Genomic DNA, 144,179 nt, shown 5'->3' on the forward strand with positions numbered 1-144,179 from the left:
CATTTCTACAATCTGTAGTATGTGGCCCCTGATGCCATCTGGCCAGTTTATTTCTTTGGAATTCATGCTCAACACAGAAGTAACTTAATGTGTGTCAATCTCAGCAACTCTAATCTCAGATAAATGCACCTTTGCCACACCATCCTGATAAGTGTAAAAAAAAAAAAAATACCGGACATCAGATATAGTATCCTGTACCAATTTTCTGTTGCATCTGACCTCAAAAGACAGTGAGGCCATCGTCCAATGCATCAGAGTGTGATGTCCACTGCTGATTGCACCTCACTGAGCATCAGCTCCTATTTGTGATGCACTTCCGTGCCTCAACAAGCAGTGAGATCCCAGAGCACTCTGTAAATTGGACAATCAGTAATGGTATTTGATGGCATTAAGAGTGGAGATGAAAGGAAGGACACTTCTGTTATCAACAGGGTAATGGGGCTGCTGCCTTGCACTTTGTGACCAATGAAATGGGACCCAGTTAATTATCCCTGCCATTAATTAGTCTATCCTATCAAGGAGAAAGGGGTTTGCTCTCAGTTGAAACCATATTATATTGAATTGCTGAGCATCCAAATAAAATGGCTTGTTCAGTTTGATTCTGCATTTTACTAGAAATGGACTCTGGGAGTGCACGCATTGACTCTCAAAGGAATGCTCATACAGAACCAAATGTGCTTTGGAAGACCTGTGGTGAAAAAGGGGCAGCAAGGTATAAGTCTGTCTTGCGGAGCTGTTGGTAATGGCTCCATCATAAGCTCCTGAAGCCTCTCTTTTAAAGCAGTGATGATGGGTAATGTACCTTTGCATATAAATCTATCTTATCGGCAACGGAATTATTTTCAATGGGTTCCAGAAGACAGCTTGCTGAATCGCGTGTGCCAGAAGTCACAAGAAGTTAGATAGCACTGTACAGCCAATGCTGGCTTGCACATTTGAACTGCCTTCACTGCCTTACTTGGGTCCTTTCCCAAGAGCTGAGTCCACATTTTTTGTTGTTGCATTGAATGGGCCAGCTGCATCGTTCAAATTTAACAAATTGAATTAGACCATATTGACTTAAGAAACAAAGAGTGATTGCTTGGTTCTCAGATATCTTTCTATCATTGTTGTCATGCGTTTTGCTCTTCTAGGGTCCTCTATTTTCAAGCAGGATTATAATATTATTTTACTAAACTATCAGTAGGACATTCATCAAATCAATTCATATTACACCACTCTCTGATAGATCATCAGTTATAAATAAAACTATATTTTTTAACAATCAGCATTTTTTCTGTATATTTCATGTTCTTTAGAAAAATGATTGGATGCAAAGAACAAAAGTGAAGACGCTGTCTTGACGTGTATTGTTAGAGATCACATGCTTTTGGCCAGTTAATATGGTGATATGATCTCATGAAAGAAAATGCTTGTTGTTTTTTTTTTAATAGGTGGTTTGTCTTATACTTAATGAGTTGTACTCATTCATTCATTTTCTTATCTACTTAGTCCAATAACAGGTTGTGGGGAAGCTGGAACCTATCCCAGCGATCATTGGGCGAGAAGCAGGGAACACATCGGACAGGTCACTAGCCCATCACAGGGCTATCACAGAGAAAGAAACAATCACTCATACACACACATTAACTCTGATTTAGAGTAACTGATTAACCTACCATGCATGTCTTTGGATGGTGGGAGGAAGCCGGAGTACCTGGAGAGAACCCATGCATACATGGGGGGAACATGCAAACTGTTCAAAACTTCCCCAGCCTTCTCCCAGTCAAACCATCGACCTCCTTGGCGTGGGGCTGCAGTTTTATTTATTGCTTTAATTTATAAGAAATTTCGTCAGTTAAATCCTTCATTCTGCTAATAAATTCTAGTAAATTAGTGAGCATCTGTTAGGTAATTAGCACAACACCGTATCTATTGTGAGATCTCCTCATATTATTGCTGCAGTACATGTCCTACTAAATCAATGAAATTAAAAAAATCAATTAAACTATTGTGTGATTATAATGGGAAGAAACAGGTAATAATAGCAGAACAACCAGCAGGAGCAGTATTTGATAAAACAACTCCTTGCACCACTCTAGTTTGAGGCGATAGCAAATTTGAACAGATCATCACGGTCTAATGGTTAAATAGATGTTCTGAAGATGAGTCCAAACCATCAAGGCTTTGTTATCTAAAAGTTCTCTGTAAAACATTTAAATGTTTTATGTTTTTTAAATGCAAAATGTAGGTCAACTTTTTTTTCATGCACAGTATCCATGTTTATGGGGCATACACTCTCTTAATGGGATACAACCAACAAACTGTCAATGCAAAAGTTCACGACAATACACAGTTGAATTTTTAACTTTGCTTTTTTTTTTTTCCAGCTGACGCTTTGTGTAACAAATATTCATAACTGTGCTGGAGTTATAATGGAATACTTTGTGACACAAAAAAACCCCTTTTTTAAGCTCTGATGTGCCAATAAAACAGCATATTAAACAAAAACTCTACTTACATTAGTGACATACTTATGACATCACCAACAAAAAATAACCATTTACTCGCTTAAACTACAGAGACAGGATGTATTTTTCCAGTTTCTCAGTAAACTCTCTGCCTCGAAAACATTTCTATCATAATGAGAAGCAGGATCTCCTGGTGATTCACTTCAAGTTCCAACTTCTGCATATTTGCTTCCATTTTATTGTTATTGTTGATATAATTGCCCTGCCGAGCTGCCGCTATGTTAAGCTCAAATTCCCTAATGGCACCGAAAAGTTTTGATATGTCATTGAATATTTCCTCCCCCCTCCATTTCATGTCACCCCTGACAACAAGGTGTTTTGAAATATGCTATAAATAAACAGAGCAATGCTCAATGTTCAATCTCAACTTGCCAGCAGCTCTCAGAATTCCCAACGGGAAAACATCAGGCGTGTTGTTTGAGAATTGTGTTCGAGCAGCTGAGAACACAGTCTTGGGCAATGACCAAGCTTTAAAAATATTACTTATGCTAAGCGAGTAGATTTATCCTGAAAATGAAGTGCGATTTTTTAACTATATTTTTAAGCAAGTACGTTAACTGAATAGAAATTATCTTTAAGGAAATTATCTATTTTCTTTTAAGTTAAACCAGCATGTACTACACAAAACAGAATGGGAAAATAGAGTTGACTGATTTTTGAGCTTCACGTCTCAGTTGCTTTTAATGGAAAAGCATACCTTCTGATAGTGTTGTTTTGGGAGAGCCCAAGTGATGGACAGTCACTGCAATTACAATCATAAAAGATTCTCGCAGGACCACCATTCCTCTACCGATGTGTAGATATGTTGCATAAAGTGTCAGCCAAATATGAGAACAATTTGTTTTTATCAGCTACCAAAGCAGGGGGAGATGGACTAAATGCTTCAAGTATTCCCTTTGTGTGTTCAGTTCAGATAACCCTAATCATGCAAAATGGAAATGAATTATTTGATAGACAAAAACTAAGGTAGCTTGAGTTTGTTCGCTGTGCAGACAGAACTACATGAGAAGTTGGAGTTAGAAACCATCATTTCAAACAACACCAACAGACGTATGCCAGAAGAATGCTAATGCAAACCATTCTCCCTCCAAGAAGTAACATAGATTGTTTTTCTAATCTGTTCCACAAGGAATCATATTTCCCACCGTAGGTCACATTATATCTTAATTTAGCTGCACGACAGGAATTATCATTAGGTAGAAGAGAGAAGCCAAAGGCAAAAAAGGCACACAGATTTAAGATTTCAAGTTATATATTAAATTTAACTGTGACAGGCTGGTTTTGTAAACCACAGCTGATCTCTGTGACTGCATTAATGGGCCTAAAGTGATATAATATAAATCAAAATGGTACAAAATGGCACATAAGGAAGCAATTTATTGGTCCAAGCAAATTTTCTTTCAAAGACGATTAGATAGGGACGTGAAGTTATCTTCACTGACTTTTACACTGCTCAGGGAAAGCTCACTGAGAAGTGTGAAACAATAAATGGGAATAGTGGCAGCCTGTTAGATACATATGTAGACTTGGGCCTGGAGAAACTAGGTTCAAGTCCCTGGTGGGGCAACAAAGGTAAACAAGGCTGTAGCCACCCCCACTAACAATGGTTTAGGTAATAACACATACCAGTCCACTGTTCTGTCGTAAGATTTGTAAAAGAGACTTTAAATGGGAAAATTGGTTGGAATGTATCAAGTAAAGTTAGCTTCTTCTGTTGCTTCCCAACAGTTGGAGACAATTTCAGTTTTTCTTAAAGATAAAATAATTTCCTACATTCTTTGTCTCCACACAAAACCAATGAAAGCAGTCATCTGTATGCCTGGCCTATAAGTGGTGCTGCATTGCTGCCACAAAAAATGCACCAAAAACACAGGATAAAAGGGAACATGCACATAAACTTTGTAATATAAGCAATAATGCAAAAAAGTAGATTGTGAGAAAATTCAGCAGAAAAGCAAACATTTCTTTGTACTATTCTGAAACTTTATCGTAAAAGCCAAATCATCCTCAACCACTTTCACAGTATGGACCAACACTGTAATCTGCCATTGCTGGAGTTACTGGTATTAATGGTTGCATTTTTGGTTTTATTCACTTTGAGTACTTTCTTTTTTTAAATAAAAAAAAAAAGAGCATTTTGAGGATTCCAAACAAACTTTAGTGAATACACCTAAACTATGGGTATTCTATTCAGTTCTACGAGATCAGCAATACAGCAGGTTTTCCATGTACTCCTGCTTCATCACACCTGAATCAAATTAAATGGCTCTAACAGCCTATCAGATTCTGCAAAACAACTCATTAATTTGAGTCAGCTGTGTTGGAGCAAAATTACCTGGAAAACCTGCTGGATTGCAGCCCTTCTAGGGCCAAATTGAATACCCCCTGACCTAAACTCTGCCAGTCAAGACAAATTTTGTCACTTCTGAAGAAATACTATTAAATCAGTAACTGTATGTAAAATTATTCCAAGTCAATGTATTTTCCCAAAGTAACTGTCAGAAAACAAGATTGAAAATGCCAAAAAAAGAGTTTGTAATGGTAACAGCTTTTAGTTTCAAGAAACTTACGTGAGCAGGGATGAATGATGGATTATAGTGCTTCACCAATTGATTGATTAACTCTGACATTTTGCAAATTAATCACACATCTAAGCAGCTGTTTCTTGAAGCCTTCTTCATGCCGAGGTTAAAGAAGGCAGCTGACAACTGCTCTACACCCTTCGAGCTCAACAAATTCACACTGACACTTTTGTTGGCTTGAAATTCTAAAGGCTGAATTATTCAGTTGCCCAACACATCCAATATACCTCACTAATTTCAGATAAAAACTTTTTTATTTAGACTTCCAGAGTCCGTGCATTAGCGGTAGCCAGTCAGCTTTAAGATGACAACTCAAGTCTGAAAAAGCTGCCAAAAAAAGCCTAACTGTTAACCTTTAACTGCATGTCTCAGATCATTAATGTTTACAACACTCAAAGCCTGTCAGAGTGGCTCTACAAATGTCCCAACTAGTGATCTTTCCATGGACAAATAGTCTAAATATCAAACCCACCAACTGCACCAACCCATTTGGCTCAGGTCACTGCTTCTGACTACTCTTATAGGCCCATCTTTTAAAGCTGCAGAAAGATCACATAGTTCAACTTTATCCCCTAGTGTGAATATGTCTTAAGGGCAACAAACCAGCACTTTTCACTGGTGTGAGTCAGCCAGTTCTTGCATGGTAATGTTCCTACTACTCATGTCAAAAACACTGAATGGAGGAATACATTTACAGCAGCAGACTTCACGGTCTGTTCCTTTCTTCCACTAAATAGCAGTATATGAATAAACACTAATGGATTTTCTGCTTTTTTTTTCCCCTGTCCTATTTGTGTCTCTCTACAACAACTATGTGCCAACAGGGTGAGAAAGTCTTATGTGCCCAAATTACTCCATTCTGGCAGTGCCTTAATTTAGACACTTTGTAGATGTAAAATGTTGGACCACAGCTGCTGACATGTGGGACAAACATGTTCTGTATATCATACAGCCACATGTGACAACACGGGACTTCACTGTTTTTGAGGAAGGTTACATTTAATATTTATTACCTTTAATGTCAACTGAGAAAGAGTCTTAATTTTATAAGATATTATGTTATGTGTAACCAAAAAGTGGTAGGATGGTTGGGAATTTTTCGCTAGAAATGTCACCAAAGGCAAATGTTTTATGAAAGCATGTAAAATATAAATAGTAAATATTTGAAATCTTATTTTTTAAAACCTAATTTATAACTTATTTGGGAAAACTGAAAAAATAATAAATATTGCTGTACAGCTATTCTGCATACTTTCATGAGCACGAGTTGACAAAGTCCATTGGCTACTTTTCTTTGTAATATTGTTACCATGACACCATGGTTTCAGAGGTAAGTTGATGATCAGACAGGTAGAATCAGGTTAAATCCATGGCAGTAACACCCCCCCCCTACCTTCGATTGGTTGAGTCTTGCTTGAAGACTCCTTGCCTTATTATTATTATTAGCTTATTATTGTTAGCATTAGGATTTGTTTATTTATTTGTTTATTTGGCAGGAACAGTACAAGAATACATTGCCACCTAGGTGCCCGATGCCACGTACATAAGGCTTATAGCCGCAGGCAAATTTACGCCCTCCGTCCCTGGTGAGGCTTTTCAAGGTGTTAGTGCAGTAAAAAACACAAGGTTAATGAAAAAATACATCATAAAATAGTATACATATAAGAAAAAAAATAAAGAAAAAAAGACAACATGACATATCTGGCCATAGATGTAGCATTAGTAGTTAACATAAAATCAACGCCATTAAAAAATGGAGCAAACTGAAGTTGACTAATAACTACTGGATGAAAGATTTTTCTTGTTTATTGTTTGTTTCTTTTCTTCAGTAATTAATGATGCAGTGCCACCTTACACAAGGAGGTGGAAAAATTTGCTCAAAATGTTTTGGTTTGTTTTATTAGATGCAGTTTGAATCCAAACTTGGACCAGATTAATCTCCAGTTGAACAGAATTCTCCATGGTAAGAAATTTAGCAAACTAAGGTATAAAAACCACCAAAGTGTTGCTTCCAGGAGAGTCCTTGCCATAAATAGACAGAACCTCAAGTCACCAATAAACATCCATACACATAAACGGAACATATAATATGATGCATTCTATTAACAACAACAACAACAACAACAACAAAACATTGTAAGGTAAAACATCAAACGCTTTAGACACCAAGACCATAGAAAATGTGCACTGTTCAAAAAACTTGTAGAGAACATATAGTAATTACCATGTAGCTCAAAGTCAGTTACACTTCTGGAATATCAAACTGTCCAGTTAGGAAGTAACAATGATTGTGAATCAATTTCACCTGCTGTTGTACAAATGGAACAGGCAACAGGTGGAAATGAGAGGCAATTAGCAAGACAACCCCCTACAGAGGAAGGGTCCTGCAGGTGGTGGCCACAGCCGATTTTCTTGTCTTTCTCCTTTCTGGTAGACTAGTTTCTTTTTCCAGTGCTCTGCCAGTGCCCTGATAAGCCCTTTCAGGTTGGATGAGCTTATAAGTTCCATTCATGTCTAATGGATTTGCTTGATGACATTATGTATTAGCATCTTACTACCATTCAGAATAAATCCAATAATTTTTGGATGCAAAAGTGCTCAAAAATATAAGTTAATTTCCCAATAAAGGACAGTACCAAGGCCAGATGGAACACATCCATTCTTTGATAGCGCCATCTTGTATGAATCATTTCCATTTCATCCTAACATTTAGTTAGCAAAGATGTCAGAGTGAGGCTTCCTCAGAGGTAGGCGCTTGCATACTTGTGGATACCCCTTCCATCAAGGCAGGCAAGAGAAAAATGAAAATTTCCATGGTGGAAGCTACTGAATTTTGAAAGGATAATTTGCTAGTTGTTCAACACAGCTCATTTGAAAATTAAAACTGGAACAAGTGCAGCTCTTTTTGTAATTTCCACAACAGTCTCAGTAGGGAGTTTACAAAGACTTTAAAATCAAATACATTCCAGCAAGCACAAACAATTTAACAAACCATTTCATCCCTGCTTGATATTGGATTGAAGTATTTTACAAAGAACCCCATCACAGCTGATAGATGGACAAGTTTTCCTAAAAACCATAATCTGTGTTACATAACATTATATCAGAGATGGTCTATTGAAGGAAAAACTCCTAAAAATCAAAGCAGAGTAAAATTCAGCTGTTGCAGAGGAAACTAAGAGTATCCTCTAGTGTGGGATAAAAGACAAGGTTGTGACCACCACTGTGTATTGTGTAGCAAATATGGATGTAGCCGTGAAAAAGCTGAACATCATCAGGCTTTCACGTTTTTCACACACACAAAACCCTTCTCCCTGCAATCCAATTTCCAACTAGGCAACATGTGTTTTTCTTTTATGTGACTGAATGGATGAAGAGATCTCACTGACCAAAATAGTCCTTATGGAGAAGCAGCAACTTCTTGGTAAGAATACATTTTAAATACTTGAATTAAACCTATAGTTGGTAATCTTGTTTTGAGATTTTTTTTTTTTTTCCTCTGGGTGAAGTGGTTCCTCGTCCTGATTGTAGTCTATACATTTTGTCATAATGTACAATAAGAAATATAGTTAGACCCATCAGTTTACTGTAAATCTGTAAAAACTCTGACCAATCCAAACGGACTAAAGTAGAGTTGTTCATTTCTTATATTTCGTAAGCTCCACTCCTCCCCCTCCTGCAACTCATACCTGATAGCCAAACCCTGCATATAAAAAGCGTGTTACAATGAAAATACAAAGTATACAAAAATTTGGAAGGCATACATGGTTGAGAAAATGCAGGAAGGATTTCTTCGACCTGGCTCAGTTCATTTGCCTCCTCCCACTAAACAGCCAAGAAAGAGAATATTGTTCGTGGACAAAGCTGTGAATAAAAAAGCCTTGGATTGTGTGTCTCAAACGGTTTACTAATTGGATGGGGAGGAGCCAAGACAGGAGGCCACTTTCAAATTTTAGCTCCCCAACATTACCTACCCCAGCTTTAAAGTCACCCAAGATATAATAACTAGATCAGGATCAACATAAAATGATGATATAATTCAATGTTCATAGCTGCTTCACAACATGCTCCCCTTTATTGTGATAACAAGATGGAACTCATTGTTTTCGATGATGGAAAGGTTTCTGTGAGCCGTCTTGTGCCATCCAAGCTGCAGTTTCAGACCCAGGGTAAATAAAGCCCTCTGAGCCTGACAATTCAATTCAATTCAATTCAACTTTATTTATATAGCGTCAAATCACGGCAATGCCATCTCAAGACGCTTTACAGACAGAGGGGAAAACATAATGAAGGCCAATTCATAACAGCCTATATAAGGAAACCAACAGATTGAGTTGAGTCCAACTCAATCTCCCATCCTGAGCAAGCACACTGGCAACAGTGGGAAGGAAAAAACTCCCTTTTAACAGGAAGGAAACCTCCGGCAGAACCCGGCTCAGGACAGGCAGCCATCTGCCTCTGCTGTGTGGGGGGAAGAGGACAGAAAGACAACAGACAACAGGAACTGCTACTCCCGGCCAGGGAGACCTGTTGAGACAGGAGACATACATGTTAATGATGCAACACTGTTATGGGGGGGGGGGGGGGGGGGGGGTAAAAGAAAGAGATAAAGAGAAAAAGAAAGAAGCTCAGTGTATCAGGAAATGTCCCTCAGCAGTCTAAACCTATAGCAGCATAACTAAGGGATGCTAACCATCCCTAGCTATAGGACTTATCAAAAAGATAAGTCTTCAGCCTAGTCTTAAAGGTGGGGAGGGTGTCTGCTTCCCTAACACTAACTGGGAGCTTATTCCATAAGAGAGGGGCCTGATAACCAAAGGCTCTGCCTCCTGCTCGGCTCTTTGAGACTCTAGGAACCACAAGTAAGCCTGCAGTCTGCGAACGAAGTACTCTACTTGGTATATAAGGAACAATGAGGTCTTTGATATATAGTGGTGCCTGGTTGTGGAGGGCTTTATATGTAAGGAGAAGGATTTTAAATTCTATTCTAGATTCAACAGGCAGCCAATGAAGAGAGGCTAAAACTGGAGAAATATGATCTCTCATGCTGGTTCTGGTCAGGACTCTGGCTGCAGAATTCTGGATCAGCTGAAGGCTTTTCAGGGCATATTTAGGACAGCCCAGTAATAGAGAGTTACAGTAATCTAGTCTCGAAGTAACAAAAGCGTGAACCAGTTTTTCTGCATCACTCCGAGACAGAATGTCCCTAATTTTGGCTATATTACGTAAATGAAAGAAGGCTGTTTTAGTAACCTGCTTAATATGTGGGCCAAAGGACAGGTCAGGGTCAAATATTACTCACTGTAGCACTGGAAGCTAAAGTAATGCCATCCAGGTTCATTACAAAACCGGAAAATTTAGCTCTGAGTTTTTCAGATCCAACGAGAATTACTTCAGTCTTATCTGAGTTTAAGAGGAGAAAATTTCTAGACATCCAAGTCTTTATGTCTATGAGACAATTTTGTAGCCTATTGGGCTGATTTGTTTCATCTGGTTTAAAGGATAAGTATAGTTGAGTATCATCTGCATAACAATGAAAGTTTATTCCATGCTGTCTAATAATTTTGCCTAAAGGGAGCATATATAGTGTGAAGAGTATTGGTCCAAGTACAGAACCTTGAGGAACTCCATGACTTACTGTAGTTTGGGAGGAGGACTTGTCATTTACATGAACAAACTGAAGTCTATCAGATAAATATGATTTAAACCAGCTTAACGCTGTACCTGTAATTCCAATCACCTGTTCTAGTCTTTGTAACAGAATGTTATGATCGACTGTATCAAATGCAGCACTAAGATCAAGCAAGATAAGTACGGACACAAGTCCTTTGTCTGAGGCCATAAGAAGGTCATTAGTAACTTTCACCAAAGTTACTATGATGAGCTCTAAATCCTGACTGAAACTCCTCGCATAAATTATTTCTGCTCAGGTGGGCATGTAGCTGAGCTGAAACTATTTTCTCCAGAATTTTGGACATAAACGGGAGGTTAGATATAGGTCTATAATTTGCTATCACCTCTGGATCCAGAGATTGCTTTTTAAGTAAAGGCTTGATTACAGCAGTTTTAAATGATTGTGGTACATATCCTGTCACTAAAGACATATTGATAAGATTTAGTAGTGATGTATTAATTAAAGGGAAAATGTCCTTAAAGAGGCTCGTTGGGAGAGGGTCTAAGATACAGGTGGATGGTTTAGATGAAGCTATTATTTTAGTTAATTCAGAGGGTTGGACAGGACAGAAACTATTTAGACACAAGTCAGATCCTGGTTCTAAGGATGCCTCGGAGACCACAACAGGCTCAACATTATAGGTAGAAGGAAGAGTATTGTCAATTTGATCTCTAATAGTGTCAATTTTATTCCTGAAAAAATACATGAAATCATCACAGCTAAGTGAGAAAGGAATACATGGCTCCACAGCGCTCCGGCTCCTAGTAAGCCTAGCTACAGTGCTGAAAAGAAACCGAGGGTTGTTTTTGTTTTCCTCTATCAATGATGAATAATAAGCTGTTCTTGCCATACGTAAGGCTTTTTTGTATACGCTTAAACTTTCTTTCCAGGTTAAGTGAGACTCCTCTAGTCCTGATGAACGCCATCTGTTTTCCAAACGCCTTGATGCCTGTTTTAGAGCTCGAAGCTGGGAATTAAACCAGGGAGCCTTCATAATCTTACCTAATTTCTTCTTCTTTAGGGGAGCAACATTATCCAAGGTTGTACGCATTGAAGCTGTTATAGTATCAGCATGTTGATCAATCTGAGCAGGAGTAAGGCTTAAAGGGGGACTCTCGGTCATGCTAACACATGGTAGATGTGAAAAAATTGATTCAATTGATTGTTTAAATTTTGTAATATTATTGTCTGATAAACATCTACTATAGTAGAATTTATTTTTGGTCAGTGAGTAATCAAATAAAGTGAATTCAAACGTTAATAAGAAGTGATCGGACAAGACAGGGTTTTGAGGAAATACTTTGAGCTTATCAGTCTCAATACCATATGTTAGAACAAGATCAAGAGTGTGACCATGAGAGTGAGTGGCTCCATTGACATTTTGTGAAAACCCAATTGAGTTTAGAATAGAGCTAAAGGAAATGTTTAAACTATCATTTTCAACGTCAACATGAATATTAAAATCACCTAGTACAATGACCTTATCAGTAGTCAGCACTAACTCAGACAAGAGATCAGAGAATTCGGTCAGAAACTCGGAGTAAGGTCCAGGTGGGCGATACACTAATGCTAAAAGGAGCGGTTTCTCTGAATTCCATTTTGGATGAGATAAATTTAATGTCAGGAATTCAAAGGATTTATAGTTAGTTTTGTGCTTAGGATTAATTAAAAATTCTGACTTAAAAATAGCTGCAACACCTCCTCCTCTGCCTGTAGTTCTAGGAATGTGAAAGTTTAAATAGTTAGCTGGCGTAGCTTCATTAATACTAACATAATCCTCTTGCTGTAACCAGGTTTCCGTAAGACAGAATAAATCAATGTGGTGATCACCTATCAAGTCATTGACTAATAAAGACTTATTTGGGAGGGATCTAATATTCAGTAGGCCACACTTTATTGTCTTATTTTCAGATTTTATTAGATCCATTGTTTTTATTTTTATGAGGTTTTCACGATTAACCCCAGAAGTGTTTTTGTGTTGTTTAATTCTTACTGCTGGGAAGTTGTATAAGGTCGGAATGGGGTTTTGGGTGGGCGGCGGCAGGTGGGAAGCTGCAGAAAAGTGTGTAGGACTACAATTCTGCCTCCTGGTCCCAACCCTGAGTTGTCAATTTAGCTGACTAATAAAAGAGTCCATATTGCTAGATAAGAGAGCGGCTCCATCCAACGTGGGATGGATGCCATCTCTCCTAATAAGACCAGGCTTTCCCCAAAAAGCGCTCCAATTATCTATAAAACCCACGTTGTTATCGGGACACCACCTAGACAACCAGCGGTTGAAGGATGACATGCGGCTAAACATGTCATCGCTGATTAAATTTGGCAAGGGACCAGAGAAAACTACGGAGTCCGACATGCTCTTGGCAAAGTTACACACCGAAGCAACATTAATTTTAGTGACCTCCGATTGGCGTAACCGGGTGTCGTTACCGCCGACGTGAATTACAATCTTACGGTATTTACGTTTAGCCTTAGCCAGCAGTTTCAAATACGATTCGACGTCGCCCGCTCTGGCCCCAGGAATGCATTTGACTATGGTCCCCGGTGTCTCTAGAGCCACGTTTCTGACTATGGAACTACCTATAATCAGGGTTTCTGCCTCAGCGGGTGTGTCGCCGAGCGGGGAAAATCTGTTAGAAACGTGAACAGGTCGGTGGTGGCCAGTGGGTTTTGGTTTGGGGCTACGCTTCCGCCTGACCGTCGTCCAGCCCGCCTCGGCTCCCGGCTGCGCGGGAACTGCTGAGGGACGGCTCGGGATGGCTGCCCTGGCTGGTAGCTCCGCACTGGCTAATGGGGGCTTGCTGACTAACTGCTTCCCTAACTGAGTGCGGAGCTGGGCTTCTAACTCACAGAGCCTCGCCTCCAAGGCTGCCAAGCTGCTACACTTAATACACCTACCGTTATCACTAAAGGAGGCGGAGGAGTAGCTAAACATCAGACACACCGAGCAAGAAAAGGCAGGGGACCGGGGTGTGGGAAGAGAGCTAGCAGCCATGCTAAAACCGAGTGCTTGAGCTGTTTAAGTCAGTAAACAGAAAGCCAAAGATCCCAAAAATAAATGCAATATATAGAACAGTGGTTTGGGAAGATATTGTGCGCTAAAGTGAGTGGTTGGTTAACAGTAGATAGAAGTTAGAAAGAAGTTAAAGGAGCCAACGGCTCGTAGCAATCCGCAGTGACACACGCTAGGGAAACAGGAAATGACACAATACGTTACTGCAACGTCAGCGCGTCCCCACGCACAAGTATGTAATGGTTGGGGGTGAACACTGGCAGGAAACCCAGGCAGCAAAAGAAGAGGTATTTCAATTTGAAAATATCTTCGATTGTTACACATTTCTGTTGTGAGACCTTTTTTTGTGTTGTTGTTCACTGGTTCTTTTGTTATGATTTTCATTTTATTTTTTACTTTCAGAACTTTAATATGTCTTTCCAAATTTCCAAGAAGAGACACCCAAGTGGACTCAATGACTTCAGACCGGTGGCACTTTTAAAAACATTGGGGTGGCCACAAGTACAGCATGCTGAGGACCCTTTTCAGAGAAAATGTGGGGGTTGAGGATGCTGCCCTATTCCTCCTTAGAACCTATATACAGGTTGACCAGGAAAGCGCCATTGTGAGAATCCTTTGTTTTGGTTTCTTGCCTTCAACACAGTCCCTTCTTCCTGCAGGGTAAACTGACCAGGAAGCAGGTCGACAAACACCTCATGGACTACCTCACCGACAGACTACAGTTTGTCAGGCTGGTGGATGGTGTAGTGACCAGCTGCTGTTTTGCTGATTAACATGAACTGTTTGGCTGACATCATTGATAATGTCAGTTACACTGTGAATGCCGCCATCACAACAGAAAGGAGCTCGTTAAGCAGCATGCTGCTTTCACTGAGCTGTTCTACAGATACACTCATGAAATCTCCAAGCCAGGGCCATCAGAGTATTTAACAGCACACTGGGGATGAAGGGGGCAACAGAATACAGCAGGTAGCATGTGGACACTATAAAAGACAGTTACCTGCAGGTCACTTTCAGACTGACAGTATGGTCCTTGGTACATATTCACTGCATTTACTTATTTATATCTATATCTGATTTATTTATCTAAAATCACTTTATTTCACTCCACTACTTTTGTTTGTGTTACTCTATATGTATAATTTATATTGTTTTCTTTTCCTTATTAATTTTTTATGTTGCCCAGTCCCCAAATTTGTCTAGAAACCACTAAAGTATTTCCTATTTATCTCTATATCTATCTCTTTATCTATCTATCTTTATATCTCTCTATATATCTGTCTGTCAATATGTCTGTCTGTCTGTCTGTCTATCTATCTATCTTGCAAGCTAGCTAGCTAGCTAGCTGCTAGCTAGAGGTACCAAATACTGCAATTAGGGACTGGGATAAGATCATCACACTCACTATCAGACTATATGCTGTTGCAGTGGATCCTGGTTTCTGTCTGATGTATAACGATGCTCAACCTTAAGTCACTTCAGTATGTCAGCAGGCCCTGCATGACAAAGGCATTGGTGCTGTGGACAGGCCTGCCCATTCACCAAACCTGAATCCAACTGAACACCTCTGGAGTATCATATATTGCTCCATCCTCTGCAGCCACATTGCACCAGACTGATCCAGGTGGCCTTGGTCTGGGAGGAGATCCCTCATGAGAACATCAGCCATCTCACGAGGAGCATGCCCAGATGTTGTAGTTTTGTTTTGAGTGTATAGAGGCATATGGAAGAATGTTTTGAGGGATTTCCACATAACTTGGGTCAACCTGGGATCTGGCTTTTCCATTTTTATTTTAACTGTGATAGTGAGTTCAAAATAGTCAAAAGCAATATTTAAAACCAGACACACAGATGCGGTTCTAATTTTAAAATTAGATTTAATTTATTTTGTAAAAATACTTTATAAGTTTTGCCCTGCGATGGACTGGTGAGCTGTCCAGGATGTACCCTGCCTTTTGCCCAATAGACTGCTGGGATAGGCTCCAGCTTCCCCGCAACCCTTCATTGGAATAAGCGGTTAGGATAATGAATGAATGAGTGAATAAGTTTATAAGTTTCAGATAATTTGTTGCTGCTGTGAGTGTTTGATAGAAAAAAAATCTCTTTCATCGGATGAGGGACAAAGAGAAAATTTTTAAAAAGTACAGTGTAAAATCTAGCCAATAACAGTATTTTTATTTTTTTTTGCACCTTTCAACTGTTCAAAAAGTTTTGAAAATGTGTTATATAAATGCACTATATATATTTTTTTTTTTAATTTAAAGTCAACCAAGGGAAGGGTAGACAGCAGACGAAGGGGTCGACGGGAAGGAGAGGGAGGGCTGGTGGGGGGGATAGGGTCAATGGCAGAAGGATCTTCCTTTTGGCTCTCTCTCCTCCCATCGGCATCGGTCTTGGCGTGGCTGGTGGCACCGGGCATTGGCCCTGGATGGATGGCCCCGGGGTGCTGGCCCTGAGCCGCCGGGGATGGGGGACAACTGGGGTGCTGCCTCCTGTGGCACTTGGCGGACTGGGCCTCGCCCCACTGCCCTAGGGTTGTCCTGGTGAGGCGGGGGCGCCTAATGCGGCTGGCTGAGGAGTTGGTCACCCGGGGGAGGAGTCCTTCTCCCCTGGTTGTGCCCCTCCCCACGCCCCCCTCCTCTTCCGCCACCCGACATCACACATATAGGGCACGGTGGGACAGGTGAAGTCAGTGGTCCCGGGAACCCCAAAGGACATTTCCCAATGGACCCCTGCAACAACCTGCCCCACTAACTTCTAATAGCGGCATAGACACCAATATACATTTAGGGTTTCGAGGGGACAGGTGCCTTGGCCGTGGGTGGATGGACAGGAACTACAGTGGTGAGGTGGGGGCAATGGATGTATTCTTGTCCTTGAGGTTCCCGCCCCTGGTATCGTGTTGGTGCCGGCCCACAATGGTTTGGCTCCCACGCCCTGTGCTATCCAATGCCCTTGCCTTGTCGTGCCGGGGGGCGCCTACCTAGGCGCCTACCTAGGCGCCTACCTAGGCGCCCCTACCTGCTCTGGGCTCAGAGGACAGCAGCTCTCTCTGCTTTGCCTGCCTGGGCTCTGTGTTTGGTGGGCTTGCTGGGCCCTGGGGGCCTTGGGCTCCTCCCCGACGCCTCGGGTCATGGTCGTGCTCCCTTTACAAGCACTCAGCTGATTTTTGATTGCATGATCACAGGTTGAACACTCACACGTGCATGCCCACAAAGCGTTGATCTTCTCATCTGCTTCCTACTAAATGTTGCCGATGATTCCCTGCAGGTGTGTTTGATAACAGTTGGTATTGTAATTGTTATTTAATTTATGCATTTATTTTTATTCTATTTATCTTTTTTTTTGTTTGTTTTGCATATTGTCACTATTCTACTTATGTCTTGTTGTATTGCAGTGCTGTAGTAGTTTATATTGTTTTGCGAATACTGTGACTTTGGCAGCTTAGACATTTCCTTATTTTCTCTCTCTCATTCTCTCCCTTCAACATATTTTTTTTCCTCTTCCCCTGCCAGGTCCAGCATGGCCATATCAAGACTGATGCTGATTACAAAAAATATATGAATGAATGATAAAAAAAAAAAAAAAAAAAAAAAAAAAAAGGATTAATAAAAATATTCGGATTATCAAGGGCAGCAAATCTGTCAGGCAAAAATATGGCACGCAGATTGCTGTTCTGTATGCTGAGATGTTGGTCAGGACAGGTTAAGAACAAAAAAAAAAAAAGTCAACTAACAATTTTCTGAGAAGCCTCAGAGCATACCTCTTCATCTTTCTCACACAATCAAATGTAGTCTGACAGAAAAAAGGAAAAAAAAAAAAAGGCGTTTTAAATTTGATCAGATTTGCTGAATCTGCTACTTCTCTTAAATGTCTGCTACAAACTTATGTCCAAAGACTGACCCTGTTTTATCCCCAGCCCCCCCCCCTACAGGCAAGTGTCCTTGGGCAAGATATTGAATCTTATATTTCCCCAAGATGCTCCTCAGTAAGTGACTGTTAAAGAATGCCACATTATAAAGTGTAAATTTTTCAGGAAAAGCACTGAAAGGTACTTTGCAGACACAAAATATAGTAGAAAAGTAAAGCACGGTGTATGTGTGTATATATATATATATATATATATATATATATATATATATATATATATATATATATATATATATATATATACACAGCTGCATACATGAGCAGATGAGTAATCCGTGTATATGTGTATGAAAGTGGAACTGCATACGCAAAAGTAAGCCCCCCACCCCCCTCTTAAGTGAAATGAGCCAATCAATAAAAAGTTGTGCTTACCAACTAATGGAGAACAAGCTCAAGCATCGGCTATTGAATCGGTATATTAAAGAGCAGACTTCTGATGCATTGCAAACTTCATTTATTCAGCTACAAACCAGTGTGTCTGCAATTACATGGAATACATGCATCCACACAGCTGAACTGCATTTATCAAAAATCAGTTCTTTAATATAGTGATTTAATAGCTTTGATCTCTATTAGTTGATAAGCACAAGTTTTTAATGATTGGTTCATTTAACTTAAGATGGGGTGGGGGGACTTACTTTTGCGTATTCCGTTCCAGTTTAAAGGCTAACAGGGACACTTAATGGAACTGAGCCATCATTAATTCCACCTGCAACGAGTCAAACTCTCTGCCGTTATGAAGCCTATGAGATCTCAAAGAGAGAGATGATTCCACGTCCTTAATTTAGTCAAGAAGCAGTCATCTGTGACTGACTTCTGAGCAGATGAAAATGATAAGTGATGTCTGTGGATGGATTAGATAAAAGGGTCGTGCTCTTCTCATGTTTGTTTCAACAAGAAGAATGTCAATGTCCAGCAACTGTCTGGCATACTCAAACAGCAGAAACAGCTTCCTTCTACTTAGTTTTCTAATGCGCGTCTGTGTATATTCCAATATGCATGGTATGTACAGAATGGAAAGTGAGAATATACAACCCATCTCTCAATATGTTTTCTACTATTAAACGCTTTTTCTTGACTTAACTATCCACTGTAGGACTTTCTGGAACTTCCTGTGCTTACTTTAAGGTTGAAAGACAAATGTGTGTAAAGGTCATGGGCAGCATCCTATTCCTGATACTCCCTGTTTTATAACCTGGAAACCAGACATTTAACTTGAATATGGTGCAAATAATTTATTTTCTGGATCTATGATGCTCAAACAAAGATGCTCACAAGTAATGTTTTGCAAGTGCTCATCAAGCTTTAAATCTTAAGTGGCAAGTACAACTGAAATTGAAACACTTTTGGTTGCAAGAAGTTGTCTGCCAGATGACGGCTTTCATCTGCCATGCTTATCATCATGGTCAGTAAAGTTGACCAAGTTTGCTTGACGGTCTAAAGTTCATTGCGACCTTCCCTTTCTCAACATGCAACAGGACATAATGTCCTGTTTAACATCAACATGTACATGATTCATCTTGACCCATGATTTAAGCTTGTTACACACTCCATAACAAGTGAGAACCTTGTTCTTGCTCTCAAGGCTGCAAGAACAAAAGAACCCTGTAATCCCTTAACAAGCATCAGAAAAATATGGATGTGGCTTTTCCATGTTAACCACACCCACCTTAATTGTCCACCCAATTGCACAATACATTTTAGAGTCCCACGAGTCCCACGAGAAGAAAGTTCTGCCAGCTTGAAAACTGTCAACTCAACTCAAAAACTGTCTTTAATCAAAATGTACTGAAAATTCCTACCCTTCACCTGAAACCTACCAGAAACAGAATGGAAACAGTTTCCATGTTTTCAGCTTGGATGTGTTATAGATGTTCTACACAGTGGCTACTATGAATTTGATTGGATCTGATGTCTGTTTAAAACAAGACTATTAAAGGGATGCTATTATGGTATTTGGAGTTTTCTGAGCTTTCTACAGTGTTACAGTGTTGAATCCTAATCAGACATGTGAACGGCACTGTTTTTTTTTTTTATCACCTAAGCGCATGTTTGAGTTTGAGTTTGAGTTCCAGCACTCTCTCCGTTCGGTTTCCATGGCGACGAAAAACGCGTCGTTTTAGAGAGTTTTTTCTACTTGGAAATCCTTGTGACACCCCGGGGGATAAGGTTCGGTGATTGGTTACCTTCTGCTGGTTAACAAGGCCATGTACAAATACATCAGGCGGGTAGAAAACGTCGGATAAAGTTATTTCCAACGATGGCTGGTGAGTTTACCAAAGAGAGACATCCTGCTGCATTCGTTGCTGTGGGTTGCTGTTTTCCACTTCGTTTTCAGGCTCTGATTCAGGTTCCAACATGTAGGGCTGTATGCTATTGTTGTTGACATTGTATTTTTTTTTATAGAGTTTATATCAGCCTAATCCTTCTGTATATGAGAAGTTACAATGACGGCGAAAGCAGTTGCGGTGCGCGCTCCCGATGTAGTGCAGTGGCGGGAGGCGGGGCTTAATGCGGAAAAGTCTCAATCCACTCATTTTGCCGGGGTCAGTCTGAAGTAAATAAAGCGATTTGTGACAATAACTCGATCAATCCCAGCCCTTCTGGTCTCAGAAATAAAAATAAATTAGCCTGAAATGCACATAATAGTTCCACTTTAAGTTAATTAATTAAAATCCAAATATCTAACAATACTTTTCTCAAGGGGTCTATTAGCAGTGCATACTTAAGGATGTGGCTGTTACTGAGTTTGTGTCCAAATGAAACTCCTGCACATGCTGTTGTACATTTGTCAGATTTCATGTTTTTTTTGTTTTGTTTTTTTTAAAAATATTATTCTCTGCTGTGCTTATGAGTTTTAATGGATATGATGTCTGTAAAGAGTGTTTACAAACACTCATCTTTTTAGTAATGCTCCTGTTTGTATTTTTTTAAAGGGTTTACAAAATGGTCTACAACATTTCTTCCAAAAACATGGCAAAAGATAAGGTTTTCTTAGTATCGACAATATTGTGAAATGATCAAAATATATTGTGAAATGATAAAAAAAAAAAAAATTATTGATGTAAAATGATAAAAAGATATCCGAAATCCACTGTAAAAAACCTTTGACTCTGTATGTCAACAGAATTCAAAAGAACGTTGGTTCTGGCTAAATCCAGGGTTTGCGGTTTTTTAATTTTATGCAACTTAGTACGTTTCTTAGCACTATGACACCCAATATTTAAACATGACATTTAAAGGAAATTGCAATACAATTTATATTTGTATTAATGTAAGAAATTCACAACGTAATTTAAAGGGGTAGCTTTTAGTTAATTTTTTACCCTTTTTTGCCTGTTGTGTTTTGCCTTAATCACAGATCTGTTAAATTTGAATTAATTACTATCTTATCAATATTTTAATTTTTAAAAAATGGACAACTTGTTTTCTAACATTAGTTGTGTAAACGTCCTTTAAGCTGAAGTTTAAATTGTGAAAAGATTATTTATTTTTTTTCAAATCTTATCTCTCATCATAAAAGTCACAAGTGATAGCGTAAGGAAAAAAAAAACAAAAAAACAGTACTTCATTAAATCAAATTAGAAATAGAAAGAAAAGCCTTGGAATTTCCAGTGTTCTAAAAGTAAGGTTATGTGCTATTAAAACATTTAAATAGCTTAATGTCAAGGCCTTCATTCAATAAAATACTTTGTCTGAACTTGGCTTATGGGCCTCTGAAGGTTATAAAATACATTCAGACCATTCCTCTGTCTGGTCGGTCTCTCTTGATTGTTGAAGTCATTTGAAAGAAGGGCATCTTTAATTGTACACAAAATAAAGCTCCCTGGATTTGCTTTGGCTCCTAACCCACTGCTGCATAGGAAGGGATTAATTAATTACATCTTCAAGCAGCAGAGATGATTGTGCAAGCAGTCAGTGGTTATCTGTGATGGGTCTTGTGACCCAGGAGGGGAACATCTGCATAGCTGTGCAGCCAAGAACATGCTGTTTTATTTTTTTTTCACCTTTTTTCCCCTTGTTATCACTTAATCCCGTTGTTAGTGTTACCTCACAGTCTTTTGCATATGAAATCAAGTGCAATTAAAATGTTTTATAAAGTTAACGTGAGAAAAGTGTTGTAATTAGGTTTTGTGTGTGTCAGGGTGATCCAGTATTAATAAGAATGTAAAGTACATCATTTAGAGGATTTATAGTAAATGTCTATTTCATTTCATACCCTAAAACTGAATGTTTTCTGACTTAATTAAAACCAAACCATGCCAAAATCCTAATCACACATATATTTACGGTCATATTTTCCTATTACAATCGGATGCTGGTGTCACCAGTAAATGCACAGATTAGAAACAAATTTATCAATCCATTGGTTCTTTAGTATTTAAATTATCGTGTCTTATATCAAATTGTACCTATACCGACTCTACAGCTGTTTCGAATCATCTTGTTGTTTGATGCAAACTTCACAAAGTTGATGAAAACAAGAAAAAAAAAAAAAAAAACTGACGGAAATGTTGAACCCAAACTATTTTTCTGGGTGATAATTAAGGTTGAGTTTTGTTTTATTTCACCTTTCTTGTGGTTTTCAGTGTTTGCATGGCTAAAAGACAGTTTCACTTATACACTACTAAATCATAATTCTGCAATAAACCATGACTTTCATTCAGTGTCTACTATTTGAAGGCTGGTTAGCTTCATTTTTTAATACATGAGGCTATGGGAAAATAGATGTTTTACCACTTGTGTTGCAACCCGTGACTGGGAGCTACTCTTATGCTCCTAAACAATGTTTTAAAACCTGGGTATGTGATAATAGTCCAACAGTAGTTTCAGATCCCCTTACTAGCAACACAAGCTCTTCTCTGTTGGTGTAAGGACAGAGACATCAAAAAAATTGCAAAACCATGCTGTTTGAGAAACTTGATTTGCTCTGTCTGTTTACATGAAAATGTGATTAATAAGTATGTAAACAATCCATCATTCTGACTCCGTTGAATGAGGTTGTACAATCAATCAAAATTAAAAATACCAATTCCATTATTTGTAAGACTTAGAAAAGAATCTTCAAATTTGCTTTGTTGTAATAACAAAAATTTGTTAATGTAATGTAAAAATGCTGATAAAAATATTTGCACTTTGTAACTACAAAAGTCAATCTGGATTACATTAGCTACATAAGAACAAGGTCAAAAGACCTTGCGTGGGACAAAACATATAACATGTTTATATAACATTCAAATTTACAGGCTATTTTGTTCGTACTATCTAAATACCCATTGTTTTAATTTAATTCATAAATATATATATATTTTAAACCATCTCTCTTTGTAACGATGTCAATGTTTTGGTTTAACAGTCTGATCTAATAAGTCAGACAGAAAGCAGACACCACCACCACCGAGTGATGGAGTTAAATGCTGCTCTGCATGATTCATAACAAATCATTGTCTTCCAACCGCTTCGATTCTCTAGGTGCTTGTCAATCTCCATTTCCTTTCAAATATTTCATTCCTCTCATGGCGCAGGAATTACATGACCTTGAAACTGTTACCGTGCAGTCAAAACATATGTAATAATTCAAATCTTGTCACACAGCTCCTCTGATATGATTCACTTTATTTCATTTTCCTACATTTTCAAGCCTTTTTTTCTTAATCTCAGAAAATTATACCTATGGCAAGATCACAATATTTCACCTTGAGACACATTCTGAAAAGACAAAAAAAAGGATGAAATTCCAGAAGATTGACGATTTTGCCTGCAAACCACTTCAAAGTCGAACACCCTAACGTGTAAAAAAATGAAGAAGGGTCCCTATCAGTGGCAGATGACTTATTGCTGCAAGGCAGCCTATAGACAATCTGTCCCGCAGTATAATATGTGTGTAAATGATAATGTTAAAGGTTATTGTCATGCTTCACTGGTGACTCAAAATACATTGCCTCTGTGGAAGCTGGTTGATCATTAACTCAAGGTGTCAGGAGACACGTTTGCTCACTGGCATTCTCCAAAGCCAAAAAGGTATGTAATAATTCTGCTCCTCCAGAGAAAAGCACGACGAAGGATGCTTTCACTGTCTGAAGTTTTTTCAGTGATCTGTATCTCAGAACCACTCTTTTGAATATCTCTGGATTTTTCAGCTTAACCACATAAACACTGTGTTTTCCAAGTTTCCCTGAGACTTTGTTGGTGAGTTTTATGTCATGTATCCTGCCAGTATTGATTTAATATGAACTAGTTTTTTGTTTCCACGTATTAGCCGTGTCTGGAAGCTCAGAAAGGATGGTGTTTGAATTGTTGATCTATGCAAATATTGATTTAATGTCTAATAAGAACTGTGATCGACACCCAAAGGTGAAGCACAGACAAGAACGTATTTGTCAAAATCAAAGCCATTAAGAGAATGCGCTGTAAGGAACAAGGGACTAGTAATTACAGACTATAATGTAACTTTGAGCATGACCTTACAGGGGTGATGAATGGTGCAAGTACTATCCATGACATACAAGCAGAGAGTCATCAATGTTTGTCAGCAACTGTAAGGTTCGAGGTGATTAATCATGCAACGTGGGCTCCGTCCTGATTCTAATTAACAGCAAAACACATGTACTTGTCTGTTTTGAGGAGGGGGGAAAAGACACAGCCTTTGCAGTATTTATGATCTTACCATTGCAGCTTTTTGACAGCAATCTGTTATACTTCACCAAAACCTGTCTACGGAGACCTGAAGTAAAAATCAGAGAGGCTGCTCCAGCCTCTGCTATGACTGGACGTGGTAATGGGCACATTCATTTCAATATGCAGACAACGTCAACTTATTGTGATTATCAAGCATTTGAGAAAAAATTTAAAGCAGATTTAATTTTTTTTTAACACAATGCAGTTCAACTTTAACAATTTTGGCTCTGGGTCTGCTGTTTGCCTGGTAACAATTGCACCTACATTAATGTAACCCTGAGGCATTGCCCTGAAGCAGAAGTAAGGAAAGACTTAAGAGATGTAGTCAGCTTGGTTATTTTTACCCCTACGCCACCATTTTTGTTTAATTTTACTCTCAAACTTGCTGTCCTCAAGTGACAATTGCTTGAGGCAATTTATACGATTTTGCACAGCCCCACTGGAGCCACAAAAATTCACATGAATTCACCTGTAAGGGCTGCAAACAGCAGTCATAATACAATATTGTAAGTGCAATGGCTCTTTGAAAACTGGATAATATGTCATAATATTTCTTTATTTTATGTGAGGTTCAAGCAGAAAATATTAGTAAAACACTTGGTGTCTGTTCTGTTATTGTTTTTAATGCAGACAGAAGCATAGGGAAAACATGAAAAGGGAACCAAATGTTTCATAATAAAAAAGTTGAAGATAAAATGGCTGCCGTACTAGACAGCTGTTTCAGCTGCAATTCAGTTGTTCAATAGGAAATAATTGACTCCTTCCTGTTGAGACACCTTTTACAAGCATAGCAAGGTGCATCAATTTACATGTTCAAGGTGTTGAGTTAACAGCTAAAGTTGTCTAATATTTATATTTATATTAAGGCTGTGCACGTTAAGGTGTTATTAACACATTACAAGTCAAAATTTGATTTTCAAAGGTGTTCTTACAGTCATGTGTTCATATTCTGTGTATAATATAATATAATATAATATAATATAATATAATATAATATAATATAATATAATATAATATAATATAATATAATATAAATAAAATGCTGTCAACTCCCTCACTTGCTCTTTTCACTTTTTGGCAAATGTGTGCTAAATTCCGAGATTTGTCTGGTTTTTTTACTACAGGAGGAGGGAAAACTACTCATACATTGTAAATACTGCCCATTACTTGTCCCTTTGCTAACTAAGCCTGATCTCTAAAATCACAGAGTCGATGTGGTGAAAGCCACATCCACCTCTCTTGGAGGTGTGTGGAGTGGGTGTGGGGAGGAACCGCTCAAGCACATTTTAAGATTCAGACACAGAAACAATCCATTCTCTGGTGGTCACTTGGGCAAAATTTTGAAATAGTTGAAACTAAGGACCAGGGGTGAAGTTGTGGTAATACACAGACCTCTGACAACCATTTAAAATAGGAGGAAAAAAATATAATATGGGACCTTCAATGCTGATAATTATTTCATTGCATTTAAATAAAGTTAATTTTCTTTTTCAAAATCTACTTTATACAAAGACTGGATGGATGGGAGGGATGCCCCCCATGGCATCTCCGACATTGGGAGCATCTGGAAGTGGATGGCTCCTATGCTTACCTGAACCAGTGTCTGTCAATGTCTCCACACGGGGAGACATACACATACACCTAAAGCTGGGGTCGGTAATTTTGCTCAGATACGTTTTTTTTGTTGTTTTTTTTTACTCTGGATGAAGTGGTTTCTTGTCCTGATTGTAGTCTATCCATTTTGTATTCATGAACAATAAGAAATATAGTTAGACCCCTGAGTTTACTGTAAATATGTGAAAACTGATCAATCCAAACGTTCAAACCAAAATTAAGTTGTTCATTTCTTATATTTCGTAAGCTTCTTCTCCTGGCTCCCCTCTTTACCTCCAGTAGTGCATACCTGATAGCCAAACCCTGCATATAAATAGCATGTTAGGATGAACATCCAAAGTAGTGAAAAAGAGACTCGGAAGGCCAACATGGCTGAGAAAATGCAGGAAGGATTTCCGCGACCCGGCCCAGCTCAGTTTATTTGCGACCTCTCGCTAAACAGCTGAGAAAGACAAAATCATTGGTGGAAAATGCTGCGAATAAAACAAGCCTTGGATCACACAAGGAGCAAAATCAAATTATTGATAGGAGGGGTAGGAGTCAAGACAGGGTGCCACTTTCAAATCTTGCTAGCTCCCCAACATTAACTACCCCAGCTTTAAATGAACAGGCTGCGTTTGACCGATGTATATAAACTTGAAGTTGGTATGTGCTGGAGATGGCTTTGGGCAGCAGTCTCACTCTCCCAACATCAATACAAGTTTCTAGATGGAAAATTAGTGATACGCTATATAGAAATATCTTGAGAACTTGAGAATCCTATTTAAACAACACCACAATAAATGCTGCTGTACTTAAAGCTTAAGAAGGTCCAACAGGCAGTGCATAGTGTGCATATAGTGCATTCTTTTTAAATTGTTTAGAAATATCTTGTGTTTTCCTGTCAGTTTTTTTTTTTTTTTTTTTTAGTGTGTCAGACTTTGCCAGGTGAGCTAAAAATAAACACCCATCACAAAATTCATCTTCAACAAAACCAGTTATTTTTTGTCTTCGTTCCAACTGCTTTTTTTTCTTTTTTTTTTTTTTTTTTTTGCTCCTGGATTGTAATATTTTTGCGATGGTTTAGTAACAATGCTGCTCTGGTTCGTTGTTTCTGCTGGAGTTGAAAACTCCAGCAGAAACAACTACTAAACTTCAAAACCCATAAATACATCCAGGACAGCTTGCAACTAAATAAAACATGGCATTTATTGCTACCACTTGGTTATTAAAATGATCAACTATAAAATCCCATGATGCAGTTGCAATCTGATTAAGAGTTCGACATAAAATAAAAAAAAATAAAAAAAATTGCAGCCTCCTTAGAATTTTCCTTACTTAGTCAGTCTTCTAGTCACGTGAGTGAGCATCACTCCTGTGATAACAGCAATAGCAGCAGCTTGAATTGTTGACTAAAATCAGTTTTGGAGGGGGATTAGGCAGATTTGTCACTCTTGACATGGCGAGGGTGTAGGTCACACCTAACTCAGCACTTATACATCTGCTGCAGATGTGCAGTTGCAGAATGATGGACTGTAAATTGGCCTTGCTATCACAGCGAAAGGTTTGGTCAGCCATGGCATCATGTTACACACAAGAAAAATGTCATTTTGTGGAGTAGTAATCTTTCAAAGCATTCGAAGGTTTGGGTTTGCAAGCTATTTTTAGGGGATATGCAATGTTCAACCTGTTATCAGAAGCTAACTTAACATTCCCTAAAATTCAACTTAAAAACAAGATATGTTTTAATTCCCCATCGTAAATGCATTTTTGTTCTTTTTTTCTACACGATTTGTGCAGCTTTTTCTGACAGCACAAGTTCCATCCTGGAAAAAAAAGGCTTTTTTTTTTTCCAAAAAGTAGATTGAACATTGATTTATCGCAGACAAGTTTTAGTTGACGATGCACTTTTCAAAGACAGTTACATTACAAGGAGTCAGTTCATCATATCCATACAGTCCTTCATGTTATATCACACCAGCACCGACAGCAAGCTTTCCTGGAAGCACTGGTATTCCTCCCAGCCACAGTGTAGGTTAAGTTACGAGCCAAGGGGATAATCGCATCAGGAATGAAGGTGTTTCGCATTGCTGTGATGACACCTGTCTCAAACACAGGCAGCTCGGCAGCTGGAGGAACAGAAGGCCTTGATATGAGGAGAAAGTATATGCTCTTCGGTTGGCTGACCCCAAAGCTTGAGCCAAATTATTTACAATAAAAGCTCCATGTCATATCTGTTTAACATTCAGGATAGGAGTTATGTGCAGCGATGGAGCTGAATGCCAATTGGAAAGACGTTCTGTTCAGAACGTGAGAGCAAAGAGTATAACACCAGCAAAAGTTGTGACAAATGTGAAGCCTAATAGAAAGCAGCAGATGTGGTACTTTCATGGGGCATTAGGGTGCCAAAATGAAATGTCTTGACTTTTGTTGTCAGCATGCACCTAATGTTTTTTCATCAAATCATCTCTCAGTTACATTTCTTGTCAACCTTGGAGAGTTTCTTCATCGGCCATACATTTCAGCTCATTATGATGCACGAAAACAAAACATGGACAAGGGAGGATGAAGAATTTTGGCTTCATGTCCATTCCTTCAATCATTAAAGAATCACATTTATGGCTCATGCATATATGTATATATGCCTGATACACTGCAGAACAAGAACCAGCCACTGACAGAGAGTGAGAAAAAGATTGATTGTGCTCGACAAAGCCTAAAAAAATCAAGCTGTTCAGACAAAAGTTTCTTAAAAGCAAAGAAAGTGACAATAGCTTGGATTTAAGTTGCTTGTTCATGCTACTATGACTCATGTCAGGTAAATATACCAATGGCCTTTGTTGCATCTGAACCTAATAAAGTAACCATTACTAAATTTAAAAAATTTAATAAATTACTCAACATCCTTAAAAGGGCTTGATTATGCAATTTCTAGTTTTCTGATCTTTCTACAGTGTTATAGTGTTATAGTGAATATTCATCAGAAATATGAGCTGCGTCGTTTTTTATTACCTATTTACATGTTTGAGTTTTTCAGCAGACTCTAGACTCGGTTTCCATGGCGACGGAAACAATTGGTTTTAGAGTTTTTTTCAACTTCAAAGTTAATGTTTTAACTTAACTTCAAACTTAATGTTTTCCAGTGACCGATGGTAAACATCTTTAAGCTTATTAGACAAATTTTAACATTGATGCCACAAAACTGAGGTAGCAATAACAATGTGATAATTCTTTATTGTTTATAAGGATATTTGGTTCAATAGTTTTATAAAAGCATCCAAAAACAAACAGCATTTATTTTTCTTTCTAACAACTTTTTTCCTCTTGTTCGACTGCTGGCTCTGAAGTATTAACATTTAAATATATATATATATATATATATATATATATATATATATATATATATATATGTCACTATGCAGATTTTCTGATGGATCCTTTTTTATACTGTAAGACCTGGTGTTTTTATTTTTCTTTTCCTTTTTTTTTCTTTTTTTTTTTTGCTTGTTTGTTTCTTTTCACACTGAGTTATGTACCACTTTACTCAGTTTCAAAGCACAACATAATTGATGTGATATTGAGTAAACCAAAAAGGAATAATATGTGGGGAAAAAAATGAAATAGCATTAATAATTCTTCAATTAGACCTGTGTTTTTATATGCAAACCCAGGTGACAAACACGTTGTTTCTTTGTTTGCTTTACTTATTTGATCTAATCAGAGCATGCCTCTTCATTTCTTAATAAATAAGACAATTTCAACTTGTGGGACAATCAAAGCCAACAATTTGTAATCACTTGAATTGATTAGCGAAATGGAGATACGAATCAGGAGAATCTAAATCAAAATGACATGAGGTGGTGCGGCATACTTACGCAAGGTTTGTCAATTTTGACAGCAATTATTATTGAAAAATTGTAATCACAGTTTCAAATATTAAACATATTGCAGAGAGTATGAAGCTCCCAACAAAATCTTGCCTCAACAATATGAGTAATAGCCCATTTTTTGAGCTCACAGCTGGATCAATAGTGTTTGTTTGCTGCAGTTATGGATTCTTACATTAGCCTAAGCAAAATTTAGCCATTAGCATTAACGACAAGTCATTTTCTAAAACATATGAAAGGGGCTGTTTCACTTCATTAGCATAATATGGCTACTTATCGTGCATCAATCTGCACCCATTAACACCACTCACCCCTCCCTCTAACCTAGACTACTTCAACAAAGGTGACCAGTGGTGAGTACAAATATGACTGCTTTGCTCATCCAGTATGACGCTGGGATGTTATGGCAGATGGTCATGAGGAGTAGAGCTGCATGAGCCAGAATACTGATTAAAATAAAAGGAGAATAAGCACAGGAAAGCAAAATATTGACAGAGAAAACAGAGATAGAGCTCAGAACATCACTAGAACAGGGAGTCTGTCCAGCAAGAGTCTATATGAAGACATACATGTTCATAGTGCTGGCTGTAGTTTACACTACTCAATTATCTAGATTAAATTTGTTAATCTATGTCTGCAGTATCATACCATATCAGTTACATTCCTATCACATCTGGCTGTACACTTGCATCAGGGCCTTATGAGAGACATCATTGCACAGATGAAATTCAATAATGCGGTTATAGGGCTCACAAAGGATCTAATTTCATGCTAGACCACTCATCAAATTGCTGTATAAGCTACTGTAATTTCCAAAGTACCATTATGCTTTTTACATAGCTTGGAGAAACAATCAGTGAAAACCCTGTTAGACGTCTCAGGTCAATGCAATCTTTTCTTCTAGTTCACAAAAAAGAAAATATAATGATTGGAGTATATACAAGTGTTATTTTATCTTGTTTGCAGCCCTTTATTTATTCTTTTAAAGGTTTATATGAATTATCATAAGAGGTTTGGAGCACATGTTTTATTCTGTTCACAATGACTTTAGACCTATGAGCTGAGGTGCACTAATTGAACAAGGCTTGGGTTCTTTGTAGACGCCTTGGTGACGTGCAGCTGATGTGACAGGAGCAGAATGTCAGCAACACAAAAGCAGCAGCCCCCTCCTGTCAGTGTCTGTAGTGGACCAGTCACGATACATGAGTCCAGTCACCATAATGATCTGCACTAAGAAGCCTTCTGATAGCTTACAGACCACTGCACAATCCTGCAGTGCTGTCTCTAAGTGTTTCAAGAACCTGGGATTTGTCCTTTGAAGAAAAAAATACAGCATCGTTCTGAACCCACTAGTCATTAGTCCCTTAAATTGTAAATTTTTTTCTGTTTTGTTGGCAATCACTATGTGAATAGCAGGGCATTTATAAAAGATAAGCATTCATAAGCAAAACAGCTGCTAAAAGGCATTCTTTATTCTTTTTTTTTTTATCACTCTGTGAAGACTGATTAACCAAACTAAAAATAAATAAACACAAGAAGAAAACAAACTGAATTCTTAATTTTTTTTTTTTTTTTTTTTTTTTTTATAAATAATAATAATAATGTCATAGTTAATCTTTTGTATGGTTGCAGTGCCCTTTTAGCACTTTATACTACAAAATTATTTGTTATTGGTTAGTATCATGTTGTTGGGCAGTTGGTTAAATATAATTTACCTTAACAATTTTGGCATTTCCTAATGATTTATGGAAACATTCTAAATGATCATAACTATCAATGTGTAGCATGTCACGCTGTCAAAGTTGCAAAACTTAAAAAAGATAAACTTATGCCATCTGTTGCTGTAATATAAATATCTATCATGAGCACAATTTATAGTCCAACCAGACTTTGAGGGAGAAAATTTTAATTATTGCAAATGTCAAAGATTTAATCAATGTTAAATGAGTAAGACTGAATAAAGATGTTTTTAAATAGACAATAATTAGATTGTTTGGCAAATTCTACATCAATCTTATTTATAATGCTTGATGTAATTATCCATCTCTTTCACAATGCAGAGCAGGAAGCAGCTCGTAGCTGATTAACACACCTATGTATAGGTGTTAGACAGTAATAATCTTACACAATCAGAAAACAACTTCCCGCAATAAAGAGCTTGTGTGTCATCTCTTGATTTTGAATAGAATGTATTTTGTCATGATTTGGGTTTTTCCCTTTGCTTTGTTTTCGGGCTTCCTGTTTTATTTTGTAGTTTTTCCTGTGTAGTTCCCTTGGTTTTTGTTCAGCCTCATAGATTTCCTATTGAGTTAGTTCACCTGGGTTCATTTAGTTAATTTGTTTCACCTGTGTCTCGTTTTGTTCTGTGTGTTTATGTCCCTCAGTTTTTTGTCTTGTTGCTGGATCATTTTGTTAGGTTTGCTAGTGTTTTTGGTTGGTATCTTGGTTGCTGTAGTCACCAATAAATCTGGAAATCTGCATCCCTGTTCCGTCTTCTCTGCGTTTGGGTCCACTCCCTCACCATCTCCACTGCCTGCTGTGACAGTATTTAATCAATAACTTTACCATGGTTTTAATTCAAGAAGAAATTATTGATTAAGCAAATTTAATTTAGTTAGATTTTCTAAAGCAGGGGTAGGCAAATCCGGTTCTCAAGTGCCACAGTTCCTGCAAATGTTAGGAGTGTCCCTGCTGCAACACAGCCGATTTAAATCAATGGCTAATTAGCCGACTGGTGCAGAGTTTGACATCAAACTGCTAATTAGATCTGATGTATGCCAGGTGTGTTGCAGCAGAGAAACTAACATTTGCAGGACTGTTGCACTTGAGTTGCCTACCACTATTATAAAGGAACACAACAATAAGTCAAACCTACTGTTCGCTCACACCTTTGAATGTACAACATGGATAAAACATGGCCTGCATTTACTCCCCATGTAATTTCACAATTATCGAGTTGGATTTTTAATTCTCTTTTGAAAGTAATTCATGAAGAAATATTCCAGTTATTCTTTAACTATCTTGCCTCTGAATACCACATCACTTCAATTTACACTATTCAAGAAAATACTTTTTTTAAATTTTTTTTTATCACGTGTCAACTTTGTGGACTTTTAAGTGTGTTTTATTGCAAAATGACTAATTGAAATAATAATTAGTTTCAAATAATTACTTCAGCAGTGAGCGAAAACAAATGCTCATATATTTATTATTGGCAAAGTTTGCAATTTTGTCATCATTGATACATCTCAGACTTACTTGTGGTCTTGGACAAGATGTATGTTTCAGAAGGGGCAAATCATTAGCTAAGTTTACATAAAGAAATTTTGTTCCAATCAAACTTCCAATCAGAATATAAATAAATCATGTAAACATTATAGCTAAGGTGATCGGCCGCCATAGTTTAATGAAAAATGGCAGCAGCAAAACAGAACAGCAAAGATTGAAACTGACAGAGTCAAGGATCACTGTCTGGCTTGATTAAAGGTCTGCACATGTTTTAGTAAAGACAAACTCACTACACATGCAAAAACAGTACAAAGTGACTTACTAACAACAAGCACTGAACTTTGCATCTTTCAGAAGTGCAACATACGTCTGCATTCAGTTTGTACACCTGCCACAATGAATATTTAATACGGGGCATTCATACGCTCTGTCGCATGTGCTGGGAGGAGAATATGTATATTAATTTAGCACCTAAAATATGATCTATCAAAACAGGGCTGGCAGTTGCTCAGGAGGTAGGGCAAATGATGCAAATGTGCACAATAGCTCAGGTAAGTGCATGATTCCTTTATTTAAAAAAAAAAAAAAGTCTTTTGTTCTCTAAGTTATGAGGTGGTGATTTTTTTTAGATGGCTGGCTTGTAGGTGGGTCCATTTATGAAATGCTTAGTAAAAATAAAAGAGGTCTATATGAGAAACAAGACACTGTCATATTCATTCGTGTTTTCTTTCTTTTTTTTAAGGTGATAGATCATACACCCTATAGCTACATCCCCACCCGTTTTACTTGCTGACTTTTCTTGACGATTTTTCTTTTATCTTCTAAAGTCTTTATACCATCTTTTTACTTCATCCCGTTTGCATCGTTTTACAGACGACATGAACTTTTTCATAATTTTGCTCTCATATAGCGTTTATTTGAGTGGCAGTCAGATTTCTTTGCTGTCGGTGATGCTTTCTTTCCAAACTCGCCGTGCTGCAAACCACGTCACGTGCTAAACCCTCATTTAAATAAGGAGTCCCAAACACATTTTCAACTGCTGCCCATTTATACAATAACTTCAGTACTCTACAACTACTACTCACAAATTGGGATGTTAGTAGATCTGCTCTGATGAATAAAAACTTCAAGGGTAGTGGGGATATTTCATCTTCCAGGAAGAAATGTGGTACAAATAAGGTAAGGTAACCGCTTAGTAAAAATCATATCCAAAAAAAACAAGTTCTAATTGAAAATAAAAACATTTTTACTTGCACAATGTGAAAGGAAAAGCACGGGATTGGGACGGAACTGCTTTGTAGTCGTAAGAAAACAATGAATCAGTAAGGCTAATTGGAGAAAAAGGATTCAGTTTTTTCTGGAGCATAAATATTGGACTTTGGTGCTTTCAAAGAAGGTCATGTGGTCTGATGAGTCCAGAGTGATGGGAGCAAATGAAGAAGAGAGGCAGATGAAGCATGAGACATCATTTTCACACATGGATTGGCCACCGCAAACTCCAGACATGAACACCATTGATAGTCTTTGGGATGTGCTGGAGAAGACTCATGGTGCGTCGTGGTGTGGTCGGACTCTCCGATCAATACAAGATCTTGATGAAACATTAATGCTATTCTGGATGGAAATTAATCTTGTGACATTGCTAACAGCATAACATCATTGTGATAGACGGCGCAAACACATTTTTTGTTCCTCCATCCCACCCTAGAAATAAGCCATGCTTGTGCACACTACACATAGCCACTAGAAAAAATTGTTATCTCAATGTATATTACAGATAAGTGGTCACACACTCATCCTGCAAACACCCTTTCAGCAGCATGGACAGCGTCAAAGCTCTATATCAACACTTGGACGTGAGCAACAATTCAAAAGTCTTTTTTTCTGACAGAAACTTCCTTGTTATTACAAGATGCGTTCATATACAGTCCTCTCTAATTTTTACTGTTAACTTCATTAAAATACATCCCAAGACCACATTTTCTACATTTGTTTTTTGGTTCAGATGTGTGAACTACAGGATTTTATGTAATAGATGAAGTCAGTTTAGGATGCCTTTCTTTTTCTGAAAACATTTATTTTAATGGGAAAAACTAATGATATTCCCAGACAATGATTACAGACCGTAAATGCATTTTCTTTCAACCTATATCAATAGATTTGACATATTTAAATCCTACAAATTCAAGTTTATGACAAAGAGAAGCTGTACTCTCTCACAAAAAAAAAAAACAAAAAACCTTGTTTTACTAACCTTTTTGCTCAGTAAAGTCGGTTATGACGCTGCTCTGCTCCAATATGCTGATTTTCTTGTGGCGCTAGCTTCTGGCAGAATGCTAGCCTTTGTCTGAGTTGAGTTAACAATAAAAAGTTGTCTAATCTGGTTTAGCTTTACTCTTATCCTGTGCCTTTCTTGCCTTCCTCTTCTATGAGCCCATTCTGCAAATGCAGCCATAATTAAAGCTAAAGGTGGTCCAATGAAATTTGACAGTGTTTGATGCAGTATACATTGCTAAAAAAATAGAAAAGAAAAAAAAAAAAAGGGGGGGGGGGGGGGGGGGGGGTAGTTTCGTAGCAGAGGGGAGCACCTTTAATTGAATTAACAATGTGAATATGTTTGTGTGTGTGTGTGTGTGTGTGTGTGTGATTTTTACTAGATATTTTAACAGCAAATCATTTAAAAAAAAAAACAACAACTTTGTGTTAAAAACATATTTAATCAAAAAGTATACTATGATCAAAAGTAAATTAATATTTTTTTTTAACCTATGTTGTGTATTGGGTCATAAAACAACATGGAGTTCATTCAAAGTAAAGGAAAAAAAAATAAACAAGGATTACTGGTGATGAGAAAAATGTTAATTGAAGAATACCAAGAATACTGAAAGATTAAATGAATTTATTGCAAAAATTGAACATAACACCTCAGCTAAGTGATCTTGGGGTCAAGACAATCCAACAGCAAAAACAGTTTCATTTAAAAAAAGCAGGAGGCTGTGAGAATATATGAGCGGCTTTAGAATATAAGTCAATGGGAAAATTGTGGCGTAAAATCAGTGCATTGTGGTTAAAGCTAGTATGTTTACAACCTGAATTTGACCTATTTTTACATTACTTTGATTAATGCCGTTCTCACTCCATATGGTGACATATGGCGTCGATGTGGGAACCTTAGAGATGGTAAAGGTATCACAAGTGTGTCCAAACTCAGTCCTCAAGCACCCAAATTCTACAGGTGTTCATTGAGGGTATATTTTTATTTAAGTTAGGTGGGTTGGAGATGAGATGCATTTAAAAGTTGCAGGATGGTAGATCACAAGGACTGGTTTTGGGCTTCTCTATTTTAGACCCACAGAGTCTAGTAAGACCAAGCTCCGGACATGTGAAAGAAAGCTAGTGGATCTGATTAAACTTTAAGATCTTGGTTCACTCAGACATCTACATCACATTACACTCATGTTACCAGCTCACAGGAAACTAAGTCTGCTTTGTACTGTTTTATTTCTATCATAAACGTCAAGCTGAGACAAGTTACATCACCAAAATGTGCATTTTATTACATTTTAAGACATTTTTAATTAAATAATGTAATGTATGAGGCAGCGTACTCTGTTAAAACAGCATTGCAGATCTATACAATTTAAATATGAACTTCCAGGGAATTTTATTTTTGTTGAAGTCAAAAGGGGGATACAAGAAAGCTTTTGCCTGAGATGAAGTGACCTGGTTTGAGTTTACAAGGAACAAAAAGAATAGGGGGTCAAACTTCACCCTCTTGTTTTTGAGCAATATGACACATTTGCAATGAGACAGCACGCCTTCCTGTTCATATTCATACTTAAAAGCTAAAAACAGCTATGTCCACTCCTTTCAGAATCAACAATGTAAAGAAATGTGCCCTTAAAGAAACCAGAAACTAGGGCACTTGTGCACTCATGTAAGCATTGTTGGGACGAAGTGTAATATCTAAAGTTCTGATCAAAGATGTTCAGGAGATATTTCTTGACAACACTGTAAATCCTGATCACTGGATTTGTCTATTTATATCTATGACTCATGATGAAGTGCCCATGCAGCCAGAAAGTGAGGCTGTTTTTGCTTACTTCTGCTTGATACTCTGGGCAAGTATGTCAGCTTCATATCTGGCGCAACCTATTTAGAAATTCGAGAACATTGAATCCAGATAAACAATTATGAAATTGAACAAAAACATAAATAAATAATAAAAAGAAAATAATAAGGGAAAAAAAAAACCAAAGAAATGTAAAGCAGTTTAACTTTTAAACTGCAAACACTGCAAAAATGTAACAATGAAACGATGCACCAGACATGAATTCACAAAGCTGAGTCTTGTGCTCACAAGATTTAACAGTTACATCAAGAAAAGAAACAATCTGTTTGCATATGCATGAAATACTTGATATTGTTCTTACATCTGTGAAATGTAGGAGAGCCAGAGTTAATTATGAAAGCCAGTTTGCACTCTGAGGTACTCAACAAGATCAAAGTGAATCCGAAACCCACCTACACTCTCATTTCAGATGAGTTACAGAGGAAAATTGCTCTGTAAGCAGTTCCTCTCTTTCAGGACTATGTTGAAGGTAATTTTTTTAGGCTGTTTCTAAACTTCAGCCACAAATATAATAGAATCAAACATGATTAGTTAACAAATCCACCATCATATTGCTATGCGAAGTGTGTCTGCTTCTTAAAATGTGTCCCAACATAAAGTGGAGACTAAAAGAGACCCGGCACTTAATAAACACAGACCACAAGATTAAAGTCTGGCTGTGGAATACTAATGGTAAACATAATTAGGAAACTGAAACTCATGATAAGTTGAGTAATGTGGAGGGAGTGGACAGCAGTGAGTCACTTATAGGTTTGTTAGTGTGACCTTGAGGTGGAAGAATAATGAGAGGGGTCTGGAAATAACTGACCAAAAAAAAACAAAAAAAAACTTAAAGATTAATTACTAAAACCATAGACATACCCCTGCGATGGACTGGCGAGCTGTCCAGGGTGTACCCTGCCTGTCGCCCAAAGCCAGCTGGGATAGGCTCCAGCTTCCCCGCGACCCTGAATTGGAATAAGCGGTTCGGAAAATGAATGAATGAATAGACATACCACAAGTTGTACACATAGTACACACATCTCTCTTACATGGTCCATCCAACCAGTTAATTTACTTCAATCTGCAGTATCCATCTCTGAGGACACCAAATCTGCAGCAGGAGTTTTATGCTCGCAAGCAGCTAGAGTCCTGCCCCAGAACAGCAGGAAATGCAATCAGACCCTAAAGTGCTGCATTCCCTTGCTGTTAACGCAAAGCGAGGAGATTTGGCACATCTGGGCATATTTTCAGTGCAGAGATTACCAACGTCTGATGCCTCTGCAATGCCAGCATTTATGATGTGGCAGGGGTGAAGCCTTTCTCGCTGCTGTGTGGATCAGGCTCTGAGGCGTGTGGTTGGGGGATATCTGTCTCAGATCTGTACTATCAGCACATCGCAAACAGGCAGCAACACCAGCGTGTGACAATCACAGCTGGAAAATGAAAAGTGCTGTGAGGCAAACAAACTCCATTAATACATTTAGCGGCATGAAGGACTCCATGGACACAGATGTCAGAAAACATTGATTCAGATGGGCAGTTTTATCTATTTCTAATGCTATAGTTTGACTTGAAGTTATATTCCAAAGTAAAGCATCAGTTCATGGGATAATTTGGTATGAAAGAATAACTCTACTAAATAAATAATATTTATGATTACATACCACCATACACTGGTAAAGCAACTTTCTGTTCAGTATCTGTTATGGTCTTTTAAAACACATCAAGAAAATCTCAAATAGTAACCCTGCCCACCCTGATAATCCCAGAACTAATATTTCTAAATAATTGTTCTTTGCAAAACTTTACTTTATCATAAGATTTAACAGATAAGTCCAAAATTAACTTGTTGCAAGAAAAGATAGCACCAAAAAAAACAAAGAATTAGCCACATTGATTTAGTATTTTACTGAGCTAAAAAAGAAATGAGTGAGTCATTCAACAGTGGCCATGTGTTCAAACAGCTCTGGCCTCAACATCAATGAGCAGATATGCAATGATCAATCAGCCGGTGACCTGAACGGGCATGTTTCAGTCTGACCGGCCATGACCGGTGGCACAGCTGACCCTGTGTCAGATTCTGTCGCTCATATTCACATACATGAGCTGACAGATGCGTCATGTAATAAAACAGACAGTAACAGAACAGCAACACTCAGTGTTAACTTGTGTTTACTGTGGACAGTCTTCACCTTGAATAATTCAAAATCAAAGATTACTTTTGACAAACTAAAAAATATAGAGTGTGCTTTGTTTATACATATATATATATATATATATATATATATATATATATATATATATATATATATATATATATATATATATATATATATATATATATGTATAGCCCTGCGATGGACTGGCGAGCTGTCCAGGGTGTACCCTGCCTGTCGCCCAAAGGCAGCTGGGATAGGCTCCAGCTTCCCCGCGACCCTGAATTGGAATAAGCGGTTCGGAAAATGAATGAATGAATGAATGAATATATATATATATATATATATATATATATATATATATATATATATATATGACACCAAAGAAATGACTGCATTTTTCAGTTTACATCACTGACTAATTTAATCAAATTTTCTAACTTACCCATTTTTTTTTCCATAAGATGTACGTTTTTGGGGATTGATGTTCTTTCTTTCTAATAGTACCTAGTAAATGTGTCCAGAAAGACACATCTGAAAAATTAAATGAAAACTCAAAAGATAAAATTAACACATTTAGGCAGGAAGTGGGAAATCTCTGTTACTGTCTTTTTTTTTTTCTTTTTTTTTTTTTCTCGAGGAAATAAAAATGACATACAGTGTCCTTCTGCTCCAGCTGGCTGCTCGCCCAGACGGCCCCTGTGTCTTCTCTGATTAGTCAAAAGTGAAAAATGCAATTAAAATGGCAGGTAGCAGCTCCTTCTTACTGTGCAAACTGAAAAGAGATGTGAGGTGTCACAGGCTCTGGTGCGTTCGCTGCCATGGCATTTCTGTCTCTGAGCAGATAGGCAGTGCTTCTGGATGCTTTAACGGTTAATCCCCAATAAGGAGAATATTTTCTTGTTTTACATACAAGTTAACAGAGAGGATAAACCCACAAACAGTGAGGCTGAATATAACTATTACAGGAGTAAAAGATTCAGTGTATGTAGGCTACTCATACCGTTCCCAAGTTAAATATTAATATAGCTGACATTTTGTGAGAAGATCAGTTATAGATACTTTCCTTGCAGCTAAAATATTAATTATTTTGAACACATATGTTTAAACATTGTCTATTTTTTGAATAAAGAAATTAAAGATATGTTGTGAAAAAGTTTTATAAGACCAAAAAATATGAAAAACATCTCAAACATCTCTCAGTTTAGTTTTATACTTATGGTTCTATTCAGGTTTTATTTGATCACTCCAATATAACAAAGCAGCAGTGAAGCAACTTTGCAAGAGGACTAAAAGTCACACATTGTGTTGTTTCACACATAAACTTTAGCCAGTGGACATAATGATCTTTTTCCAGGTTCAAGTGACTTTATTTGTACCCATAGGTATAGATTTGTTGTACAGCAATTTCAGGTTTGGTATCACAGAAGACAGTAGATAAAATAGACACATAAACAGACATTCTGATATTCACAAAGGCTCGCAAAGTCAAAAATCGATAAATAAGGGGGTGGGAGTTACCCTAAAATGTTTTTAAGCAGCCCTAAAAAAAATCATAAATTAGTTCATTTTGTTATTGACGTGAATTGTTATATTAGCAATGGTCTGTTTGATTTCTGCATGACAGCCACAGGAACCACAGATATGACACTGACTTTATAGTGCAGAGACCAAAGCGTTTATTCCCTTTCCATGACAATAATCAAAATTAAAGGGTTGCTATTATGGTATTTCAAGTTTTCTGAGCTTTCTACAGTGTTACAGTGTTGAATCCTCATCAGACATGTGAACGACACTGTTTTTTATCACCTAAACGCATGTTTGAGTTTGGGTTTGAGTTCCAGCACTCTCTCAGTTCGGTTTCTATTGGCAACGAAAAACGTGTCGTTTTAGAGAGTTTTTTCTACTTGGAAATCCTTGTGACGTCCCGGGGGATAAGGTTCGGTGATTGGTTACCTTCTACTGGTTAACAAGGGCATGTACAAATACATCAGGCGGGTGGAAAACATTGGATAAAGTTATTTCCAGCGATGGCTGGTGAGTTTACCAAAGAGAGACATCCTGCTGAATTCGTTGCTGTGGGTTGCTGTTTTCCACTTTGTTTTCAGGGTCTGATTCAGGTTCCAACATGTAGGGCTGTATGCTATGTGTTGACATTGTATTTTTTTTTTTTTTTTTTTTTTTTAATTGAGTTCATATTAGCCTAATCCTTCTTGAGATGTTACAATGACGGCGAAAGCAGGTGCGGTGCGCGCTCCCAATGGAGTGCAGTGGTGGGAGGCGGGGCTTAATGAGGAAGAGTCTCAATCCACTCGTTTTGCCCACAGGCTGATCTGACAGCCTACGGAGAGGGTCGGTCTGAGGCAAATAAAGCGATTTGTGACAATAACTCGATCAATCCCAGCCCTTCTGGGCTCAGAAATAAAAATAAATTAGCCTGAAATGCACATAATAGTTTCACTTTAAAGACAAATCAGATAAGTTTGGACTTCGTCAGAAAAGTTTGATCCTTTTTTGCTTTTCCATCTTCTCCATGTGCACAATGAGCTGGAAATTTACTTTTGGGTTATTCTACTGTACATAAAAGTCAAACTTCAGAATAAAGTTATATCCCGTTTGAATTATTTAAAACTGTAAAAAAAAAAAAAAAAGAAAAAAAAAAAGGGTGTAATCAACTTTCTGTAAACCTGGAACAGCCTGATCAGCGGTGTGACGCTAATTACCTCACAGCAAGGGGTCCCCTGGCTGAATCTTGGATCGGGACTTTTAATGTGGACTTGAATTGTTCTCTGTGTATGAATTACATCCTGCTGGTGTAAAAAAATAAAAAAACAAAGATTTGAATAGTGATTGTGAGTGATATTCCTGGTGATGATTCTTGGTTTATTTAAAGGGATTAGAGCTGACAGCAAGCACGCCACTGGAAGCTGTTCCCCCGCCATTACTCTGGCTGATGCGTTGCTTTGATTTTATGTTCTCAGCCTGAAACATTGGACTTAATCGCTTGTGTTTGTATCATTTTGTAACATATATTCTTACACTGGTTTGTTCAAGTGCATGGGGCCAGATGATACTTGTGATGAATCAGGATCAGAATGATGTAAGTATTGCTTAGCCTTGAGCTCTATTGCCATCTGAGTGAGTCTTCAATAGTTTAGATCTTGAAGAAAGTGCTTTTAAGAACTAGATTTTGTGTGCACACACATACACAAGCGAAGGTAGCTTCATGTTTTCAAACTGTGAGATTCCTTCAGTTGATTCACATAAAATAATATCAAGTCTAGATTTTTGCCTTATCTTGACATTTTCTTCTGCTGCTCAAAGTGTCTTATTACATTAGGATCCATCTGAAGCAATGAGTGTAGAGCAACTTCAAACACAGACTCATCAACATCAAACCCATGTCGTGCTAATTTGACAAGACAGCAGCATCAGTCATCATAACCTCCCATCAAGTCCTCATTGACAAGGTGGGAAGCTGCCCTGTGATGTTTGAATGCAATGTCAATGGTGAGCTGAAATCAATGCAGACATTCTTCAAACAGGTAAATGATGTTCAGGTTGACAGAGATGCACTGGGGGCTCCAGTGTCTCTAAGCAGGACAGGCTGTCATTTCTTATCCACATGCCATTGTCATCTATTACGTCTCTTAACACCTCCACCAATGCCACCCCCTCCCATTTTAAGTCTCTGCTGGATTATTGCACGTGCAGACAAAAGGTCTCTTTAGGCATTGTGATCTTTTTTGTAATCATGCGGGTAAAACATGCTTTATTTTTCATTAATTTGTAGAAACTTGTATTGCTGCTAAATTCCCATTTATTTGTGCTTTTGTGTCTGCACATCCAAACTTGGCTTTGCATCTTTGCACCTGTTTTTGTGCATAAGAGTCAATAATTCATCCTGTCATTCCTTGTCCAAAGCAGGCAATGCAAAAATAAGAAAAAAACAAACAAACAAACAAAAAAATGTATATTACTTGGCAGTATTAGTTTCTTAGAAAAAAAAAATCAAGATAATTGTGATTCTAAAAGCCACTGTCAAACAAAAAATACACAAATAAATAAATAAACTCCAAGCATCACTGTAATTTCTAAGCTCTAAAGAAGAGTTTCACGCTGAGATATAAAAACAACTCTGACAGCAATTATAATTTAAAGCAACCATTAAATAAACTTTGGCACTTAAACTAAAAGCCACTTCCATTTATACCATCATACAGGTCTGGGATTACATTCTTTAGCGGCTGAATGGGAATATGTTCAACAGACCCTTTTACATGATTGCAAGCATGGAAGTGTACGTCTGGACTGCACATTTCTTTCTTTCTTGATTATAACAACACACTAAGGGTCTTTTATACAAAAGCAGAAACTAAAATTAATTTTGTTCTGTGTTGCTTCTGATTTCTTTAAGAGGACTTTTCACTTAATATTAGCTCCTGTCAAGTCTTGTGTGATGCAAGAACATTTTATTACCATTACTAATGATGTATTTTACATTTACCTATGAAAATGAAGGAAAAACAAATATTTCAGCATGAATGCTGTAGTCTCACAGCCGCCAGCTTGCCGTACTCTGTGAGCACTAACCTGTGTTTTACAGATCCTTCTGCAGTGTCTGGATTGACCCTAAATTTCTCCGTCTGACTGCCCCATGCTGGTTTGAAGATGCTCAGCTCTGCTTCATAGATCAATAGAACCTGTTTTCTATTTAAACCCTGTTCTTTCTTCATTCACTATAGCTGTGTTTTGGCCCAACAAGCTTCTACATGGCCTGCTGCGCTATTCTTTTTTTTCTGATGTTCCCATCTGATTTACTATCTTGCTGTATTCATTTGTCCTGGTGGTCCGTAGGAAGGATTGTAATTCAAAAATTTGCCTTAAAAGAAAGTTTGTACTTGTTGATTTATAAGAGAAATACAAGCCTGTAATTGATGTTGACGCTTTTGTTCAAACTAAGTGGAAATGGGCCAGGTTTTTTTCCCAAACACAGACATATACACACGTTTTGTCTTTGCTAAGTTGAATTAGAAGCTAGAGTTTTAACTTCTGTTTATTTAAGTTTGGAGAAGCAGCACTGCTTTGGCCCCTGCGCTTGCATCATGGTGCTGTCTCACAATCCAAACAGCGTCTTTAATTAAAAGCAATTTCAAGCCCTGAACTTCTTTTTTTTCTTTTTTTTTTTTTTGTTATAGTTGTGGTGACATTTGGCTGCCTGTTTCAGCTGCTCTGTTATATAATTTCCCAGTACAAGAGAGAACTCTTTTTCTAAGAATTACACGAGTTGGAAAGATCCTCTGTACTGACGAAGCATCCTTGACTTTGAAAAGCACTCTTTATGTCCATTATCCTTCCTCACACACAAGGATACAACACCAGAAGACAGATGGACATTTACATAAAAGTGACAAGCTACACAAGATTTAAATTACAAGAAAATGAAATATTAAACCCATACATGGGAAGCAGCAAAAACAGTTGTAGGCAGATGATTCATAGCTAACAATTTCACTAAATTTTAATCAGCAGGCAGGTGGTTGATAAGCTGCTCTGTATCCTGTTATAGTACCTATTAAACCAACCCTGTATTCACAGTTTTAGAACTACTTTTACATCGACTAACGACGGTCACAACAAAACCCAGGGTCATTTTATTGAGAAACTGACAATAAAATTAACTGCTTAGAGAGGCAACACATGTTCACTCCAACTGAATCAGATACACAAAAAAAATGTTCTAGCATGTCCAGAGAAATAAACAGGGCTGCTGTGATTTATAATAATCATCCTAAAGCAATATGAATATGCATGGCTGCAGTGGCTTAACAACTACCCGTTTGTAACTGATGGTCTAGCCTCTATCAAAGGAGCTTATCTTCAACTGATGTGCACTTTGTCCCTGTTTTTCAATCATTCAAAAATCCCCAACCCATAATAAAAGAGTAAAAAAAAAACAAAAACAAAAAAAAACTTGGTCTTTAATGCAGCCCATCTCTAGTGGCTCCCTTTATATTAGTCGGTTCTTCACTGTACTAGTTCAGTATTGTCATGTGACCAAACTGTAATTTCACTTCAAAATTTAATTAGCATTTCAAACACATAACAGTTCCCTCTGCCAATCCGTTTCTCATTAGCAGTCTCTATTGAATAAACTCAAGTTGCTTCATTAACATAGGTACATTCGTGTGAGTTTCAACAGTTCTTGTTCAAGCTGCTTCTCTTCTGGTGTTAAAATGAATAACATTCGATACTCGTTAAGGTTGAAACACAAAACAGTTTTTTTTTTTTTTTTCTTTTTTTAATTCTTTTTTTGGTCAATTTGTTTTCCACATGGACGTCAATGGCAGCAAATACTGCATGTTTTAAACTAAAATCTCAGATAAAAATGGTAGCAAAAGAGACTTTTTTCTCTCAAAAGTCCAACAAAGTCGTGTTGTCTTACTGTAGAAACCAAAAAGAAAAAAAAAAAGCTTTTGAGAAACAGCTCACACTATCTATTCATATGATGCTAAATGTGCTTTCAATGCTTTAAAAAAAACTCTTTCCGTCTTTAAAATCAACGTCAATGTTTACATACTAAAAGATATTATTTCGCTTATTAAAAAAGATGCTGTTGTAGATGTGAAGAACTGTGAAGAGCAGCAAAACACTGCACTTTTGGACTGAAAGGATAACAGTGACAGAATTCAGCAACCCAGATTTTAAAAAAAAAGAAAGAAAGAAAGGATTAAAGAAAACATCTGTTTATAAAATGAGACAGATGCCCTGGGGAAGTTTAAATCCTGTAAAAAATTTCATTTAGTGACAGATTATATTGTCTGAGCAGTGTTGCAGCATGTAACAGAAGGGCGAGTTAATAGCAGAATGGGTGTGCATATTTTCCAATACATTTATCTTTGCATTTAATTAAAATCTATTTGAGATGAAAACATAAAAAGATACTACTTTGTGCGCATGTGTCCATAGCAACACATTTCATATGAAGCAGTTTAAGCATGTTAATGTTGAAAATTTCAACTGGAAACATTGGGATTTTTTTTAAAGGTTTCCTTCATGATATTAACACAATATCATCAATATTGAAATAAATGGTGAAATTCAAACCAACTTAGTTAACTCATATGTGAAGTGCTGAACTATGCAAGGAGGGGTCAAAAATAAGTCTTTTTTTTACCTTTGAGACACATTGTAGAGTTGTCGCTCCTCATTCAAAACTTTAGTTAGTTTAATGAAGAGAAGTGTGATAAATTGCTAATGTTCCATTTAAATGTCTGTCTGCTTCTACGCTTCTATGTACCTCGAGTGTGAGTTAAGTTCTGACATAAAAGTGATGAGGATTTAAGAAGTTGTATCCCTTGAGTTCCTCAGCTGCTTCCAATATTGTCACTCCAGTAGCGTCTGGCTCTTTGCTCTTAAACCTAAGCTCATTATCTCAAAGACTTAAAGGGAAAAGTGATATTACCGCAGGACCTCTCCTCAACACGCAGATTTATATTTCATCTATCATTTCTCCTCCAGAGAAAGTAGTTCCCACAAAGGACTTGTAGGAGGAAGTAATTCAATTAAAACCAGTTCACTCAATGATATGACTAAATGGTGCCCTTCGTGAAAGTTGTTCGGCTAATGACTAAAGTCAGCCCACAGTAGAACTGATGGAAGGCAAAATGATCAGCTGCATGGACAGTTTGGTGAAAAAGTCCATCATATCTCCAATTTTTTGGACACGTACAAGTAAATGTCCAAAATGGCAAGACATGGCCAGTATTACGCAACCACGGGCTGTAACCACACTTGCATAACTCCAGTATCGGGGGTTGTTCTCATTCTGACAGTGGCCGGCTAAGCTGATAAATCTAAAACAATCTTTTAGGCAAAATGAGTCATGGTAATGAGTTTGCATTTGCCTATGGAGACTTTTTGATTTTCCATCCCATTTAATAGAAATGCTGCTATTTTGAAAGAGCACAGATGTCGTGTTACTGCAAACAATTCATTTGTGTCATCAGTCTAGAGTGAGGAGGGGGAAAAAAAAAGGACTAGAAACTTGCCTCCGTTTGACATTTGTTAAATAAAAGGACAAATCAAGGCAAATGGAAGCCCCAATTACTGCAATCAGGAGATCTTTATTGATGTTTCATCCAAGCTGAATTAGAGACAAAGAAAATAAATAATGCATTATTAATTCCCACTGTGTGGCAGAGCATCACAGGCACTTCACTGAAGCGTACGATCAAAATGAATCAGCCTAGACGAGCTTTTCCATTTCAACCATATCTGTTGTCATTATTACAAAGTTATAAAAAAAAAATTCAATTAACGTTTACTTTCGTTTTACTGAATGCAGAGAATATGCAGCATAAATTCTCCACAGATTGACAGCTTTGGCAATAAAGTTGCTTCAAGGCTCCATGGGTGACAGGCCTTTTAAAATGTCAAGATTGTATTACAACACATCATTTTTGGCTTGAAAAGTGCATCTTTTTCAAACCCCATGTTGTCACTTTAAATTAAAGTAATTATTTCCTTCATGTCTTAAACTAACGATGCCTTCGCTGACTTTTAGAAAGCTTCTCAGCTTGAGTAAAAATGCTCCGACTTTGTTTGGGAGTCCTCACATGTTTCATTTTCAACCAGAAAAACAAGTATTTCTGCCTCCCAGGCTGAGCAGTGTGCCAGGTCTGTTAGCATTTTGACAGTTGCATGTATTACACCACATGCACTTGGCAACATTGTTCAGACAGCATGGTTGCCTTAGATTGAAAGCAGGTCACACACCACAGCTAACACCCATGTGTTCCCTGCCGGTGACTAATACACTGCAGTGCAAGTAGCTTCGGACACCCGCATGTTGTTGGTGACTGTTGCAAATGACTTTATGCCATACAGAGCATCAGTCATCGTTTGGGTATGTGCTTGTACTTTTATTGCAAAGACTAAATTGATCAAATAATGGATAGCAGTGCCCTGCAATGGACTGGCGAGATGTCAAGGCTCCAGCTTCCCCGTGACTTTTCATTGGTTCAAGCTGTTAGGATAACGAATGAATGAATGGATAGCAGTTTTAGAGACATTAAAGAGGTTTCTAGTTTTCAGAGCTTTCTACAGTGTTATAGTGTTGAACACTCATCAGACGTATAAGCGACACAGGTTTTTTTTTTTTTTTTATCACCTAAAACATCTGAGTTTTTCAGCACTTTCTACACTGCAAAAACTCAGCCTTAAAAAACAAGAAAAACATGAGGTAAATGTTGCTTAAAATAAGAAATTATCTGCCAACAGCACAAGAAAATTCGGCTTATCAAGACTTCCCAAAACAAGCAAAAATACTCTTAAAACAAGAGGAATTCTCTGGCATAAACCTAAGCATTATCTTACCTTTAAAAAAAATAAGCATTTGTGTACTCAATTTAAGATTTTTAATCTTACTTAGATTTCAGTTTTTGCAGTGTACATTTGGTTTCCATGGTGATGGAAATGATTTGTTTTAGTGAGTTTTTTTTTCTACTTTGAAATTTTAAGTGACGTGCCGGGAAGAAAGCCACACTTCACTGCACAGTATAACTACATCGGGCAGTTGACCAATCAGCGCAGCCCGCAGGCAGGACATAGGGCGGAGCTTTCTCTGTTCGCTTGTTTCTGACAGAGGCTGATCTGAGAGGATCAATACAAAATGAATGAAGGGATTTGTGAAAAATGCTTGATTATTTCTTGCCCTTCTAGGCTTGCATATTAAAATATATGCATATAATCTGATTGTGGTTTGTAATGGCATGACTATTGACATGCTGAGAGTTCTGAGTCATTTGCTTGATTGTCTGAACACATATCCCCCGTTAGACCTGTGGTTAAAGCATGGATGCCATTTATTTGTCATGTCACATTAAGGATTTAAGAGAACAAAAGACCAAGATAAACATTACCATCTCAAAGACCATTTCACCTCAGAAACACTGCATTCTAGTGTTTGATTTGAATATTAAACCATGTGATATTTTTCTGTTTTCCTAAAACACCAAACATGCCCTCTTGATATAACAGCTGAAAGCCTTTTTTAACTTTATGCCAGTACTTGGTAAAGCTTATTCTAAAGTAAGGGGGTGGAACAATGATGTGTATCAAGTGAAAGTGGGCTTCATACTTTTACTACTAAGGTAATTGTCCAGTTCCTCTGTGTTTCCATGTCTTGCAGAGCCCAGAACTAGCCAGTAGATTGACAGTCAGGTTCAGGGTATAAAAGATGGGAAAGTGACACCATTTATTTCAGTGTTGTAGATTTTGTTTTGGTGTCAGAGGTGCAACCCTAATGCTTCCTCCACATTCTGGCATGACCTCACTGAAAAACGCGTTAAAAAGGAATTATTACACTGTAATCACCTCAGTGTTCTGCTAAAACCTCCATATCCCAGACAAAACTCACAGCAATGAGACTTGGCTTTTCTGTGAGCATTTTCTTGAACTAAACCCCTGACGAATTAATTGAATGCTAAATGATTAATGGACTCTACCTATATAGAGTTTGTAGAGCTATTCTCATTAGGACAGTGCACTGACTTCCGCTCGTTGCGGACAGCGTTGACTCAAACCTTAACCTCAACTCTAGCTGTAATCAATTCATGACTAAACTCAACCTTAGCCTAACCTCAATTTACACCTCACCTTTAACCTGCACTACAGAGATTATTATGCCTTCCCTCATTAGGACCACTGGTTCCACAAAGGCCATGACACGTGGTATTCTGAGTTTTTGCCATTATTTTTTTGTATCCGTTGCTTTAATGGTCTGATTTTTTTCCACAAAAATCTGCGAACAAGCAGTGATGAAATTTGAATTTTTTCCTTTTGTTTTATCATTTGGCAGAATGCCCTATATAAATACCAAACAGGTTGTCAATCAAGACATGGCTGTGTGGAAAAGCAGCTCCTGTCAAGGTAAAGGTCTAAAAGGCACAAGCGGCCTTATTGTAAAAATACACTGACCGCACTCTGTGGCATGGCAGGTCCAACAGCTTTCCTGTGTGGAAATTCTCTGAAGGGGAGACATAACAGAATGGCCTGCTGACAAATGTCGAACCTTGAAATTCTTCACTTTGGTGGATGTGTCATTGAGTGATGTGCACCACTCCCCTTAAAGATTGCTGGGCACTTCATATTTAAAAAGCCCCTCTCAACCATTCATTTTGTGACAGCTTCAATGTGGATGTCCTGGGAGTAATATCTGAAGATTGTGACATGTCTACAGCAGGCCAAAGACTGGAGTGACAAAATAATTCTCCATTAATAGAGAAGGTCACAAGGATCCTTATTTTTCTCGAGGCTTTACATGACAGTCACTGTTGACAGCAGCTTTCTATCAGTGGCATCGTACAGTGGAAAAGAAAACAAATGTGGACAATGAAGATGTAGATATTGTTGGAAGTAAACTATGGATTTTGCACACAATATTTGTCTGAATACTTTTGAAATTCTCAGTATAAATCTCACTATCCTACTTGTCCTCTCCTGCAGCACACAGCTGTGGATGATGTCTGGAAAGTTAAGAGAGTAAGGTTAATAAAAGTTCAGTGTTGTCATACCAGTGAACTGTTTTTTGCTTAAAAATACACTGACAGTTTAATCACAGGGTGGTCATGCAGAGCAATGGATTTCATCATCATTTCTGTAATCATTTTCGACTTCACAGAATTTTACCTCTTCGTTTTTTTGTTGGTTTTTTTTTCCTCCTGTGCATGCTGACGACGATGCGTAACTTGACTTTTTGATTTTGTGGGGAGAGTGGGAGGGGGAGCTTTTTTGATGCAAACTGAAAGACGACTTGATTTCAGCATTTTGGCTCAGCTGTAGCCCAACTCATGCTGCAGACCGTCCATTTTAGTGTTCATGCTTTAGTTTTTATTCTGCTTTTATGTTCTGCAGTAAAATATTCATTCACTGTGCACATTTTTGGCAAGCTTCTATCCCAACAGCTCAGGTTGTATTAAGGCTGTCAAGCTGTGGTCCACAGAAATGTCTATCTTGCAGGTTTTTGTTGTTTCCCTGCTCCAACACACCTGACTGAAATTAAGAGGTCACTGCAAAGAAATTGACAAGAAACTGTTTTCATTTGAATCGGGTGTGTTGGAGCAAGGAAACAACAAAAACCTGCTGGGTAGCAGTGCACCAGGAGGACCATGACACCCCTGTATTAAAGCATGGCTGAGATTATGCAACAGATAAAGGAGTTGACGTGTACTCAGTCACACATAAATCAAGAGCTATTAATCAAGACCTGATTAATCTGATCGTAACTGGAACAAAGTCACAGTGTTCAGAACCTTTATTACTACTAACTGTAATTCTTGTTATTCACAGCATCCCAGTTTATAGTCCACAGCATCAGGAATTAAACTGATCAAAGATGGCATAATGTTAAAATCCAACTTGGTTCAAATTAAGACTGAATATCTAAAAAAAGACAAAGATTGCCATTTTTCTGACAAATATTAGAATTGAGAGCTGCATGGTGGCGTAGTGGTTAGCACTATGGCCTCACGGTATGAAAGTCACTGGTTCAAATGGTGGTCTTTCTGTGTAGAGTTGGCATTCCAAGTGGTTACTCAAAATTGCCCCGAGGAGGGATTGTGAGCATGACTGGTTGTTTGTCTCTCTGTGTTAGCACTGTGATGGACCCTGCCTCTTGCTTAATTGCTGCCTTTCCACTACATTTTTTTGTAAAAAAACAAAAAAAACAAACAATATTTGCAAGTTTTGACAAACAACAATTGCGATGTGCAGGTGTTTCCATTAAACAGTGTTTAGCGCATTAGCCACAAGTCTCGTAAAATCTTGTTACTCCCACGAGATTTTACAAAAATTGGGGTTTATGCAAAGTAGGCACATGGCGTTACTTTGGTGATTTCTACTTGTTGCAGGGAATTTCCTTCAGATTTTCAAAGCTTTTCTCCCTCATTTTATTTTGTAAAACTCTGAAATTTGCTGTTGTTTGTTCCACACTTCGCCATCTTCACCAGAAATGAACTGGTCATAACCCTCATGGAATATCTGAGACTTTTTTCAAAATGTAGGTTTTTCAATTCTCATTTTTTTATTGCAATATTTTGTTTTTGCACAATTGTAGGTGTAATGGAAACACATCTAATGATTGCTGAGATAGGCTCCAGCTTCTCGCGATTTTGAAGTGGACTAAGTGGCCAAAAAATGGATGTATATGAGAACCGCAATTTGGGTTGTGCATACATTTTTTTTTTTTTGCCTAGGACTGAGAACTACCATATCAGGTGACATCAAAAGATAAACTTAATATATTTGAATGCAAGAATGCAAAGTTGAAATATGTACAGCTTCATGTAAGAGCTACAGAATGCAACCTGTAGCCAACACAGTGAAGCCTGTGCTTCAGAGCTTCATTTCTCTCTCTACATGCTTTATGTATTACAAGCGAAAAAGTTTCACCCACACAGATGTGGATGGACATGCAGGTGATTGCACTTCAACCAGCAGACAGATGGCACATGTCAGAAAAGATCTCACTTCAGCCATTTCAAAAGCAGACAAATATGTGTTTTGTAACTCTCTCGGGGAGGTGAATGTGTAAACAGTTGTGTTATGCTAACAATTTCCTGTCGGTGGTGGAGCTGCAGCTGAAAAAGCTAGATTTCCACTTCACTGTAGTGGTATCTTACATGGATGGATTTTTTTTGTGGTTTTATTACCATCAACATGTTATCAGACATCTGAACTTTAGAATATCTTAAGTAACTCCAGTAAAAGCATCTTTATTCACTTCATCAAGACATTTTAGAAGGTGGAGTGTCATCTGCCTATTGTGTTTTTAGTCCCAGAATTTCAGTCATTTATAGAAAATGTATCCATGTATAGGTTTGAAAATGTGACTCGACTTCACAGCTGAATGTTGCCGTCACGTGATGCTTGAATAACAGTTGGACATGAAAGATGAAGCTGAATTATTATTAAAGCGAGTGGATTTGAAAGCGGACTAGGTGTGTTGTGTAACACGGAAATAATTGCACTCCTTGTGATTTGCTCACTGCAACATTTAAAATTGTGATTTCCACTTAAAAATAATTGATTGTTCAGTCCTAACCCAAATGACACCTTCAAAAAGGGCCTTGCCCTGACTGGAGAGACTTCTTTTAGCAGTACTCCACTGTAACAGGTATTTAACTCAAGTGTTGGGGTTACATGGCATGTAGATTGTGCATTAACCTATACTTCTTACAAGCCTGTAGCACACTAACATGTTGGCTTCGATTGCAGCAGGGAAAAAAAAGTCACAATTACATGAAATGTATTTTTGAAGTCAATGGCAGTGCACTTCAAAGTGTTTTTAAATGGACTTGAATATGCTTCTTACCAATGGCAGGACTTTTCAATTCGGTCCCACATGGGGCCGCAGCCCTGTAGGTTGACAATGTATCACTAGTTCAATACACCTGATTCAAATTAAATAGATCCAACAGTCTATGATGTTCTGCACAGTGACAGAGGTGTGATGGAGCAGGGGTGCATCAAAAACCTGCAAGGCTGCAGCCCTGATGGTACAGAGCTGAAAAGCCCTGAGTTATGGTATACTCCAATTAAAACCAATCTATTATGGCATGTGCCCAACATTCCTCTGTATCCCAACATCACGACGCTTCAGTTTGTCTTATCTGTATTCTCTGTGATCTGTTTTTTTTACAAAACTGCTGAGAAAAATAAAAATTCATTAAATAAATATAGAGAAAAATAAATACTCATTCATTCATTCATTCATTCATTCATTCACTGTACCATTGAGTCCAGTACATGGTCTCAAGGAAGCTGGAATTGGCATCTATCTATCTATCTATCTATATCTATTTTTCTGTTATTGTGACATTGTTTGATGTTGTGCACCATTACATTTACTGATGCACTTCATGCCGTTCCAACTTGTGCCATGCTTTGAGAATCAAGAGACAAACAAACAAAGAACCCAGAAAAAGGATGGAATCTCTAGTTAGGGGTCGGGTAGATATGGAAATCTTATGGATGTTAGCTGTCAGCCACTATATATGGAGACAGTTGCTCAGAAAAAGGTAAACAAAGGGAAAATTAAACAGGATTCTGAATTATAATTGAGAGAGATTTCCTTTTGATGTAACTTGGGGAGATCTAAGAAGTGCTCTTTTTGAGCTAATTACAGAGCCGTGGCTGAGATCTAATTAGAATGATACTAATGAGTGTTGTTTACCCTTATCTGATGTCAAAATAAAATTGGCTGAAATCCAAATAAAGGTGCTGTTATTAGCATTTTACCAAGTTGGATTCGACATGTCAGCAACTTCACTGTTTAAGAATTGTTTTGTCATTATGCTTCACTCAAATTATTCTCAGAGGGATGTTTTCACATAATGAACCTTTGTGGAACAACATATAGCTTTATTCATTATTAAGAGTCACTCCCCACATTTTACTAAACTTAACACATTTAAATTGGTATACTGGGAGTATATTAGCCTTGATCTGCTTTTGTCATGCATGCCCGTATTATGAGGCAATTCACCTATACTGGTTTTATCTCTTTGCTTTCACTCTCTCTCCTCTATGTCTAGACATGTGCGTGCTTATTCATGTATGTGATTGCGGATGAGTTTTGGAAGGTTTTCTTAAAATGCCCACAGCAATCTGGAAGATGACTGCTGTGGGTTCTCAAGGGGTCTGCAGATGAGGCGGTGCACCAACTCTAAAGCAACCTCAGTCAATATGAACATGACTTCAAAAGAAAACTTACTATTTTCAATGACCTTGAGCAAATGCATGTACAAGATGTGTAAAATGAAGGAGCAGCTTTTCATTAGTGAAAAAAAAAAGAAGAAATCAAAGATACCAGGCTAAAATGTTCAACTTTTAACTGAGTCTGGGAAGATAGACACAGAGCTGTAAAATATTTGATTTGTGGAGTATTATGGCAAAAGGGGAATCAGAGCTAATATAATTAGGAATAAATCCATTGAGACATGAATTAACCTTTTTAAAGAGTACTGAGAGATGAAGCTTTAGATCCAAATAAAAATCATGCCACTTATCTATTTATTATGCTGTTAACCTTTAAAAAAGCACATTGAATTATAGAAAGACATGCTACATAGTCCTGTATATTTCTCCTTGTTTCCCTTCTATACAGAGCAAAGCTGAAGGTTCTTCTTTGTTCTTCAAGTTTTTTATTTCTTTCCAGTAAGGACATTAAACTCTTTACCTTCTGTCAGTAATTTTAGACAAAAAAAACAAACAAATAAAAGCAAACAAAATATGTCATCTACATACACTATACATGTGGGAACATGTTGTTTGGAACTTTTTTATGTTCATGAAACACTCGCATACACCCGCATACAATCCACATGTTAGCTACATGCATTCCACATGTTTCCACATGTGCACGACATGCGCTTCACATATGGATCGTATGCAGGCTTTTTTTTTCTGTGGTACAACAGTTATCAATAACATGGTCTGTTAATCGAGCACTTTGTGAGGAGTGCACTCAATTCAGTTATTTTAGTGTCATAGCACACACCAAAGTTGAATTTGCAACTCTTAGGTGCTTTAAACATTGACACATAAAAACACAACCAATAAAATAAAAAGAAGTAAAAACATGTCCATTATGATAGCAATCGATAAATAGGTAAAACATTAGCTGCTAAAGTGCAAGTGTGTGCTTGAGTGCACGAGAGCTTACATTGTAGTAGTTGTAATTACAAACTACTGTATTACTTGAAATTTATCAAACAGGGGTGCTTTAAGGATTAGAAATGAGCACAAAAGGTAATGCTTTTAGAACAGAAAAGACAGAGGCTCATTTACTCTCACTAAGTTCACTCACTGTGGACCCTCTTTGGCTCAGCATTAGGCCTGTGCTGTTTGCAAGGTAAGAAATTATTATATTATTTACCCAGAGAGTTTATCTGTGTTATTCTGGTAGCGGTTTATATAATACCTGGTACCTGGTACCGCACCAGACACAGCCTGTGACATCATCAGCACCTTCGTTGCTCGGCGACAAACACAGCATCCAAATTCATTCATGGCGATCTCCGGAGATTTCAACAACGTCTCCCTCTCTGCAAGTCTACCAACATTCCAGCAGTTTGTCAGCCGCTCCACCAGAGAAAATAAGATCCTAGATTTCTTTTATGCAAATATGAATAATGGATACAGTTATTCTGCCCTGCCTCCTTTAGGAAGATCTGACCATAGTCTGGTTCTTCTTACCTCCACCTACAAGCCCATCGTTCAGCAGCAACCAGTCATCACAAAGACTATCAAAATCTGGTCTGCTGAAGCTGAAGATGCTCTTAGAGGAGGCTTTGAGGCTACAGACTGGAACGTCCTCTGTGAACCTCATGGAGACGATATCAACGCCATGACAGAGTGTGTGACAGATTACATAAACTTCTGTGTGGACAGCATCGTCCCAACAAGAACAGTGAGGTGCTTCCCCAATAACAAACCATGGATCACCAGTGACCTGAAAAAGCTGCTGAACTTAAAAAAAACCTACAGGGATGGACACAGGGAGTTATTGAGGGCAACACAAAAACAACCTAAAACACAAACTAAGAAGTGCAAGGAGGACTACAGGAAGAAGTTAGAAAGTCAGCTTCAGCAGAATAACGTGAGGGATGTCTGGTCTGGAATGAAGATCACCAGCTTCAAGTTAAAGGTGGACCAGCCTGATGGAGGTCTGGACAGAGCTAATGAGCTGAACATATTCTTCAACAGGTTCAGTTAACCCCCTGCCTCCAGCCCAACAGACCACACACCCTCCATAAGCCCACTGCTTTCCTGTCACACCTCCAATCTGTCACTCTGCAGCTCAGTCATGGACCAGAACACATCTTCATCTTCCTCCACATCAGGACACCCTGAGACCTCCACCTTGTTTGTGTCCTGCAATCAGGTCATGAAGCAACTTGAGAAACTGAACCAGAACAAGGCTGCAGGTCCAGATGGTGTCAGTCCCAGAGTTCTCAAGACCAGCTCAAAACAACTACGTCCAATTTTCCAGCACCTTTTCAACACCAGTCTGAGACAAAATAGAGTCCCAGTGCTGTGGAAAACCTCCTGCCTTGTTCCAGTCCCTAAAAAAACACAACCAGCTGAACCAAGTGACTACAGACCAGTTGCCCTGGCATCTCACATCATGAAAGTCTTGGAGAGACTCTGACTGGCTCACCTCAACCAGCAAGTAAACACCTTTCAGGACCCATTACAGTTTGCATATCATAATTGACTTGGGGTTGAAGATGCCATCATATACCTGCTCCAGAGAGCACACTCTCATCTGGACCATTCAGGCAGCACTCAGAGGGTCATTTTCTTTGATTTCTCAAGTGCTTTTAATACCATTCAGCCTGCTGTGTTATGTGAGAAGCTCCATAAATTCCAAGTGGATACCTCCACAACCACCTGGATCTATGACTACCTCACAAACAGACCACAGTTTGTGAAACTGAAAGGTTGTGTGTCTGAGATGGAGGTCAGCAGCACTGGTGCACCACAAGGAACTGTACTCTGGCCATTCCTCTTCATACTGTACACCTCAGACTTCCAGTACAGCACAGCTGTGTTCTGTAATCTGCAGAAATACTCTGATGACTCTGCAGTTGTGGGGTGTATCAGGGAGGAACAAGAATAAACAAAGCACTGTTTCCATCCGAGGAGAGGAGGTGGAGGTGGTGGAGCTATACAAGTATCTTGGAGTTCAGCTGGACAACAAACTGGACTGGAAATGCAACACTGAATACATCTACAAGAAAGGTCAGAGCAGACTGTACTTCTTAAGGAAGCTGAGATCGTTTAACGTCTGCACCAAGATGTTGCCTATCTTCTATAGGTCGGTTGTGGAGAGTGCAGTCAGCTTTGCAGCATCTGCTGGGGTCGTAGCATCAGAACCAGAGACTTGAAGAGAATCAACAAACTGATCAAGAAAGCTGGTTCTGTGCTTGGAGTAACTCTGGAGCCGCTGGAGATGATTGTCCAAAGAAGAATGCTGCACAAGCTGATGAAGATGATGGAGGATTCTTCACACACTCTCCACAACACAGTGATGAAACAACAAAGTGTGTTCAGTGAGAGGCTTCTTCAGGTCCGATGTAAGACTGAAAGATACAGAAGGTCATTCCTGCCAGCAGCCATCAGCCTCCGGAACAAGACCTCCTCAAATTAAATATTATATACTACTATATTGAATTTCCCTTTGGGGATTAATAAAGTATTTTTCATTTCATTTTATTCATAAATAACTGCTCAACAGTCTATGTGAGAAAGCAACCAGTGGAGGGTCTGTTGTATTATGCATATGAAGACAACAGGGCTCAGTGATGAGGTGGTGGATACTGTAACAGTGGAGAACATGCACAAAGCGGCTGTCTTATTTAAAAACTAAGACACCAGCTGAGATAACTCAATCTATATAGCTGTTTTTTTTAAACCACACTGACACAAATTAGTATTTCCACAGAAAATTATATTATATATGCATTGCATATATTATGAATGATCATCCTGCGATGACCCATTTGTTAATTCTCAATTGGGCTTAAGAGATATCAGAATCTCTATAAATGAGAGATTTCTACAGCTGTGACCCAAACAGGTTCACGGCTGTAGGAAGTCATATATATGCCTAAACTCAGTTTGTTTCACTGAGATTGCAGGAGTCATAGTTTAGTTCTTAATGTGTTAAAAAAAACAAACAAAAAAAACAAAAACACATGACTTCCACAAATTAATCTGCACTGATTTTGACTATATATATAAAACATCAACTGACATCATGATCTAATAAAATAACTATATATGTTATAGCCTTATTTCTCCTGTCCAAACAATGCTTGCGCTTGCATTCACAGACCTTCATTTATTGCTAAACATGTCAAAAGTTATTTTCAAATTTATCTCAGCGATTTAGTGACTCTGACTAATCTAGCAGATGATGCTATTTCTAACAGCTCATCATGTGCTGATGAAGAAAAAAAATAGGATCTCTTCGGATGTTGATGCTCAAGGCAAAGTAAACAACAATGTCAAGTGGATTTCTCTCTTTTTTTTAAAATTTATTTTACCTGCAACACAAAGGCAGAAAAATAAAGAGAAAGAAATTGGGGAAAACTTTTTAAACAATTCTTCAGTGACGGTATTCTGCTCAGTTTTCTTAGGAGCTTCCTTGTGAAGATAACATTGAAATACTGGCTGCTTTAAAGCAGCAAACTGATTTATGCTTCACATATAGCTGAGAAGCTGAAAATTCTTGCCATCTATATGTTGAAGTAAGATGTAAAATGCAGTGATTTATTTAACGGGTTCCCGTGGATCTCCATAAATCAGGACATCTAATTTGTGCAGGAGTGAAAAATGTACAGTACCCTCAGCCATTTCCTGTAACAGAGCAATGCGGCTACTATAGCTATAAAGAGATTACAATGACATCCTTTACGCTTTAGTGACAGCTAACCCGGACACAGCCTTGATGCTCCTCTAAGAAGGTGTCAGTGTCGACACAAGATATACTTTATGAAGGTGAAAACATTGCTTGACAGCACGTGGAAGAAATCATTTCAAGAGGACGACGTCCTCCTTAAAATACCTGCATGCCAATGGATGGTTTGCATGCAAGGTTTTGGTGAAAGAGAGGAGAGGGGAGCTCTCATACATCACAGTCAGGAGTTACTGGCAAACATTCATCTTCTTACCCTCTAAAACTGATGTTTTAAAGTCAATGGATTAGGGCAGAGCATGCTTGTAATCAGTAGTAGGAGATAAGAAGAGTCAGATCTTTAAATGTTTCCAATTAGGGGTGATATACTACCTGCCAGGCGTTTAGGTGGTTATCATATTATTTATATTCAAGTGTTAGGGAAAACCAAATAATGGAGTCATTTCATTAAAGTCCGTGGTACCACTTTTAATCAAAGCTACCTCCATCCATAAACTTTTTTTTTCTTCTTTTTTTTTGTGGTTTCATAGATCTGCATGTATTGCAAGTACTTTAACCAGAGTCAGTGATAGATCAGGTGTATACTTTATTCAAAAGGTCCTGACAAAGAAAAACAGCTACCAGTGTTGCATAATAAATATGTGATTTATCAAGTTGAGCTAGCTGATGATAATCGCAGCATTATCAATCTGGCTCTTATCAGGTAAAGCCCCTGTGGTACTGCTGTGCTCGCTAAAGGGGCATCATTTCTCCTTATTCTTTCAAGTATCAACTACAAGGCTTTAAAGATAACAGCGAGGCCTAAAGCACGCTTTTCCCCTTTTCTTCTGTTCTTGTCAGCACCGTTTGACAAACACAGGCTGTAAATGATCAGACAATACTGGTATTCTTGCTGAAATATGTTCGCAACACATCTGAATTAAGTGTAATACAAAAAGGGTCAAGCAATATGTAAATTATGATTAAAGTGTCACTTTTGATTTAACAAGGCTGATGTGTTTTAATTGCATTCCGAATTAAGATGTTCTGAAGGATATTTTCATTGTTTTGAAAGTTACACTGTTTACAGTACGCTGGCAAACATGCTCGTGTAGATACACTGCTGCTTTCTCTTTGTGTCTGTGACTTGCAAACATCACCTCTGTTTTTGCCTCAGCATCTAAAGGGAGATAACATTTCTGTTCTATATTTTTTCCAAGCAGGTGGAGAAGCAGTGCAGCAATAATGTCTGCATCTGGCATCTGTATGTTAAGCAAACAGCCAGTTTCCATACAGATGGAAAGCAATGAGGTGTGAGAAGTATTTCTGCTGACAACACAATTGTTTTCTGAGGGCACTAGAAATCTGTTCCAGAATGGGACACCTCCAATGTATTATTTAAAGAAAAGTGACATGCTTAGTGACACCAATGATGAAACATAACAGATGCTCAGTCTTTGTGAAAACAAAATGCTTTCACACTGCTAAAGAAGGTGGACAGTCAATGTTAATAAAATCCAGGTGACACTGAATATCTCCCCAAACAATGGCTGCTTGTGCCTTTTCCCAACCTGCAGAGCACTGAGGAAAAAAAAAAAGATGGCACCATCGTTGAATGGGCCATCAGGCTGCAGAAGGGAAGGCGGTGGTGCTGGGGTGACACAGGAGAAGCAAATGCTATACTCTTATGTGTATACAAGTGATGGCAATATCAAAACTATGTTCAGTCTGTGCTGAAACTGCTGTGGAATGTTTGATCCAAGACAATATTCCAGGATCTGAATTGAGACATGTCACGTGACTGTTCCATATCACGTTCAATTACGTCACCAATCGGTCTGAAATGCCATGAATGTTCAATCCCACTTTAGTAAAAATATCAATGAAACACAACTGAATGTGCAGCAATCTGTTTACCTTATGTTTTTAATTGATTTTCTTAATATGATGTTTTTATTTGTACCTTTAACAAAATGTAACATAAAAAAGTACCAACGTTTTTTTCGGGGATATTTACCATTTATTACTATGTCATATCTCAAAAGTATTACAGTGCAATCTTCTATAGAAGTCAAAAATTATATTATGTTCCTCCGGATTTGATTTTGATCAAGATACAAAACCGTAAAGGACAAGTAGAGTTATTAATAAAATGCCTAAATGTACAGCTGCATCCCCTAGAAACATTGTCTGGGTAAAAATGAACAACCCTCAATGTGAATATCACTGTAACCAACACAGGAAGTTGGAGCAGACAAAACGACCCAAGACACGTGAAAACATTACAATTAATTTTGGTTAACATTTTAATTCCGCATTTTTGGACACCAGATGTCACTGTGATGTCCATCTCGTGACTGTTTCCAAATGTTCCAGAAGATTATTCTTTTATCTAAAACAATCATATGTAACATTTTCCCAATGCTAGTGTTTATACTAACCTGTCAATACGTCGACCACCTCATGTTTGCTCCAAATGCTGCTGCCGTTCGCCTACATGTGGGTGCTTATTGTAGCAAGACACAGCTGTGTCTTATTAGTAGTTTCTGGCTTTCTCTCCCAGAAGCTAATCGCTGCAGGGGAGCCACCCTATATAGGTAAGCTGGGTATTCAGATCACATCGATTGCCGACTAGCAGCTGGGCGACGTCATTCAGGGGATTCCTTGCTTCTGCTTCAGGTTGGTGGCAGGTAGGCTCGGTGGTAGAGCAGCATGTCACGTTTTAATTACGTTTTATCTATCCGGTACTGCTCTCTTCTGTTTCATTTCAGAGATCGGCGCTGGGTGCTCCTTTGAGGCTTGTGTTTCAGCAGCCTGGACTTATCGATTGCTATGACAAGCTGTTGCCGGTAGCATCACGGGTTCTGAGGCACACCATTGGGTTCCAGTCTGATGGCCAGACAGAAGCTGACATAAATGTGCTGGCGCTGGATTAGTTGATTCCAACATACCCGCTTCTATCACCCGCGTTGTGCTGGGCTGACGCTGATCTCCCTTATCAAGTTACGAGGAGCAGATGGATGCACCGTATCAAACCAACTGCTCTGCTCTGACACATCTTTTCAGGTGTTCCATCGGCCGCTCTGTTTTGTTGGGGCTTCTGCTTCGCTCCGTTCCCGTTTCTGCCTTCAACAACACCTTCTTGGAGAAGGGGAAACACTGACGTGGGCGCCGGATTCACTGCAAGCTGGTGCAGACTGGACAGTTGAGCTGCCCAGTGGGGATAGTGAAAGTGGGGAGTAGCAGAAGGACATTTTGGGACAGAGCTGATTGTTTTATATTCTTAATTTCTTTATATTGTTTAATTTGTGTTTAATCTATTTCTATTCTCCTTCAGGTGCCGAGACTGCAGTGGTGGATTGGTGTCCTGGTAGTGGTGCCTCCCTACTTCTGGTGTGATTTTTGTTGCTTTTCAGGTGTGGTGTTCTTGGGGTCCCTTCCCTAGCTTCTGAACACATCCACCCCAGGAGGTCTCAGTCCTGATTTATCCTTCTTTTTAAAGTATTTAGTGGGCTTTTAAATAGGAATAATAAAATCTATTTTTATAACTAATGTCTCTACCTCCATTGCTAACAAACCTGAGTGCCTGGTGGTGGGCGTAACCATCTAGCAATTTTCCTTGGGCATAATACCCAGGGTGGTGTTGTCCGGTTATATATCTTTAGCCTGTAGCTGACTGTCTCTTGCCACATTATCAAACACAAAGTGTATTTTTGTTCATCACAACTCTTTAGATGTGGTACTTGCCTAATTTAATACACTTTTCATTTCCCACACACCCTGATCCACTTTCTTCATTGAGCATCTGCTATAGAGTCACCATAAAGTCACAGCTGTAGCACCACCAACCTGGCGGGAACATCCATGGACTATAAACATTTAATGGCCAAAAGACAAAACCTCGGTTACAGCAGGATACTGGAAATTAAACCAAAATAGAGAAACAGACTAGACTGGAGAAAAACAAGGCAATGGTGAAACTGGGGGAAACAAGATCTGGCAACAACTAAAGGAAAACCTGGAACTCACATACAGACTGATTACAAAACAAGAAGCAGGAGTGACAAGTAATGACTGGGAGCATGGAACAGGAAGTAAATTATACACAATACACAAGAGGAAGGAACTCTACAAAATAAAATAGGAAATGGACAGAATTTAAAAAAAAAAAAAAAAAAAAAAAGCATTAGACTAGAAATTTGACAGACCATAGAATCAAAGCTACAACCAACCTAAACCCACAAATCATGACAACACAATCACTCAGGAGTGATTTGCCAATTTTCCCTGCTCGTTTGTTGTCTGTGAGGGTGAGTTGAGGCTATTCATTTCCTCCACCGGTGACACATGCATGCCTCCTGTGGCGAATGATGCTCTTTTCTTGCTTCCACTCAAATTTCTGAACTTTTTTTTTTTGTTCTGTAATTCTGAAACAGTCCAGCTGTCTGACATGGAGTTCACAGCAAAGGATGGAAATCTTTAGGAATATCTAAATTGATTATGATTCAGATGGTTACAAAATTACAAAATAACTGACCTATCTTGTTTCCTGCGTGGCTATGTGAACAGTATTTCCAAGCCGAAACATGCACCATCTTACATTTGTTGTGAGAAGCAACAAAGAAAAAAAGTCCTTCGTCCATCGGCTAATGCAGGACGTCTGTTTGTACCACATCAGAGCAAAACATGGAGCTGACTGGGGTTGATCCTAATTTCATCAGAACTTTTACCATGTGTGACCATAAGGTCATTATCAATACCTAGAGCTGCCCAGTTTCTGATACGAACATTTGTTTTATTTGTGTTTACCCACAATGCATTGCAGCAAACCCCCAATGACCTTTGTGTTGTAGTCCACGTTGTTTGTTTGTTTCTTTTGTTTTTTTTAAGATAACCGACAGCTGTATTTGTAGGAGGACCACAGTGTGCTTCTGTGATCTGCATCAGAACTTTCCCAAATGTACCAGACTTTCAAAACAAGAGATCCATACTCTAGTTTTTAAAGCAAAGGTTGACGTTGGGATTTTGTGCATGTCTGTCTTGTTTGTCATGTGCCTTCTTAATTTTCAATGGGAATAATACTGGATAATGGAAATGGCATTGATGATTATTTACCAGGGGCATTTACCTGACCTTTAAAAGAAACCACAAGGGGCATGCACAGCCTGTTTATTAGCAAACAGCTGTAGGACATTTTTTCTTTGCGCTTATATTCCTGTGTTTCCTCTTTACACCATTCATAGTGATCTTTTCTAAACATACTTTTATAAATGAGGGTCATAGAGACTAAGATAAAATGGAAGTTGACTAAGGTTAATAATACCAACAGCCCACAGAAAGAAAATTGAGAGCATCAAAGCCTTACAGAGAAAAACAAAATGTGGTTTTAAAAACTGTGATAAACATACCTTTTCTTCTGCAGACTTGATCCAGCAAGTGTAAGCTCTTAAGAATATGCTCATGCTGCCATCATGCACACACGCACACACACACACGTTTGTCCTTACATGAATTAAGAGTTACTTTTCGAAATGTTCACGCAAAATATTAACACAAAAATGTTGACACAGTTAAAATTGCCACACTACTCACTGTTCTTGCAGGGATGATGCTGTTCTCACGGTGGAGTTGATGTAATCTCTTATACAATCAGTCACTACACTGATGTCATCCCCATGTGACTTCCAGAGGGCATTGCAGTTTGTGGCCTCAAAGCATCCTGCCAGAGTACATGTTTACCATACAGTAGTTAGACCAGGTTTTATTAATCTGACCACTGGGTGCTGTGTGAGAAAAAAATGCACTCACCTTGTTTACAAGCCAAAAAAGCAGCCTTGGATTATATTGATAATAATATAAAACACAAAAAATAAAGTCAACATATTACCAAAATATCAGTCATTTACACTTAAAGGGGTCTTAAATGTGACCAATTTATCTTGTATAAATTATGACAATGTGTCTTCATTTTGTTTTTTAAATTTAACAAGAAGTTACAACGAGGGAGGTGAAAAAGAGGGAGTGGGGTGGTCTCCTCAGAGAAGCAGAATTCCAGTTCAAAACACACACAAGCCAAAACTAAAAGTGTAATCTAACCTGGAGCCTTTTAAGCAGCTTGTTTATCTCTGGATCGCCGATGACCCACAGCTATGTGGTGTCTGGTTTTAGCCTTCATTTCTGTTTGAGCTGATTTTTTTTTCTTTTAAGTGAAGAAAAATCAGGATGTTTGCCTACAGCTGAGTGCACAGCAGGGAATCCCAGACACTAACGTAAACTAATATAACAGAGTGATGGCTGTCAGAAAAGATTATCAACGAACCAACATACTGTATCCTTGCTGCAAAAATGTGTCTACTGCTGTATTTCGGCTGTATCTATACATACATAAATGTATGCATGTATGTAAATGTATGTATGTATGCATATATATATATATATATATATAAATATATATATATATATATATATATATATATATATATATATATTCTGCTCAAAGAAATAAAGGGAACACCAAAACAACACAATGTAACTCCAAGTCAACCATACAAATTGTCCACTTAGGAAGCAACACTGACTGACAATAAATTTCATATGTTGTGCAAATGGAATAGATAACAGGTGGAAATTATAGGCAATTGGCAAGACCCATCCCATCCATCCATTATCTTAACCGCTTAGTCCAATGAAGGGTCATGGGAAGCTGGAGCCTATCCCAGCAGACTTTGAGCAAAAGGCAGGGTACACCCTGGACAGTTCGCCAATCCATCGCAGGGCCAATTGGCAAGACACACCCAATAAAGGAGTGGTTCTGCAGGTGGTGACCACAGACCATTTCTCAATTCTGATGCTTTCTGGCTGATGTTTTGGTCACTTTTGAATGCTGGCGGTGCTTTCACTCTAGTGGTAGCATGAGACGGAGTCTACAAGCCTCACAAGTGGCTCAGGTAGTGCAGCTCATCCAGGATGGCACATCAATGCGAGCTGAAGAAGGTTTGCTGTGTCTGTCAGCGTAGTGTCCAGAGCATGGAGACGCTACCAGGAGACAGGCCAGTACATCAGGAGACGTGGAGGAGGCTGTGGGAGGGCAACAACCCAGCAGCAGGACCGCTACCTCCTTCTTTGTGCAAGGAGGAACAGGAGGAACGCTACAAGAGTCCTGCAAAATGAGCTCCAACAGGCCACAAATGTGCATGTCCATGAGGGTGATATGAGGGCCCGATGTCCACAGGTGAGGGTTGTACTTACAGCCCAACACCGTGCAGGATGTTTGGCATTTGCATTGGCCAGAGAACATCAAGATAGACTAATTCGCCACTGGCGCCCTGTGCTCTTCACAGATGAAAACAGGTTCACACTGAGCACATGTGAGAGACGTGACAGAGTCTGGAGACGCTGTGAAGAATGTTCTGCTGCCTCCAACATCCTCCTGCATGACCGGTTTGGCAGTGGGTCAGTAATGGTGTGGGGTGGCATTTCTTTGGAGGGCCACACAGCCCTCCATGTGCTCGCCAGAGGTAGCCTGACTGCCATTAGGTACCGATATGAGATCCTCAGACCCCTTGTGGGACCATATGCTGGTGCAGTTGGCACTGGGTTCCTCCTGATGCAAGACAATGCTAGACCTCATGTGGCTGGAGTGTGTCAGCAGTTCCTGCAACACGAAGGCATTAATGTTATAGACTGGCCCGCCCGTTTCCCAGACATGATTCCAGTTGAGCACATCTGGGACATCATTTCTCGCTCCATCCACCAACACCAAGTTGCACCACAGACTGTCCAGGAGTTGGCGGATGCTGTAGTCCAGGTCTGGGAGAAGATCCCTTAGGAGAGCATCTGCCGCTTCATTGAGGAGCATGCTCAGGCGTTGTAGGAAGGTTATACAATCAAGCCGAGGCCACACAATTTGTTTAAAGGACATTACATCAAAGTTGGACCAGCCTGTAGTGTGTTTTCCACTTTAATTTGAGTATAACTCCACATCCAGACCTCCATGGGTTGATACATTTTTATGGTCATTGATAATTTTTGTGTGATTTTGTTGTCAGCACATTCAACTATGAAAAGAACAAAGTATTTAATACAAATATTTCATTCATTCAGATCTACAACATGTTACTTTTAGTGTTCCCTGTTTTTTTTCTTTTTTTTTTTTGAGTAGTATACAATCTATGAGGCAGCCAGAGGAGAGAAGTAGCTGTGATTCACATGAACATACTTGAACGCATGGCCAAACCGGCTACTAAACCCAGGGCTGAAGATCAACAATAACAGACATTGTGTGAAAAGATAACTCTTGCTCTTCACATTGGGATTTTTTTATTCTTTCAGTTCAAAAAGCATTCATTTCTGCTTACTCTCCCTTTAACACATTTCTAAAAAAAAATGTAACATTTCAGTAAAAGTAAAGAAAATCATGTTAAGTATTTGTACTTTAGTCCATTACAACACCAAAGATGATATGAAGAAATAAATAAAATATCTCCCAGAGGCTTAAAATTGCATTTAACACATGCATTAAATCCATGACAATCCTCAGGCAGTTTGCAGCATCCTGCATGCAGCTTTCTCAGCTTAATGTGTTCTCTTATGAACAAACACATTAGTCTGGCCAGAGACAGGGCATTTATATTTGATGTGCTGTCAGTGTCTGTGTTATTATGCTGAATTTTTACACAGATTTCTGTCTTATTACTGTTGCTGCCTCTCCCCCTGGGAGATTGTTTTACGGGATAGTGACGGCAAGGTGGCCGGCAGGGCCATTAGTAGAGCAGTGAGGGGTCTGGAGGTTGGCCAGTAGCTGCCTCGCCTACACTCTCAGCTGGTTCTTCAGGCCCCTACACAACAGGGGGGCTCAAGTGTCTCTTATTTAATTGAAGTATACCTCCTAGGCTAATGGACTTGAAATATCATTGCTGGTTTGTAGCAGAGCTAAAAAAAAATATATAAGCATTTGAGAGGTTTCAAAGTTGGATCACCAAAAAGTGTAATAAATGCAATAAATAAGGAGAGAAATTAGGTGGGGGGCAAATATAAAATGAAGAAAATAAAAAAAAAAAGGAGAATGGGGATATTGAGACATTTTTAAAAAATTAAATAAATACAATTTATTTAACTGAATTTATTTTGAAAATTAGAATTGAAAAATAATTCAGTATTGATGCCATTTTTTCATTGAACGCATGTCAATAACATTGCTATATGGCAGTAATATCTATCTATTTATCTGTCTATCTATCTATCTATCTATCTATCTAGCTATCTATCTATCTATCTAGCTATCTATATATATATGTATGAGAAGATTAAAGAAAATATGCACATTTAAAAACCTGTTTAACAAAGTAAATCTAAACCTTGAAATTTTAACACTCAAATTATTTTCATCCTGATCATGGTTTTTTCTTTATTTTGAAGCCCACAGTTAAGGTTTATTTTGATCCAGGTTATGGTCAAGTTTGACAAAAAGGCAACAACAAGATGCCCATCCATCACTGAAATGTCCTTCAGTACTTTTCTATTAGAACCTGTCAGGTGGGAAGGGCTCATTATTACATCATTGTAATGGTGTCATCTTTGAACTTAATCAGAGTAATTGCTGCCATTTGTCACACAGAGATGCTTGTAGAAAAGAACCGGAATGTATGCATGCTGCGAAAAAAAAAAAGTCCAAAATGCACAAGATGAATGAACTAAATGTATGTCTTGTGCAAAGTCATTCAATATATGGGAAAGCTAATTTAATCTTTTTTATTTTTCTATCTTTTTTTTTTTATGGTAAAACTCATGTATGTGAAGAAACATTGCTTATCAGGAGCAATTTGAGGTTTCTTGTTGGTCTTTGTCAGCAGAGTCTGGTTTACACACAACACTGATTTATAATCAGTAATGAACCTCTTTCCATGACAATGTGTAGATCTCTTTTTTTATATATATATTTCTCTGTAACTTAAGTATTAACAAGCATTAAAACCACATGGATTCTACTTAGAACAGTTAAACCCTTGTATTGGATGTGCACTGAAATTTCAATCAATACAGATATTTTAGTGTTTATTTTACATCCATCCATCAACAACAAATTAATCTATGGATTCCTTTTTTATTCGCTTCGCATTTCTTTTCTCTTAACGTTTTGACAGGGGATAGTTGAGAGCTCTTTTCACCTTAAGCTGATAAAGATACACTATCACTTTGCTAATTAGAAACACTGACCTATGAGTAAATGGAGGAAGCAATAATTGTCATAAAGTGCCTCTTTAAACAAACCCACAGTGACAGGATGCTGTGAAGTGTGCAAAGGGATAAAAAGGGGGTTATACGCACTCAAAAAATCCATTTAGATATTGCTTCCTGTCACCAAAAACATATTTGTGCTTTTAAAAAAGAATAAATAATACATGATATTGGACAGAGACTGTTGCAACCCCCACTCAAGGCCACCTTAAATTAAATGCACACACCAAATCAGTTAATGCGCTAAAGACCTCTCACCCTCGTGACGTATTTCAAAATAAGGATCTGAATTAGGAGGCATGGGGTGACTTTATTCAAAGGTTTATTAGCACAGAACATACCATAATAGAGAGGTATAATAATGACAGATTTTAATTAGTAATGCACTGCTCACATACATCAAACAGTGACGAGTACAAGAGGTTACATTAATTGAAACGTCAATATTTCAAATGAAAATATTTTAAACTGATCTAATTTTCTAGAGATGGGCACTTAAACCATTTGCAGATAAAACATAAATTTGATTGGAAAATTGAGTCCAAGTTTACAGTCGAAGAAATAAATCAAAATCGTCATCTACATTCTGTGTTTGTCTCTATGTTACAGCCAAATTCACAACTTAACCACTGAAAGCCCATTAATGATACGTTACATTAGGGGTGTCCAGCTCCAGTCCTTGAGGGCCACATTCATGCAGGTTTTCCATGCATCCCTGCTCCAACACACCAGACTCACATTAATCACTTATTTTGCAGAACATCATAGGCTGTTGGATTTATTTATTGTAAGGTGTTTTGGAACAGGGATACACTTAAGTCAATTCTTCTAGTGGTGCTGAGGTCAGAGTTCAATTGCTGTGACGTCAGTTTCACACACTGGGTGATGACATTACTGCACCACTCTAAAGTGACTTACAACCATTTACAACACTAATGGCCTTTCTTCAACAGCTTTCACCATGTGGCAACCTGCCATCCATCCTTTGTTTTCTTTATCTTCTGCTGCTTTTCCTTCTTCTTGTTCATCTTCTTCTTATCTGGTTTGTTCTAATTGCTGGTTGCATTTAAGCTGTGCTGCTCAATATTGCCCCTGTGGTTTGTACTGGTATTGATCCATTTACTGCATCAAATGGCAGATCTGTGAAACTCCAACAGTCGTATGAATCCGCCATTCCCATGCAAATTTTGTGATTAAAGTAACACACTATCAATAAGTAAAACGGATCTTTACACACTAAAATTTGTTGGTCAATTTTCTAAAAAATAAAAAAAAAAAAAAAATAAAAAAAACGCATTTAAGCACCAATAATTTACACCTGAATGACAAAACAACTTGTAACTTACTTTTCATAGATATATTATATCTTAATAAAATTCCAAAACCTTTATGGAAAGGACACCGATTAGTGACTGTTGTTTGTGTTACATGAAGATCTTATTACACATCTGTGATTGTTGGCTGTGAGGCGTGTACATTTCATTGCCCACATGCACGGATATGCCCTCTTTATTCTCACCAAGAAAGCTGGAGTGTTGGATGATCATATTAATTCACAACAAGACACTTTATCTGAGTCCATGAATGTATAATTTCACTGAGAGTCATTTCATCTCAACTCATTTCATATCTTCCCAATCTTATTCCTAATGTCAGTCTGGGACTCCAGCACAGCCTTGGTGAGTATGCGGTCAGACTGGTGTCCCTAAGCAGCTAAAGTCCAGGTTGTCTCCGATCCGTTACACTTCCCATTGTGCAGCTGCAGCAGCCCTTGTCCGTGTTAACCTTCTGAAGGTGTGTCTGTGACGCTGCTCTCAGTTTAGACTTTTTCTAAAATGTGTTTGCAGGATGTCAAAGCTTTTCTGACAACAATGGCTCTGTCGTCTCTGAACTTCCTCTGATGGGTGCAGCACTCCACCGATGTGCAGCATGCCTTCTTCTTAGTCACTTTGATGTCAGACCTTTTCTTTATGTATTTAAGTAGTGGTGTGACGTTTCCATCCTGCCGCATTTGAGTGACTGAGCGACGATTCAAATAGATGTTAAGGACTTATTGGAGACGTTTTGATTTGATTTTTTTTTTCTCTTCTTTTTTCTACTGGTTGCAACTTACAGAATTATGTATATTCATTTTGTTAAATAATAAACAATAATAGATAACACTTCACATCTCTTTCTTCAGAGAACTATATCAACGAAGGAACAATTGTTTAAAATAATGAAGACTGTTTTTAATTCAAAGTCAGCTACAAGGAAACAATTCTTTGTGAGTTTTTCACAGCATATCACTCAGCAGGTGAATACGGTAGAGAAGCACTAAAACAGAAAAACGGATTGCTGAAAAAAATCCTGTGAAAATGACTGCATTTTAATAAATTCCAACACTTCTTAAAAGACTGTCACTAACATGCAAAGCGTGCTGGGAAAATTTGCCCACCTATCCTCAAGAGGTTTAAAGTATCTTTCCTCCACCTCTGTTTCCATCACACGTTTGATCTTCTGTCCTCACCCTAAAATGAACCCTTCTTTTTTGACATATTGTGTGTTTGTCATAATCTGGACTATGCAGGTTATACCTGCATTTTTATACTAATTTGCATATCTATAAATAAGAGGAGACAAGGCGGTCCAAGTGGCATGTGCAGCTGTGCTCAATGGCCTATTTTAGTAATATATGCATACGTCATGCTTGCCTGTGAAACAACCACGTCCAAAGGGCAAAAGAGGCTTTTGGAATTGTTTTCATTACCCGATCAGAGCAAATTAGCTGTCTCTTGACTTCCCCTTCATGTCCACAAAAGGGCAATACATGTCTGTGATGCCATTGGCTGGTCAACCAGGAACAATACCATACCTGTTGCCAGGGCATCACCGGCCAGGCCATGGCTGATTGCATGAATCCAGGCTGCTTCCTCGTGTTTGTTCACGGGAAAATGATGAACACTTTTTGCCTGTTTGTGTGCCTTCTCTCCTAGATTATTAAAACAGTCAAATAAACAACAACCAACAGACGTCGCTGCAATTTCTTTGAAAAAAATGGACACCTAACCTAGTTCACAAGAACATGTGATAGTCACGTGCATAAATCAAGAAAATGATCACAATGAAGAAAAGATGAACAGGATGGGAGGTAAACAGATTCATACAGATGAAAACGTTGGGGTGTATGTACTGTCCCATGTTTGGCATGAAAGACACATTCATACATGATTCCCCAGATCAGCCCAAATAAACCACACAACTGGCAAACAGAAGCCATCTTAACCACAGCGAACTGCTATGATGACACACTGCATAGATCAGACTGGTTAAATTCCACCTGTGAACAAAGTGCATTGTTTTATTGTGCAACCTGTTTTGTCATCTTTTGAAAAACACTTTTAATGGCTAAGATACACAGGTGCCGCAGTGTATTGTGTATTTGTTTTAATATTTCAATCCCAACAGTATTTATTTTGTAAAGTATGTAAAACAAACAGGTGAAAAATGGAGTCAGGTGTTGCCATTACTGTGCCCAAAAAAATACCTCACAGAGGTACCGCCATTAGTAATTACCTCTGAAACTCTGGTTCTAACAGGGCCTGAATTTCACAGCTGGATTGCATATTCTATTCTATTCGATTATATTCTACAGTCATTTAGCAGACGCTTTTATCCAAAGCGACTTGCACATCATTTTGATTCCCGTTAAACTAATTCTCATAATACAAGAGATTCCTGCATGAAATTACTGAGAGGTCTAACAAATGTGTAGTAACTGTTTGTTTTGGAGCCATTAAAGTAAAACGTGGAAGAAAATTTCCACTACAGGCTTGACATGCTATGACCTTCTCTCTCCAAGCTCCAAGCTTCCTCTACTGTCACATGTTGCTGCTGGATTTTTTGCTGGTGAGACTATCCATCCACAGACTGCTGGTTCAAATGTAAAACTATAATCTAGTCATCTGAAGGGAACCTGCTCTGAATAACACCAGATGGAAAAGTCTTATTTAGTATACAGCGCTTAGGCAGTGATTCATTTAAAGGTAGAGTATGTAAGATTTTCAATATTTTCAAAATAAATGAACTAAAAAAATAACTACAATCATAATTATATAGTTTTTTAAACATCTAGGTTCCAGTCAGTCCATATTTGATGTGTTAATAAATTACAAGTTTAATTAATGACAAAGACCCTTCTTGAATGTTTTCTGACCAGTAAAAAGAAAAGTACTTTTTTTCCACCAGTAGGGTGAGTATAAGCCCATTTATTGCAGGGATCGCTTGTGAGCTCACGACCTGGTGTTTGCCACCTGGTGGTGGAAAGAATCATCTTGAAATCTTACATACTCTGCCTTTAAGTGTTGAAAAACTTTTCAAACGAAGCAATTATTGTACAATTTGTTAATAGCATACATTTCAAGTTGCATCATAAAGTCCAGGATGATCATTTTGCACCATTTCAGTTGAAACGCACCTGGAGTGGAGTAGACATTTATTTTGTAAACATTTCTTCCAGAAATAGAAGACACATAGCACATGTGCAAATGTTACCCAGACAGAAGAATGTCTCAGTGCTTGGACAGGTTGACATAAGTTAACCTGATAATTGGGACAAGCTGGACTGGAGGCATCTATTTCCACATGCCATTACACCACAGACATGCATTTGAGAGGCGTCAATTCTATAATGCCAATGCCCAAAGCTGCAACTGCTGCTAAAAAAAGGACAATTACTGAATACAAAATAAAGAAAAAACTGACTAAGTTAATATTTTTAACATACAGCAATGTGATAATGGCTGGAAATAATTACACATTTTGGCTATAGAGCTCTTCACAGAAAATGACTTGCATTTTCAAAGTGTCTTTTGCAATTTGTTTCATCATTTGACTAAAAATGGAAAAACAAGAAGCAAAAGTTTGAAATTGCTTCTCACAATGAATCTTTGAGATGTGTAGGTGAGGAGACAGGCAAGCAAAACGCCCATTGGCTTGGCTCGCTCAGGCAGCCCATATTGAAAGCACGCCAGCACATTTACAGCATTAGTCACATCACTGCTCCTGTGCCTGACGGAGAACCTGCAGAGAAGAATGTAGTCGACCCATTTCTTCCTCCAAACCCTCCATCTCTCTTGCTCGCGATGACTCTCACCCTTTATAATAAGGTCAGCTGGGAAGCATTCATGCCGGCATCCATTCAGAACAGAAACAGTACATGTTAGAGCTGCAGGTAAATGAAAATTCCCCCAGATCCCTGAAGTCGCATAACTCGCAAACTGAAAGGTGGATGACTTTTATGGTTGTCTGATCTCAGTGCAGTCATAAAAACTGTTTACTTTAGTAAGCACTGGTTTCACTGTCCTCATCCCTTCTTGTTTGTTTTTTTTTTAACCTCAATTTTTCTAAGAGATTTAGATAAATCTGTGATAATTCAGTGTTTTATTTATTTTTTTTCCTTTAAATTAAAATGTTTTATAATCCAAACCGTACTTCTAAAATATCTATAGTGCGCCTGCATAAAACTGCAGCAAAAGACCAGCACCATTCAGACAAATTTGACTGGACTATGGTGCTGCTCACCAAATGAGGAAGGAGGCGGGAGTGACATGAGCACCAGATTGCCTGCCAATTTTGTTGACAGGAAGGCGAGCAGCTTCGGAGCAGACCGTTTGTAGCCTCTTTTTCTTTTGTTTCTTAGTTTTACTGATGAACAGTTACAGCTACGCCTTCGCAAATTATTGCAGGCTGAGCTGGTTCATTCAGACATATCTGGCAACCCAGGCACAGAGAAGCTGATGTCTGCTGCAGCTTTTGGTTTATGCTGCAGTCCACAGTTTTGCACCTGCCCTGCTGGCTGTTTCCCTTTATTAACTCCCTTAGACGTTCCTCAGTCAGCTGCTGAGAAAACCCTTAGAGCTGTTTGGTTTTCAGTTCACTTCTGGAAGATGATGAGGATGTGTATTCCAACAAGGTCCTGTGTGATGCAAAATACAGCATCGATCCATCTCTGCATACCACCATTTATTGAATACTTTCATCATGTGATCTTTCGGGTATCAGGAAATTGAAAGTAAAACAGTGGAAACTTCTGGGCAATTGGTGAAACAATTATAGTTTTAGGAAAAGACAAAAACCTATATGCACGGACCAGCAAGGCATCATGATTTCATTTAATTAAGATGAATAGGACTCTGCACATTTTAAAATGGTCAAAATGTCCACCTTAGCCAAAAAAAATTCTGGTGAGTTTAGTCACAAATGCACAATGATTAAATCTCTTAATATTATAACAATTAAAGTAATATAAAAAATGAGGTATTGAAGCTACGTAGTGTCCCTATTGCAGAAAGATGACAGGTAAACATTGCAATTTTATTATAAATACGCTGCTATGACTTTATTTGAAAATTGGGTTAGAATAAATTACACATATGAAAACAAAAAAAAGTTTGTACCCTCTGTACCAAAGGCGTACTAGTCTGTGTTCCCTGCCATGATTTGACCATTTCTGCTGCTGCTGTGGGTTAACTCAGAGTCTGACCCACTACATAAAATCTGCCGGTATGGTTTGATCCTTCATCATAAACCCCAGCATAAGCACACTCCTTAAACTGGTACTGGCTAATGAAGACTAGATGTGCTGGAACCATCATCTATGTTTTTAATCCCTTATCTCCTCATGTGCAGAATGAGCTGCTGATGCCACAACTTTACAATGTTTTTTTTCCAGCTACTGGAGTGGTGCTCTATTCAGCATTGCATATTTGCCTGACAACAAGGCCGTTTGAGATATTACGGAACAGAACCACATATTGCATGATGTTCTATTATTGTATTGCACAATTACATGAAGTCAAAATTGTACCATGATCACTTTAATATTATGAGTTACATCACCTTTGCTGTGCTGGTTTAATATATCAGTCCAATATGGTTAGCCTAATAATATGCCTATGTAATGTCAGAATCAGCTAGCAGATGCTATTGGAAGATATAGACCTGTTTAAAAAAATGGTATGAGAATGGGTGTACTTTTAAAAAATTAGAACCTGAATATCCATAACATTATTTTTTAGTGACAATGGTTGAAAAAAAATAGAGAAAAGAAAATGTTTTAAAGCAAGACAATCTATGACACAATGATAAATGAGGAACGGAAGGACAATGCTCTTTTGTCTTTGTTCTTTTATAATTGTAGGCCCATTGCTTCTCACTGCTTTTTAAAATAACAACAAAAGTCTCACCCTGTCCAAACAAAGTCAATGATAAACCATTCTGGATAAACCCTCATTAAATATCATCATCTAGAGCCAGAAGAGCAATAGACCAGATAAACAGCGCCTGTTCAAGTTGATTGGATTGACTGTTATAAACTGTAAATATGCTGATGAACAGGGGATCCTGAAAACAAACCAAGCACACTTTACTGAATCTTTGCTGTGAGAATCTTCTCATGAACATATTTGCTTAGAAGCATTTAGATTTTCAACAGTGCAGAAATTAGCAAAGGAAAAAGCTGCTTATTCGGCAAAAGCCTGCAGCAGCATACGGAAGGAGTCACAACAGCAAAGGGAGGACATGGTTTACTGCGCTTCATGTTCTCTGTTTCTTAACATTTCACCCAATTACCTGTTTTTACTTTTTTATATTATGCAGTGTTATTCTTTCTTCTATTTCTGCAAAGATTCTTATGGATTTTGAGAAAGAACAGTACCAACAGGTCCAGCTATCAGAGTCTGTTTGGTCATGTTCCTTTTGGTTAATTCCTGCTATTAAGAGTTATGTGGAGGAAACACCCAATTGCAGGACTAAACAAGAGACAGGTGAACATGGGAATTTAGAGATTACTCAGGAATTGTCAGCTCCAGTCCTCAGGGGCCACTGACTTGCAGGCTTTAGATGTATTTCAGCTTTAACACACCTGACTTGAATTAACAGGCCCGTTTAAGTGCAAACTTTAAGCTATTGGATCCATTTCATTTTAATTAGGTGTGTCAGAGCACAGAAGCATCTATTACCTACAGGGTAGTGGCCCTTGAAGACCCGAGTCTGACATCTCTGATTTTAAAAGATTTTACAAGAACAAAAAAGTGCTGTTCAGGCAGGAAACACGCTGAGGGAGTAATAACCAAAGGAAGGTGTGAACAGAAAGTAAACAGAACAGAATACACATGGGGATGATCTCTTCAAGACAAAACGGGAAGCAAGACAGATAACTCAGATATAACCCAAGCTATGAATGCAAACAAATATCCAACTAGAACTAAAACAAAACTAGTAAAGGATGAAACATACTTTCTATTTTGTGAGAATGACAACTTTCATCCTTTAAAAATAAACAAGACTTATAACTTTATATAGTCTGTCAATTAACAAAGTATCTGTAAATGTAACAGTTACCATGTAAACAACAATTAAAATATCCACCTCACACTTGACAAACAAAAGAAGTAACTTCAAGATATTTTGTTGTGTCACTGAATGAGCTGAATGCATGCTGGACTCTTTAAGCCACTCTGATTCACTTGAACTGCGTTCTATTCGAAAACAACATAATGGGGTGAATTTAATGAAATGTAGCTCCTTCTTAACAATGAGATATTGAGTTTTATTGTTCTTTCAGCCTCTTCAGACTGATTAGATTCATAGTCAGAAAATGCTGCTGGCAGGAACTGCAGCTCTGTCAGTGCGTCTGTCTCTGCATCCATCATGCCGCTGTTGTACTTTACAAGCTTAAAGTTTGTGGCAGAGGTCCCAGATTCTCACAATTCTCTTGGCTGTATCAAAAACACACTCCTTCTCATAAAACATGAACTTGGAAAAAGCAGATATTTGCTTTTTTTTCTTTTCAACCAGAGATCATTTGATTGTTCACCCTATCTTCTGAATGATCTAATCTGCAATAAACAGTGTTAAACTTTGCATTAGCCACCTACGTCACACCATTAACACACATACGTGCAAACAACATTTTGGCCGATTATTAAAAACATCTAAGCTATTAAGAAAAATGAATGAATTGATAAGAAAAAAGATATTTTCTCATATGGCATTGTTCAAAGTTTATGTGCTTCACACAAAAAAATCAATTATGAGGCCTCATGTTTGTGTCACATATTTCAGTGAGATCTGGTTTTTCAGAAGAGCAGGATAAAACATATGAAGTTAAAGTTGAAGACAAAACAAGTCAGTTTTCCCTTCAAAAATTTTGAATTCAAGGCAAGCAAAATGTTTAAAAAGTAGCTTTTACAGGTGTACCAAAGGTCAAAAAACCAAGTACCAAATGAAAAATAAGGAAATCAGTGCAATTAACTGGATTAATTTGTAGCAGGTCAAAAACAAAATTGCCTCTTTAAAGCACTTTCTTTATGACTATTCTCTCTCTAAAGTAAAGATGCACAGTGCTTCCATGATATGCAAAATATTAATGAAAAAAAGTATCTAAGTTGTGGATACATTTTAGACTGTCTGAAGACTGAAGTCTTCATATATCTCACCATCCTCAGACACCTATGTGCACAGAATAAGTAGGTGAAAAGTTGGGAAGTGTGCCAGTGAGAACTGCATTAAAATTGGGCATGATTATGTCACGTAGATCATCACATGGCTTCAGGAGCACTTCTACAAATCACCGTCTAAACACAGTTTACTGACAAATCACAAAATTACAGGTTAAAGCTGTACCATGCAACAAATACGCCAGATATTGACATGAAAAAATATACTGTAACTGAGGGGGTACTTGTACAGCTGCCATATTATGCACAGAGATTAACACATACACAGAAAACAGCTTAACATCTGAAACCGTGTATTTTCCTGACGTTTCAAAGTCTAATACGCACACTTAATAAAACTTAACTACAATTTGAAATGGACTGCAAATGTCCTTTTCATGTAAGAAATCTTATAACATTCGCATAACTGTCAAGGTCCACATGACCCCAGTCAAACGACACAACAAAAAAATTGTAAAGCTTATAAAAGTTTAAGATGTTTATGATCTTCACATTACTGTCTCTTTTGCAGATTAATTGCAAAAATTTAACAAAATGAAAAGAGCACTTTTAGTATTTAAACATTAATAAAATGTGCACTATAAACTTCACATGGGTTTGGTGATTTGGTCTTACAAGAAAGCCACTGCTTTGAGCCTCATCAGGCGGGAACATTTGGAGTTTATTGTGGAGTTTTCATGTAATAATGAGTTTGGTAAACTTAGGAAAGATCGAGGGCCAAAAGTTTTCATGATTCATTTCATAAAATCAGACATTCAATGTTCTGACATTGGATTATTTCACAAGATGCTCTTCTACCTCACCTGTGAGATGACCTCCTGTGGAAGTGGATGGATTTTATATCCATTGCTTTGTGCTAATGCACAGCTCAGAGTAAGGGATGGGTTATGAGTTATATAAATTGTCTAAGCTAATATAAGGATATTCTTTCTTTATCATTGTTCAACTTTCACTTTGGTCATAATGCAAAGTAATTTGTTCACTCTAAGATTTGTTTTTCTTTTATTTTTCTTTGGGTGGCACGCCACCGGGGTCTTGGGACCACACTTTGAGAATACTCAGTTAGAGTACTCACCATGACAAAAGTCAAACTCTCAGATACAATACAATAAGGGACTCCAGAGAAAACTCACTCAGCTAAGTGCAAGTTGTACCCTTGGAAAACACCGTGCTGTGGCTGAGAGTGTGAAAACTGTGTAGCAGGATTGATCGGATCAAAGGAACATCTATGCAAAGGTTTCAAGCATTTTGAAGAAACGGCATTTGATGAACTGATTCTGCACTGTTTGATTGTATGAAAAAAATCATTTCAAACAGAACAATACTTTAAATTTCTCATCATGTTAAATCTAAAATCCAAAATCACTTGAAAAACTAAATCTGCATCAACAGGCAAAGACAATTCATCTGGAGGACCAACAGTTTCCATTTGGAAATCCACAGCACTCCAGTCAGCAAAAAAAAAAGAGTGAAGAAAAAGAAGAAATTGATGCTTCTGTAAGTAAATCCTTTATTGCTCGACAAAGACACCATTATGAGGAAAACAGAGAAACACCGTCTTTGCTTGTCTTTTTCTGGTCCCTATGGTGATGTGCAAGAGCACTTAACCTGCCAGCATGGTGCTCAGCAGGGTTTCCACCCAAACACAGGCCCTGTCACAAGAGAGAGGTCCACGGGGACTCAACACAAAAGGCCATGGGCACGCAAGGCCAAGCACAATCTGTCCACCTCTGCACTTACACAAGTCGACAACACTGACAGGCAAAGAGAATTCATGTTCTTAAAGAGTGCTGAGCTACACAGGAGATATGCTGGTGGCACAAATAAACATCTGACCACTACAGTCACTTCTCCCAATTGCTTATTGAAGAAAACCACTGTTATAGGCTTTCTGGTAAATGATGTTAAAAGGGTAAAAACCAAAAATTGTAGGTAGTGAAGGTAAAAAATGAACACCATGGCACTTGCAAGCATTCCAGGGGAGAAATCTGTGAGGAAATTTGAGCCTCAGAGAAAATGTAGACAGTTTCATGAGATAAAAACACAAAGGGAGAGCATGCATGCCATGGGGGATGATAGCACTGAGACAGTCCTCGAAAGACTTTAATCTCAAATGAATGACTAATTTTCTTTTTTTTTTTTTTTGAAAGCAGATAATTGCCATCTCTTTATTCAGCCTTTTATTAACAGACTCTACAGTGTTCAATTTTAACTCCTAAATCTGGGATAATAGAACAATCTTGAAAACAGTGATCATACAATGAATCCACATAATGTGTGCGACACTTTCCCAAAACCGATTTCACCAGTTTCTGTAAATAGGACAATAAGATTGGTTGAGGTAGCAGAGATCACAACGTTGCACCTGACACAGCCAGCTCCATCTGCTGGGAAATGCAATATCAAACCCTGTATTTGCCAGTATTTTGTAGAGAGAGGCAGAGATAGGCAGCGTAAACTGCCCTCCCCCCTGCCAAGACTGCAGTGGAGCAGGGGACTCATGGGAGGTTTGATGGGGCTATTCAATTGTTGAGGCCGACAACTGACAATGAGGATCATGTCCACGGGATAGAAATCGAAATTAGAACAAAGGAAATGAAGGCAGAGCACAGCAGGCTGTATAAGGTGGAACCCATAAGCCAAGACTGCTAGGATTGCCTACTGCCACAAAAATTACTTTCTGATTCATTGTACAGTCAAGGTTATTCATACTGCTCAGACACCTTCTTCTCTTGTCTGATGTGGCTAAATATAAGGCCTGCTGTTACTATGATATTAGCTTCATGCAAAACAGTCATTTTTTTTTGTCATCATCAATTATTTTTGAGCAATAAATTAAATTATTCTTGAGAAAGCAAATACATCCCAAGATGTAGAATAGCATCTGTTTTTCTGTCACTCAAACCTGCTGTCTTTATGTCTGTGGCTAATATAGTGACATGTTGTTTTCTTGGAGACACCTGCACACTCAAGCAAATCCAGTTGACAAAAAGAAATGCTTGCTGGAAAAAGTTAAATGATACCAAAAGGAAGTAATTACCCGGTTGTATGATATGCCTGCTTGTTTAAACACGGGAATCTTTGCTGGCTGAAAAACTCTGTTGCAATTCACTTGTGAATTTTGTTTTTATGCATTGCCCTGATGATAGCTTACAGGTTCACATCTGGCATCAAACAGCTGATAAAACACTAAGATTACAAATAAAATAAGCTGCATTTCTTTGGCCAAAAAATATTTGGTATATTTCTTAACTTTATGAGGTTGTGTGTAAAGGTGACAGTGCCTCCAAAACTCTTGGCTGATGAGTAAGCGTGTGCCTTGTAGTTACAAATGTACATATTTTTAAGTGTGAAAATGATACACAATTTCCAAAAGCAGCTGCGACCCGAATGAACCACATCTTTACAAGGCCACTTCCAAACTTTTACTAATTGTTTCAAACAGTAACTGTGTTAAAATTGGTTTCCTGTGTGTAGAATTTAAATGCCTGCTTTTAAAATCACTTGATGCTAACCTGAGGATTAGTTAAGCTGAAACGTGTATACACACAACTCTGTAGCTGTAACATTTAGTTAGCACATTACAGTCTGAACATCACATGTAACTATGACTACATATTTAGATCATATTTCGAGCCTTGGCTGGGAAGTCATGTTGTAAATCTAAATGTCATAGCAGGCTAACTTTCTGTAATTTACTGAAACCTGGTGATAAAAAATACCATTCATGACAGATAAAAGTGGAACTTTTTAAATAGGCTGATCAAGATTTTTTCCATTCAGTGGGGTTGCTCTGACTATTTTTAAAATTCAGATATCAGATATGTTGATAAGGTCAACCAAACCTACAAAAATAATAGATCTATTTTAAGTAATAATACTTTTAAGAACTAACAACAATGATGCTAAATTAGCTTGTTTAGTTGTGTGATGGACATGAAAATCTCGGACTAACACCAGATTAGAAATACTCTTGCTGCTCCTCACTGGAGTTATTTGTCATATTCTCCATACCGCACATTCACGAGAAGAAAGCCACGCCCACCTTTGCTGGTAAGTGTAAGACAGAAGAGGTTAAAACTTTGGTTGACACCAGGACGTTTTCAGTGCTAACATGTTGCACAAGAAATGCTTCATCAACTGTGAGGAAAAGCTAAATTTGTTCAAATTTCTGAATAAAACAATAATTAAACAGTAATGGATTGAGTTTGGTTTTAAGAACCAGTCACAGCGTTGAAACAACTTTTTTATTTGTAACACTTCACTGAAGACTGCTGGATAAACAAGGGGCAGAATGATTGGGGATTTGCCATCAGGCTTTTGCTGAAAACAAGTGCCTGTTTCGATAGTCAAGGATCACATTTCCAATCCTAAGTAAAGCCGAAGTACGCTAATAAAGTTGGTTTTGTTTCGGTCAGGCTAAAACCCATTCAGGTGATTAGCCATGCATGGCATCATGGTGGAACTCACAGTGGCACATTGGGCAAATATCGCATGTTGTCATGTAAATCACATAAATAGGAGCAATATATTGGTAAGAGAAATGCTGTGCTGGAAGTTCAGGAAACACTGATCTCCATTAAATATTTAGAAACAGTCTATTTCTCACTTATCAGTTTGTTCAGTATCAACATGAGGAACACAAATTGAATGAAAATCCCATAAATCACTGCAAAAAACATGGTAGTCATGTATGATGACACCTAGTTATTCTGTGACTATGTAAAATAAGAATAATCTGTTTGCTATCCAACTCCTGGTACAGGCCATGGTTGTGTCTCAACTACTGCAAATCTTACAACATGCACAATAAATGACTTCAAAGTGTTCAGCAGTCCATCTGATATCTGATCAACAAAAACTGCCATGCGAATCAAATTCAACAAGTGCTTGTGTCTGCAACCAGCCATGTAAACCCTGCCATACTCACTCACGATCCACCTCAACCATGATACTTTGTCTGAATCTCTTGTAGTTGTGCCATGCTGGTACAAAGAACTGTTATGGCTCACTTTTAAGCTGCTTCGCATTCAAGGAATGTCTTAGTAAATAAAAGTAAATTGCAGAAGTCTTTCACTGAAATGCTTTGCTGTTTCTTCACTGTATTGTGTAAAATATGTGAGGAATCATCCACTATTTTCAGCAGCTTGTGGAGTGTTCTTTCCTAGACAATCAGCTCCAGTGGCTCCAGAGTTATTCCCAACTCAGAACCAACATTTTTTACCAGTTTGTTCAATCTCTTATAGGCTCAACACATGGGGAGCAACAAACAACAGTAACAGGTGAAATTCATCAACCCCTAGGTGAAAGCTAATACACGAGACGGGACAATGACAGTGGCAGTATCGGGCATCACACTCTTGGATCGCTTGTCTCCAAGAAATGTGGTTGGTTATGATTCATTCATTCATTCATTATCCATACTGCTTAGTCCAGTTAAGGGTCGCAAGGAAGCTGGAGCCTATCCCAGCAGTCTCTGGGCGAGAAGCAGGGTACACCCTGGACAGGTCGCTAGTCCATCGCAGGGCTGGTTAGTTATGATAAAGGGGGAGATTTTAGCAACTTTTACTGCAGTGCGTGACAGATAAAGCATGTAGAATGCCTAGTCGGGAGATTTTGCTTACATTGACAGAAATCTTGCTGTTAACTCCACTTTACAAAAGAAAAAAGAAAAAAAAAAAACTGGATTTATCCAATTATTCTATTAAAAGCAATAAACCATCCTGGGAGGAAACAACATCGACCATGTTTAACTTGATCAGAAAATGAAACCCTTACTGATCAGCTGGCGGGCATCGAGAATTGTTTAGCTAAACGCCCCTAAACCGTTTCCCATTCATTCTCTATGGTAGTCCTAAACCACTACGGATGCAATACATTTTTGGCCACTACGAAGGTGTGGCGCTATTTCTCTTTTTCTATTTCCCTCGGGGGAAAGTTTAGTTCTTGCGGCTTCCTCGACAGAGCGGCAGTCGACGGCGATTCCTGGCCGACTTTGCAGGTTCTGCCACAGTGAGCTGAAGCAAGGACCAAACAGCCCACACATCCACACAGGCTTTCCTGGTGTTGCAGGGAAATATATATACTGCCCCGCCAAAGTGCACGCCTTGTATCGTGGCCAGGGCATGGAGACTGAAATGACTTGGAAAGACTTCCAGAAGTCTCCATTTTATGACCTTGAGAAAAAGAGATGGTCAGAGGAAAGGAAATAATCTAATTGTATATATTTTATTCTCATTGAAATGTTTTCTGCTCATGTAAAACGTTTTATGTGGTATGATACACTTATTTTATCATAAATAAATTCTCATATTTTACAAACATGTTTAGATATATAGAGTTGTCTGTGCATACGCTTTCTTGTAAAACCATTTGCTTCGTTCATTATTCAATAATAGTCATAGTAAATATCTGTAAATGTTTTTTTTACTGTAAAGTTATGTTTATACACATTTATTTTATTATTTCAAATATATGTTGATATTTATATATTCATTTTTGTAACCTCTTTACAACTTTTCTCACTCATTCATTATCACTTGCTCTTACACACACACATGCACACATATATAATTAATATAATATAATAACAATTATAATTAATATTTTTAGCCATATGTTTTCCCTAATTATTTGTGTGCTGTTTACATTACTTTGTTCATACTCAGTTAGCACAAAGTCCTCCACACAGGAAACTGCTGATGTGCACAGAATTTCACTGATAAATAAAAACAACTTTGTGAAAGTACTTTGTGGTAGGAAAGTTTTTTTCAATACAGTTATATGTCCACCGACATTACGTGGTAATACAATATAGAGTTTCATACAATAATAAGTAAAATTATATCAGATCATTTATTTCAAACATGTCATAAATATTCAAACCAATAATTCCACCACAGACGTACATGAAAAAAAACCGCAAAGTTAACAATTACATTTTAAATTTTTATATACAAAAGGAAGTGGTAGGAAGTACAAATTTATTTTGTCCTAACTCTTCTTAGAAATATTAATCATGTAACTTCTTCTCAATACAGTAATAATAATAATGATGATAGCACAAATAATATTAAAAATAATAGTGCCTACTTCTACAAGCAAGGAAACTGTATATACATATACGTACATATAATTTTTCATGTGTGTACATATATGAACAGTACCACTAATACCACCATTATCAATCTGATGTTCATACTGAACCCTTAGAATGACCTCCACTCTTAAATGTCCGATTTGACATGCTTCAAAAGGGATTCGAACTCGTGACTTTGAGGTTACTGGTGTTGCTAGTGCTTTGAGGATATTAATTATTCATGAGCAAGACAACCTCGCCTGCCTATTGGCTCGTTCATTCGTGCCAACTATATGCGGCTGGCCTTTCAGGGGAAGCCTGGAATTGATCCCTCAACTTACCTGTTGAAGGACAACTGCTCTTCCTCCTGAGCTACAGCTGGTAGATGAAGAGAAATTTCAGGACAGCTTGTAGAGTTCTAAAAAATAAACTCAAACCCCCAATACACTTTTAAGTTGTTGGAATCCTTTTATTTGCAGCTATTTACTATCTATTATTTTCAAGGAAAATAAACTTTTTCACACATTTGACTTCAAGGATAAGTTGCTCACATCAAGTAAAAAAAAAGAAAAAACATACTCAAGGGCATAGACTGTCCTCAGTGGACGTTTCAATTGTCAAAGTAATAAAGTTACAAATTGACCTTGTTAGAAGATTGCAATATTGCAATCTTGTATGTATAAATGAAAGCTAAAAGCAAGTTTTTATCATCAGTTCACAGCATATTTGACAGTATAAAATTAAGTGACATCGAGAAAGGATCCATTTAGTCTTTTATTCCTCCTTTTTGCATTCCACTTTTTTTTTCTGTGTTGCAGAGCAGATGATATTAAGCTAAAATCATCATTTTTCCTGGTTTGTAAGTAACCCTGATGGATGATTTTTCTCATCCCTTCCCAGTGCAATCATCATCCTGGTGCAGCAATATCAATCTAATCAAACCCGTGAGTCACAGAATCCTTTTAGAATATCACCCCTCAACCACCTCGCCCGCCAACTCCCCGCCTTTTGCTGGGCTGTTACAGGCTGTATAAATGTAATGATGAATACAATTCACTCAAGACAAGAACTTTGATTAACTGTTGATTGCTATTAACAGGAGTAGTCTGAGAAAGTGGTGGTTGATGAGTACACCCAGAACTGTAGTTTCCATGAGCTACAAAATAACATACCATTTGAATAGTGGATGCAAAATCAAATGATGAGTAGGTAATGTCATGCATGCTGAACTGTTTGGCCCAGTGCTCCTTTTTCCACTCGGAACTAATGAGTTAGCCTGAGAAGTAATTGTCATATCGGTCTCATTAACACCAAGGCTAATTCTTTCACGTGCCTTTGCCCTCTGAACTGTTGTAGAGTTCAATCACTGCATGTGAATGGAATTTTATATATTATAAAAGCTGCTCGACAGGGACAGTCTTTACAGCCATGAACTGTTACATTGATCGATTAGAAGATGTTCAAATTTGTATGAAAATTCCAATTTTCAAGATTTAAGGTATGATTTTCTTTTGATGAAAATGTTTTTTCTGAGCTGCAGTTTGTGCCTTCTCTCTGCTGTTAGTTTTGTTCCTCAGAAACACCCAAGTAGCTGTGAATTCTATTCTTCTGCACTCTAAAGGTGGAAACTCTCAGGATAATCGCTTATCACCTTTGGTTTCAACACAGCACACCTGAGCTACAGTCACCACAACCACAGCTACCACTTCGCCCCTTCAACATGCTAATGAACTCAAACAGGAGGGGGTGGGTGTGTGCACAAAGGGTGAAATCATGTTCCGGTTGTTCCATGTCAGCGTGAGCATCTTCCCGGGTCTGACAGATCGGCCAATTAACCTTATTTACCACATCTCCCCTCATCCTCTAACGAGCTCCACTGGGCTTCTTTCTAATAACGAGTTGCAGGGATTGGGGACCATTGGTGTGTTAGTTCCTTTTGTGTTTGTCCTGCAATTATTAAGGTGACAAGATAGTGGCTCATGTACTCCAGGCTTCCTGAGCAAAAACATTCAGGCTTTTTTTTTTTTTTGTTTTGTTTTTTTTTATGATTTACTTGAATGTAAGTAATTAAAAGTTTTTTTTTTCTTTTTCAAAGCATTTTTACATTTTTTCTTGATCATTTATTGTTTTGTTACAGGCTTGATTGAGCAGTGGTATTATGCAATATACGTTGATTTGCCCATTCTTCACTGGTTCCACCTGTGTTTGGAGTTCATCGCATCCAGGATGATACTTGTGATTCCAGAAGCAATGCTGTAATGTTTCATTCCCAGGAGCAGTTTTAAGATCCCGTAAAAATGTCCTTTTTGACAAGCTAAATTTCACTGAAATAGTCTAGCAAACAATACATTGCTGATGTTTTATGAAACCATATAAAGTACAGAATAAAATCATGTTGCTGTTGAGATGTTTCAGACCTGTCTCGCCTTGCTGTTTGTCAAACAAAATGAACTCAGTGTTGTCTCTTTCTTTTGTACAACAGACTCAACAGCAGCATTTCTGTAAACTCCAGCTAAGTCTTAGGACTTTTCTTCCTTTATGCCTTGTTTATCATAGACTGATTTGAAAATGTCAAAATCTCCTTTAATAGCAGAAGCAATCAAATTTCAATTATTCAGTTTGTGAAAAATATACAGTTTAAAAATTAATGCATTTAATGGAAGAATGTCTTGTTTTTTGTCTTGTCCAGCATTTAAGCAAACACAATGATTATCTAGATGCTGTGTTCTGCTGGGCAAATTTACTTTGCCCGTGATATTCTTTGATATTGCCCTTGATATTCTGGATTTTTATTTTATCTTTCTAATTATTTTGCATAATTATTTGTATTATGTATTGCTGGATCGGAGCATAGAGGATAGAAGAGGGACAGAAAGAGAATCGAAAAGAAGAGAAAACAGAAAAACACCTCGTGCTGAGAAAAAAAGAAAGAACCAGAGAGAGAACAAGCTACACACATATGCATATGCATCAGCACACATACACACTTGCCCAAACATACACACATACATACACCTATACACATATACACTTTGGAGTCATGTTACCCATGCATGAGGACAAAGCCACCAACTGTCAGGAGAACCAGAAATTAACAAGTTAAATCAGACACACAGAAAGAAAACAAGTTGCTGTTCGTAAATAGACCTGCAGACGACTCAGTGACTGTGTCACATGCAGAACAGGGAGAGAGAGGCCAGGAGGACCCCCGAGACCTGGGCAGCCGGCAGCCACCCCCAAGCACAGACCCCAACCGCCGTGCTCCTGAGCCAGCCATTCACCCACCCAGGAGGTGACAGAGTGGGAGCCCCAGCCAGAGTCCCCCCGCAGTCAGGGGGAACAGGCCCCAGCGGGGCCTCCTTCCCATCCTATCGCCCACCCACTAACCTGAATTATTTCACCCTGATTCCACCCCTTATCCCCCTCCATACCTCTCACCTTCCATTCGCAACTTCATCCATTTGCTCCCAGTCACTCACATCTCTTCTTCCCAACATGCCCTGTGTGAGATACCAGGGGCAAAGATTTGTAATAATATTGTCTGATAAACATCTACTCTAGTGAAATTTTATTTTTGGTCAGTGAGTAATCAAATAAAGTGAATTCTAAGGTTAATAATAAGTGATCGGACAAGACAGGGTTTTGAGGTAAAACTTTGAGCTTATCAGTCTCTATACCATATGTTAGAACAAGATCAAGAGTATGGCCATGAGAGTGAGTGGCACCATTAACATTTGGTGAAAACCCAATTGAGTTTATAATAGAACTAAAGGAAATGTTTAAACCATCTTTTTCATCATCAACATGAATATTAAAATCACCTAGTACAGTGAATTTATCAGTAGTCAGCACTAACTCAGACAAGAGATCTGAGAAGTCCGTCAGAAACTCGGAGTAAGGTTTGGTGGGCGATACACTAATGCTAAAAGGAGCGGTTTCTCTGAATTCCATTTTGATGAGATAAATTTAATGTCAGGAATTCAAAAGATTTATAGTTAGTTTTGAGCTTAGGACTAATTATTAGTTCTGACTGAAAATTAGCTGCAACACCTCCTCCTCTGCCTGTAGTTCTAGGAATGTGAAAGTTTAAATAGTTAGCTGGTGTAGCTTCATTAATACTAACATAATCCTCTTGCTGTAACCAGGTTTCCGTAAGACAGAATAAATCAATATGGTGATCACCTATCAAGTCATTGACTAATAAAGACTTATTTGGGAGGGATCTGATATTTAGTAGGCCACACTTTATTGTCTTATTTTCAGATTTTATTAGATCCATTGTTTTATTTTAATGAGCTTTTCACGATTAACCCCAAAAGTGTTTTTGTGTTGTTTAATTCTTACTGCTGGGGAGTTGTATAAGGTCGGAACGGGGTTTTGGGTGGGCGGCGGAAGGTGGGAAGTTGCAGAAAAGTGTGTAGGACTACAATTCTGCCTCCTGGTCCCAACCCTCCACACTCAAAAATAGAGGTACCAGCTTGTACCTAAAAAGGTAACAAATGCTTGTCGCTGGGGGTGTACTCTTTTGAGAGACATTTCTGTACCCTTCAGTTCTGGTCTATTTTTGTACCTCATCGAGTTCAACCTCACCTTTTCAAGTTATGTTCTTTATGCTTTCCACAGCATTAGGCTTGGTCCATGCCACTTAGCAATATTATCTTATCTTTAATCTAGAAACAACCTTCAAAAACTCAAAATACTGACCAGACATACACTTAGTTTGCAGCATCTGACCTTCATTGTCTGGTGTAGTAAATGACTGTTAAGTAGTACTACTGTCATCACTCAACTCTGCTCTAGTTTGTAACATTACAGCCATTAACATTACATCTTTCAATGCTGCAGGTACCCTTATGGTCAAAATGGTACAAATTTGTACTTTATGTCACTTTGAACCCTTTTTCGTACTCTAAAGGTGTGCTTCTGGTTTCTTAAAGACCAGTATTGTACTTTTGAGAGAACATTTCTTTAAAATGTACCTATAGGTACAGAAATGTCCTTATCTTGTACCTCTATTTTTGAGAGTGTGAGTTGTCAATTAGGCTGACTAATAAAAGAGTCCATATTGCTAGATAAAAATCTGTGGGACTGGACAGCATTAGCCCCTTCCTCCCTGGCAAACATACTCCTCCTGTGGACGAAGATGCGCTCTCTCCCTACATTTTATTGTCTGACCACTATATTTTTACTTTTTGGATGAGTCCGGTCGCTGATGAGACATGCTGACAGCATCTGTCACCTGCTGACGCTCCTGTGCCTTTCTGCCGGTGCTGATGTCTATACTGTGTCCAACAAATAAAATATTTTTACATTTTACAACCTTATCTATTAAAATTGCTTCCTCATATTCCAGATAATTCCCCTTTTTTGCTTTTTTCCCTGCTGAACCGTCATGGAAATAAGATTAATTAATATTTGTCTTTACTTCTCGTTTTCTGTAGTCTTTAAGCTAATATGTGGTGGTTTGTTTTTCCAAAGAAATTTAGAAATGTGAGTTGAGTGACTTAAACCACTTATGGGATGTTTTAAAGGGTATCATGGAGAATAGGTAGTTGAATTTTGTTAACACCATTATTTTAATCATGGCAACTTTGCCCATGAGTGAAATGGGTGTAGAGCTCCAGCGTGTGAGATCATCCTCTATGGCAGGAGTGTCAAACTCCAGTCCTGGAGGGCTGCTATCTGGCAGGTTTTTGTTGTTTCCCTCTACCAACGCAGCTGATTCAAATCAAATTGATCCAGCAGCTTCTTGTCAAACATTTTGTGAGTTTCAGTCAGGTGGTTCGGAGCATGGAGACAACAAAAACCTGCAGGATAGTGGCCCTCCAGGACTGGAGTTTGACACCTGTGCGCAATGGTTTTTAAAAGCTGAACGTGGTTTAATTTTGTACTGAAAGCATGGAAGAAATATTTATACACAAGTATATTATATTATCTTTTCTAGCCGTGTCACCGGGCAATGTTTCTGAGTGCAAAATTTTGCAGTGCACTGATGTACACACTAGAATTTGGTGTTTTATTTAGCAATTTACATACCCCTCTAGGAAGTCTAAGCAAAGAAAAAGTAAGTCAAAAAGTCTTGCAACTTTTTTGGGTGTTATTTAACACTCTTAGTGAGTAACGTGAAAGCACACATCATTTACTCTTTTCTGCAGCAGCTGTTGCATGAGCTCCTTCTCTATCCAACAGAACTCAAGAAGCTCAATCCATCCAGTCCACAGCAGGTAATAATGTTTATTAAGAAGAGTGTGTCCAAACACATTAAAAAAGTTGGATCATAAAAAAAGTACTGTATCATGTATACTGGAGTTGTTAGTTTAATTACTTAAAATTATATTTTAATTTGAGTCCTATTCATGTTTGGCAAGGGATATTTTCTCTTTTTTTTTATTTTTTTTTTACTGTTTTGAAGAAAAAATTAATTATATGTATTTTCCCAGACAATATTAGAGCTTAAATTTGCTATATTAATATCTGTGTATGATATTTGATTTAGTTATGCACCAAAATAAATGTGTCCGTATATATAATCCATATTATATTATTATTTTGGAACTCAATTACATTTTTTTTTTTTTTTTTTTTTTGCTTAAAATAATTAGTAGGAGCATATTTATTGTTCCAGAAATAATGTGACAGTGAAAATGGGAGTTATATAGTCCTTTGAGCGCACTTTGCTGTATCATGTTTTGTGTTACTCTGAAGTTGTAGATAGCAATTACATTTGGGTATCAATTCAGCTTATTCCCCAGAAAACATAAGTAAGGCCTTTGGTTTTCAAAAGAGACAAAAGCGAAGCGACTAATGTTTTACCGCTTGGCATTTCCATCATGAGTGATTATTTTTGTGAAAGCTTGTGTAATTACATTGAGACTGTGAAATTTGAAAAAAAAAAAAGATATTTTGTGTCCCTGACATGAAAACTGAACATTTCCAATGAACCATCTGCACTTACAAAATACATAGTTCTTCAAAAATGTTTTGATTTCTGAGGAATCTTTCCATATTTTGACAAGTTGTAACAATTCAAATAATTATTTACAAAACCTACCATTTTTGTTCAGCCAATTGGGGATTGTTTGTTTCTAACTGTGCTATCCCTCATCTCGTACACACAAATGCAGTCAGAATAACATTTAGATGAAACTTATTATCTTACGTCGCCAAAATTTTTTACCAAAACATTTGACAAACCCCAAATGTGTGTTTTAGTATTTCAATGTTTTATCTGATCTAATATTTTACTCTCTATAAAAACTTATTTTGTAATATCATTCTGTGGTCATAAGCAAAAAAAGAAAAGAAAAAAAGAAAGCAAGATACCATTATTAAATTAAATTTGACAAAAAAGGTTTTTGTGCACATTTTTTGTACATTGCTTTTAAAACAAGTGGGGCAAAGAGTAAAAGCAAACAAATAAAAAAAAAAAAAACATGTTTTACTGCTTTATCTACTTGTGATTCATCTATTCAAGCAGTTCTGCCTTTGGAGCAGATATACTCTCCAGTCCATGACCTTCACTGGACAAGCTTTGGTTCAGGGCTGTGATTTTTAGGTCCCCACTGTGTTTGGTGTGGATGCCTGCGGAGACACTAATACAAGCCATAGTGCTGAGCATTAATATGGTACTCTGAGCAAGTGCTCTAAGTCTTTTCTATTCAACCTTCAGCCCTCTAAAAGCACTTTTTTAAGTTGCTATTTTTTCCATTGCACAGGAAAGCATTGTAAAGGATCATAAAATACACAAATGTCAAGCATCATCAAATACACAAACGTTAAAAGATGTTAGGTGCTGACCATTTTGCCAAGCGCCCCTTGAGAAAATAGGTATTTTGCATAGGGCCACACAAGTCCATAATATCTACAAAGAATTGAATTTTGATTTTGTAATGTCTTAATATTAAAGCTGGCCAATGGAAATGTAGAGCATGCAAGGAACAGCATTACTGCATGTTTTGTTTTTTTTTCTAATTCAATTCAATTCAACTTTATTTGTATAGCGCCACTTCACAACAACATTGTCACAGTGCACTTACATTATTTCAAGCCAATTCATACATAGCCTATAATAGAAACCAACTGATTGCATTGAATCAAACCATTAAGCCACAAACCATGAAGAATAAAAACAAACTGTCCATCGTTCGTGTCATTTGCTTTTGTATCACTTTTGGAATTCAAGCAAGGCATTGACGTTATGCTATTACATTCTCTTGCATATGCATCTATTGCTATACTGCCATGCTCCGCCTTTAGGGTAGTGTTGGCTGTGAAAATGCAACAAAAAAGTAAATAAATAAAAGATCAGGTTAAAATTACCAATATATATCTTTAAAATATCAATGTCAAAAGGGCATATTTTATCTAAAACCAGGAGCTTGTTGGACAATTTCCCTACAGTGTTTATTGACATAGCGTGCACTCCTGTCTTAATAGGTCCCCGTCTTCACAGACACCAGAAGTTCCAGGCAATGCAGAGACATCAGAGAAAATGTTGCACGCCGTCTTCTGTAATGCACCAGGACCCATCTTGTAATCAACTGGCAAGCTGCACTCCTTTTTTATTTGAAGTGTAAAAGTTGATGAATCAGACTTGGCTGCACACTTACAAGGCCTCTGGCCTTCTCTCCTTTGTCTGTTGCTTGGCCAAGATTTGTGCCTCATCCATTCCATTAGGGTGCAGTGTCTTCCAAAACACTACCCTTCCACATATAAATCCATCCACATCCATTTCAAATCACAAAATAAAAGAAATTGTTTCAGAAGTTTCAAGGAAAGGCGATGCAAACTGCAGTTTGGTCATAACTGCTAAAACGTGCCTTTGTAAGCGAGTGAAAATGCACTCAAAAGCAATGATGTGTTATGATTCATTTGCATGACTTTTTTTTTTTTTTAGCAAAATTTGTATTGTTCAACTATGAAATCAGCCCCTAGACAAATGATTACTCTCATTGTTAGCTGGATCTGCCACACTTTTTTTTTTTCCCAAAGTCAAATGACACGCTTTGTGATAACTTTTCCCTGGGAAGAATAAGTTCCAGTTATGACTTGCATCTCCTTGACCAAGTTTAAAAGAAAAAAAAAAAACAAACAAAAAAAAACATATTGCTGGTGTAGTAGTCATATTTGCTGTTGGTTTACCATATAAACCTTTCAAGTTCTCTAAGTCAACACACAAGTCCACTGAAATGCCTTTGGACATCTGAGCAGCTGTGAACTCAGTTACAAAGAAAATATGAAAGATAGTTAATGAAACTTTGGTGAAGAATAATGATTGAACTCTGCATTGGTAATTTTTGAAGGCTTTATGAGGATTGTACGAGAACACGCCATGAAAAACTTCATCTACAACACAGGAATTACTGCGGGACAATGTCTGTTTTTTTTATTTAATAGCAGGTTATTGTCTGAGCTCTGTCAAGGGGTGAGGTAATATATAGCCTCTGGCTATAAAAACATTATTTGCAATGAACAAGTGATCCAGTCATGTAACTCTCCACGCGGGAAGTGTCCTAGGGCAAGACACTGAACCCCAAACTGCCCCCCGATGTGCCTATCGGGGTATAAGTGTGTAGAATGAGTGTGTGTGTGAATGGGTGAATGTGACAAGTAGTGTAAAGCGCTTTGAGTGGTCTGTATGACTAGAAAAGCGCTATAGAAGTACAAGTCCATTTACCATTTACCATCTTCCACACTTAACCTTGTATAGTGGTTGTATAGTGTGGTTTCTCAGCCTCTGAAGGCTGCTGGGCAGCAACAGCTCCAGAAATGCACATGATAGATGTCACTGTGTCATCAAACAAGTCTGGAACACAGATTTTTATGGTCAGAAATGTATGTATTGTTTTTTTTTTTTTTTAAACACATCAAGATTCTTAATGGATTTGAAAGACTTTTTTTTTAAAAACAAAAACTGTATGCCAACATAAAATAACATAGCAAAATAACATAACCATGAAGTCCCATTCCAAATGAATCCACATCTGATGTGGAAACAATAAACACAGTTTAGCAGTATAGCTATTGTTTAAAACCATGGGGAATGGGGAAAACAAAAGACGACAATATATCTGTAAATAAAAACTTTTCTTCTACGGCTCATTGCACACCGACAACCAAACTGCATTAGTCTCACGCTGAGTCAATTATGTTCAAACAGACAATTTATCTTTTTTTCTCAGTCAGTGAACATGCCTTACACGAGTCAGAGTCATGCATGATAACAAAAATGCAAATGATACCATAATATTTTATTTTAATGTTAAAAAAGGGGAAGAATATTATAGCATACATTAACTTCACCATACAAAGCTGGTGGTTTTCCTGCAGATGGTGAAACATATTTAATGTATTTTCTCCATTTGCTGCAGCATTTTATGTAATGTTTCGCAGGCTGGTGAGCTGTCGTCCAAATGACAGATTGGCCTTTTTTTTTTTTAATCCATAAATTAAATAAATAAAAAATCTGACAAGGATGGCTTCATTCATTTGTTTGGAGGGAATTACTATGTCTGTCTCACTCAAATATGACCATCCTGCAACTTGTAAACAGCACAAGAACAAAGCAGCACAAGCGGTATCGTGCAGATGTTTTTAAACTTCATGTTCTTTCTCTTTCGACACGTTTACTGATCTGCCATTGCGGTTCACACATAATCTTGTTGTAAGTGATGATATTGAGGATTTTTATTTTCTCTTATAATGATTTCTTGTGTATGATGAATTAGTTACTGCAGTTATGAAATCAACTAATTATCCCATCATTTAGAGAAAGAGAAAACTTTTGTCCTTTCATGTGATAGCTTTTCATGATTCTTGGGGATAAATTATTTTAGTTTCCACTATATCACTATAATTCGCAGGAAAAAAGACTGTTTTAAAAGGTAAATACAAAACCAAAAATCTAGACCTAAAACTAAATGTCAAACATGACAAAATGTTAAAAACCACACAGTAAACCTGTAAGTCTTAAATTGAGGTGTGACGTCAAATTGCTTTTCCATACACTGTCAAACCCCCTCGCAATGTGAGAGGAGGTTTGCCCGTTGACATTTCCTGTAACTAAAGCATAAACATGCAGGCTGCCCAGTCCACATTCCTCTTCCCGGTTAGCGTGTTAGGTTACCCGAGGAGAGGAATGTGAATTCAGATTCACTTCATGAGCAAAATTCCCATCTAAAATGTTATTTTTGCACCGTTCATCCATCCATTTTCTTAACTGCTTGGTCCAATTAAGGGCTATAGGGAAGCTGGAGCCTATCCCAGCCATCATTGGGAGAGACCAAGCAGCAACCTCCGTCGGTTAAAAGTGAAGCCTATGCGGAAGTGCATAAAACTATAGTTCCCCCCTCTTCCGCTAGGGGCTGACTCCAAAAGAGAGCAAATCCACATAGACTCTCATGTTAAAAAGGCCAACTTCACAGCAGAAAAAAACATGTTTACAGCCTGGTTCAAAAATCCATTTCCGGTTAGTAGGTCATGACAACTGTGTGGGGGGAGTGAATTTTTTTTTTTAACTTGACTGTTCAAAAGTAATCTAATCTCGAAGTTCGGCATATTTAGGGGCATTTCCTTTTGATTGACAGGTACCGATCTCCGGCTTCAAGTCAGAAGAACAAAGAACAACCACGGTTTTTAGCCGGTTAACAACGTGACTTAGCTTTAGCCCGCTTACCTTTGTTAGCTGGTTAGCTCCTGTTATCGCCGGTTAGCTCTTAGCTACAGGTAGCTCGGAGTTTGCTCGATGTAAAACATCCACCATGGCACTCACAGCGTGCCTCTCAGCTCCACCTCTTTGCCCATATTTGTATTTTCCTGGTGAGACGACACGCGTGACGCTGCCAAGATGGCGACAGTAGGAACCGCCCACCGAGCTTCAATTCAGCTCTTCAGAAACCTATGGGTGGCGTCAGGGATGCTCCATCCATCTATTTATATACAGTCTATGGGAGAGACTCAAGGCTGGGAATACTTAGAGTGAGACTAATTTGGAATAATTTTCTTGTCCTTTTTAATGGAAACACCAAATAATCAAAAAAGGAAGAGAAAAGTGAAAAATAGTTTAAACCAATGTTTAAACTAATATATATATATACAAACCAATATATATATATATAAGCAACACTTAATTGACAATCAATTTGACATGCTGTTGTGAAAATGGAATTGACAGCTGGTGGAAATTATAGGCAATTGGCAAGACCCACCCAATAAAGGAGTGGTTCTGCAGGTGGTGACCACAGACCACTTCTCAGTTCCGATGCTTTCTGGCTGATGTTTTGGTCACTTTTCATTCCTGGCGGTGCTTTTACTCTAGTGGTAGCATGAGATGGAGTCTACAACCCACACAAGTGGCTCAGGTAGTGCAGCTCATCCAGGATGGCACATCAATGCATGCTGTTTTTGTCAGCGTAGTGTCCAGAGCATGGACGCGCTACCAGGAGAAAAGCCAGTGCATCAGGAGACGTGGAGGAGGCCGTGGGAGGGTAACAAGGACTGCTACCTCCTTCTTTGTGCAAGGAGGAACAGGAGGAGCACCGCCAGAGCCCTGCAAAATGAGCTCCAGCAGGCTTCAAATGTGCATTTGTCTACTCCAACAGTCAGAAACAGACTCCATGAGGGTGGTATGAGGGCCCGACGTCCACAGGTGGGGGTTACAGCCCAACATTGTGCAGGACGTTTGGCCAGAGAGCACCAAGATTGGCAAATTCACCACTGACGCCCTGTGCTCTTCACAGATGAAAACAGGTTCACACTGAGCACATGTGACAGACGTGACAGAGTCTGGAGACGCCGTGGAGAATGTTCTGCTGCCTGCAACATCCTCCAGCATGACCGGTTTGGCAGTGGGTCAGTAATGGTGTGGGGTGGCAATTCTTTGGACGGTCACACAGCCCTCCTTGTGCTCGCCAGAGGTAGCCTGACTGCCATTAGGTACCGAGATGAGATCCTCAGACCCCTTGTGGGACCATATGCTGGTGCAGTTGGCACTGGGTTCCTCCTGATGCAAGACAATGCTAGACCTCATGTGGCTGGAGTGTGTCAGCAGTTCCTGCAACACGAAGGCATTGATGTTATAGACTGGCCCGCCCGTTTCCCAGACCTGATTCCAGTTGAGCACATCTGCGACATCATGTCTTGCTCCATCCACCAACGCCAAGTTGCACCACAGACTGTCCAGGAGTTGGCGGATGCTGTAGTCCAGGTCTGGGAGAAGATCCCTCAGGAGAGCACCTGCCGCCTCATCGCCTGATGAGGCAGCAGGTGCATCAAAGTGGATCAAAGTGGATCAGCCTGTAGTGTGTTTTTCCACTTTCATTTTGAATATAACTCCAAATCCAGACCTCCATGGGTTGATACGTTTGATTTTCATTGATGATTTTTGTGTGATTTTGTTGTCAGCACATTCAACTATGAAAATAAAAAAAAAAATTAATAAAAATATTTTTGTTCATTCAGATCTACAACATCTTACTTTAGTGTTCCCTTTATTTATTTATTTTTTATTTTTTGAGTAGTGTGTGTGTTTTTAATTCTTATTTTGTTTGGCATTCATCCCTTATTCAGAAATGGTTATGAGCAACTCACAAGAGAAGCATAATTTAATGCTGACCTCACACAGGGATCAGGATTTACTTAGTATGGGGTACGAAAGACCAGAAACCTGTAAAGAGACATTGGACTGTTCTGCCTGGAGTTTGGTCTCCAGCTGAGTGTGGAAGGACATGTCGAATTCTGTCACTCAGAACAGCAAACAAATTTCACGCATACCGACCAGACTTAACACTGAGCCAGAAGACTTGGATAAAATGAACTAAATCAGTCTTTCTTTCTGGAGATCAACTCCGGAAGATTAGATGCTTAGGTCCTTACCAACACCTTTTTCACCTAAATTTTGTTCTGAACTCCCCTAAAAGCTATTCAATATTTCAAGGAAAAACACAAGTATTGCTGGCCTACTTATGATAATGAAACTGGAATATATTCTCAAAATATGTTCCGAAATCATCAGTAGAATAGGCAAATTAAACCATTTTTGTTTTTGCCCTATTTATGCTGTGTAAGCTCCATGCGTTTATATAAACCAATAGGGAAGTATTCACATATTTTTATTATTTTCAAAGTATCAGCTTCATTCCTTGTAACACAGATTAAAAATTCTCAATATGTCAAAACTAAATAATTCAAGATGACAGAAATACTAAATCTGCTTAATTTTAATGATGTCTTCAAGCAACAATCTACATTTTTGGGCAATTTTTTAACCAGGTATGCATAGACATGCCTCTCTCTCGCTTAATTTTCTTTTGGCATAGAGTTGGACCTTTCCCCATGAGCTGACCTGCCTTTGAAGTTAATTTATGCCGTTGGATCCCCTTGTCTCTCCTCAAAGTAATGGATTTTGAACCAGCGATCAAAGAACTTTTTTCTTGCCTTTTAACATATAATCCCCCTGCATTTAAGTTGTCGATGTTAAACAAACCACTTGGTCAAATCATCACCTCTATACTATATTTTTGAGCCACAAAGGGTTAAAAGTGGAGGCATTTATTCTTGAATCTAAACATAAATAAATAAGAGAAAAAAAGGTTATATAAAAGATATATATATATATTCTCTCCAATTTAGTTGTCAGTTGCAAATATAAAGTAACTAGAGAAGATATCATTTTGACTTTACTCTACAGATCTATACCCCAACATGATGAATTGATGAAGAGCAACCCATGCTTAAAAAATAAGTTTTTAAGCTGCATAGGTAATTTATGACACTTTCAGGAAAGTCAATCATAACAAATGCATGAACCTCCTCTGGGACATTTATGTTTTAACACCTCCCATTAAGTCGTTTAGAGAAAATGAACCAAGCAAAATATCCCCCCTTTTCCAACGACAATCTAAATCATATTTTAATCAAGCAAGTGCCCTTTCCAATGAACACTTGTGCTGAAAAGAGGTAGACCGTGTGTGACCTTGAGTGGTGATGTATCCATCACTGGTTTTATTTATATACCTAACTTATGATCAAGCCTTAATAAAATCCTTGCTTAAACTTTAGAGGCACTTGTCTTCAAAAGATTACACTGTCATCCAATAAGGGACAGGATGACTTTACAAGAATCAGGATAAAACATAAAAATAGCTTCTATAGCAGATTGGATAAGGTGCATCGGTTGTGACGGCCCTGAAACTGATAAATAAATTGACCAGAGTCTATATTTGTGTGGCAGAAAAATGTTTGATGCTTAAAAAGAAGAAAATAAGATATGAGTGGACCATTGGAACAGACATCACAGGTGTATATAAGCTGTAGCTAATGCTATTTATCCCAGTTCTTGAGGGCACGAACTTTGGTATTTTCATGTTTTATATTCTAAGGCAACATCTGCTCAAACCTTAAAATAAAATGTCATGGAAGAGGGGGAAAAAAAAAAACAACTTTAGCATTATATATTTCTGTTCGAACACCCTAAAGGTGTTTCAATTTGAAATGAAACAAAGGTGATGGACTTGAAATATAAGGTGATGCTAAAATATATGACTGAGATAATTAACACAGAAACACTTTAGCTTTAACACTACATTTTACAAGTTGGTGAGGAGTTATGTTTCATATTGTGGAAACAGACTGAAAATAAAATGGCTTAGTGAAACCATTACTGTGGCAATCACTGAAAGAACACCAGTGATAATCCATTACTATGCACTCAAGGCCCCTTAGAAATAGGTTTCCATTCACAAAGGTCACAGGAAAAAAAAAAAAAACACATTGATTAATATAACATGCAGATTGTAAGGGTAGGATATTTAAGATTCTGAATTATGTGAGTTCATAGCAATTTTCCTTTTTTTTTTTTTTTTTTTTGTCATACTAGTGCAATTTGAGCTTTCTTCCATTGAGTGCCTTACTAATCAAACTGCTCTCCAGATTTTGAATGTAGGTATCAGGTTTTTATTCCATAGAAAATTTTAACTGGAGAACAGCAGCCAATCAATGTGAGCAAATATCCAACACACAAATGTTGGACGGGACACGCTCACAAAGCTCTGGCTGAAATTGATTTGAAATAAAGTCCTAAAAATAAGTAAACATCTTGAAGATAGTCAGAATAACAGTGATTGATTATCTTTAGGCGCCCTTTGCTGACATCATTTCAAAGACAGGCTCTTCTTATGCTTAGAAATGATCACAGAGCAAGCCACAACCACGTAACTATTGTAATTTCATTTATCTGTGACTAATTTAAATGTCAGCTTCTTGACACTAAACAAATAAAACCTTGAAATATCATCACCCAAACAAACATTTATCTGACACTGTAATGGTAAAAGTGTCATGTCCAAAAATTTGTATTCCCACTAACTACCAAAAATTGCATCCTGCATTGAGATTCATGGATCCGGAGAGTTGGGAGGGAAGCACTGAGTCACTGCAGAACCTGACAGTGTTTTCCAGTCGGCCTAAAATGGAATACCCTTGTGCTATTCATCATACGCTGCTCAATTATGAATGTCTGAAAACTTGAACGTGCTGCAGTAATATATGTGCAGGGGATGAGAAGAGAAAGAGCTGTGCTCGGAAATCCAGAGAAACTCACACAGCTATCAGAATGCAGAAAGGATTCTTTAGAGGCTAGATGATGAAATGAAACCCCTCTTTGTCTCAAAAACAAGGCTGCACTTACAATAAATACAAAATTACACACTCATTTAAGGATTTTGCAGTGAATTTAACTGTGATAGAATTGTGTATAATGGGATACTGCTGCAAGAGTGGGTGGAACTAATAATGCATTTAAACGACGGCTAATTTTCTTTTTGATGTCCTAACATAGCTCAAAGTAATCATAGAAGAGTCATCATCCAACGTATTGTCCCCTTGCAAACCTAGTGAGATGAAATCAGCCGAAAACATTGGACTTCCCAAACTTAATTAAGGAAGTTCTCTTTGTCTAAAGAAGCCAAGTAACAGATAGGAAACATCTGAGGCTGTTTTATATCAGATATTAGAACTGTGACTAGATTTCAATTCTTTCATGGTTCTAATTACTGAAATGAGATTAAATGACCAATAGAGAAGTCTACTGTAAAAAAAAAAAAAAAAAAAAAAAAATATGTAGGCAGATGATTCATCTTTATATGAAAAAGCTTTTGTCCCAAATTACATGGTTTCATTTCTCTTGAGTTAAAGTTTCACTAATGTTGAAAAAGTTTTAACATTTGTTATGACTTCTAAAATTAAATTGTTTTTTTCTGTAATATATATTGTTATGTCACTTTTCTACTAAGACTTTTTGCTCCTTAATGACACCACTTTGTCCTTATTTCCAAGGAGAATAATGGGGAGCATTGGCACTGAGATGTGTACAGTTGCACTAGTCCTTGACCTGAGGTAGTAAAACCTTGCCATAAGCTCAATCATAGGGTCTCGTTATCTTGTACATGCATAATTAAAACCATAAAAACGCCTGCTTCAGAATAGTTTTGTCCTTGGAGGATTATTGCTGTAATAAGATACTCAGAGACAATCAGGGGTTTCCTCCCTGCTGACTTGTGTTACAGGATAGTCAAATTTTACATAAGATTTACATGATAAGATGTATAAATGCTGAATTTCTTTGAATTCATATCCACTCATTTGTACTTTGATATTCCTTAATGCTTACAGTAAATGTATGAGGTTTCACACAAATCTTAGTATTTAAGTGTCATGTTAAGTGCTTAGTTCTTGTCAGAATTATAGGTATTGTTAAAGTCATAGTTTCACCCTCTGCATTTAATTAAGCACTCAAACCATGCAGAAGATTTATGTTTGCAAATTTTCTTAAAAGGTAGAGTGAACTCCTATGAAGACATCGCAGTATCGACAAAGCAAAAAATTTTCCAAATTTCCAATTAAAAAAAAATTCCTCTGGATATATTTTTTTACATCAGTGTAATTATTGGAACACAATATAAAATACTTCAAGAAAATAACTTGACGTTAAACATTTAATGGGTAATGTAATTCATGTAATGAAGTTGTCCAATGTGTGAGAAACGTGTTGACCAGTTTAAGTAATTTTTTGGGGAATTTTTTTTTTTTTTTGTCCGCAATATTCTAATCAAGAAAAAAACAAAACCAAAAACTCACATCCACAAGCACAAAAGTCAGGACTGGAACAAAAGTAAGAACAGCTGTTCTAATTAGTTCAGTATTGAGTCCTGACATAAGTTATACAAACAAATAAATAAATCGAAAAGACTCTCAAGTGGAAGTTGAAAGCTGCCACTGTATAAACTACTAACAGACATGCAACATTTCAGTACAAAATACATTTTTATTGTCACCATTCCCAGTGAACATTTTGTATTTGTAAGATTCAATAATAATTTCATTTCTTTACATTGCTGTTTCGGTTTGTTCAGTTATTTAGCACATTACATATGTTTGTAGTTTTCCCCTGTCAGCAGTGCCAGAACTCTTAAACACTGCCGGTCAAACATCTGGGTACATTTCCCAAGGCTTTGACTGGTACTGTATATTTCGTCCTATAAAACAGTTTAATAATAGATACCTGATCAAGTTCAGCTTTCAGTGCAGCTTTTAATGCTTTATAGATATATTTTTTTGTTCTAATTTCAAAAACATTATTGTGTATTAACATGAATTAGGCTAACGTGATTTTTAATTGTCTTTCTCCAAATGTACAGAAGCAAATCTGAGACGCTTTGTTACCATGACCAGCTCAACTTTAGACATAAAGGACGGATTGATGGATTGAACTAGATTGATGGACAAAGATTTAAAAACACAAGAAAGCAATGGTACAGTTAGTTAAAATCCACTTTTTTAAAGGTATTGTTGGAGTTCAACAAACTGATTTTAAAATACATAAGCACTGTGCCAAAATGTGGAAGAGCTATTAAAATTGTGCGCATCTATAAAATGAAAATATGTAAATCAGTTTCGTGGCTTTTTAGGATCAACTTGTGAATATAATTCACAGCTCTGTTATACCGTCTCCCAACAAAGTGGAAGAAAACAAGCACATGAAAAATATATCTATCCATTACTGTGTGCAGTAAGCGCTTCTGCAATAAAACATGCCATTGATATATATTTACTTAGCATTGGGGACGCTGAGAATGTATTCAAGTCTGAAAAGAAATGGCAATAATATAGTTTCTTTCATGATGAAATTAGTTATATTCTGTTCTGAGCAAACAATGAGATGGAAATGTCCTCGCTAAAGAGGTATCTGTGGCATCTGCTTAAAATGGACCCAGGTTTTAGTCAAGTGTGGCATATTGCCTTAGCAGTCGACACCAGCTTGACCTTCTTCACAACATCATACAAATCTTTTAGGAGACTTTTAGTGTATTTTAACGTCACAATTTGCAATAGCCTATTAACATGGAAAAAAAAAAAAAAAAAAACGGGTATAAACACAAAAGAACCTTTAATTTATCCAGAAAAATAGTACTAAGTGAGTATGGTCCTCCACCAAGCCATTGTGGTTACTAATTTATTTTTCCCTTTTTGCTAACAATGGACATTGTTTTTTTTTGTTTTTTTTTTTTAAATTAGAACCTCTAATGGTAAGGAAACCTTTGGAAAATTTCTGGGATTTCCGGGACTTCCTCGTTAAATAAGGGCTAAAAATGACAGAACGAAGCATGTATAGAAGATAAAAAGGATGAATTCACTTTTTAGACCAGCTCAGCTGCTAGATTAGTTTATTTATTTCTAACAGAATCCTTTAAAGTTTGAATTCTACCCATGCAGGAGCAGCAATTTTCAAGATGTTCAATCAACAGGGCAACATTGGGGTATAAATAAATAAATAATTTGGTCACATTTGGCCCCTAGACCACACCATGGTTAAACTCCAGTCCTTTGGAACCACTAGCCTGCAGATCTGAAAGCCGTAAATGTCATCCTGCACCAACATGCACGAAACAACACAACTCCAACACAAATGTCTAGTAATTACATGTTAAATTGAGTCACCTGAGTTAAACCAGAAAAATAAAAAATAATAAACCACATTGACTAAATCCAGCTGTGTCAGTTGTGAAATATTACTTTTACTAGTTTGATATTTACTTAAAATGTCCACGATGAAAAATATTGCATTGTTTACTATTAAATATTTAACATGATTACTTCCTCTGTAGGAATAATGACCTTGTCTGGTGGAGTCAACAATAAAACACTTCTCTCATTTAAAAAAAAAAAAGAAATCTGCTAAACTTGTCTGCAACACGTAAGCTCACACTGATGCATTATTTAGCAAACAAGCAGCATCTTCAACGTCAGTGGCGTTCCAAAGGAAACAATATATATTACAGTGTCAGACCACTTGTGTTTTGCTTGCTACTTTTTTCTTCTCATTCTTACCTTTTTCTGTACTCTGCACATGAGAGTTTGGGTCTCATCATGTTGATGTCATTAAACTAGATCAACTGGGCAAAGGCAAGACCCCCCCATTTCCACTGAATTCTTCTATTCTATTCTATTCTATTCTATTCTATTCTATGCTTTAGTCATTTAGCAGATGCTTTTATCCAAAGCGACTGACTGATGTGTGTGTGCTGCATTCAGACTGCGCTGCGGTTTCATTCTGAACATCTGGATCAGATGCAATCTGCATAGCTGCATCAGTGACATCACAAAATTCAGTCATTCTTATCTTTTTTTTTTCCTTATCAAAATGAATTTATTAAATAAATCAAAACACATTTTAAAGTCAAATGTCTTTAATCAAATTTTGAATGAAAAATGAGCAGCAAGATCATAAATCTTCTGTTATGATGTTTTTTCTGATAGGTATATGACCCAATGGGTCTTTTATGACAGCTTACCAGATGTGATGTATGCCTTAATAAGCATATTTTTTGTATGATAATAAGTTAGTTATATCACATGATATGAATGTAATGTATGTTTTGGCTCTTCCTGCTCAGTGTTGTCTGTTTAATTCTTTTCTGTCGACTGCACATTTTAATATGCTGACTAAAAATAACAAAACAGTATGTGGCAACATCAGTTATGCTATGTGATCATTTGCATGTTTGCCTTCCAATTCTGACAACCATAAATGCAGCAAAAGGGATAATCACACATTCTTGAACAAAATTCTATTGATACTATGGAAAATTGTCCATCTCCATGTGCACACACATGCACACACATAAGCAAAGATAACTTATTAGCATAAGCCGCAGTAGTAAAGCTAAGATGCTATTCCATCTGCATGGAGAAAATACATTTACATTTAGAACTGTTTTAAAGATTCAAAACCTAAATTTACATTCAAGTGAAATAAAAAAAATAAAAAAATAAAAAAGTGCATAAACATACAGTACATGGGTCCAGTTTGAGCCTAGTGTGCTTTGATTTGGTTCAAACTTTCTTGGAAACACTGACTCCTCAGTGACAGTAGTGTGACAGGACCACAGATAATGGCTCTCAAATGCCCTTCCTCCAACAGAACTTCACTTTGAAGTCCAGTCAAGGGATCAGGCAGAACATTTTAAGAAGTTAATCCCTAATTTCTACTCAAATGCACACTATCCGCTTAATATTTACCACAGAGAGGTCTCTAATTGTCCTGCTTACGAGTTCAAATTTAAAGTGCCATGCTGACACTTTATGGGACCACAAGAGAAATATAGGCTGTGTGATGATTAAAATAAATAAATAAAATGAATAGAGGGTGTAAAATGTTCGCAAACGATATAATTAGCATACCTTTGAAAGGGGAAAAATAACATCCTTTTTTCCCCAGCTGTGACAAGGTCATGGTGTGTAAGTATGATGGTTTAATTAAATTTGCTGTCCGTAAAGTTTTTGAGGAACATTATGCAAATTGGGTTTAATTATTGCCCATTCCAACTGTCATCAAAGTCGCCGTCGAAAAGGGAATAAAACTAGTCTCATGTGATTTTTTGCCAACTCGCTCCTTCCCCCATGTCATAAGAAAACTTAGACGTACAAGTCGTTCTAGTTGTTCACAACGGCTGAAACTTTTGTCCCCAGATATGTCTTGTGTCCTAGAATGACTAAAATACTTACGTAGTCATTGACTTACTAAACTGTGAAGATGGTACATTTTTTTTCGCTCAAACTTTCTGAATACAAGATTATATTTTTAAAAAATGTTGCAAATGTTTCCAACTCAATGGAAGTTTATTGATATGTTTTAAGAAAAACTCTTGACGATTGCTCATTTTATTGCTCCTTAGCAATATTGCAGTGACAAAGTAACATTGTGGTGGGAGTGCTTTAAGGAGTACAACAGGTCATCTGATGCCTGGAAGGTTGAAGGTACAAATACTGCTCCACCAGTCAATCTGTTGTTGATTCCCTGGCAGGACAGTTCACTGTCCTTGCCTCCAGTGTCGGCGTCTCTGGTGTATGAACGTGAATGAATGCCCCACATTGGCTGTCGTGTTTCCGTCAGTGTGCCCCAGGGCAGCTGCACAGCTAACCATCACCAGGTATGAAGGAGGAGTAAATGAATAATGGATTCAATGTAAAGCGCTTTGCTGTGCCTTGGAAAGCGTGATATAAATCTAATCCATTGTTAGTATTATAGACTTTCACCTGCTTTTCATGCAGTAAGCTGCTTGTAAATGTCTGTACACGCCAATAATGAGCAAATTCATGTCAGAGGACGAGCCAAGATCGGCTCATGAAAATAATACAAGAAGGTACTTCCACAGTTTTACCTGAAAAAGCCAATACATTTGCATTTCACCGACTTACCTGCTTAACTGTCTTTCTCCTTATCATCTCATTTCATGTGTGCTCCTTCAAAACATTCCCTCTTAACAAGGTTGTCTTTAATGTTCCTTAATTCTATCAGCTGAAAAGTCAAATAGCTTTAAAGAGTGAACCAGCAGCAGTGCCATCAGATATATATATATTTTTCGCTTCTTCATTTTATTGCATATTTCTGCACAAAAAATCAGTTTAAACTTAATGAAAAGCCTAGGAAAGGTCAATATTATTCATTCTTTAAAACCTTCACTAAAGTAACACTTAGTACCTATTCAGTGTTATCCATTACTGACTAATAGCTCCTGATGGGCTAAGCTGATCATAATAAGATGGCTCCATTCTGCAGCCACTTTGCATGTGAGTGATATCTTGCATCATGGAAAGTCTTCAGTTGAGAAGACAGTAACTTATAACCTTCGAGAAGAAAAAAAAGGAAAAGAAAAAGTAAATGTGCAGATGGAAAATGGTAAAAATCTTTTTTTTTTTTTGTGATCAGCTCCCTGCTTAGTTTCCTGCCATTTTCTGCAGGTGAAATGCCAGCAATTCAGAGGCTTTTACTTTGAAAAGGAAAGTAAAGGTTAAAACTCTCTGTTCCATCATTCAATTTGTTCTTTACTGGTTTGTTGGCTTTTTATTTCTTTTAAACTATATTGATGCCATTACTTTATTGGATCCTTTAGATTGCTCTGATTTTTTCATCTAATGCATATTTTAAAAGATCATTAAAACAATTTTAAAAAGAGAGAAAAACATGTTTGGGGATGCAGTTTGTTGTGCGTTTTTCCCTACAAGTATTAGTAATGTAATGTGATTTGAACTGAACATGCTGGCAGAGAGAGTAAAATATAGGTATTGGAAAACATGTTTAAAAACGTTGATAGTTAACTATTAATCAGCCCATTTACGGCTACGCAAAAGCACATTTTTTTTAGTTCAATGTCAACAGCGCGTGTAGATTATTAAAACTTGAGACAGACAATGGGCGCACTGTTGTGTAGGGAAACATCATCTGCTTCCATTTGAACCTCTATAATAGAGTCTGGAAATGCCAGCTTAACTGCCAAACAACTTCCTACTTCACATGAAAAATGCATTTTTGCATGCCTTATAAAGCATACATCACAATCTTTGGCTAATTCAAAGAAAAAAGAAGCTAGTTGTGACTAAAATTCATTCAAGCTCAAAGGGCATCGACTGTGGCTGCACACTTAAAAATCAAATATTGGCACAAGCTGCCATTCCGGTCTCAGGGAATTACACATCTGGGTAGGGAATTAGATATCAAAATGGAGATGCACAGGCTTTGATGCCTGGGACTTTTGATCAAATATTGATTATATGGAATGGTAGGCTTGTTGAAACTGGAAAGGAATCCCAAATCCATACTGTGGAATGTGTGAGACGCAGGCCTCCCCAATTTAATTATTATTTCCTTGAATGAGATCAGCTCTCCAGTTGAGCCATGTCAGCTCCTCCTGAAAAGAATCTGCCAGAGGAAGTAAGGACTTTAATTTGCAACTTTTCACTTTTCATTTCCGCATTGCTGGTTCACCCTGAAAGCTGAAGCAGAGACATATTCCAGCATGAGTAATGGCACTGGTATTTGGATTTATCATCAGTGACAGAAAGGAAAAAGAGGGAAAATGCCTACGTCTGAGACTCTTTGGGCAACTGTTGAGGCATATTTTGAATTCAAATGAGAACTTTTTATCACCCCTTTTTTACATTTCTCCCATCCCAAGTAGTGGGCAGCATGTGCAAATGCAAATGTTCCTTAATTTTGGCAAGCTTAGCAAATTATTTTTCTCCAAAAGGATTTTTTTTTTAAATTGTATCTATGCAAATGAGATGTCAGCACTGCATCTTTGAAATCTCATGGGCTTTTATGGACATTCATGGAGGAAAACATGCATGATCCACCAGCTGACTCAACATCTCATGCAAGGAAGTACCACAAACTCAGATTTTTACATCTGACACAGCTGACTCAAGTATGGGGTTATGAAATATTGATATGGCAGCTGTTTTTTTTTTGGTTTGGTGGTAAAACCAAAGTGCAGGTTAGGAACAAAGAGGAGTGCATGAAGTACACATGTGTATGCAAATAAGTGCTGGAAAAAAAAGGTAATTTTCATATAAAGGTAACTTTTCTTTTTGCTTGCATTTCTTTCTAATTAATAATTTTATTTATTTTTTAAATTCTTTGTTGTGTATCTGTGTGGATGCAAGCACATCGATGTGAGAGGAATATAGCAACAGAAATGAGCCTTAAGCCCTGCTCTCATGAGACCTTCATTATGTGTGGACCTTAGGTAATTAAAGAACTATGAACAAACTCTGGAGTTGGCAAATCAGATAAACATTCACCAACATCATCAGTGTTCTTCATACAATTCCACATTTATCACTGAATGATGAAGCTTTGCTGTATTTCACTATGGCTTAGACTGTTGACATCATGTAAATTAAAAAAGGAGTGACAACATTACAGACGTGTCGGATTTACATCTGATTAGCAACAGTGGTATATCCACATTTATTATATCGAACCTTACATCTCTGGTTGTGCGATTTGCACATTTTGATTGAAATGACAGGATGAAAGCTACAAATCTCAGATGCTGCCAAAATAATAATATGTTATTGCATACACAAAGGTCTCTGAATCCAATATATGTGGCTAGAGTTTTGAGATACAGACTTTGCAGAAGAAGTCAGTCTTTTCTTTTGATCTTTGTCATAATCCTGAGAGTTGAGTTGTCAATCAAAATAAAGGTCAGGAGAAATCAAATAAAACAGTAAAGACTCAAGGCCTCTGGATTTTTAGAGTTGAGGAACAAGTTAGAAAGAGCTCCAAATCACAAACATCATCATAATGTTTATTTCATTTATACATTGTCTTATTTAGTCCTCTCATTTTGCATCAATAAAAATGTTTCCTAAAGTTATGGGTGTACTGATGCCATAACCATTATTTCCTGATTTCTTTCAGACTGACTTTTCAAACCATTTATATATGTAAAACTTCCATGATGTCCCCAACAAATAATGTAGTTTGGGTGATGGAGGAGGCAACTTTGTCAAACAGACAAAATGTGCATAAAAAGCTTTTTTTCCCAGACTTGAAAAGGAACAAATTTATTTTTTATATGAATAATTCATTTTTCTTAACATCTGAAGCTCACTGCTATGTTTAAGTGTAAAGATATCCACAACAGATCTGGTAAATCAGGCAATTTGAGGAAACAATTGAGGAATAAATACAGGCCTTTAAAGAGTTCAAGGCCTTTAAATTAAATTTGATAAAGCAAATGTTAAAAAAAAGTAAGATGCCAGAGATTACATCAATAACGAAGGCTATTCCCAACATGACATTTTTTGACTGAAGGGATTTAATCATGTTATTAGTAGCCTGTCACCATATTACAGAACCCATACCAGCAAAGTTGCACCATTTTCTGAAGGAAGAAAACAGAAAACATTACTATGTTAAGAACATTTTAACCATCAACTTTACCACTCATAATGTAGTGGTACAGGTAATGTCTCTTTATTATCTCCCTGTTTAACTGAGCAGTGCCTCGATGGCAAGTAAAGTAAGTTTGCACAATGGCCTGCCTATAGCAGATGCATGTGATGAATAGCCCAAGATTTTGGGCCTTCTGAAAAAGTATTCTTTGTATAGAATCTCTGCAAGTCTACTTCCTTCATCCTGGGATACATAACTCATAACTCAGTTTAATACCAACAAAGTTTGAGCCAACAAAAGATGTGCAGAGATGGAAGGGCAACAACTAGACTTTCATGAAACAGATGTATTCAGGTAAAGGGAGCACTGTAATATCAGACTGCTGGTAACATGTATATATGTACTGTATATTGGGTCACCAACAGACATAGGATTGAAAGTATACTAAAATGAGAAAAGTCATCGGGGGAGAAAGTTATAGAAGGGCCAAGCTGCAAAATGGAGACTGTGTGTTGAGATAGCAGATGAGCTATCCCTGCTACTACTGAGCACTACAAACATTTCCATCAACTTACCTCCAGTATGAGACCACATCTCAGGATGACAATCCACCGCAGCATTAGAAATTAAAGTGCATTTTCCCACTGTGGCTCAAATGTCACACAGACACCTTTCAGTAATGTGGAAAGCATTTAGCATTTAGGTCAGTCTCAAATATGGCACATTAAAAAGGAAACATGCTCATAGCTGATTATTTTGAGAAAAACAAACAGAAAATGATTTTCAGAAATGTGACTGATATACACTCTCCAAAGACTTGTTACTAAAAACCTTGTTATTAGACTTGTTAAATTGCTTGTTTGTGTAAATAGTAAATTAGCCAATAATGCAGCAAAAACTCAATACATTTAGACATGTAGACATGATCAAAATGACTAGCTAAAATTTAAACTGAGCATCTGTATGAGGAACCAATATGAACAAACTGTTCCTGGTGCCACTCTGAGTATTTCAAAAACAGTTGACCTACATAGGACTTTTACGGAAAACCTCTCATGGTTTACAGAAAATATCCAATGAGCAGCAGTTGTATGGGCAAAAATACGTTGTTGATGTCACAGAACTAAAGTAAATGGTATACCATCTGTGGTACACTGGGAAGCCCCAATCCTAACATGCATCATCCCAAAACAGTGAAAAAATATTTTTTTTAAAGAATACAAATGATTGGCATCCTAACCAACAGCAATCCGAAGCCCTCGAAAAACCTTTTGGACGACAAGAAAACCATGAGAACAACACTGTTCTCATGCTAAGGGTTCTCCTGCTAATTTTTCTGCTTCAAGGAAAGCACAAAATGAGACATGAAAGGAGAGGCTCCACTGATTGCAATGAAATCTGCCTCACTGCAGGACAAAAACCCTGAAAGCTAGCAGCCAAAGAGTAGGAAAAAAAGAAAAAAAAAAGAATACATAATCATACAGAATGTCTTACTTGCTTTTTTATGGTCAAATGTTTTATTGCTCCTCAAAAGCATTGCTAATGTGTTCTCCTAGGACTCTTATTTGTTTAAAATGATTCAGTGATGTCCTGACATGAAGATGAAAGAAGTTTATTGTGAAGTAGTAAGTCTTTGATATACCATCTTGGGATTCACATTTTAAGGCCCGTTTCCATCATCACCTATGAAGACCAGCCCGGCACCACTCCTCCTGGATTGCAGGTGTTTCCATCTGGAGCTTCCTGGGCTGAGTAAACACTTTTTTAGTACCTAAGAATGCATACTCTGCAGAGTCAGGCTGAAAATGTGACATGTACAATTTGCAGGACACAGTTGGCCAAAAACATGACGTCATAAGATGAGTCATAAGGCCGACTCCCACAAACAACATTGGGTCATAACAGCAAACAGCAACACAATGGCTTTTCTACTGGGTCTGTTCATGAATCTTTTCCTCTTTATAAGCCACCGATCGAACCGCAGGTAAAGCATCACCTCAATGTCTTCTATTGTTTTTGTGCTGTGTGTGTCGCAAACAAATAAGTTCATGGTACTTACGAGATGTCTGCAACATTGACCCTGCCCATAATGAGGGTGCCTCAATTGTCATGGAAATTATCAAAACCAGGTAGTGTGTTGTCAGCTGAAATGGGGTAGGGCTTAGTAGGTGCTTTTTGAAAAGAGCCTCTAGTTACTGGGGACTAAGGGTGCATTCACATCAGAATAGTTGGCTAGACTTGGTCCGATTGGGAATTCGGCTCAGAAGTAGGGGTATGTATCCATGCGGACCAATATCGCGTTCATGCTGCACTTTTGTCAAACAAGCCAAACCATTACAATAATATATCCCTATTCTCACCAAAGGTGGTGCTGTACTAGTACTTAGCAAAAGAGAGGACAAGACCACATGAAAAAGAAAACTCAATCTCCTCCAACTGGAAGCTGAACAGTGAGACAAAATTTTTACTGACTTTGTTTTTTTTTTATTTTGTCTTATGCAGGTGTAACCCAAATGTAAATATCACCATGATAAATTGTATAAAAGCTCCATAAAAGGGCTAAACTACTAATTTTAGCAGTTTTGCTTTGTTCTGTCAGCAACTAAAGGGTTAACTCAGCATGCATGGCTCTCAGCCAATGAGCTGCTGATAAACAGCACATTGTACCACCCATTTCCGTGTTGAGCAATGGTGGCTCTTAGCCAATGAGCTGCTATGAAACGGCGCAGTGTCCCAACCACTATTTCCGTCTCAAGGAGCGGGCCTTCCTCTCCCACTTTTCGCACGCAAGCTCTAAACTAGCTGACAACAGAGATGGAATTTTGCAGAAAAAGATGCAGAACTGGTGTTTAATGAAGAGTTATGAATTATTTGTTGATGCAGAACAAAGTTTTCAAAGTTTTACAATGAAACGGATTGACAGGTTAAGAAAATATTAATCATTTTTGCTTCTTTTTGCACTCCTAGTCAGAGAAATTCAAAGGTTCCAGGTAGCGCCATTTAATGTTCGGCGTTGTGGTCTTGTGAGATCATTCAATTCACAAGTTTGTGGTTTACACAGTATTTTTGCACATTGTGATGTTAATGTGTGGTACATGGTTATAAAAGTGTTTGAGAAGTAGATGTGCAGTGTTTCGTTGAATGAAGTATTTTGTTTTTGCTGCTTTGAAAATATGCAGGTGCAAAGATGATATTGAAAAGAAGCCTGTGCACAAGACAATGCATATTTTGGATTTCTCACTTCTGTTTTAATTGTCAACATTGTTAAATGTTACAAGCAGTGTTTTATATGAAAATTTGTGAAATGTAATTTGAAGACTTAGTGTGTTTATGGCACTGTTGTTTACAGGTCAGGTTTCTTTTCTTCCCCCTTGTTTTCCTTGTTGGGTGGATCGATTTCGACTGCGAGCCAATCCCTCATACAAACTGGTTGATATTTTCCCCTGCTGCACAACACAGTGTGGTAGGCCAGCTGCAACAAAACAAGGACATTTCCCCACCATAATACACTTACTCCCCTTTTTGTATACACACATTCTACTGGGACTTTTGGACATTTTACTTGGAGGCCTTAGAGACTTTTGCGGACTTTACACGTTCACCCACAAAAAGTAGATTTGGTGTGGGATAGTGAAAGACACTTTTCAAATCATATGTTCTGTTGCAAAGAAATGCTGTAATCTATGCATTGTGAAGTTATTGCAGTGTTGCTGTTCTGACTGTTATTTTAGATTTAGCCTTATCTGTGTATATAGAAGGGTGCATCCAGGTAAGATTTTATAGTCACTTATAGCTTAGTGATTACGTGATTACTGGCTGTTGGTAACAACGGATTTTGATTTGAAATTGTTATTTTTTTTCCTTCTTTTCTTTTACCACTTATTTTATGTTTCCCACAATTCTATGTTAAACAAAAAAAGAAAATACAATCAGCCCGGGATATCAAAATTCCAAACCTTTGTATGAGTCTCATTCTTTTCATTTGTCCTGTAAGTAGTCGAACCTTTGGCCCAATCATTTACTTCCCTTAACTCCTGTTGGAATTTAACCCAGTTGGATAGAGCTGTAGAAACAAGTGAGTTACACAAGTATACCGCAGAAATACACTGCAACAATGGACACAGAAGGAACAACAGATGAGGCAGGGAACCCTTATCGCTATTGCTTTGTATTTACCCACAATGCAATCGTATGCCAAATGCAGGAAGTGACTTTTTTTTGTAGTCCGCTTCTCGTATTTGGTCTACATGAAATGGACTGAGACCTGCGTTTGAAGGTGGACCAGGTCCGCTTCTTTGATCTGAATCAGTTTTTGTTTGGCGTGTTCACATTTCCCCAAACAAAGCGAACTTTCAGAGCAAACAGACTAGGAATAGAATCAGAAAGGCTTATGTGAATGTACCCTAAGTCAGTGGTTCCAAAACTTTTTCTAATGGGCCCCCTGTTAATTGAAAACTTTAATATAGAGCTGTGCCCACCCCACTGCCAGTAATGTATACACCCACAAACTTGCATTGAAACTTACAAAAAGAATGGTAACAGCACTGTTTGACGGGAAGAATTTTTCATTTATTGGCTGCTGGTTCGTAAGTCATAGTTAAAACCATATCAGTGGTGAAATGAAGTATTAATTTCTCCATATAGGGAAAGGCGTTTTAGACCTAGACATCTTGCATGCTACATTATTTAAAGCAAATTGGACATTTGATTGGACGGATGCTGCTTTGATAAAATGATTATGCTGTAGAATAACAGTTGAGTGGATTTATTCTGAGGTAATCAACAAGCCTTTGTTTGTATTTCAGAAGAAAAGTATTGTGACTTATTTGGCTTTATACTGTATGATGCTAAAAGGTGAAGACAAATGACATGCTGTGGTTTCTTCATTACCCACCATTGTACTAGTCAAGCCCAGTGAAACATATGCCTTGTCATATTTTTTTGTATTCTTCTTAGTAGTTGAAATTTCTGCTGTTGATTCATCATTCTTTGCCCTTTGTTCGTCCTTCTGTACTTTTAAAAACTTGACTGTGCTTTGCAAAAAATCCAGAAACTATATGTTTTATTTAGTTGACCTGCCCCCCCCAACCCTCCCATTACTCTGAGTAGAACAATGTAAAGCCATCTCATCTTGGGTCATCTCATCCACATCTTGCTCTTTCTTCTGTGAACACAGAGAATGGTGGACCCAGAGAAACTGCCTCATTTCGCCCTTGTCTCTTTTTTTTTTAAACAATCTTATTGTATTAAAACTGGGAAAAGCTGCCAAGTGAACACAGACTAACTACAACCCCCTAAGGAGTTACAATTTAGTCACTCTGCAAGTAAAATCAGCCATATGTTTTGCCTGCTTCATTCACCTGCATCAAAACTCAAAGGTTTATTTTATTATCATACATTTTTGTTTACATATTTATGCTACTTTTATATTCTAACTTGTGTTCATGTTTGTGAGGTGAGTGGGCCCACTGAATCAATTGAATTTATCTTTCTTTAATCACAAGGGGATTTCTGTACTGCTTTTCATCTTTGCACTGAACTGCAGTTTAGAGTACCCAGCCTTTCTGGAGTCCTTGGAGGGAGTGTTCAAAGGTGCTCCCTCTGGGGACTCCCTTGTTCTGCTGGGGGACATCAATGCTTACTTGGGTGATTACAGTGAGACCTGGGGGGAGTGATTGGGAGGCATGACCCCCCAAGAACCCAAATGATGTTTTGTTATTGGACTTCTGTGCTCGTCATTAAAATTGTCCATAATAAAAACAGCGCTCGAACCTAAGAGTGTCCATATACCTGGCACCAGGACTCCCTGGGCCTCAGTTCAATGATCGATTTTGTAATCGTATCATCAGACCTGTGGCCACATTCCTTGGACACTCTGGTGAAGAGGGGAACAAAGCCGTCCAGTGATTGCCGCCTGGTGGTGAGTAGGCTCAGGTGGTGGGGGAGGAAGCCGGTCAGATCTGGTAGTCCCAAACCTGTTATGAGACTCTGCTGGGAACATCTGAGAGAGTTCCCCATTAGAGCAAGGTTCAATTCCTATCTTTAGCAGAGCTTCAACCATGTCCTGAGTGAGGCGGGGGACATTGAGTTTGAGTGGGCTGTGTTCCGGGCCTCTATTGTTGAGGCGGCCAGCCGGAGCTGTGGAATGCAGCTTTGGCTGTCACCAAGGCAAAAACTTGGGCGTGAGAGGAGTTTGCGAGACCATGGAGAATGACTTCTGGATGGCTTCGAGCCAATTCCAGTCCACCATCTGGCAACTCAGGAGGCAGAAGCAGTGCTCCGTCAATACTATGTACAGTGAATATGGGGAGCTGCTGATTTCAACTTGGGATGTTGTGCATCGGTGGAAGGAATTCTTTGAAGACCTCCTCCATCCTACCAACATGTCTTCCGGTGAGGAAGCAGAGTTGGGGTACTCAGGGGTGGACTTTCCTATCTCATGGGCTGAAGTCACTGAGATGGTTAAAAAGTTCCTTGGTGGCAAGGCCCGGGCAGTGGATGAGATCAGCCCGGAGTTCCTTAAGGCTCTGGAAGTGGTGGGGCTGTCCTGGCTGACACGTCTCTGCAGTATCGTGTGGTCAGGGACAGTGCCTCTGGACTGGCAGACTGGGGTGGTGGTCCCTCTTTTTAGGGACGGGGGTCGGAGGGTGATTCCAATTACAGTGGAATCACACTTCTTTGCCTCCCTGGTAAGGTCTATTCAGGGGTCCTGGACAGGAGGGTCCATTGAATAGTCAAATCTTAGACTGAGGAGGACCGTGTACCCCGGGGACTCCTGTGGGGGGGTATGCGGTACCGGTCTCTTTGTACGAGCTGTACGACAGGTGTCAGCTCGGTCTGCATTGCCGGCAGTAAGTCACATTTGTTTCCAGTGAGGGTTGGACTCCACCAAGGCTGTCTTTTATCACAGATTCTGTTCACAACTTATATGGACAGAATTTCTCGGCGTAGCTGAGGTGTTGACGGGATCAGGTTTGGTGGCCCTGGGATTGGGTGTCTGCTTTTGTGGATGACAAGGTCCTGTTGGCTTCATCTGGCCATGATCTCCTGCTCTAGCTTGAGTGATTCGCAGCTGAGTGCGACATGGCCAGGATGAAAATCAGCACCTCCAAATCTAAGACCATGGTACTCAGCCGGAACAGGGTGGATTGCTCTCTCCGGAGTAAGGTCCTGCCTCACGTGGAGGAGTTTAAATATCTCAGAGTCTAGTTCACAAGTGAGGGAAGGATGGAGTATGAAATCGACTGGCGGCGTCTGCAGTAATTCAGACTCTGCGCTGGTCTGTTGTGGTGAAAAAGGAGCTGAGCCAGAAGGCAACACTCTCGATTGACCAGTTGATCTACATTCCTACCCTTACCTATGGTCATGAGCTGTGGGTCATGACCAAAAGAACAAGATCTCGTTTACAGGCGGCTGAAATAGGTTTCCTCTGCAGGGTGGCCGGGCTCTCCCTTTGAGATAGGGTGAGGAGTTCAGGCATCCGGGAGCGGCTCAGAGTAGAGGAACTGCTCCTCCGCATTAAGAGGAGCCAGTTGAGGTGGCTCAGGCATCTGGTTAAGATGCCCTCTGAACGCTTCGCTGTTGAAGTGTTCCAGGCACGTCCCTCCAGGAGAAGACCCCAGCAGAGACCCAGGACACGCTGAAGGGATTGCCTTGGTATCCTCTCCGCAGAGTTGACAAATGTGGCTCTGGAGAGGGAAGTCTGGGCTTCCCTGCTTAGACTGCTGCCACCGTGACCCGACCCCAGAATTACAGCAGTAGAAGATGGATGGATGGATGGAGTCCTCTCTGATTCTTGTTTATTTCCTTTTAGATAAAAAGAGAGTGCTTGCTGCTGATTTATTTCATCAAGTGTTTACTGGAAAATTAGATTATGCAGATTTAGTGTTCACTTTGTACAAGTAAAATGGCACAGCTATTCTTAATTAAACAAGGATGGCAAAGTGCATTTCTACAAGTTATAAGAAACAATGTTTTGAATATGTTTTTATTACATATTGAATTAACTGAGCTCAGGGCATCTTACCTGAATACAAAAGTTATAGGTAGGCAACAAAACCATTAAAATTGTCTATTGTGTACAAGGTCATCTTAATCGAATACAGAAACACAAACCTCAATTCTGACACCTCTGTAAGAAGATCCACTTTTTTTTGGATTTTGGATATGCATCGCTTTTTTTTATTACAGTCAGATAGATGAACACTGAACACTGATTAAAACAAACTATTTCCAAAGTATCAGCAAAACAAAAATGTTGGCCAGTACTTTAGTTTAAATACTTTCCACTGCATTCATTGTTAAAAAAGTAATTTTTTCTCCAACGATATAAATATATTTAAAAGCAGCTGGCGATCCAGTTCCATTAGGACAGCAAAAGTAATATTTAACTCCCAATGGAATTCTGAATTTCTTTCAAGGAGAGAAATTTACCTCTGGCCCACACCACTTATTGCAGTTTATGAAAAATCCTTACCCAAAAGGCTCAGATGTCCACCTTGCACTTCCTGTGAACCAAGTCCTAAAAGAGTAAATGCATGAAGCAGATAAATAAGTAAACACACTCAGCTTGATATTCTACCTTCGCACCCACCTCCTTTCATATTGTTCAAACAAGGTGAAAAGATCTACCCTTCTAGACTTCAAAAATGCATTTGATATCCCAAGCTGGACATTTGGCGCATTAATAATAGATTTTGTGATTATTTAAAAATGAATGGGGGTCTCTTCTTGCAGGACCGTTTCCTTTTCATCACCTTTATGTAGAAGCAGGCCGATCACCGACAAGGCAACAAGGAATGCAATAAAGGAGAAACTGTCAAAGCAGCACAAACTGACCTCCTTTGATGTATGCTTAAAAAGATGTACTGCATTTGTTCTCACTCCTAAAGTAGAGGTAGAGTTAAAAAAAAGTTATCTTCTTCTGAACATAATGCAAGTGAATGGCACAGTCTGATATTCATACTTTTCCTCTCCTTCATCTTCCCACACCGTTTGTTTTTTCTGTTACAACTTTTTTTTTCAATGTCCATCCTGTGCCAACATTGGACCGAATTATTGACTTGAACGATTTAGATAAAAGAATAAAGAAATTGTGCAATAGCCATCAAACACATTCTTGATCATTTGGTGTGCAAGCAGAATGAAGTCTGTTTTTCACCTTGAGTTTAGGTAAAATAGAAAGTAACAATTTTTTTTAACAATTTCATTTTAGGTCTTTCAATGACTTCTTGAATGACAGGTTTCATAGAGGGCAGAGAGGGGAAATAAGAGTTATTTGGCAAAAATGGTCAGAAATTGCCTCTGCACACTAAGTCAAATCCATTTCTCATTATTTTCCTTTCTAGTAATGCTAAGACCATGAGGGAAAAAAAGAAGACAAATTAAAACGCATTAACTCGTAACCATGTGAACAACTATCCTCCAAGTCTCCACCAGTCTCTCTGAAAGTTTTTTTTTTTTTTTTATTCCATTACTACAAATTTAAATATGAGAAGTTTAAAAATAATTTTAAATGTACTTTGAATGTCATGGCTAGCTCCAGTCAATCACGAGAAAATGCTGTTTTTTTTAATGGAAACCTAACAAGAGAAATTTGAGAATGAATCTGATACTCAACGTTCATTTTGTAGACCCATGACACCGCATATTTTCTGCTCTCTATATCAAGTCCACTTGTTTCGCTTTCCTAATTTATTGTCATAGCCACAGTTCTTCCCTGAGCTTTGAACACTGTTGAGTGATCACATTTTGTCCTTCCTTACAGAGAGCAATTAGCAAGCGTAAGGTTGAACAGCTTGAGGCCCAAGGCTGCCAACAGTCCTTTTTCCCTGTGCCTGTTGGAAGGAACCATTTTAATAATGATGTCTCACTTGACATCACCATAAGTTAAGTTCAATTATGACCACAACTGTCATCAGGCAGGAAGGACCTGTTCATGACAAGTCACAGAAAAGTAATTTTTGACCTACTAAAATGACAGGCATTCTTTAAAACAGGGCTCACAATATAATTATTGTTCTTTTTTTGTTATCCAAATGTAGTGCATATGGCTTTTTTTTTTGTTTCAAATGAACAAATATAAAATATACAAATTAAATTGTCAAAGTGACAGAATTCATTCAATCAGGGATAGCATTATCTTCTCCATACAAGCCTGATGACATTAGTGAAAAAGAACTTTGTGATTTTCCCTCCCAAAGAACATAAAATACAGAACTTCAGGAAGGGAAAAAACAACTTCATATCCTTTGGTAGAAAGATAAAACTGAAAAGCCCTTCTATGTAAGAAGATCACACATTGCAAAGCCTCAGAAAGCTTAATTCCAATACTCAAAGTGTGTTTCCTTCTTAGCATGATGCAAAAAATATGCATCAAAAGTACTATGAACTATGTTCACAGCCAAAGACCATATCAAATAACATTCCACAATTAACTTTCACATTGAAGGGAAACAGCAAGTCCCAGTAGCCACTGGTGGAGATTAAAGTAAGCGAAGTGGTGACTTTTTTTTTTTAGCAAGCATGCAGACCATTTGTAACAGTCTTTCCCTTGCAGATATTATATGAATGATAGCCCTTCATTTAATTTACCACACATGTTGACCACTGATAAACCATGTATGCCTAATGGATTGGAAAGCTCCTCTACAATTTTCTAGATGGAACCACATATTGGCATGGTACTGGATGGATCAGTGTTAAAACCATTCTGAGCATGTTAAAACCACAAGATTTTGTGGTTACAATATACAGATTCATGTAAAAACATACCAACAGCTGTTCTGTTATAAAAATAACTCACTACATGCAGTCACAATTTTTAGCTGTACTAAGAGAATGCAGCATATCATTCAAGTATCTGAGCTTAATGCATGAATTCCCTGAATTTTAGGTTACCTTATTACTCATGTTGAAGGTATTTCCTGTGGGAGAAGGTGAAGGAAGTCATTTCCTTGTACTGGAGCCATACACATTCCCCCTGCTGTCTTTATCTGCTTTGCCTGCATGTGTTTGTGTCTGCATACAAACCAATCCAGCAAAATATTAATTTGAGTCTTGCTTGCCAAGAATGGTGGTTGCAGCAGTGCTACAGCATCATCATTTTGGCTCTAATGTTCCAATGCCAAATGAATTATACTGACAGCAAATTACTGACCCAATTCTGAAAAAGAATTGCTCGACTCATTATTCTGTAACAGGTATATGGTATGGTATGATATGTCTGGCGAATAGTGCAGAAACATGTTCATAATATTGAACAGGAATCATGTGCAGGGCTCATTGTTTTCTGTATTTATTCAAACAAATCTGAATAAATATGAGAGAGACAGCTGGCAATGAGTCTAAAGGAGCTATAACCCCTGATGCTGGTGTGAGGTGACATAGTTATCGCAGACCATGCCCTGGATATGTATTTTCTTGTTTACTTTGCAGTGTGAAGGATGTTTCTGGACTGCAACCTTTTTGGCAGTGTGTGCGTTTTGCAACCAACCCGTGACAGCATGCAGGGTGTCAAAGAGCTGCAGGGATATGGGTTTCAGTTGGCAAGACTAAGAATGTAACAATCAGGACAAATTAAAGGGGACACCTTTTCAGTCGATGCTTTTCTTTCGATTGATTAAAGTGCCATTTCAATGCAACCACAACAATGAGACAAGAACTAGGAGTTACACAGTGCCTCCGTGCTTTATACAGTATGGATGATGGAAATACTTGCGATTGGTTTCCACAGTTGAGCCCAAACTGCGGTTTATAGCAATTTGATGGTTGCTGGTATCACAAATGCTGGCACATAATCTTTGACTGGATTCAGGAGTCAGTGGTTGGTTACATAGATTACACTACCTTTTACATAAAATGTTTTAAAGTAAGAAAAAGTAACACAAATTTAAAGTAATGTCTGGCACATCTGTATTTGTTTACGCACTGTTGCACTTTTATTCACATTTGTACAGTACATATCCATAAAAGCATGTGTTTTTGTTGGCAATTGCTGATATCTGACTTGTCTTTCAGATACCTGTGAAAGAAAGTATTGATGGTGATTGACAGACAATGTGTATAAAGGTGGAGAGTGTGATTAGTGGTAAAAATGGCCCCTTTAACTCACCTGACTGGTGTCCTCTCCTGGGTGTTTAGTAAAATGTTTCCCCAAGGGCCTGAACACTCTATAAATGGTTTGGGAGAGGCCATGAGACAGATGGGTGGGGTTTAGATTAATGGCACTTGGGTTTATGTTGGGGAAATGATTTTAGATTTAGTTACGTGTATTTATATTAAATTTGGGTAGGTCGTAGGTAGTTTTTATATTTAGAAGATCCATTTAGAGTTATGTCTGGAATGTATTAGAATGTTGTGTTTTATGTGATGGGAAGCACCTCTGTTGGGTGGAAGTGGTTTAGCCCAATCAGCAGCAGAGGATATAAAATGGTGCCACTTGACTCATTGGTGAAGACTACTGGTGGAGGCTAAGCTGTGCCACAACAGTCTGGTCAATTACGTACCCCAAACCAATAGACACCTTTGTAATGTAGTCTTTTGAGTGGGTTCATTGTTTCTTCACAAGCGGTCTTCCCAAATTTTTATTCATTTAGAAAAAAACAACAAAAATGCAGTATATATATCTAATCTTTGAATCTCAATATATTTAGAGAACTTACTCAAAACCAGGATTCGCAGATGACACAAGAAGTTTTTGTATTCAATTTGTGTTCAAACTTCTGACTGGTCAGGTATACAAGTAAGGGGCAGCACAGTGATGAAAAATAGAATCGCCGCCAAAGATAGTCAGCGATAAATTTATGCAGCAAAACCAGTCAGAATCATCTCATATCAAGATATGAAGTTCTTTCAACAAGCACAAGAAGCAGCAAATGAAGTGGTTGCTGTCAGAGTGTCTCAGAGCAAACAACAAACAATGCTGCTTTCAGCAGTGATGAAAGAAATGCAACAGATCGTCTGCATCGCTGGGAAAATGTTATATATTACCTGAATAAATGCACAATGCTGGCTAATTAATGCAGAAATATTTCAAGAAACATAAGGAACCTCATGGAAGCTAAAAGAAAATATAACCTCAAAGTGGAATGTTTTTAGAGACAAACCCCTTTAGAGTCTCACTGATCACTGATCTGTTGTACCTTTTATAATTAAAGTCACAAATATGTCACAAATCACATCGTTAATTTAGGTACATTTACTAATTTATTGTGAAAAGGTATTTATTTAAAGATTTTTTTGAGGCAAATCTAATTTTAAACAGCAAAGTCATCATTGATGAAATAATCAATTAAAATTAATTATTAGAAAATTGAGTATTTTGCGGCCATTTCTTTTCAATTTTGGTTAACATTGCCCGAATCACATGTAGCCATTTTATGAGTAGAAATCTTAATATCGGCCGCCTTCAAAAGCCATACAATACCATATATTTTAGATATAATGTGTGACAAACTATGTTCTCTTCTGCAAAGTGCCTGGTACGTCAAATATGCTCATAAAGGCAGGTGTCATTGCATAAACAAGAACACAATTTTGTTGTTTCCTCTTCTCCTTATTACTAATTATTATTATGAGCAACAGCTCAGTGTTAGGTAGACACTAATTCAGGAATGTAAAGACTATTCATGTGTTCATCTCATTGTTGGAACCTTAGCCTGAGGTAATGATTAAACCAAAGATTTCATTTAAAATGTTTTCTACTCAAGATGTCAATCACTGTTGTCATGCCCTTTGATAGAAACAGAAGGTTAAGTGAGTCCTTTTCAGTAATATGCTCTTTGAGACTTTGTAAATTAAAAAGTAAATAATTACTAAACGTATGTCAAACTTGTCAAATATGAGCACAACAAAACAACAATACTCTACATCTTAATTTATTATCCATAATGTGATTGCTATTTATGAGAAAAAGGACATTTTAGGTTCTTTTCCCCATTTAGCCTTCATCAGACCAGACCCAGACAAAAAAAAAAGTCTGAAGTGATCTTGAGCAACATCAGACAAACCTACAAGATTATGTATTAGAGGACAGAAACTGTGGACTAATGATGACATGTTTGCCGAGCTTACATTATGAACTTTGCGTTTCTAAATATATCCTTCATACAAAGGCTCGGCTCAAATGAAAGTAAAGAAACAAAATTCTTTTTTGTTCAAACACACACACAAACACACACCCTCAGTATACAAACAACTACAAATCAGAAATACAGTAATGATCATGCAAAACATGCAGAATTGAGAAGCTGTGATATGGACCTCCTTATCCATGACTACATAAATAATCTTAAATAAATATGTTCAGCTGGGTAGCAAGCCAACTTCTCACTGCTTCACTGTTTGCCCTGCTGTCATCTGGCAAGCAAGCTGGAAGAATCTGCAACTCACAGTCTAGTTAGATCACAATAGCAAACTGCTCATGTCTACTTTACCTCTTATGTTGTCAATGCTTACAGAGGATTGCATGAATTTTGTTTCAAGAAAATCTAATTTCTTACTCAGTTTTTAACTGCACAAAATGTTTATGTAACTAAAACTCTTTTATGAGAAAACAAATCAACTGACAGGGTTTAGACAAGTCCTTGTTTTAAAGGAGAAACTGATCTCCTTCGTGTTGCAACATTTCAATGATAATTCTTTCTTTTGCTTCTTTTTTTTCTATTCTATGTATTTGCATGTCTATATTTCTCTGTAGTTGTGATGTGTCATGTGCACAACACACTTCTAAGACCTACCTGATTTACATGGTGTCCAACAGCTGCAACCTTGTGTAGCTTTCTGACCGTCAGCATTTCTAACACAGTCTGCTCTCTATTTGCTCCCAACTGCTGCTGATCTATGTGATTTCAGGGAGAAAAAAAAAACAACTAGAAGGAAAACAAATTTTTTGGAAAATTTTGTTATGGCATACGGAAGGAGTTGATAGCCACCCCAATTCAAACACTATGCAGAACTGCCACTTGTAAACCTTAAGATGACAATAACAAGGAGTTTATGTGTTCTTAGATGACCCAAAATCACCAGTGAAGCAGGTGGGTGGCTTGTTGGAAGGTTTGTCTAATTCAGTTTACGCACATCTGTTTATTGCCCACACCGGGGGGAATGTAGACTACAACAACACTGTGAAAGCAGCGGGATAGAGTTGGGATGGAGGGATCCAATTCCCCGTGCTGGACAAACTGCAAAGCCTTTTCCCTGGCATCGCTTTTCCTTCAGAGATTACACGTCTTTCGTTTTCAACATAGCTTCCAAGTTGGCTCACTACCATTAATAGGACAGACCTAAGTATTTATCCCAATGTAGTGTACTGGCCAGAAAACAGACAACACTGGGGTAAGTGTCACCTACCTCCCCTCCTTACAAATGCATAGCACATCATGACAGCATACTGTGAGGGGTACATTACTTCTTTTCAAATTAGAAAAACAACAAAATCCTTTTCAAAATGCCAGACTGGGGCCACAATTACGCTGCCTTAGTGAAATACTTGAACACTCTCAATAGGCTTAAGTGTGACGCAGTGAGTTGCATTCAGGTGGACAGCATGAAAACCTAATATACTGTGTCTGCAGAGCACAATTCAGAACCTGCGGTGTGTTGCGGTGGTTTCTGCATCACAGCCCTCCTCGCTGAACAGCCAGGAGGGCTGACAATTTCAGCCCATCCTCGTACACTTGCTCAATAAACCTCCACCTCTTTGGGCTGGAGCTCATATAATGGCCAGCTTCATTTCTCCACAGTATTGAATGTGCTCCTTCTTTCCTCTTCTCACTTCAAACTGTTCCCAAACGTTTGCCTGACAACATATCTGAGATTTTGCAGCAGACAGGTAATATGGGCTCTTTTCTTCGCAGCGCGCCGTTGCACTGAGAAGAGCGGACCAATGTCTGCCAGACATCATTACCAGCAATGATTGCTGACCAAATTGTCATATCATCCAAAGTTTGAAACTGTTTTCACTCCAACTTATTGAATATGACCCCATTTCTTTCTGGGGGTCTGTTTCTGTTACATCTAAATTTTGCAGAAAAAGGACGATAGGACTCAAAAAAAAAAAAAAAAAAAAAGTGCATGTGTGTTTTTTTGTCTCCTGTTTAACCAATGAATATTAACTCCTCTGTAGTTTAAAATCTAGGTTGAGAATAATCCATCCACTAATTAATATCTTGCTTTTATTTTCATCTGAAGGAACAAAAACATCATCAGGGAAACACACACTGGCCTCTTGCACATAAGCATTTTTAATCTATTTCATTAGGTTGGCAATACAGCTTTGCGAGAGTGATTAGATGTCTCATTCATAGTGCCTGCACTGATTGTTGTTAATAGCAACCTGTATTACAGGGGCACAAGCAGACCGAGTTTGTGGCTTTACTCCATTCAAACGACGTCTCTTTTAATTACAGCTCCATTCAGATCAATGCAGCGCTGATACTCTGATCAGTATTTGAGTTTTTCTTAAAAAAAAACAAAAACAAAAAAACACTCCTTGTTGTGCCTCACGTATTGATTGTGAAGAGCTTTTCATGAGAGATTATTCTGCTCCATTTCATCAAATGCAATTCACAAAGCAAAGAATATCCCCAAAACAAGGGAACATCTAAAATGTTACCAAGTTCCCTGGGGTGAAAAAGCATAGCCTGCAGCAATGCTTAATGATGCAAATACATCAAGTGTGAAACTTCTTACTTAACCTCACTAAATATATTGATGTCTCAAGCGTTTTTTTCTTCTTATGTCACTGCGACGATTGATTAAGAATATACTTTGGAAGAATAAAGAGAAAGTTGGCATTCATATAAATTCAAAGCTGAGAATACGGTGCCTTGCATGTTAAAATAAAATCCCTGATCGTAAATGTTCATCTTGTTTCATAGCAGCTTATTTCTGAAGTTACTTTGAAAAATAAAAGAAGAAAAAAAAAAAAAAAAAAAAAAAAAAAAAGCAAGTCCTGACTTGACATACACGTGTCTCTTCAACTAATAAATGAAGTAAATCAGAAAGGAGGAAACTGGCCGGGGCTCCAGATGCCCTCTTGTAGGCAAGACCTCCCTCAGGACAGCCCCGTCTTGTCCTGAGCAGCATGATCCAGCCAGAGACAGTCTGGTGATTCCATTAGCGCAGCCTCCAATAGGAAACTACACCTGGGTCCTTGTTGTCCTGCAAAACATCCCAATTAATCAGTTTCTTTTCCTCCTAGCTTTGCTGCAAGATACTGAAAACAAGAATGCAAACAATGAAGGAAAAATACATATTTGCATGTTTTGGGAGAAATTTTTTTAGTCTCCTTTTTTTTTTTTCAAAAGTTGAAATTTATTTGCAGCACTGAAAAAAAAGCATGAATAGATTTCTTTCAGTTTTCTAATTGTTGTCTAGTTAGGGGAAATTTAAAATATACTGGTATTTAATCTTTTGATGTACAGTCCTACTCACTAAGACCTGCAACTGGACAAAAATAAATGAATGAATGAATTAAATAAATAAATAAATGAAAAAAAAAAAAGGTTGGTTGGGATGCTTTTTAATGTAACCCACTGGTTTGTCCTCCAAGCTACTGCCCTTGCTGATGACACTACAAAGTTGTCATGAAGTGTGTGTATTTTTTTCTTTCAGTCTCATACAGGGTAATCATATTGTCTCAGACATTCTTTAATAAAAACAAAAGAAAACACTTCTCAAGGACATGGTGCTCATTTAGTGGTTTTGTTTATTGGTTTGTTTTATTCCCTTTCATAGTATTTTGTTATGATTATTTTGCCTTTTATGATTCCACATATTGATCCTGTTGAAATGCATGTATGAGAATATAAATGCTGTAACACATGGAGCAGATGCTGCCTCCAATGAACCTGACAGGTAGCACAATAAAAAACTACAGATACATGGAGTTAACTTATATTTTTCATATATACCTGTACTTCTACAGTTGGCAGACAGCTTATTATTTAATTGTGATCTTTAAGAACTTTTAAATAGTTTTCAGGCATTGTGAAATCGCTTTTCTTACACGTATATATCACATGCACACTGATTGAAGTTGATAATGTATTTTTCAAGTTTTTGAAGACATGGCTTCCAAAGGGCTTTGTGATGACTACTGGAGGCTCCAGTCATTACTGCAATCCACCTACATGGGTGACCAGTAACCTGTTGCAATCTCCCATTAAGTGTTATTTCTCTGTGCATAATTATCAGTTTTTTTTTCCTTTTCTTTTTCCATTATGTTCCATGGTTCTGTGTCCCATACAGCAGTGGGTCAATCTGAAATGCCCTGATTGACGCCTGACTCCGAGCAGCCGTTCCACCTCTTGCTTAGCAAAGCTCGTGCCAAGAGGATTAAAAATGGAGTCCTCTAGGGCCACGCCATGCCATCTGGACAGAGTTGATCTGAGAGCGGGGTCGTCAGCCAGGACTGCTGAGTGCATAAAATACTGTATAACTACATTAAAATACAGCTTTCTGCCTCTTACATATGATGGTATTAATATATCATCATTTGTATGTGATTTAGTCACTTCATTCCAATTTTTCTCCCCTCTGCTTTAGAGTGGTGACAGACTTCTTGATATAAATTTTTTCCCTCCTGTTTTTATTCTGATGACTCTCAATTTTCCAATCAGCTGTCTTGTATAATGACAATGAACTGAAAAGGACTATTCTGTGTTTTGCACCGAACAAAACAAATTTAAATTGTTTAATTTAAAAAAAAAAAAAAAAGAAAAAAAAGAAAGGAGTTTTAGCCTGAGTGCTGCCCATCCTCTCGACAGTGAAAATGAAATATATAAGAGACTAAATGCTAATGCCTCAATAACCTTTTGCATGGAGTGATGTGTGCAAACCCCAATAGCCCCACCAAGTCTTTAACGGTTAAAGTGTGTGGTTGCTCCTCAGTATGCACGGGAGAGGTAAGATGACATCTGTGTTCTGCATGACCAAGAAAAGAGAGTAGCAGTGCATGAAAATCATCCACAACATGAAAATGAGAGAATTTAGGTCACCATCAGCGACAACTGCCAGACTTCAGAGAAACCCGTAAAGTTTTGATGTTTGTATGATGTAATTCCTCAGTTATTTGTTTATATATTTTTTTTAGAGCACACTGATCTCTGTTGGGTATGAGGAAGGGGGCGGAGGATAGTGGGTGGGTTGGGGGGGGGGGGGGGGGGGGGGGGGTGTTGGGTTTCTTTATTGGCTCTCCCTCTTTGAGAGGTTATGGGTATTAGCAGGAAACAGCTGATGCCTCCTTTTCCACTTAGATTCCCCCACCCTTAATCCACCTAAGGCCATTCCTCCTCCCCATGTGCTTTATCACCCATGTTATTGCCCATATTCACATAGAGACACATTTGACAGCCCAACACTCAGAAATATTAATGCTTACTGTGATCTCACATGAGCCAATACTGAGCAGATAACCGTATGCACCTTAACATCTTAAATCCTCACATTTTCATCAACTGTGAACACTAACTAGTCCTAATAACCATTAAATTCAGGGTATTTGTAAATATCACCCTCTGAGACCTAAATTCACTTTTAATTCCACCTTTTTTTATAGGTTACACTTTTACTACCTTTGTCCTTTTTAAAGTTCTAATGTGTAAAACTTTGGGGCATCTATTTAAAGAAATCTTAAAATATGTCTAAATTTGAAGTAGTGCACAGTGAAAATGCCTGCATTTTATTCAGTTCTGAACAAGCAAGTTAGATCCAAATATGCTGCAGGTTGTACTCCTGAGTACCCACATTTATCAAAAGCCACCCAAGTGTAATTGCCAGCCTGTTCACACATTTCTTTTTATATTTCTCACCATCTAGAATTGGCAACTCTTCACTGTAAAACTACACGCAGGCACATAGACTCAGGCTTTCTCATAATCATGTGAAATCATATGTTCTGTAAATATGGATCCAGGGTGACCAGGAGAGGAGCCAGCAGGACAGGCTTAGCGTTTAGTCATAGCACAGGCCAGCTTTCTCTTGCTTGACATGGCACATCATTTGCAACATTCCCCCCTCCCTAGTGACTGGCTACAACACGGGGAGACTAAATGGCTTACTTGGTGCATTGGATCATCAGGCAGATGGGTGGTTGGATTATTTCTATACCATCTCCTACACTAATATGAGCATCATTTAATCAAGATAGTAAAAAAAAATCATTACTAAAAAGGTTACTGCTTATTATTTAAGTGCTTTAAAAAAAAAAGTGTGTGTGTGTATGTGTCTGTGTGTCTTGGGGTGGGAGGGACTCTGTGTTTACTGCAACAATCTGTATGAACCATCCTTTGAAAAAAGTAAGTTAGACGTGTTAAAATTTACATTTTAAAAACAATTGCCTTTCCACTTAAACTGATCTGAAGCTAAAACGGGTTTCTTTGGCTCTTTACCCTGTGTACTGTGCAAATAGAATGGCCTGTGGCTTCTCATTAAGGACGGGAAAAAAAAAAAAAAAAAAATGAAGTCATAGACTGTTTTTCTGCCAGTGGAGTGGCCAAAGGGTATGCACCCAAATAGATGTAGCCAAGAAGTTGCACAACAGTGGCCAATGGAAAAACTACCATTAGCATAAAATACATTTCATTTTGAGTTGTCAACTGCAAGCAAAAAAAGCTGAATTTTGCTGCAGTGTTGTGTGTTTTATTTCTTATGTATTTATTTGTTTTCCTGTAGAATAATGCAAAAGCAACAAGACACAAGTCCCAGCCAGAAGCATAGAAACAAATCATACGATAATTTGTCTCACAGGTTTTGTAATATATACAATATTTTCTCAGTTAGTAGCAATCAATAGATAAGGTTTTCAGAAGGGTCAGCAGCAGCTGATTAGACATGCAATGGCAATTCATTTTCAGTGCTGAGAAGCTAGAACGGTTATAGTCGAGCATCATGTTCTTAGCCAAATCAAACTGCAAAAACCTCCACATATTAGGTAAACTCAGGCGTTGGCTTCAAGGCCACTCAACAAAACAATTTGGATTGTTATGTGGAGTGGCAGAACAGAACAATCTGGATTAAATGCAAGTCAGTTTTTTAGGCTAGCTCAACAGTCAGACCATCAAAAATAAAGGAATCTGCCAGTAACACATCCCTTTACACAGACCTTTAGCATATCGCAATTGGATACAGTTTATCATCAATAATCCTCTATCAGACAATAATGTTAATTAACTTTTTAACCCTCTAATGCATAAATTATTCAAAACAATGCCACTTTTGTTTTTCCACATGCAGTATTTTACTTCTACAGACATGTATAGACACTTTTCTTTGTCTCTATTTTCTCCATTTAATTTTGTATTTAGTTTATTTTATCAATTCTATATAGAATAATATATTGTCATATTTATATAAAAAAGTTCCATAAAAATAGTTTTCTTGTCCTGTTTATTACTGAGGTAAAGTTGGTAATTACATGGAGATGTAAATATGAAACTTTACATGCAATAAGTTTATTCTTCAGTGAGTGGCAGTGTGATGGGTAACTCTTCTAATGTCCACTGAATTGGCAAGATTGCAAATACACCATCATTACTTATCAAAACACTAGAAAAAAAAAAGCCTTTAAATAGCTACCTACTGTAGTGGGCACGATGAATCAAAGGGTTAACATCTAACATGTCCCTTCATTCAAAAGAAAATTTTATTTCTGAGTTTGTGCTTTATTTGACCGTTTTATGGATCAATATATATATATATATATATATATATATATATATATATATATATATTTAAAAAAAAAAATGTTATTGATAGTTTGAGGTATCCCATTGTTTTTAATATACCGCATCATAATTAGATGTTTTTGCAGCTAAATGTTTCAGATTGTAACATTACTAAAGGCTAACGCAGAAATGAGCTGCCTTGCCAAGCAATATCGTTAAGTATCACTTCCATGCAGGTCACCCTGCCAGCTGACATTAACACAAGCATACTCATCAAACCTTATTAATTTCAAACAAGCTGAGGTTTATTTCCCAACAGTATTTACATGAAATGATAAATTGCCCATTGGATCATTAACAGTCTGCTGTATCAGTTTGAAGGTCAGTAATATACAGTATATTTGAAAAGAACTGAGGAAGAGCAAACTCAGAAAATAACTGCATCCAATGAAGTTTAATGTAGAAAGATGTGGATTCAGGGAATGCAGGTGCCTCCCATGTATTCAACAAACTGCATCACTGATTTGTCTAGGAAAAAAAACAGAATTAATACAGTTGGTCTCAACAGGAATCCTCCACTGAAGAATTAGCAAACCATGTACACCAATATGTAGTCAGAAATTGGGTATCCAGATATTTATATTGACCTCATTTCTACACAGGGAAAATTCCTGAGGCAAAGCCTCAAGGCATGTAAAAGCAAGGGTGCCTGGTTGTACTTAAAATCAGGTTTTGGCTGCCACATAAAATGTGATGTGGACCCCATTGGATTTCCTGCTTGTGTACAGACAGCTTCATACAAACACTCCATTTTATTCTAAAATGAAGCAACTTCTGTGAGCGAGTTCAGGCAGACAGCTCAAGCTGCTGTGCTTCATCCCATGTGATCTGTCCCAACTGTTCATAGCACCTATCACGTATACCCATTCAATCTGGGCGGTGTATTTAAGCTGCACACAAAGTTGTTCCTCGCTAGCTGTTTGCTTCGTGCTTGCTGCCACTACCGCTACCACCATGATCACTGCTTTTACCCCAACATCTATAGGCTCTAGCTAAAAGACAAAAGATTGTTCAACATTTACCCTGATAATTAACTTATTACAAAGCATGCATATGCACAATTGAAGCTTAACCGCAAAAATAAAGCGCTTTTATCCATCAACTGTTGAGCTGATTGAATAAACTTTAGTATTCAAAACTGCAAGCCAGGAGTGTTTTAGCCCAGTTTTTTTCAACCATTTTTGAGCCAAGGTATACTCTACCACGGAAAAAGTCACAAGGCACAGCACAAACCAAATTTCAAAACAAGCTGATATTAATAATTTAAAGTCCATCTTATCAAAGAGTCTTACATAGCCATCAGATAAGCCAAAAAAAAGAGAATTTTGTGATTTTTCCCTTTACTTTTTAGACCAATTAGGTGCAGTTGGATCATTTCTAATGACACACTAGTGTGCCATGGCACAGTGGTTGAAAAACATTGTTTTAGCCAACTCTGATCAGCACAATACAAATTGTGTATCTGGCTGAGTTCATCACATGGCTATGTTCAATCAAACGGGTCTGGTTTAATAAAAGGAAAACACTGAAGCAATCACTTGTTCAAGAACATCTGCATGTCATCTTATTCATACAATGCAGACACTTTAGGACACAGCCTGTTATGCAGTTTGCAACTACTTCTCCCACAGGTCTGCCAGTAAACATGCTCAATGGAGATACTGGATACAAGAAAGCTCATTTTTGTTTATCTTAACATCAATCTGAGTATGTCAGTGGCTCACTTTGGCTTTAAAAAAAAGCATACAGCTTTCATTGCATGCACTTTGGGATTGCTGAATATAGCATCCTTATTCATTTTAAGGTATTCCAAGAATTTTTGTTTCTCCAGCATAAATTCAAACCATGCAAGACATGAAAACAAGGCTGACATTCGTCTTGAATATGGTCTTTAAACCGCATGAACTCTGGACAAAAGAAGCACCACCAACTGTCTCCAATTATAAAGTCCCCTATGACCAGGCACACAGCACTGCCTCTGTGTGTTTGCATGTGTGTCTTTGGGGGCATGGGGGGTTGGGTGTTAGTTGGCTCTAATCTGCTTGATGATGAAGATCCTCAGCGCTCAGAGCGACCTGCTGAGGTGGGTGGGTGGGTGGTGGGGTTTAAAGGAAGGATGGGGGCTTGTGGGTGGAGGGTGTTGCTCCCCTGCCTTACGCCAATGCAATCACGACTGTCGCTCACCACTGAGCCGGCAACACTCGCAGACCCTCTCTCCTTCACACACACACACACGCACACTTCCCCTCTCTGGCTCACTCACTCTCCGATGCTTGCACACACGCACACACTCACTTCACTGCTCACTCAATCGCGGGCTCGCCCCCCCCACCCCCCCCACTTTACCCCCCTCAGTCGTCATTCTGTAACCGCGCGGACACTCTCCACTTTGGTCCAGCTCCTGTGCATTCTTCTGCTTTCGTCTCGGTACTTCGCACACCGCATACACTTAGAAGCATCTGTTATGTCCCAGCTTGTGCTCAAAGTGTACACACTGAGCGGGATGACGGCTGGAAGACACCAAAGAGGAAAAGAAGAAGAGTGAGAGAAGGAATTAAAAAAAAAAAAAAAAAGGAGTAAAGGCAGAAAACCTGCTTTTGCAGAAAGGTGGGAGGACAGTTTAATTCTGTGAAAATTTGGATTAAACTGGGTGCATTTTTGCTCTCAAGTTACTGCTGAAGGTAAGCGCATCTTCTCTTTGAAATTGTCCTTGCGTTTCACCTGGCTCTTACCCAGATTTTTTTTTTTTTTTTTTTTTAACTATTATCCAGCAACCGCGCTCTGTTGGGGTTGGTGGCATTTTCTAGCTTGTTGACATGAGCTCTGCAGAGCAGAAGGTGCTGTGTTTGATTAAGTTATTGCTCTCATTCCTCTGGCAAACACGGCAAAGACACTTCTTTCTAAAAGCAAGTTAAGTGTGCTGAAATGTGGATCGGTTGTGTCCTTGACGATGTTGTAATGCAGTGTAAGTCAGCACACTACAAACACTTATTTTTATTTTTATTATGATTTGCCTCTTGTTCTTTCCATCATGGCTTAGAAGGTGATATGATAACACAGAAGACATCAGTTAGACAAAAACCTTAAAACGTTTGACATCATTTGTAGGTCTGTTTCTATTCGCTCATCGCCACATGGAAGCATGTGGAGAGACTTTTAAGTTGGCGCTCAACACCGATTTTTTTTTTTTTTTTTTTTTTTTTTCCCCCACCATCATGTGTCAGAAGGTCTTGGCAAGTTGATTTAAGCTGCTTTTATCCCGCAAAACAGCAAAAGAAAATTATTTTTTTACAGATATGGAAAATGATATGATGAATTGCGCAATCCATATGGATAACCTTCTGTGTTAGAGTTACATGTAACACATGTACCACATCTGTTTACACTGTGCTCTTAAAAAGAGTTGTGAGAGTGCGCACAACGTCTGATGGCTAAATCGTGGATAAGAGGGTATTCCTTTTGTTTGCACAAAGTATTTATCAGCGATATAACAAGATTGTAATACCACTTTTGCAGTATGGAAATGGATTAGTAAGCAATATATGAGGATATCAAAAAGGTTGGAAAAAATTAGATTTGCTGGGGAAACGAGGGATTATGGATGCAGCCTTTGCCCTGTAACACACATGTAGCAGATGCTTGCCCCCATGAGCTAGATAGGTAACACAATATAAAGCTACAAATATGTGGAGTTAACTTTCTGTTTATTCTTCAGCAACAGCACCAGGAGTTGCAATTATATTAAACATCTCATGTCTTGTGCAAACAAGTGGGAGCCACATAGATGAGGATCAACTTAACACACATTTTGGAGACATCTTAAAGTCATTTGCTCTTTCAGGAATAATACATATCACTTATATTTCATCTCTAATAGAGAAAATATAACTACAGTCTTACTAAAAAGATGCCATGTGAATTCTACAGCAGCTTTTCAGTCAATCCCATCTTCACTTACAGATTAGATAAAAAAAACAAAAAAAAAAAGCCTTTAGACTTTTCACTGCTTCAGGCATATCTAACGTTACTCACTTTAGTGTCAGAGGCACTGAGTCCTCTTATCAGCATTCAGCTGAAAACACCTGCTTTGGAATAATCAAATAACGCTCCAAGGAGTCCACTTCCAGAGGAAAAGAAGAGCCAGACCCTTTGAGCACACAGAGGCTACTGTGCAGAAAATGAGCATTCAGAGCATGCAGCCACCGACCACTCAGGTATTATAACTGCATTAGATGGTATAAATAAAAAGACATGCAATATACTTGTGGTTATTAGGTGAGGACGGCTATATGGACCGACTCAGGTGCATATCATGGCAATATTTTCTCCAATCTGATGACAGGAAGGGGCTTTTAAACTTTTTATTTATTTATTTATCTACTTTTTGTCATGAATGATTGTTATTTTTCATTCTATATTTTCTATGCATGTTCAGAGGAACACTTTGAATGCACAGAATGCACTCTCCTTCAAGATAAAGCTGAACGGCATTATGCTACATTGCTGTGTTCCTTTCTGAAACCCGCAACTTTTATTTACACACATTTAAACACGTTAAGATGTTTATGCTCAATTATTTTTCACTCTCTCTCTCTCTCTCTCGCTCTCTCTCTCGCTCAAGACACTTTAAATATCTTGACAACCCCTTTTTTTTTTTTTTTTTAACTTATTTATGTTGTGAGTTCTAAAAAAAAACCAAAAACTGTGTACTGAGGAATGGCCAAAGGAAACCTGAATTGCCCAAGGCTAAACTTGTTATCCATCACCATCATAGACTGACATACACCTGCCACAGTAAAACCCAGGCCAACGAAGAGTCAACCAGCTCTTGATACCTTTTTCTGCACCGTGTCCATGTAAATTTAATGGGGCGACTAAGTGCTATGTGGTAAATTACAGCATACGTCTACTAAGCTGTCATCACATCTTCGAATCTGCTGCCCTGTTTGATTAGAGAGAGCTGTTATTTATAGAGAGTCTGCAGCCTTTACCGTAAGCAGAACTATAGTGATCATTCATACGGATATGCCACCTATCACTGCATTTTAAGTGAGTGTCCATCAAGAGCCTTGGGGGCTTAAATGGAATCAATACTTGAGATTATTTGGATCTCCAGACTCTCTTTACGATGGGGCTCTTCAATCTCCGCCCCCGTTGAATGGACTCATTTTGACATCATTCCGCTCTAAATGAGGTGTGTCCGAGTGTGCGCGTACGTTTGTGTGTGAGTCTCTGAGTGTGTGTGAGCATTAAAGTGCATCTGTCTGCGTGCATTACTGTAGAGCTATAAGATGTAATAAGCTGTCAGAAACTTGCTTCCACGCTTTCAAGCATCTGAATGCTAATCAGACAGTGATTTGGTTGTTCTGTCTGAGCTCTCCCAGCCGAGCCGAGATGAAACTATTGTGCTTGTACAAACGTGCTGTGTGTCAGACAGCAATTTCTCCCACAGTGAGCAACATTCAGCCAAGACCCCTGTAGACCCCTGAGACCAGTGCTCTGCCTGGCTCTAAGACAATCATCAGCAACAGTCCTAAACATCTGAAATTAAAGTCTTACAGTGATGGATGACTCTCAATCTCCTGAAGATATTGCGTGTGCTTCTTGTCTGAATGATGGGCAACTCCTCTCCACTCCACTTAGCAATTATTTATATAGATTTGTCTCCGTTCATCTGTCAGGTTTTTCAGACATGGCTTTTTTTTTTTTTTTTTTTTTTCTTCTCTCCTCTTGTCTCTGTGGTAGAAATACCCTGCAGAGGTAAAAGCTCACACTTTCTGCAGCCTACTGATGCTCAGGCTTTTTCTGGAAAACAAACACAACTTCCCCAGTGGTACACAAATGTTGTATGAAGCGGCGGAGAAAATAGCAGTAGGAAGGATGCGGTTACCTGATGATACCATTTTTATATTGAGGACACAACAGTTTTGCCCTGCTAGAAGACAAAGCAGTGAGCTCAATGCGGAGTTCAGCGTAAGATAAAAAGGTGAGGCAGTCCCTCCAAGACTCGACTGTGCAGTTTGAACATTGATTATTACTCATACCTGAGCACTGCCGTGGCTTATCTTTAAATGCCCACAGTCAGAAGAGCGAAGAAAAACTAAAGGAGTTACACATCACGATGCTTTCGCACATATTTATTCCGCAATTGCATCTAAATGCCTTTGAGTTCACCATCCACTTTACGTATCTTCTCCAGAGTGAGGTCAGTTCATCGTCTACCCTTTTGTTTAAAAAAAATGAAAATTCATAAATACAGTTTATGTGCTTCAAATACTGTATGCAGTCTTAAAATACTGCAAAAACAGCCTGTGGCATATATGTTGTAGAATATATTTGTGCCATCCCTCTGAGAAATTCATCACAGATTCGAAGCCAATAGTAGACATGAACACTTTGTCAGTAAAATGACCGGAGGCCACGCAAAGGCACAAGCACGAGTGGACAAATGGAGAATATTCCCTTGCCATTGTATTTACACTAGTATTCATATAGTTTTCTCACTTGTGTCTCCATATTTACGGAGCAGAGTTCCATTGGCTGCCTGAGTCTAAAGACCAGGCAGTGCTTATCTGTTATCTTCATCCTTTGCATTTCTGATGAAACGCTCTCAGTCCGAAACAAGTATCGGACCTCATCCAGACAATAAACAATCATCTCTGGCTGGATTCAGCTCTATAACCTTAAACACAACCTCACAGGCCCCCAATAGCAACTCGGGAAAGATTTCCTGTCACATAGGTGAATGACTAGTTTAGTGACCCTAGAGGTAAAGTGAGATTGTAATGATTTCTACAGAGGGTGCTTGGGGGCTTTTCATTATAGGGGCTGAGCAGGGCTGCAGGAAAGTGTAAGGTAAAAACAAATGTGGAATAGTCCATTCTGGAGAACTGATTAAATCTTGCACAGGACTTCAAAGCCATTAGTATGTGCTTTTTCAGTATACCTATACTGGGTCAATACATTTGTCATTTCGCCCACGGTCTTTAAAACTCTCAACATATTTGGAAGGCGGCAGTCCAACAGTTAAGCCCTCGGCAATGATAAGTTGACCACTGAGCCAGTGTTATTTATAGAGCTTGACATTAAAGCTGCAACTAATGATTGAGATTATCTGTCAATCTGTTGTTTATTTTCTTTTAAATTAGTCCCTGAAACAGTCTGTTTGGGGCACAGAGAGTTATTATCACTGTGATAATTTAGCAAGATATGGTTTAATGTCAACTTAATATGTTTTCATCTTCTTGTCAAAAATACAGTATTTGGTAAAATTGATCTCAAGTAAAAGCAATGGTAGCTTTGCTGATTGGAATAGATATATTGGAACTGGCATTTGCCAATTTCCTGAATTAGGAGGACTCTGAAATAAATTTCACCTCTACATGCCACAAAAAAGTATTCCCCTTTTGTCTTGTATGTCAAAATCCATTGCTATTGGATTCAAAGAAAGAAAGAAAAAAAAATAGCTGTCCTTAAATGACATATTTCCATGTGCTGCAGACACCAACTTTCTGTGAAGTACCTCTCACAAAGCATAACATTTTCCATTTTGCCTAACACACTTGAGCAGGCTACCCTGCCTAGCATATATACACTACTATCAGTGCAATGCAGCATAAATGTTTTAGTCTATTTCCCATCTGTTCAGTAATCCCCTTGCAGAATCTCACACTATATTCACGCATTATCAGTCTTGGATACTTTGGTGGAAAACAGATGAAGATTTATGAGGGTAAAAAGAAAACTTTGCTCAACAGCTAAACGTGCCAACAAATGGACATAACATAAAGGATATCCATGCATTAGATGCTGCAAGATTTATAATACCTGGGGTTTAATTCCAAGACTTGTACAATAAATGATTTCTGTAGGTGTTGAAGTTTGATTTGCAAAAGGCACCACTGGCATTTCGCTCTTTTGATATGTCAGAATATAAGGCCTCTGCTCTTAGTGAAACAGAACAGCAGCAGGTGACTATTATACAGCCAACTCCATAACGCAGTTGGACATGAAATGTTGAACTATCTTCCTGCCGCTTGTCAGATCAGACTACAAGTCGTTTGACCAACTGCTGATGTGATGGATGTCCCACTTTGTCAGAGCTGTGTTGAATATCTGAAATTAGCTTCTGGATGTAATTAGATGCTGGACTCTGAGGCAAATCTTCCAAATTTCTTAAACTTTAAGCAGCAAAGAAAAAAAACAAAACAAAAAAACATCTGCATTGCCTTGTGGAATTCATTTAGCATAATTGCAACATTTTGTTCTGCTTATAAAAGAGAAACCATTTGCTTTCGATGATAGACAGTAATGCAATGCAAATCCTGGCATTAATTCGACTTTTACAAAGTATAGATCTGAATCCAATCAAAAACATTTGTCAGAACAATACAATCCGACTCTATGGTGTGTTCTTAGATGAGAGCATAAGGACAAAGAAATACTTTCCACCGCACTCATTCAGACTTATCTTCAGACAAATGTTTCTGTGGAAAATGTCACTGAGGAGATAGGGAGGCAATGTTGCTTGTTTTCTTTTTTTTTTTCTTTTCTTTATTCAGAACAGTGCCAGGCTAACAAAATTACCCATTCACTTCCAGCACACCTAAATCACTGTGACTCTTAAGGACATCTTTTTTCATGTACTCGTTTTTTTGACTTAGCAACTTACCATTTCAAGCAGGTTCGGCCTTTATGCCTTATATAAACCATGAACCTGGGAAGTGATAAAGCATTGCACTTCTTCCATTAAATAGAATAAGAAATCATCCTGACAGACCCTAGATCTTGGCCTAGGTGAGTCTTCTTATGAGCGAGACTTCCTCAAGGTCAGCTTGATCGTGCTTTCTTCAGCTCTTGTGATGAATAGGACAGAGTGTATGGGAGAGAGGATGCGAAGACCTGGAAAAAAAGAGTGATGGAGATTCATGCGGTTAATGTATAGTGTTTACCTGTAAATGGAGGCTGCAGGGAGTTGTGTGTTTCTTAGTTGTGACTGAGACTAAGGACAGCTACTCATCCATTTCTTATAGTGAACTCCACATCAGTAATTTGCCATGGCCTCGATTGATTAATAATGACCATGTAGTTACCACTATACCAGTTAACAGGGGATATTAGGCAGATAAATTGTCACATAAAATAAAGATAAAACTTCAGTAGTTCTTCAGCTAAGTAAGGATTGGGTGTCCAATATTTTCGAATACTACCAAATGGAAAAGAAAAGACTGTTTTTAGAAGATGTTATGAAATATTATGAAAAATCCATCTTCTAAAAGGTTTTTGTTGTTGTCATATGCAGCCTCATATACTGTGTATAGGGACCAGAAATTAGGAAATTCTGTCACCTCTCACAATTGATTGATCTACTTTGTAGCAAATGTGTGTCCGAATGGGTGATTCTGACATATTTCCCTTTATGACCCCATGGAGGGACATAACCATTTACCCCTCCCCCATTTAGTTAAACTTACCCTCCAAAATTACTGAGCAAGTGCCAGCGAGAGCTGAATCCTCTCCATGAGAGGGGCATCAAGTGGGCATGGACAGGCACCACTCATGAAAGTGTAAAT

This window comes from Telmatherina bonti, assembly GCF_933228915.1.
Source record: "Telmatherina bonti genome assembly, chromosome: 20".
NCBI lineage: Eukaryota > Metazoa > Chordata > Actinopteri > Atheriniformes > Telmatherinidae > Telmatherina > Telmatherina bonti.